Raw genomic sequence first — 144,179 nt, 5'->3', positions numbered from 1 at the left:
CAACCTTATTGCCTCAGTCTATTTACAAAAGGGGAAGGCGGACTTCCTGTTTTGAGCCTCCCCGTTACGATACCAAATTAAACGTTTAAGCATCCAATTCTCCCGCTCCAGCTCTACTCATGGGTAATTACTTTAGAGTCTAATTGTCCACAGGAAAAAGTCAGCGCTCTCCAACAACAGCTATGCGGCTTCGCTCCGTGGAAGAAGCAGACGATTCGAAGCACCGCGCCGCTCACCCAACGTCGCTCCGGATCCCCGAAACCGGGTTTCCCCGTGTGTAGGGGAGGCGCAAAAGGTGCCTGCCGAATCCCACACTCACAGGCTTCCCCCGCCTGCGATTTTTACGGGTCTCCGCCTTCGCCGTGGCGGCCAGACCCAGATTCCCACGGAGCAAATTCCTCCCGGTCAGAAGAATTCCGCCATTACCAAAGGCACCTCCCCGGAAGTCCCCTGAGTTTCCTGTCAAGCAGGATATATCACTTAGAATTGTAGCTCTGAGGGGAGCTCTCAGCACCCTCAACAAACTAAAGCTCCCAGAATTCTTTAAGGGAATGTGGCCTTAGACCTACTGAGAAATGCCTGGGATGCATGCAAAACAGATGCCCTGGCTTCATCTCTTTCCTTAGGTCTTCCTAAAGTAGGAATGAAGATTTAGAGAGGACTCACAAAAGGGAGAGGGAGAGACTCTCTGGTGCTTCAGGAGAGTGTTACAGGCATGAAGGACAGCAGCAGAAAGACAGTTTTGACCTATGAGGACCCTGTGCGTTAGGACTTTCTTTTACAAAAGCCCTGTCAAAATGAACATAAGCTGCACCAGAATAATACAATTGATTTCAGAGCTGATGAGTTCTGTGAAACCCCACTAATAATCACATATCATTTGGTACCCACACCTCACAAACTTGCAATGCCAGCTAGAATAGCTAGAATATGAGAAAATAAACTTAACAATGATGTCTTTTGTCATAATATACTTTTTGCATGTTCCGTGGCTCATGGACTGCTGCTACTACAAGATGACACTTCCATCATTACAACGCAGTCTAGAGGTGCAGCGATAGATTATTTTCTACACACCATAAAGCACGGCATTTCAATAGGCTTGGATGGTGCTACAGATTAGTTTAGAGTGTGGAAGTGGTCATCAAGAATATAATGAATTTTTTAGAGGCCATCTTCAAGCCTTGTAAATATGCCAGTCTTGTTGGTGGTGAGATGTGATAATTAGGAAAGAAAAAAGATTGGTGATTGTGTCCCCATCTATTTTAATGTGATTTGCGCAGGATAAATTTCTTTGTGGTTGCTTTTTTGTTTTGTTTTGTTTTTTTGTTTTTTTGGCAACTGCAGCTTGCAAATAGAATTCATAAGAAAAAAGTAAGATGGATTTCTCTCTCAATTTTAGAAAAAAACCTTTTCTTATATCATGAAATGGTCACCTTAGTCTTTTATCACTAAACTCACCCTTTTCCCCATTGCTAAGATAAACATTTTCTTTCATCTATGGGCTGCAAAGAAAGATGGAGACAATTAAAGTCAGCATAGGGCAAAAGAAATAAAAAGAATGCAAGTCCTTTAAATGGGCTATCCTGTATATTAAGATGCTGTACAATTGCAACACTTTGGAAGCAAAATGCAGCATGACAGAGGTGGGGAATCTCTCCCACCTTAGGCCTGCGTTGCCCTTGGGCAGGCGGTGGGCAAAGTGACCAGACTAAGGAATGTGATTCTTACCTTTGTACACCAGGTGACATTCCAGTCGAACAAAAGTAAGAGGTTTCAACACACCCAGAACCTTCATTCCTGCTAGTGAGAGGCATTACATTCTCCCTGTTCAATAACACACCCCAGCCAAGCCAAAGCACTCAAGGAGGGGAGAGAACAGGATTGAGGAGGGCTGAGCCTTGGCCAGAGGGGTTGTGGTCAAGGCAGAATCCAAGGGGGAGACAGAGAGACCTGGAACATCTTGTTCAGTACCTACTCCTGAGGTCCACTACCCTTTCGTCTATGAATTTACAGATATGTCTGTTTTAAAAGACAAGGTTGGAGACAGAAGGCAGAATCTCAATGCTGGAATATATGGTTTGAATGCAGAAAGTCCTTGGTTCAGTCTCTGGCCTCTCCTAGGGACTGACTCCCCATGGGGCTTTTATGTTCTTAAGTAAATCCTGGTGAAATATGGGAGTCATAGTTTGTTAAGGGTGCTGATAGTGGTTAGGAGGTCCCTGTTCTCCTCCCAGAGCTACAATTCCCAGAGTTCCCTATGGCTATGGATTGATTGTTAAACCACTCTGGGGATTGTAGCTTAGAATCATAGAATTGTAGAGTTGAAAGGGACCACAAGGGTAATCTAGTTCAACCCCCTGCAATGCAAGAATTTTCTGCCCAACATGGGGCTCTAACCCACAACCCTGAAATTAAGTCCCATGAGAATAGGAGCCTCCTAACAGCCCTCAGCACCCTTAACAAACTACAGCTCCCAGCATTCCTTGGGTGAAGTCAGGGCTATTTAAAGTGGTATCCTAGTGCCTTCAATGTACAGTATGGAGGTGGCCCTGGTGTCCTCAGCTCCACACTGTGGAATGCTCTTCCCACAGGGATTTAGCAGGCATCCTGGCTACTGTCGGATGTCTCATGGAAACCTTTTTATACCAACAGGTCTATTCAGTGGTTTAAACTTAGGAAGGTGAGGCAGTCAATTTTATAATAATTCTAAGTTATGTTTATAGGAGTTACACTTTTTGTAATTTTTTTGTTGTACACCAACCAACATCAGGGGTGAGGGGTGGTATTCTCTTTCTCTCTCTCTCTCTCTCTCTCCACGAACACACACACACATTTGGAATGAAAGATTGAGGTTGGCTGCATTTTGGGAATATTTCTGGTGAACTTTGATAATCAACATAATCAAAAATGGACTCTTCTGATAAAGTTTGAATGAAACTCCAAATCTTACTATCCTGAACTGCACTGTACAGTCAATCTCCTCTGTTAATAGTTCTCTGAATTCTTCAAATAACCTGAAACTGGGTACTTAAAATCAGTTGCTAGACATGAACAAGGTTGACAGCTAAGGCATTTGACCTTCAAAAGAAAAGAAAAAAACACCTTGTGGGTTACATACTGTGGCGTTCGCACAGGGCCCCCAGTCATTCCACGGACTATTTGTTGGAAAAACGCCGCCACCTTCCCAAGACACCGGGCGTCTCTCCAGTGGTCACTCTCTGGCTCTAAATCTCCCTCAGTCCAGAGAGACCAGTGATAAGTGACCCCTCCCTCCAGAGAGGAGCACGCTCGTCTTCTGGCATCTCATTGCAGAAGAAAGAGACAATCAGTAGCTATAAACTACTTTATTTCACAGTCTATATACAGAGACTCCATCAGCATATCTGCTCTCTCCCAGCAGCAGTACAGAACAACAACTCACAATCAGAAGTGAAAGTAACTTCTCACAGTACTGAGACTTCCTGTCTCATGCTCTCAGACACTCACATGATATAAACAACCATAGTGCTACTTGCTGAGCAACTGGTGAGATAAAAATCCTAACACTATTGACCCTGCACCACCACAGCTTATCTCTTCCACTGCCATCAACCAGGTTTCCCGGTAATATATTCAGACGCAGTCAGGTTGTAACGTATTAACAAAGATTCCAGTTTATTGTGAACGCAAACAAGCTTTAAATACTTTGAAACACTGTAATCCGATTCCCTCTCTCTGTCTCCCCTCTGTCTCTAACTCACTCTGACTCCTGTGCCTCCCACCTACAAGAAAACAACCCACCTAACTGCCAAAGCCCCTGTGTTGAGCCTTAAACACAGTTTGGCTCCACCCCTGGGCTTTCTTATTGGTCAGCCTATTAACCCTTTCTCTCCCTCCCCCAGTACGACATCTCCATAATGAGTGGGCAAACGCCACACATACTTCCTCAGAAATAGTTTCCAGATTATCATGAAGCCTCACAGATTCTCTGCTCAGCCTGAAAATATTTACCCCTCCCTCATAAGTGAACATTTGTAGATCTACATAGCTATGTTGGTGTGTGAGTCAAGACGCAGCAAACAGTGCTGTTGGGTGTAACCCTGATGGGGACAAAATGACTAGGTCAAAGATGGGGAACCAGTGGCCCTCCAAACGTTGCTGGACTTTCTCAGCCCCAGCCAGCACAGCCAATGTCCATGAAGGATGGCAAGGGCAGTCCTACAACATCTGGCAGGACATAGCATCCTACCTCTGAGCAAAAAACCTGAAATTTGGGGTGAGCTAGCAAACACTGCAAGCTGCAGCAGTGCAGGTAGAAAAGAAAGAGGTCCCATCGCCCAATATCAAAATTGGAAGGTAAGTTTACCTTCCAGCAGGGGAAGCTCTCAGACTCATACCACCAATGAAGAAGAGGAGTAGCCACAAGACTGAGAGAAGTTAATGGTATCAAGATGATTTCTTAGTAGCATTTTGAATTTGTAGCCCATTTTTTTACTCTGAGGAGCTCAAGACAGTGTTCATGGTTCTCCCTCTACCCATCCTCGCAACAACCCTGTGAGTTGGGTTAGGCTGAAAGGCAGCAACTGGCCCAAGGCCACCTAGTGAGCTTTGTGGCTGAGTGGGGACTAAAACCCTGGTCTCTGGGGTCTTAATTGAACACTGTAACTGCTGAGGAGTGCTGGGCTCTGGGCTAGAGGACGACTCCATCAAGACTCTTCCATCTTCAGTAAGGGTAATCCTCTGCCTTGGGAGGGGTAGCCAAGCCCAAAACAGATTTAAAAAAACTCAGTTGTTCAGTTGCTAGAGCTGTCCCAGATCCTGAAACCTGGTTTGACTATGCCATGCTCAGGTAGCCCCATCACTTGTGGTCATGGTCAGGACAAGACAGCCTTCCTTTATCCCAGCAGAGAATCATAGAAACCTGCAAGGCTCCTCTGACCTCCACCTGCACCGCCAATCCTAGAGTTGGGGTCTTGGGAAGGGCTCCTAGACAGGATCGCCCCCTCATCTCTCCATGTAACATTTTGTCATGGAAATACCTCAGTCTGATCAACCTCAAATGACACTCTCCTGGTGACAACAGAGGGGGAGGGAGGAGTCTCCTGCCCCAGGCTCTTTATTCAAGCAAAACTGAAGCAAATTCTAATTCCCTGTTTCCCTGTCTTCTTGATGTACTGGTTTTTATATTGTGTACTTCAGGAGGACCCGTGTGTGGCTGTCTGGGGACTTTGAGGGATGCTCTTTACATGTCTTCTTCGATCAAATGATTGTGGGGATGGAATCCTCCCATCATTTGTTTCGTTTAAATGGAAACACTTCTAAGGCATGCAAAGTTGAATATTGAACTTTTTTGGTCAGACTCTCATGCAGCTCTCAGGGTCACATTTGTCAAGAACAAGGTGTGAAATGCATACAGTGAATGCTAACTTTCTGACAGTAAGAGCTGTTGGACAGTGGAATTTGCTGCCAAGGAGTGTGGTGGTGTCTCCTTCTTTGGAGGTCTTTAAGCAGAGGCTTGACAACCATATGTCAGGAGTGCTCTGATGGTGTTTCCTGCTTGGCAGGGGGTTGGACTCGATGGCCCTTGTGGTCTCTTCCAACTCTATGATTCTATGATTCTATGAAATCTGCCATTTGCGAACTGTATGCTGGGATAAGATAGGAACTTTTAAAATTCCTTGTCACCCCGTTCTCGGGGTTCAATTCCTCTTTGAACCTGTTGCACAATAAACTTTGATCTACAGCTTTTTGCTCTGGTTGGTGGCTGGACTCCTTCTTTGTTCTGCAGGGACCCATGGGCTTAGCCCGATGAGCTGGGTGGCTGAGCAGCCTCGCACCCTGATTTTTTCATAACATTGGGAACATTGGTTTCTGGGCGGGAGTTGATCACAGTGTGGATTTGCCAAGCATGCCTTCCTCTTAGCGCGTTTCTCCCTTGCATCCTGAGTTCGAGTGTCTTCAAAGCCCAGGACACCTTTGGTAAAGGCTGTTCTCCAATTGGAGAACAGTTCCCAGATTTGTTCCCAGAGTTTCCTGTGAAGCAGATTTGTTTATTTATTCGGAAAATTGCTTACACAAATGCATACATTCAGAGAAATGTGCGTGAAAATGCATAAGATTTCTGTATATCTAACAAAAAAAACCAAGTTGATGCAGAAATGGGACAAACTGAAATAAAGATTGGAGAAATTTAAAACTGAGAGAAATTGAAATTTGTTTGTCCCTAAAACCTACCATCAGCTGCTGGTCTAGTGTGGAAGGCATAGCTGAAAGGGCATTTTGACATGGCAAAGGAAGTCGTAGCATTACCACGTTCCGAACCAGGCAGCTTTTTGATAAAATGAAGCCTTGTTTGCAGGATTTTATTATACCTTGAGAACTCATACATTTCCACATAATCTTAAAGTGATGTGTGGCAAGTCAAGTCCCACAGCCACAGCCGGAAACCCTACTTTATTGATTTTGTTTAGGATTTTTTCTGTCTCCAGTACTGTACTAACTAATCTATGACAGAGCGCGCTCTCTCCCCACCCCCTCCCCATCATAATCTTTCTGCCGGATAAAATATTTTCTGCTGATAGGAAACAGTTGGTTTATTAAAGGGAAGATCAATATGAATTTTCTCTAGCATGACATCCCACCATTTATGAGCCTGTGATTTGTGCATTTATTTAGTTTGCTTTATCAACTGCCAAAGATAAATCACCTATTCATCTCTTTTCTTTCTGTGTCTTTGTAATTGCATTGTAATGGGGAAGGAGAGCTGGAAATAATGCCAATATATTTCACATCTGGCAACCAATGAGTCCCTTTGGTTTCAGATAGTACATGGGGAGATGAACCTAAAAAGCCTGGGACAGAAATTTCCACAGTCCTCTGGTGGCTCATTTACCAGCAGTAATGTACTGTATTTAGCCTTAACTCTGGAAGTGTAGACTCAATTCTGACCAAACTCACCCTCCTTGTGCATATTTTGCTCTCTCCCCCCCCCTTTGAAAATGGAGAGATTTGCCTGTCTCCAGTCTGCAGGGACCTCACCTGTTCCCTAAGAATTCTCAAAGATTAGACTGAGGTTCCCAGATAACATCCCTTGGATGCAGCTCATCAGGCCCTGGTGATTTGAATTCATTTAAATTAGCTAAGTGTTCCCTTTCTACCTCTTTTCCAATCTTGGGCTGCAGCTTCTTCCTTCCATCATTTATTCTCTTATCTCCAGGGTGGGCATCACTTTCCTTTTGAGTAAAGACAGAGGCAAAGTAGGTTTTGAGCATTTCTGCCTCCCTCTGCCCCCAGTAGCATTTCTCCATCTTCTACAGGCAGCGGATCTACCACTTGCTTGTTCTTCCTCTTGCTTTGCATATAGCCAAAGAAACCTTCATTATTATTTTTTACCTCTCTTGCAAGCCGGAGCGCATTCTGAGCTTTAGCCCACCTGACATTCACCCTGCAACTGTTGGCTACTGGTTCCTATTCCTCCTATGTGATGATTATGTATTGGCTCTTTTGCATGTGATGTAAATTATTTAAAATGTGACACGTCATGCCGAAGGCAAAAGCATGACTAGGTCAATGAATTTTTTAAAAATGCCAGATGGCAGGGCACATCAAAATGTAAATTTCCTCAAAGATCCCACTCATGTGTTAACTCAAAACTGGTTACCTTGGCAAGCTCTATTAAAAAGAAGAAACCTTCACAGAATGATTAATCTCTCTTGAGAGGTAGAGAGAGGGGTCTATTGTGTATGATAAATATATATTTTCTATGAGGGTGTTGTTCATGTATTCAGGAATTTTTAGTTGATTAATCATCTAGATACACAGGTGGGTTGGGGTTGATAAGTCCATTAAGACCAGGATTTGAAACTGCCTTGCTACATCACTGCCATTAGCCCAGTATTGCCTGCTCTGACTGGTCTTTCCCATCACCTGACCCAGCTGACCATGCAGAAGATCAGACCCACCACCTTGAACGTGCAAAGGACGTGCTTTACTTCTGAGCTCCTCTCCATTCATCCCCCTCCCCACCCCACATGTTACATTCCTGCACCTGCCCTTTCCTCCTCCAAATACTTATTTTGCTTAAAAGCCCTAGAGAGGTGGCAGGTGATTCTTATACTTGCCACTTGACAATGCTCAGATGATCACTTTCTCCACAGAACTATGCACTACAGTCATTTTAAACATCCCCCAATTTCTTCTGTGGGCTTTCAAATGCATGTTGGGTTTAATCCACATTTCAGGAGGTTCATTTATTCGATAATACAGTTTGAATAGACTTTTCTTATTTCCTTTCAGAAAAGAGGAAAGATCTTTTTTCTAGGAAACATCTCTGAAAAGATTCTTTAATTATGAAGCATTAATCCATATTTGCTACCACCATCATCACCCCAGTGTCAGATTAGGAATTGTAAAAGAATTGCTAAGAAAGCACCAAGAGTAACGGCTTTACCTTCTGCCTACTTTCAAAGTGCTCCATTAGTTCATCCTGATGCTCATGCAAGTAACTTCTCTTTTTAAAGGGCATTAGTTGCCAATGAAGTCTTACGCTGGTTGGAGAGTGATTCTCCTAGGGAGATAAAGTAGCAGGATTTATGTGTGGGAAAGGGGGTCGGGGTGAATTTGTGTGAATAAGCAAATACATCTTTGCATTGCTGGGTTTTAAAATAACAATATAGCAACAAGATTTGCAGGATTCACCAGTGACATTGTCTCACTTGGTCACCAACCTGACCCACAGTAGGGGGCATACCCTCAATCTGATTTTTGCTTTGGTGTTGAGGTTAATGGTCTGGAAATAGGGAGGGTTTCGGTGACCCCATTGTCATGGACAGACCACTTCCAGTTGACGTTTGGGCTAACAGTACCAACTTTCCCCTGTGGGGACGGGAGACCTGTCAGGGTGGTCTGTCGTTGGAGACTTATGAACTCCAACGGATTCCTGAATGCTCTGGGGGATTTTCCAGCAGATACAACTAGTGATCCTGCCCAGATCCTGCCTTGCTATGGAACAGCAAGATGTGGAGGACCATAGATGTGGGAGCAACTCATAGAACGCGGTGTGGTAGCCTTTTTTGAAGTTTTTGAAGACTTTGGTGGTTTTTGAAGCTTTTCCAAAATTTCTTTTAAACTTTTAAAACTTTTTTGGGGGGGGTTGGATTTTGGGTTGGGTTGTTTGGAATTCAAGGACTTGGTGTTGGGGAGGGGTTTGCAAGAATCTGGAAGCTTGTGTGGTTTTTCCTGCATTTTTATGATTTTCTGTGACCATTGGGCCACTCTGCTGTTTTTTTAAAAAAATTCTGGATTTGAATTTCTGTGTGGTGGGTGGCTGGGGGAACAGTTGAGGAGGGGTTTGCAAGAATCTGGAAGCTTGTGTGGTTTTTTTCCTGCATTTTTATGATTTTCTGTGACCATTGGGCCACTCTGCTGTTTTTTAAAAAAAATTCTGGATTTGAATTTCTGTGTGGTGGGCGGCTGGGGGAACAGTTGGGGAGGGGGTTCTTCAGCAAGAAGCAAAGAGTGGAAGAGGAACCTTCTTTGAGTTGCCCCCCAGAGTCTTAGAAAATGTACTGTACACTTTGTTGATTTTTAAATGTTTTTCTGTCATGTTTAGAAACTTAATTTATTGTTCCTTCAATTTTTGAAATGCTCTTTACAGTATGTGTGACTTTAAAGAGCACTTAATAAACTCTTGTTGTACCAAATTTGGCTTTGTTTGGACTTTTTTTTGACCATAGGAACGCATTCATTGAATTTCAATGCATTCCTATGGGATTTCGTGCTTCGCAAGACGAAAAATTCGCTAGACGAAAAAACTCGCGGAACAAATTAATTTCGTCTTGCGAGGCACCACTGTACCGATATTACTTGGGAGGTACATCAGTGCCTGTAAAAGGAATGAAAATACTGAGTGCAGTCAGAGTCAATCCACATTCGTTACTGTGAGTTATTATAAGCATCCAGTAAGGGAAACTAATCCATTTTGAGTTTCACAGTCTGTGTGTGTTTTGTCATTCAGAGCCCTGATTATATACTTTCCTGGTTTTGACAATAAATGTTCCCTTAGTGAACAGTCAAAGAAGCCTGTGATACCATAAATAAATTCATGTCTTTGGAAGTATTTATTGTGTATGGCAAACTAAGTAGCTGATTTAAATTCACAAAACTAGCAACCTGTTTTATTATTTCTCTCTCCACCCCCCACCCCCAACTGCTCATCTCAGTGCATTGCAAAATTATTATTGCATCCTATGAAGGGAAGCCCATTTTTAAATTTCTATTATTCAAGCCTATGTAGACTCTGCTGCAGGGACAGGCAACCATTCTCAGGCACATTCACCTCCATGCAACCCCACAAGGGCAACAGGCGCGTGGTGGGCATAGTTAAACTGCAGCAGTGCAAAGTTAAAACTATGGAACTCACTGCCACAAGAGGCGGTGATGGCCACCAATTCAGATGGCTTTATAAGAGGATTGGACAAATTAATGGAGAAGAGGGATCAGTCCATGCTAGGAGGCAGCAATGCTTCTGAATGGCAGTTGCTGAAAACCACAGGAGGAGAGGGGGCTTGGCGGTTCCCTGTTGAAACATCTGGCTGGCCACTGTGAGAACAGGATGCTGGGCTAGATAGGCCATTGGCCTCATCCAGGAGGCTCTCCTTATGTTCCTGGTCCTGCAGCCAGCAGGTGGGCTTACCAAAATGGAAGGGCCCTCTAACTCAGCCGTCAGATGAAACGAGTGAATTGTAAGAGAACCCATACAAGTAACGCTGACACAACCCCCCCCCCAGTAGAATAATAGAAGCATAACCACCCAACCCCACCCCATTCACTATTCCCCCCTCTGCCCCCCTTTCTCCTTTTTCCTACTTGTTTAAATCAATTCATGAACCAAGAACTTATACATTGACCACTAATAATGAAACATAAGTTGTAGATATTTTTCCACATTTATTATGCTATTTTTGTGATATACAAACGACATGAGAAAACTTGGTATACTTATTTGTATAACATTATTCTTGTTTATAAAACCCAATTAAAAAAGAGCTCTTTTTCTCAGCAAGCTCCCAGTTCATTTCCTTCTTTGACTCTTCTCATTCTCCCTGTTCTTAGCACTTCTGCCTATCATGCCTTTCCCCGTCAGGGTGCCAAAATTCTTCATAAAATTTAATTAAGGCTTCATAATGCTCCATACAAGATAACCCAAGTTTATTTTTACAAAAACCTTTAGGATGAAAGACTCAATGTGCTGAGTCAAAGAGGAATAGCCCTTTCTCTGTGAGGAGGCCACAGATACGGAGACGCCAGGCTAAGCAACATGCCTGCAAAGCCTCAGTCAAAGCCTTGCTGGGATCCTGCCTGCCTGCCCCACATCGCTGGCTGCATATTGTCACTCCAATCTGACACTTGCAGGAGTTGGTCTCACAGTAAACCTTTGCTCATCTCCAGCCGCAGGAGAAATGTGGGTGTCTCAGCTGTGCCAAAGGGACTGGAACCTCGGGAAGATGGGAGAAGCCTTGGATTCAGCTGTGGAACACTGCGAGTGCTTGCATTCTTGTTAAATGTGCAGGGACTACCTCACCTGTTCTCCATGTGCTCACTTGTTTTTTCAAGGTACCCTCTAAAGTTACATGTATAATAACATTTTTTCAAGTTAAAATTATAACAACCATTTCACATTATTAAACATGAGTCATCATCTGTTGAATTATCTCTGACAAGACAAATAACGCCATTATCATTGATATTTTCCCTCCACAAATATGCTTTTAAAAGAACAAATAAGTTTAAATGAAATAACCTCTTTTTGACATTGATAAATAGGGAATAAACAAAGGAAAGAAAGTATTGGCTGTGTTTGCTATGTCCTTCCTTTTTTATCGTAATCTCTGCTATTATTTCCTTCTGCTGACCTGCTGTCTGAATGACCCTGAATAACATATCCCCATGGTTTTTGTGTTACACAAAAGAGTAAATCAAAACGGGTGGACCTCTGATGGACAACCCAATTTGCCTGCTGCCTGAAATCAGTTCTTCAAACACCATGAGGCTTCCTATTATGCATTGCTATCTTCCTTTCTCTCTCTCACTCTCCTTGCTTTGCTCCACTAAGATTGGTGGACAATTTTGTGGTATCTCTCCCTTTGCCCTTCTATAATGTGTTGAGTGCAGGTCATGTGAAAGGAGAGATGGGATCCTAATCCAAGTAAGTCGCACAGGGAAAATCACATTTCCCAGTGCTCCTGATGTCTGTCTTTTCACCCTGTCAAGAGGAGACAGGAGCAATGAATAAACTGCCCAAGAACAGTCCATATATTTTGGCCTCAGTTCCTGAAAAAAAAACACAGCCCACATCTTGTCCCTGTTCACATTTTTTGGGAAGACCTTGTGAAAAAGTTGTTGTCCTTCTTCAGGGTTCCACTTCCTCTGTCGGTGGGGAGTGAATGCCTTGACATTCTTCTGAATGAATATACATGCACACACTTGAATGCCCCTGCCCCATTCAGAAAGCAGACTGAGGGAGACCTGCCTTGCCCCTTCTTGAACAATTTACTGGAAGGTGGGAAAATTTGCTTTTAGAGTGGAGTGAGGAACTAGATCCAGCAGCTGGGCTGGATTCTTATCCCCCTGCCTCCATGAGCAAAGCATAGCAGGTAGGTGGAGCGATGGCATCAGGTGACCTATTGCTGTCCAGGTCGCAGGGTTGCCATATTTGGAAGAGCAAAAAAAGAGGACACATTTGGCGATCTCTATGATGACTCTCATCATGAAAAAGAGGACATATCCTGGAAAAGGAGAACATATGGCAACCCTACCAGGTAGTTTGACATCAAAGTGTCCAGGCAAAGATGCAGCACTGTGCCTGGGGCTTTGCAGATGCCACACCACTACTGATCCTCAGGGCCTGGGAAGCTCATGCAGGGCCTGCCGTGTTGAGATGCTGCCCCGCCTGAAGCCATGTATCATATAGGATAGGCGGGCATGACTTGGCCAAAATAAGCCTCTACGAATGAACAGGAAGAGGGGGAGAGCCAAGTTTGGCCTGCAGGTCAGCGGTTCTCCCTTCCCCACCCCCGCCTTCATCTTTGGTTTGTTTTCTTGATCAATTTGGAACCACTGCTACTGCTGGTGTGGAGTTATTTTGTGTGGTTTTTTGTGCTTTAATGTTTTTGCAGCTAATGTTTTAAATGGTTAAATTATAGATTGTATTTGTGGCTAGATGACTTGGGGCTTGCTCTCTCTCCCCCCCCCCCATACTTTCTCTCTCTTTCAGAAATGTAATATGTGGAACAAAGCTCATCCCCTCATCAGAATATGCCCCCCATTTATTTATTTTTTGCCCTAGCCTGCCCGTATCGCTGTACTGTACTGCATGTGTGTGGAAGGTCATGCATTTCAGCTCTGAGTAGCAAAACACAGACAAATTCACAAATTCATGTGCAGGCGTGTGTGTGTGCATGTGTGACCAGTTCCAGAAGGGACATCTGGTTAGGCTTCAATGGAGTGCAATGGATTGCTCTAAGTCATTTCAGAATGGGGGGGACTATGTCAAAATTGCCCCCCCCCATCCTGTATTTTGCCAGAGCAAAGGTGGGAACTCTACTTTCTTCTTCATGAACATCAAACTTGTTCTACTAGCAAAACCACTGTTTTTCACTTGCGTATATTATCTGCTGAAATTTGCTGTTTCTTCCCATCAGATGAAATAAAGGCAGGAGGAGGGGTGGTAGATATGGAAAATAACAGCATCTTTTCTTTTCTTTTCTTTTCTTTGAGCCAAAATTTACCAGTAAATACATTCATAAATTAATAGTCTGTGATTTTTCTCAGATTATGGTATTCTACAGGCAAAGTGGGTGGTGAAAGTAAGTGGAGCATACTATGCAGATATGTTTAGAATCATAGAATCATAGAGTTGGAATAGAACCACAAGGGCCATCGAGTCCAACCCCCTGCCAAGCAGGAAACACCATCAGAGCACTCCTGACATATGGTTGTCAAGCCTCTGCTTAAAGACCTCCAAAGAAGGAGACTCCACCACACTCCTTGGCAGCAAATTCCAGTGTCGAACAGCTCTTACTGTCAGGAAGTTCTTCCTAATGTTTAGGTGGAATCTTCTTTCTTGTAGTTTGGATCCATTGCTCCGGGTCCGCTTCTCTGGAGCAGCAGAAAACAACCTTTCTCATTACCCATTTTCTCATTTACCCATTATTTAACCTTTCTCATTTACCCATTATTTAAGTCAGACTTTTTGTTTAAGTGAGGTTAGTACTATGGGCACAATGTGGGCACACACTTTAATGGAACGTAAAACTTTCCTGTAGAAGAACCAGTTATAATATTGCATGGCTTTCAGCAATATTACCTACAGGGTGAATTTCATATTGGATGCATTACTCCCCATTAAAACTCCCTCTAAAAACTTGAGGTGGCATATTTTGCTGTTGGGTTATTACATTCAGATTCAGCTTTGATTAATTGGGTAACTTGAAGCAGAGGCCTTGGGCAACAGTAGCTAGATGGTGAAAACACAAAGATTATGAACATTGAAGACCAGAGGTCTTTCATTGAGAAATCTGTGGTAACTCAATGAAAGTTAGGTGTTGACAGACTGGGACTCTCTGTCAAGCTTCTGCAGTATACTTGAGTCTGCTCTTACATGTGAATGCTTGTATTTTTTGTACTTCTGGTTTTCCCATCACAAAAGTATGTTTGCTTAGAAGTGTTTAGGAGTTTAGGATGAGGACAACTTTACACCTCTCAGGTCTCGAGACACCCAAGATTGAACCTACCCAGGTGGCAGCTGAGGGATGGTCAGTCCTGGCGGTAGCAACACTGGCAGCTCTCACCCTGGCATGGAGAAGGATGATGTAATGGAGGCCCCCCCCAAGAGGTATCATCCTGTGGCCCTGAGAACACCAGCTCTGGGGGAAACCAGAGGACTCCTGATGCCAAGAGGAACACCTTCTCTGCCACTACAACAGCAACAGCAAGAGGAGGTCCCCCTGAGACCATTGGGCACGGCATCGACATCGAACAGGGCATTTACTGATCCTGCCCCTCCTTCCTTTGCCCATCCCCGATGTCGCCTGGTTGTTCAGGTTGGGAGATTCAGAGATCATTCAAGTAGACTTAAGCTGGCGCGTGATGCTACAAGAACTTCATCTGCTACAAGAACCGTTTTTCTTTCTCCCCCCCCTCCCCCCTTCCTTTGCCGTTTGTTTTAGTTCTTTATAGTCCATTGTTTCATGATTATATTTAAGTTTTGCTTGCTTACTGTTAGATGTTTGATTGTTGTTCTCCCGCTATTTAGGTGTTTTTTCTTCCCTGAATGTATGTTATATGGTAGTTCCATTAGCTTTGGAATGTTTTGTGGTTTATTTTTTAATTTAATTAATTGGTTTGTCTAATATTATAATATTAGGCTGACAAAGAATATAATAGTTTCATATAATCAGAGAGGTAGCTAATGTTTAGCTGGTTTGTTCTACTCGACTAATTACAGTTATTGAGTTGTTGATACTATAAGCAGAATAACTAGGCTGGGGAAGAATAACATCAATTGCCATCAATGGAGGCTAGTATGAGGCTTGGGATTGCTACCGTGGAGGGGCGAGGGAGGTGTGGTGGTGGGGGCAGATGTTATAGGCAAAGGGAATTGAGATACGGATATGCTCATACCCCTTCCAATCTGTGCCCCATCCCGAGGGACGAGGGTAGGGTGAGCAAGGATTACTCACCTCCGTCACTGGTGTTGTGCAATGCCAGGTCTATAGGCAACAAAACTGCTGCCCTGCGAGATTTCTTGACCTCGCAGGGGGTCGACCTGGCTTGTGTGATGGAGACCTGGGTGCGCGAAGGGGAAACAGTTACCTTACGAGAGATGGTCATCCACCAGTCCCGGACTGTGGGCCGGGGGGAGGGAGGGGTGGCATTATTAATCTGGGAAGATTGTTCTTTCAGGGCTCTACCATCGCCATTGATCCCCGGCATTGAATGTGTTGGCCTGGTGTGGGGTTCTGAGGAGAGCTTGGCTGTCTGGCTGGTGTATCGGCCACCTAGCGCACCAGCAGCCACCCTGTCAGGCCTATTGGAGGCGGTGGCCGGCTGGGCCTTGGAGTTCCCTAACCTATTGGTATTGGGGGACTTCAACATCCATGCTGATGCCACTCCCTCCTCACAGGCTCTGGACCTGGTGTCTTCCATGGCGACACTAGGGCTCTCCCAGCTTGTTTCGGGCCCCACACATCAAGCAGGCCACACGCTGGATTTGATCTTTGGTGTAGGTATAGATGTGATCATGTCTCCTTTGATGAAGGTGCCATGGTCTAATCACTACGCTCTGAAAGCCAGGATTGACTTTCCACCCCCACCCTGCTTAGGTGGCGAGCTGATTTGGGCTCGCCTGCAGAGGCTGATGGACCCTGACCCTGAGAAGGAGGCTAGTTCATCAACACAGGAGCCAGATATATGGAGAAACGTGACTCAAAGAAGTAGGAGGCCCAGGGTTCACTCTGATTGTTTAGAAATACACAATCGCTTTGAGGTCCTCTCCCCTAGCATGGAAGACGAAGAGCAGACTCCATTTGAGGATCTCTCCCTCATTACAGTCGATCAGGTATATGAAGATGAGCAGCAAAGTCAGTCCTCAGGGAATGTGCAGGCGACCTTGGAACGGACAGCTCACGGAAGAACCCCGACCAAACCCAAGAGGAGGCGTGTAGTGGTGATAGGGGATTCCCTACTGAGGGGAACAGAAGCAGTGATCTGTGGGCCTGACAAGATGTCTCGGGAAGTGTGCTGTCTCCCCGGGGCTAAGATCCAAGATGTAACTGAACGACTGCAAGGAATCATAAAACCCACTGACAAATACCCCTTCCTCTTGGTTCATGTGGGAACCAATGACACTGCAAGCAATAGCCTCCAGAAGATCAAAAGAGACTACGAGGCTCTCGGCAGGAAATTGAAGCAACTAAATGCACAAATTGTCATCTCGTCTGTCCTCCCAGTTGAACGACGTAGCCCAGGGAGAGAGGGGAAAATAGTGGAAGTGAACAGCTGGCTTCGCAAATGGTGTAAACAGGAACGGTTTGGATTCTTAGATCACGGACTGCAGTTTCTTGAAGATGGACTTCTGGCAAGTGATGGGCTGCACCTCACAACGGTTGGGAGGAATGTTTTTGCCAAAAATCTCAGAAACCTCATCAGGAGGGCTTTAAACTGACTAATGTGGGGGAGGGAGACAGTGCTCCTGAAGGTAGGAGTCTATCAATTAATGAAGATGATCATCCAAATGTCATAGACCAAATGGAGCAAACAGCACGCGGACCTAGTGGTGGGAGGAAAAAATCCTTAAATAAGAGACACGGGGGAATGATTAATGGACTTCAATGTCTGTACACTAATGCGCAAAGCATGGGAAATAAACAAGATGAGCTTGAGCTCTTGGTACAGCAAACTAAATATGACATAATAGGCATCACTGAAACCTGGTGGGATAAGTCCCACGATTGGAATGTAATAATGGGGGGATACAATCTATTTCAGAGAAACAGACCAGACAAGAAAGGAGGAGGAGTGGCGTTATATGTCAGGGATGTGTATACCTGTGAAGAGATCCAAGATTTAGAACCTCAAAGCCAATGTGAGAGCATTTGGGTCAAAATTAAGGGAGAGAAGAATAACAGAGACCTCATTGTGGGAGTTTACTATAGATCCCCAAGCCAAACGGAGGACATAGATGATGCCTTCCTGGAACAGATGGCCAAGCATGCAAAAGGAAGGGAGATAGTAGTAATGGGGGACTTCAATTACCCGGATATTTGTTGGACGTCAAACTCAGCCAAGAGCATAAGGTCAAACAGATTCCTCACTGGCCTTGCAGACAACTTCATTGTCCAGAAAGTGGGAGAAGCAACAAGAGGAACAGCCATTTTAGATCTGGTCCTAACCAATGTTGATGACCTGGTTAGTGGGGTAGAAGTGGAAGGATCATTAGGCGCGAGTGATCATGCTCTTCTGAAGTTTACTATACAGCGGAAAGGAGCAGCCAAGCATACTAGGACTCAATTTCTTGACTTTAAGAAAGCCGACTTCATAAAACTTAGGGAAGTGCTGGGTGAGATCCCATGGACAGCAATACTAAAAGGAAAGGGAGTTCATGATGGCTGGGAGTTTGTTAAGAGGGAGATAGTAAAAGCACAACGTCAGGCAATACCAATGAGACGGAAACATGGAAGGTGCCTAAAGAAGCCAGGGTGGCTATCTAAAGAACTTTTAACTGAATTAAGATTAAAAAAGGATGTGTACAAAAAATGGAAAAGGGGGGAAACCACCAAAGAGGAATTCAAACAAATAGCCAGAACGTGTAGACACAAAGTCAGAAAAGCTAAAGCACAGAATGAACTCAGGCTTGCTAGAGAGGTTAAAAGCAACAAAAAAGGCTTTTATGGGTATGTTCGTAGCAAAAGGAAGAACAAAGAAACAGTGGGGTCACTCAGAGGAGAAGATGGTGAAATGCAAACAGGGGACACAGAAAGGGCTGAACTCCTCAATGCCTTCTTTGCCTCAGTCTTCTCCGATAAAGAAAACAATGCCCGACCTGAAGAATTTGGAGCAAATGATTCAGCAAAGGAAACACAGCCCAGAATAACTAAGGAGACAGTACAAGAATATTTGGCTAGTTTAGATGTATTCAAGTCTCCAGGGCCAGATGAACTGCATCCAAGTGTATTAAAAGAACTGGCAGATGTGATCTCAGAACCACTGGCAGTCATCTTCGAGAAATCCTGGAGAACAGGCGAAGTCCCGGCAGACTGGAGGAGGGCAAATGTTGTCCCTATTTTCAAAAAGGGGAAAAGAGAGGACCCAAATAATTACCGCCCAGTCAGTCTGACATCAATAGCAGGGAAGATTCTGGAGCAGATCATTAAGCAAACAGTCTGTGAGCACCTAGAAAGGAATGCTGTGATCACCAATAGTCAGCATGGATTTCTGAAAAATAAGTCATGTCAGACTAACCTGATCTCATTTTTTGACAGAATTACAAGCCTGGTAGATGAAGGGAACTCAGTGGATATAGCCTATCTTGATTTCAGCAAGGCATTTGACAAGGTGCCCCATGATATTCTTGTAAAGAAGCTGGTAAAATGCGGTCTTGACTCTGCTACCACTCAGTGGATTTGTAACTGGCTGACTGACCGAACCCAAAGGGTGCTCATCAATGGTTCCTCTTCATCCTGGAGAAAAGTGACTAGTGGGGTGCCACAGGGTTCTGTCTTGGGCCCGGTCTTATTTAACATCTTTATCAACGACTTGGATGATGGACTCAAGGGCATCCTGATCAAATTTGCAGATGACACCAAACTGGGAGGGGTGGCTAACACCCCAGAGGACAGGATCACACTTCAAAACGACCTTGACAGATTAGAGAACTGGGCAAAAACAAACAAAATGAATTTTAACAGGGAGAAATGTAAAGTATTGCACTTGGGCAAAAAAAATGAGAGGCACAAATACAAGATGGGTGACACCTGGCTTGAGAGCAGTACATGTGAAAAGGATCTAGGAGTCTTGGTTGACCACAAACTTGACATGAGCCAACAGTGTGACGCGGCAGCTAAAAAAGCCAATGCAATCCTGGGCTGCATCAATAGGAGTATAGCATCTAGATCAAGGGAAGTAATAGTGCCACTGTATTCTGCTCTGGTCAGACCACACCTGGAGTACTGTGTCCAGTTCTGGGCACCACAATTCAAGAAGGACACTGACAAACTGGAACGTGTCCAGAGGAGGGCAACCAAAATGGTAAAAGGCCTGGAAACGATGCCTTATGAGGAACGGCTAAGGGAGCTGGGCATGTTTAGCCTGGAGAAGAGGAGGTTAAGGGGTGATATGATAGCCATGTTCAAATATATAAAAGGATGTCACATAGAGGAGGGAGAAAGGTTGTTTTCTGCTGCTCCAGAGAAGCGGACACGGAGCAATGGATCCAAACTACAAGAAAGAAGATTCCACCTAAACATTAGGAAGAACTTCCTGACAGTAAGAGCTGTTCGACAGTGGAATTTGCTGCCAAGGAGTGTGGTGGAGTCTCCTACTTTGGAGGTCTTTAAGCAGAGGCTTGACAACCATATGTCAGGAGTGCTCTGATGGTGTTTCCTGCTTGGCAGGGGGTTGGACTCGATGGCCCTTGTGGTCTCTTCCAACTCTATGATTCTATGATTCTATGACAGATTCCGTCAAGCCTTGCGGGACTGAGCTTGTTGAGGGCTGGAATACCCAGCTCCTGGCAGCCATTGATGAGATCACACCTAAGCGCCCTCTGCGACCCCGCAGAAACCGGGCTCCCTGGTTTACCAAGGAGCTCCGGAAAATGAAGCAGGACCTCAGACTGCTAGAGCGAGTATGGCAGGGTGCCCACGACGGAGGGGCAACTCCCATCTCTTGCAGGGGCGCAATTAGTGCCAGCACCGTCCGTTAAGAGTTTGGGTGTAATCTTCGACACCTCCCTTTTCATGGAGACACAGATTGCAGCTATAACAAAGGCGGCATTTTTCCATCTCCGCCAAGCTAAGCAGTTGGCTCCTTACCTCTCTCGCCCTGACCTAGCCACTGTGATCCACGCGGCGGTCACCTCCAGACTGGATTATTGTAACTCGCTCTACGTGGGGCTGCCCTTGAGACTGACCCAGAAACTCCAGCGGGTGCAGAATGCCGCAACGAGACTCCTTATGGGGTCTTCGCTGCAGGATCACATTCACCCGGTGCTATACCAGCTGCACTTGCTCCCGATGGAGTACAGGATCAGGTTTAAGGTCTGGTTTTAACCTTTAACGCCCTATACGGCCTAGGACCCTCGTACCTACGGGACCTCCTCTCCTGGTATGTCCCACAGAGGACCTTACGGTCTTCAAACAAAAACATATTGGGGACGGGCCACAGAGAGGATTAGGCTGGCCTCAACCAGAGCCAGGGCTTTTTCGGCCGTCGCCCCAATCTGGTGGAACGCTCTGTCACAAGAGACTAGGGCCCTGCAGGACTTGACATCTTTCTGCAGGGCCTGCAAGACAAAGCTGTTCCACCAGGCCTTTGGCCAGGGCACAGCCTGACCCCCTCCTTTGGCAATCCTCACAGAACTCTAGCCCAATGGTTGCCATTAATCTGATTTGAATTGATTTTATAATGAAATGATTTTAGAATGTTGAAGGAATGGGTTTCTGTGCTGTCAGTCTGAAATGGGACCCAAAATCCACATTTTTCCTTCTTCAAGGGAGCATTTCTAAAATGCTTTAACTTGAGCTCTTGAGCTAATGCAAAAACAGAAACCCAGCTGTATAAACAAGTGCTCAAAGCCCTCTCTTTTATCAGTCCGTGACGGCAATGGATGGCCTTGCCAGTTCCGAGTGGAGCAGGGATGGCACATCTGGGTCTTATCTTACACACTGCCGCACAGACCTTGTCAGGTCTGACAAGAGACCTGGGAATGGCGCCAGGAGTGCTCTTAGAGTTGGTGACCTTCCTGCCCCAAGATAAGAGTATAGGAACAGAAACAGGAACAACCTTTTATGGTCAAGAGTACCGGAACAGGAATATCTGTTTATGGTCATGGATGTCAACTTACGTGTATAAGCTGATGTGGTTGGATTCCTGGGGAAGGGGGGAGAGGGTGCCTGGAGGATATATATACTGCATGAAATTTCTCATTTCTTTGGACTTGCTGTGGACTGACCACGCAATTGCCTTCTGCTATCTGGAGAGCAGAATAAACTCTTTCTCTGAACCAAACCTCGGTGTCATTTGACTTCCTTCCTCCCGTCTGAGAGCAACGCTCACCCAACCAATCGGTAAAGTCCAATAAGGCTACATTTCAATGTTGTTAGCTGCTCTGAGCCCGGTTTCAGCTGGGGAGGGCGGGATATATATATAAAAAAATTATTAGTATTTATTAAGTGGGGAAATGGTTGTGAGAGCTGTCTGGTGTTGAATTCAGTCGGTTTCAAATATATAATTGAATTTGGTGCTCAACTTGTATTGGATATAGGATTTTGAAATTCTGAATCCATTGACATTGCTGGAATGAACTGTATCTGAGGCAACTATCATGCTATAAACAACCACCAACACTTCAATCCTATGTACAGTTATTAATGGGACATATTATTTCATCCCATCAGGGTTGCTTCCTGTTTGTTTCCTGCTTAATTTTCTTAATGTTCAGCTGAACTTCCTGGACTGTTCAGTTGGTTGGAGCAGGTGCTGATACATTTGATTCCCATATGGGACAGCTGCATATTCCTGTATTTAAGGGAGTTGAACTAGATGATTCTCAGGGTCCCTTCCAGTTCTACAATTCTATTATCCTAAGTGCCCTCCTTTCTTTCTAATTTGAGAACAAGTGGAAGGGTCAGTATTTTATTTTATTAAACATGGATTGATTTTTTATAATAATAAAAACACCAATGATCATAGAGCTTGGGGAAAAGAAGAACCCCCCCCCCCCAAAAAAAGCTGTCTGAGAACAAATTGGTAGACTTCTGCTGTGCATGTGTGTGTGTGCAGCTCACTAAATTTAGAAAACAATTACTTTCACCTGCTTTTGTCTCTATTCTTATTTGAGTATAACTCCCTCAGACCATGGTGGCTTATAATCCGAGGCAGCCATGGTCAAAACTGAAACAGAGCAATCTTTATTCTGGATGAGTCCTTCCAGAACCCTTTGCCTCTGGCCCCCTGCTGGCATGCAGCCCCACAACTTCCGCCTGGGGGAATGGGACCCTTAACAGCAAAAGGCTGCCCATTCTTAAGGAAGGGCTCAACGGCTGAGCGTCTGTATTGCATGCAGAAGGTCTCTGGCTGAGTCCCTGGCATCCCCAGGCAGAACTGGGAGAGAACCCTGCCTGAAACCCCAAAGAGCGGCTGCCACTCCGTGTGGAAAGTGCTGAGCTAGTTGGACCAAAGATCAGACTCACTAGAAGGCCACTTCCTACATGTTCCTATGTTATCACAGAGCAATAAACCCAATTAGTTTAATTTTTAAACTAATCAGGAGATCTATCAGAGATGCAGCCAAACTTTTACAGACATCAATTTTCACAAATGAATGAATTTTCAAATAAAGTTCTGGAAAGTTTATAAATTTTGGCTACATTGTGTTCTGACATTTTAATTTCATGAAAGTATTTCTGATACCTTTTTGTTATAATAGCTTCCCTCTAAAAAGTGTTAAAATGTCTTCTAATCCTCAAAATAGCAATCAGTGTCAAGGGTTCCAGAATTGAAATATGCCTGACTGTATTTAAGAGATGATATAATAAAGTAAAGCAGTATATTCATGGTCTGCAAGCTGGCTGAACCACAGAGACACTGATAATTCCCTAAGTTTTGGAGAAAGTTGCATTATTCATCAGGTGGCTGATAATGAGCTCACATTACTTGAAACTTTGCATCTGTTTATAAGCCACATTGCACTTTATGAGACTTATCATGATACAGAGTCAGGGCGGCTCTTCAGTACAGAGCCCTGGGCCTGACCTCTGTTTCCCTAACATACGCTACCACAACGCAAATGATGAATTCCTCACTATGGAGATAAAAGTATGGTGCAGAGTATATTTTTTCAGTTATAAAAAGTCCTTTGTTGCCAAGCTAATAAAATGTGATAGCTCCCCCACTCCCAAGATTCTCTCGGTAATTTTAAAATTTTATGAATGCTCGGATGTCTGAAAAGGAATTAAATGGAAATTGTGAAAAAGGAATTGGATGTGCTTTGTGTACCAATCAGCTGTTTTTCATAGCTGGGAGGATCTGGTTTAGGGCTCTGAATGCAGACGTGAAATGAAGATTCATCAGCTTCTGATGTTGCTATGGCCACTCAAAAGCAGCATAAGTGACTGCACCATAGAACTTGAGCTAAAGAGACTTCACCTTAGATTGGCCTCCCCTACCCAATGTCCCCCAGGTGTTGTTGAACTGCAACCCCATAATCCCACACCACTGGCTAATCTGGATGAGGCCAATGGAGCTGGCAGTCCAACAACATTTGGAGTTGGGGAAAGCTGGGTGCGATGCGATTCAAGAAAGGACTTACAAAAGTTGACAGATTTCATAGAATCATAGAATCATAGAGTTGGAAGAGACCACAAGGGCCATCGAGTCCAACCCCCTGCCAAGCAGGAAACACCATCAGAGCACTCCTGACATATGGTTGTCAAGCCTCTGCTTAAAGACCTCCAAAGTAGGAGACTCCACCACACTCCTTGGCAGCAAATTCCACTGTCAAACAGCTCTTACTGTCAGGAAGTTCTTCCTAATGTTTAGGTGGAATCTTCTTTCTTGTAGTTTGGATCCATTGCTCCATCTCCGCTTCTCTGGAGCAGCAGAAAACAACCTTTCTCCCTCCTCTATGTGACATCCTTTTCTATATTTGAACATGGCTATCATATCACCCCTTAACCTCCTCTTCTCCAGGCTAAACATGCCCAGCTCCCTTAGCCGTTCCTCATAAGGCATCGTTTCCAGGCCTTTGACCATTTTGGTTGCCCTCCTCTGGACACGTTCCAGTTTGTCAGTGTCCTTCTTGAACTGTGGTGCCCAGAACTGGACACAGTACTCCAGGTGAGGTCTGACCAGAGCAGAATACAGTGGCACTATTACTTCCCTTGATCTAGATGCTATACTCCTATTGATGCAGCCCAGAATTGCATTGGCTTTTTTAGCTGCCGCGTCACACTGTTGGCTCATGTCAAGTTTGTGGTCAACCAAGACTCCTAGATCCTTTTCACATGTACTGCTCTCAAGCCAGGTGTCACCCATCTTGTATTTGTGCCTCTCATTTTTTTTGCCCAAGTGCAATACTTTACATTTCGCCCTGTTAAAATTCATCTTGTTTGTTTTTGCCCAGTTCTCTAATCTGCCAAGGTCGTTTTGAAGTGTGATTCTGTCCTCTGGGGTGTTAGCCACCCCTCCCAGTTTGGTGTCATCTGCAAATTTGATCAGGATGCCGTTGATTCCATCATCCAAGTCGTTGATAAAGATGTTGAATAACACCGGGCCCAAAACAGAACCCTGTGGCACCCCACTAGTCACTCTTCTCCAGGATGAAGAGGAACCATTGATGAGCACCCTTTGGGTTCGGTCAGTCAGCCAGTTACAAATCCACTGAGTGGTAGCATAGTCAAGACCGCATTTTAACAGCTTCTTTACAAGAATATCATGGGGCACCTTGTCAAATGCCATGCTGAAATCAAGGTAGGCTACATCCACTGCATTCCCTTCATCTACCAGGCTTGTAATTCTGTCAAAAAATGAGATCAGGTTAGTCTGACATGACTTATTTTTCAGAAATCCATGCTGACTATTGGTGATCACAGCATTCCTTTCTAGGTGCTCACAGACTGTTTGCTTAATGATCTGCTCCAGAATCTTCCCTGGTATTGATGTCAGACTGACTGGACGGTAATTATTAGGGTCCTCTCTTTTCTCCTTTTTGAAAATAGGGGCAACATTTGCCCTCCTCCAGTCTGCCGGGACTTCGCCTGTTCTCCAGGAATTCTCAAAGATGACTGCCAGTGGTTCTGAGATCACATCTGCCAGTTCTTTTAATACTCTTGGATGCAGTTCATCTGGCCCTGGAGACTTGAATACATCTAAACTAGCCAAGTATTCTTGTACTATCTCCTTAGTTATTCTGGGCTGTGTTTCCTTTGCTGAATCATTTGCTCCAAATTCTTCAGGTCGGGCATTGTTTTCTTTATCAGAGAAGACTGAGGCAAAGAAGGCATTGAGGAGTTCAGCCCTTTTGTGTCCCCTGTTTGCATCTTCTCCTCTGAGTGACCCCACTGTTTCTTTGTTCTTCCTTTTGCTACGAACATACCCATAAAAGCCTTTTTTTTTGCGTTTAACCTCTCTGAGTTCATTCTGTACTTTAGCTTTTCTGACTTTGTGTCTACACGTGCTGGCTATTTGTTTGAATTCCTCTTTGGTGGTTACCCCCCTTTTCCATTTTTTGTACACATCCTTTTTAAATCTTAACTCAGTTAAAAGTTCTTTAGATAGCCACCCTGGCTTCTTTAGGCACCTTCCATGTTTCCGTCTCATTGGTATTGCCTGAAGTTGTGCTTTTACTATCTCCCTCTTAACAAACTCCCAGCCATCATGAACTCCCTTTCCTTTTAGTATTACTGTCCATGGGATCTCACCCAGCACTTCCCTAAGTTTTATGAAGTCGGCTTTCTTAAAGTCAAGAAATTGAGTCCTAGTATGCTTGGCTGCTCCTTTCCGCTGTATAGTAAACTTCAGAAGAGCATGATCACTCGTGCCTAATGTCAGGGAACTGCCATCAGTGTCTGAGGGAGAGAGCAAGCTCCAACGGGAACCCAGAGAGCGTTCCGGGAGTGGGAGAGGCAGCCCATCTTCTGGGGAAGGGAATCAGCATAGCTCCAGTGGAGAAGGGGGGCAGATGGGGGAATCGGCGAGGCGGTCCCATGACTCCTTGCCGGGGACCAGCGGGGAGAGGAAGAGTCCTCTGCTGCCTACGCCCTCCTTGCGCAGAAGGCTTCCGCGCAGGGAGAGTAGGAGGAGACTGGGCGTCAAAGAGCTTCTTTGCTGGAAGAAGTTTAAGAAACGCCCACTGACGGATTCTGCCAGCGATTGAGACAGCCACGGGTGAGTGGCTGTTCGGACAGGAAAGGTTCACTCAGGCAACCCAGCCAGGTGTTGGGACAAGCTTACGCATGAGCAACCCCTAGAACCATTACACCTAATGATCCTTCCACTTCTACCCCACTAACCAGGTCATCAACATTGGTTAGGACCAGATCTAAAATGGCTGTTCCTCTTGTTGCTTCTCCCACTTTCTGGACAATGAAGTTGTCTGCAAGGCCAGTGAGGAATCTGTTTGACCTTATGCTCTTGGCTGAGTTTGACATCCAACAAATATCCGGGTAACTGAAGTCCCCCATTACTACTATCTCCCTTCCTTTTGCATGCTTGGCCATCTGTTCCAGGAAGGCATCATCTATGTCCTCCGTTTGGCTTGGGGATCTATAGTAAACTCCCACAATGAGGTCACTGTTATTCTTCTCTCCCTTAATTTTGACCCAAATGCTCTCACTTTGGCTTTGAGGTTCTAAATCTTGGATCTCTTCACAGGTATACACATCCCTGACATATAACGCCACTCCTCCTCCTTTCTTGTCTGGTCTGTTTCTCTGAAATAGATTGTATCCCTCCATTATTACATTCCAACCGTGGGACTTATCCCACCAGGTTTCAGTGATGCCTATTATGTCATATTTAGTTTGCTGTACCAAGAGCTCAAGCTCATCTTGTTTATTTTCCATGCTTTGCACATTAGTGTACAGACATTGAAGTCCATTAATCATTCCCCGTGTCTCTTATTTAAGGATTTTTTCCTCCCACCACTAGGTCTGCGTGCTGTTTGCTCCATTTGGTCTATGACATTTGGATGATCATCTTCATCAATTGATAGACTCCTACCTTCAGGAGCACTGTCTCCCTCCCCCATATTAGTCAGTTTAAAGCCCTCCTGATGAGGTTTCTGAGATTTTTGGCAAAAACATTTCTCCCAACCGTTGTGAGGTGCAGCCCATCGCTTGCCAGAAGTCCATCTTCAAGAAACTGCAGTCCGTGATCTAAGAATCCAACCGTTCCTGTTTACACCATTTGCAAAGCCAGCTGTTCACTTCCACTATTTTTCCCTCTCTCCCTGGGCCACGTCGTTCAACTGGGAGGACAGATGAGATGACAATTTGTGCATTTAATTGCTTCAATTTCCTGCCCAGAGCCTCATAGTCTCTTATGATCTTCTGGAGGCTATTGCTTGCAGTGTCATTGGTTCCCAGAAGCTCTTGTGCTAGAGGCAGGTGAGCTTTAATTATATAATTGTAGAGTTGAAAGAGACCCGAGGGTCATCTAGTCCAACCCCCTGCAATGCAGGAACCCTGCCTACAGCTGTCACAGCTGTGTGGGCTTGAATCACCAACCTTCTGGTTAACAGCCAGACGACCTGGCCCATTGTGCCACAAGGCCTGTTGCACAACAGAGGAATCCAACACAGCAGTTCACCTAGTGGGAGCCAGTGTGGTGTAGTGGTTAAGAGTGGTAGACCTGTAATCTGGTGAACCGGGTTCGCGTCTCCGCTCCTCCACATGCAGCTGCTGGCTGACCTTGGGCTCATCTCACTCTTCTGAAGTCTCTCAGCCTCACTCACCTCACAGAGTGTTTGTTGTGGGGAGAAAGGGAAAGGAGATTGTTAGCCGCTTTGAGACTCCTTAACGGGAGTGAAAGGCGGGATATCAAGTCCAAACTCTTCTTCTTCTTTGTGGAATTCCACCGCCAGTTGTGTTACAAGGTTATCAGCAACTGTTCATGCATTCTCTTCCTAAACAACATTCCACTGCTGCAAACATTTCACAAGCAGAGCAAAGTATACTGCTAAGTTGCTTTAACTTAGCACTGCCTTGGATAAAACCCATGTCTAATAATAATAGTAGTAGTAGTAGTAGTAGTAGTAAAATTTATACCCCGCCCATCTGGCTGGGTCTCCCCAGCCACTCTGGGCGGCTCCCAACAGAATTTTAAAAACACAATAAAAGATCAAACGTTAAAAACTTCCCTAAACAGGGCTGCCTTCAGATGTCTTCTAAAAGTCAGATAGTTGTTTATTTGCTTGACATCTGATGGGAGGGCATTCCACAGGGCGGGTGCCACTACCAAGAAGGCCCTCTGCCTGGTTCCCTGCAACCTCACATCTTGCAGTGAGGGAACTACCAGAAGACCCTCGGAGCTGGATCTCAGTGTCCAGGCTGAATGATGGGGGTAGAGACGCTTCTTCAGGTATACTGGGCAGAGGCCATTTAGGGCTTTAAAGGTCAACACCAACATTTTGAATTGTGCTCAGAAATGTACTGGGAACCAATGTAAATCCTTTAGGACCAGTGTTATATGATTTTGGCGGCCACTTCCAGTCACCAGTCTAGCTGCCGCATTCTGGATTAGTTGTAGCTTCCAGGTCACCTTCAAAAGTAGCTCCATATAGAGCACTTTGCAGTAGTCCAAGTGGGAGATAACTAGAGCATGTACCACTCTGATGAGACAGTCCACAGACAGGTAGGGTCTCAGCCTGCGTATCAAATTGAGCTGGTAGACAGCTGCCCTGGACACAGAATTAACCCGCACCTTCATGGACACCTTTGAGTCCAAAATGACTCCCAGGCTGCACACCTGGTCCTTTAAGGGCCCAGTTACCCCATTCAGGACCAGCACTGTCCGGGCTCCATGCAATTGGAGAGGGCACTTCGGAGCCAGACAGTCAATAGCCCTGGTTAACTCCGCATTCCAGTGGGCCACCAGGGAATCAGCTGAAAGGCCATCAACATGGGATAAAGCATCCCCTACCACTCTCTGGAAACCATTTGGATCCATTAAGTGGCGGGGGTGGACCATCCGAATTGGCCCCACCTCCCTGCAGAGGGGAAGGGTCGCGGAGAAGTCCAGTTGTACCAGGAAGTGATCTGACCATGGCACTTATTTTGTTTTTCTTTTACTTAATGTCAGATCACCCACATCAATAGAGGTGAACACCAGGTCTAAGGCAACTATGAGTTGGACCAAACTCATTCAGGGACAACCCCATGGAGGCACTGCTTTGCACGAAGTCCCGAGCGGCCCCTTGTAAGGTTGTGTTGACATGGATGTTAAAATCCCCTAGGACAACCAAACTAGGTGTCTCCAGGGGAACATCCGCCACGACCTGAAGCAGCTCGGGCAGGGAATCCTTGGTGCAGCGGGGAGGTCGGTACACCAATAGGAATCCTGTACTGCCCCTATTGCCCAACTTCCAGAACATGCACTCAGAGAACTGGGTCTTTCCAATAGGACGCCTGGTGCAAACTAATGACTTCCTAAAAATCACTGCAACCCCCCCTCCCCGCCCACGTGACCTGGGTTGCTGTGCATAAGAGAAACCTGGTGGACAAGCAGCAGCAAAGACAGGCCCATCTGCTTCATCCAACCAAGTCTCTGTTACACATCAAAAGATGGGGCTGCAGAATTTCTGGTTTGAAACCCTGGAGAGTCAATAATATCAGACCTCTCAAGGATTACTCATTCTGACACATATCTGGTCCTATTACCTCACTCTCATGCTTACTGAGGCAGGTTGCCACACTTGCCACAGGCTTCTTCCTATGTTCCAACACGAAATGCCCATTATCCCTAGAAGCATCTGTCTGGCCCTTGTGAGAACGCTGAACAAAATAGATCTCTGTCCAATCTGAATAGGCAATTATTATACCTTTCATAACAAAATATCCAACTGTCTTCCATATTTTACTTGTCTACCTGACTTAATCTTGACATCCTGGATGAGCACCCAAATTTGAATATATTTATCCTATGGGTTTCATGCCAAATGCATGCACTGGAATAAGATACGTATTCAACTGTAACATGTATATGTAAATCTGGTTTTTCTTTTTGCTTTGTATGGACTTTTGTTTTTAAAAATGACAGATTAATGCAGAAGGACAAAATCAATGCAAAACTGACTGGAAATGGACCACTTGTGGGATCAACAGGGCGAGCTTGCAAATTTCTGGCTTCAGCATTTATGAACTTTGAGAGAAAGATTCTCAAGCACTCCTGAGACCTAAATGTATCGGAATTTATAGAATGAAAGTACCTGTCTCTGCACATTTTAGGCTGCCAGTATCCAACTCAGGTCACCAAGAAAAGAAAAAAAAGAAGCTTCCATTTGAGCCTCTCTATTAGAGCTGGAGATTGTTTTCATTAGGTTGCTGGATGTGTTTAGCCAGAGGGAAGTATTGCTCTCACCCATATTAAGTCTCTGCCTGAAATGATCATCAGAAAATGCTATAGTTGCTAGCCAGAAGCAAGGGCTCTCCCTTCCCTGCGTTTAGAGCTACACTAGAGATCTATTGTAGCTCAGCTGTAGGTGTGGGTGAGGATTATTCACTCACCAGAAGACAGGGTGGTAATGAACACTCCATGGCTTTTTGTGATCCGTGTCAGAGGTTCTACAACCCCTGTGGGGACCAATGAGGTGGGGCACCAATTCCTGTCACACTCCCTGATGGGCTGCAGTAAGGGACCAGTTCAGGTGCTAAAGCTCAGGAGGGCAGTGAGAAGTGACCCACAGATGGGCTGGAGGTTAGGTAACAGGTCAGGCGGGTGAGAAGCAAAGACCAGCAATAAGGACAGAGTCAGAACAGAGTATGTACACAAAGGGGCATGTTCCTTCACCTTCAGTGGGAGTGCCTGGAAATTAAGACATTCTGAGATTAAATTGGATCTGAAATACAAAAACATCATACTTGGTCATGTTGAACTTACACCACAACTCCTTTTACTACCTATCTTTGAGGGTGCTAATAAACAATGTGAAACAAAAGAGCTGTTAACTTATCTGTTAACTGCAACCTGTCTATCCATTGCTCCAAAATGGAAAGAATTCAAAAGGATTCATACAAAAACATCTGGAAATGGGCTAACACACAATCTCCATGTTGCTATAAGCACAGAGAAGCCAGACACTTTCTTTATGATTTGGTGGCCTTTTATTTCATATATTAATGACAATCATGGGACAGACAAATTATCATCCATTCAGCCACAGATATGGATATCATAGCATAAACAAATGAACATCAAATAGCATTGCTGTGACAGGCTGCTGGCCTTTCTCTTCATTTCTTTGGGAAATTGTAGTCAAACATAACTATGCATGTGCGCTATGTTAGTGCACAAAGTAGTTAAGACAATACAGCTGGATTCCTAGACTCAGCTAAGTCACACACACCCCTTCTCTGACAAGGGAGGAAGTGAAGCCTTCTTTTGCTACTCCCTCTCTCATCCATGCCATGTAACTCCCCAAGGAAGATGTGCCTAAGCAAGCTCCAAGCTTAGAGCATGAGTTTGAAACTATCTTTCTGTATTTTCTAACCAATAGTTTCTGCCTATGTTCTCCTTGCTGCTGCTTGGATAAATGCATGAATTTGACCTTCAAATCTGTAAGTAAAGCATTTTTAAAAAATATTTTTTATTAAGTTTTCAAAAGTTTAACATATATATTTCAATACATAATTTTATCTTTTTCTGAATTCCCATCCCATTTTCCATGGTGTTTCAATTTCTCCCTTCTGCTGCATAATACCTTCTAAAGCATGTTAAACTCACTTAGCATTAGAGAGTGAGTTTACCCCCCTGTGTTTTGAATCCAGGCACCCAGCTGATTCTTTTGTTATTTACTCCACACACAATGATTCATATTTTCCACCCACAATTTCCACTACGATGGCAAATGAAACTCTACCCAGACTCATTCTGATTACTTGTAGTTGCACAATGAAATGAAACCAACAAGCATTAGAATTTTTAAATGACTTGTATGTAATTGAACAGCACCACCGAGGGCTACAGAGATGAGAGAGTGGGGGGATCTGTGGTGTTTCCTTTTAATTATTATGCTTTATGTTTTCATTTTTGGCTTTTTAAACCTATAGAATCCAATCATCTTTTTAAAAAATAAAGAATAAATTGAAGGCTGCATTCTAAAAAAACAAACATAGGGTTGGAAAGGGGCAAAGACCACAGGCAGGCAGGGTGGTAGTGCTAAAGGTAAGCTGTTTGGACATAAGCTAGCTTGGCTTTAAGGCATTATGGGGCTTGGTGTGTCCCAATCAGTTTGCAAAATCAGCTGCCACTGTGCAAGCCAGGAAATCATCTGATTCTCTTCTGCGGCCCTCCATTTGCTGCTGGACCCCAACTCCCATCTTTCCTCTGCCCATTGGCCATGCTGAATGGGACTGATGGGATTTGGAGTCCCAACAGCATCTAGAAGGTCACAAATTTCTCATTCTTGCCCTACGGCCTCATCTACCTGACCTCCTGAAGAGCCAGAGTGCAGCTGCTGCATGAAGGAAGGCTCTAGAGACTGGATACTGGCTGCTCTAGTTTGAGTCCCCATATGCTTACATTGCTAGCGGCGGAGTTCAGCTGTTCAGTCATGCTCAGACGGGGGTGGGATTATGATATCATCAGCTCTGCATTGTAGTGAATGTATCATCTTCTGACTCACAGTGACAGTGGCGTAGCGTGGGTTGTCAGCACCCGGGGCAAGGGAAGTAATTTGCGCCCCCTAACCCGTGGATTTGCGCCCCCTAACCCTAACCCCCAGATGTTGCGCCTGGTGCGGCCGCCCCCCCCCCTGCACCCCCCACGCTACGCCACTGCTCAGCCTGCAGAGGCCTCTTCCCAGCCGTGCTTGAAAGGGGCAGGCAGGCACTGCCCCCCACCTCCCCCCAGACAAATAGGACGTTGATTAGTTTTTCAATGGACCTGTTTAAAAGATTTTGTAAATTGTTCTTCTTCCTGAAGGAGCATCTCCACCCCCATTGTTCTGCCTGGACACTGAGGTCCAGCTCCGAGGGCCTTCTGGCGGTCCCCTCATGAGAAGCCAAGTTACAGGGAACCAGGCAGAGGGCCTTCTCGGTGGTGGCGCCCGCCCTGTGGAACACCCTCCCACCAGATGTCAAAGAGAAGAACAACTACCAGACTTTTAGAAGACATCAGAAGGCAGCCCTGTTTAGGGAAGCTTTTAATGTTTAATAGGTTATTGTACTTTAACATTCTGTTGGAAGCCACCCAGAGTGGCTGGGTAAACCCAGCCAGATAGGCAGGGCTTAAATAAATTATTATTATTATTATTATTATTATTATTATTATTATTATTATTATTATTATTTGTTTTCATTACTTTGCTCCCCACTCTTGGGAGTGGGGAGAATTCAGCTGTAGAGAAGGCTATAGATTCTGTGAATAAGTCAATAATATTTCCCCTCTTCGGCCAGCTGCTGGTCCCTCCATGTGCACCCCTCCATTTGTCAACTCCGAGGAGCCCAGGCTCTGCCTGTCCCTAAGCAGGGGCAGAGGAAGGGGGCGGTGGGGGCGGTCCACACCAGGTGTCATCACTGAGGGGGATGACATTCGGCGCACGGTGACTCCCAGGCCTACCCCGAGCCGTCAGGGGAAGGGGTGGAGATGCGCCGCCTTGCCAGCGGCCTTCCCCACCTTCCCCCTTTGTTTTGACAGCTGGGGGAGGCTTTGGAGTTGTGGGCCGGCGTCGCGCCATTGCCCCTCGCTTCCGGGCTGCTTGGGGGGGGAGCCTCCCCATAGCTGTTAAAAGGAAGAGGGAAAGGAAGAAGGGCGCTGGCAAAGCAGCATGGCTCCCCACCCCCCAGGAAGCAGCCCAGCATGGACAGCTCGCTCCACCCCCCCATGGGCATCTCTCCCCCTGGGACACTCACCCCATGGCATGTGCGCTGGAGCAGCTAGATCTGCCTCTGTCCCTAAGGCCAGCCTCTCAGTCCCGTCCCCCCGCCAATCATAGAGTTAGAAGGGACCCTGGGGGTCATCGAGTCCAACCCCCCCTGCAATGCAGGGATAAATATGCAGCCGTCCCAAACGAGGATCAGAGACGCAACCTTGGCGTTCTCATCGCCGCGCTCCAACCAACCGAGGTATCCACACTTCTCCAAAATGCCCCCTTCCCCGAGAGCTGCCCGAGGATTTGCTGTCGATTCCCCGCGTGAAAATGCTTGCCCATTAAAAGGAAGGGAGGCTCCCTCCGCCCCTGCCACGGGGAGCTCAGCCTGCACTTGGGCAGGCCCTTTGCGTCACGTGCGCTTGGCGCGCTGCTCTTTCCAGCTTCCTCCCCTCCGGGCCAGCGGCTCCACCTCTTTTCCTTTGCCTCTTTGAGCCGCTTAATTCCCAGCAAGGAATTAGCAGGCTCGCTCCACCTCCTCCTCCTCCCGACTTTGCAAGGAAATAGCAGGCTCGCTCCACCTCCTCCTCCTCCCGACTTTGCTGCTGCTGCTGCGCGGCTTTTTTCCTCTACCGACGGCACGCTGTGCCTTGGAGAGGTTCCCACTTCCTCGAGGGGGGCCGGCCAAACGCGCCCCCAAAAATGTTGCGCCCGGTGCGGCCGGCACCCCTGGCACCCCCCACGCTACGCCACTGCACAGCGACAACCACCAGTAAGGCCATTGACTCCCTCTCCTCCAAGACACCTCACTGGCTGCCATCATTGTTTTTGCCCTCACTGCTGCTTCACAAGATCGTGACCCTCCCTGTGTGTGAGTTGACAGGTCCCCCCCCCCCCGAGATTGTAGAAACTTGGTGTGGTTCAGAGAAATGGATCTTGAATTCAGTAAGAGCCCCGTCTTTGGTCATTCATTTGTGATAGCGGTTTACTCTCACCAACATCTCATCATTTGATGCTTACCATCTAATAAGCAATGAGCATCCATGCTCATGAACTTGATTCTGAATACTCATTGAAGACATCCAAATGACTAGCATTAAAAGATTCCAAGGAGCATCTCTGTCTCTCTATCTAGCTATGAATCACAGTCTCTTTAAATTACTTCTGTCCATTTGAGATTATAATGCTAGTAAATTCCTTATCACATTCCTATAACAGCTAGCAGCTCTTTAGCACATAATAGTGATTTCTCTGTAAAATCTCCCTCTATTTTCAAGTCAGCACATGTGATTGTGTTCCATTACATTTGAGTGTAAGTTCATTGCATGGAGTATACTGTAGCTCCTTGAGGAACAGAAGAACTGGGTCTTTTAAAGGTGGGATGTAATCAACTTGTGTTCTTAAACTTTCATGTCTCTTTAGGTAGAAACACATGGCCAAATATGGTGACAGCTACTTTCCCTTCTGTTGGACTGCAATGATTTGGCTTGTTTAGTTTATAACACTTGCTTTCCCATTACCTATACTCCAGGGATGGAGAACATCTGGCTCTCCAGACGTTGTTGGACTCCAACTCCCATCAGCCCCCACCCAGCATGGCCAATGGTCAAAGATGATGGGAATTGTAGTCTGGAGGGATCATCACTTGGCTTAGAATTCCCATCATCTCTGAACTGCATATCCAGCTATTCAGTGTTGCTGATAGTGTTTAGATTTGCAAATGATATATAATAAGCACAATCAGTTTCATTCTGAGGCAGAACATTCTATTAAATGTTTTTCCCCAATTTTTTAAAAGCTATTTTTGAAGTTGTCGATACACCTCAATCACCATGAAGAAAATGAAAATGATTTGTTATTTATGGCTAAATGCTATATAATTATTTCCCACAAAGGCCATCAAAGTTCATTCCATAACTACTACTCTGCCATGAAAGATCCTCTTTTTGCTTGAAGAGCAGGAAACAGATAATTTAGGTATTAATAAGGACTGCATAATAAGTACACCAGCTCTTTGACGACAAGAAGGTTACACATCCAGATGGCTGGCTACCATTTCATGATAGCACTGAGAGGAGGGGGAGATATATTCCCCAAATGTTTATACAGACAAAATCTGAAGTGAAGGTAATGAAACATGAAGAATTGACAGGAGTAATTAAAGCCAGGGGAATATGAATGAGACTAGTGAAGGGCATGGCAGCCAATTCTTCCCCATATCATCGTCAAAATACTTACACCAAACGACAGAGAACTTGGAAGAGGGCGACTGGTTAGAGAAAAGATTTATGCTTTGCTGTACAAGTAATATAATCTACCTTCTTTAAAACTCAGTCATAAAGGTATCATAAAACCCTTTAAAGCCATCTTCAAAAATGCGTACAGAATGATCATTATGTGGCCATTGTTAATAATTTCTCTTCCACCTTCAACCCTTTCCTTGCACTTCCATGTGTCAGCAAAGGGGGAGTGATGTCTCTTGAAAAGAGGAGCATCAGCAGGTGACCATGTCAGACCACTGGGCCATCTAGGCAGGTTTTTTGTATTCTGACAGGCACCTGTTCGCCAACCCATTAGGCAAGTGGAACCCTTTGCCGCAGGTGGCAGATTGTGAGGGCCACGAGTCAGGGTCCCCTGGCTCATTCACATCTGCCACCTCCACCCACCAAGAGAACCACTCAGTGCTGCTTTGCCAGCTGGCCAATTAAGTGTTGCTGTGGTGAATGGAACTGCTGGTCAACCAGCCACTACTCCAGCCCAGATACAGCTGCCTAGGACTCTAAGAGCAGCAGCACTGAAGCAGAGTGGCTCTAGTGCTCATAAATCCCTGCCTCCCTTACCCGTGCCTCGGTCCAAGGAAGGGACCTTCTGTGGAGTGAGGTGTTTGGAGTGAGGCAACCCTGGAGAGCAGGAGGAAGGATACCATGTCTTTCAGAGCAAGACAGTACTGAGGTTGGAGGAGGAGGTGGGGGCAGGTGGTTAATGGGGGGGGCTATAGCTGTCACTGTGTATAGGGAAGCGAAGGCAGCTGGTCTGCCTCTGCTCAGGTGGCAGAATGTCTTGTGCCAGCCTTGAAGGCCTTTATAAGCATCATCCTTTTTAACTGAAGGTGCCTGGCGTTGGATTTGGGTCATTTGGCACACAAAGCATGTGCTCTGCTACTGAGCCAGGGTCAGTAGGAGTTTGAGCTGAAGCCCAGGAGTTGAGGTGCTGCTTCTTCTCATACTGCGGCTAAGCACTTAACTAAAGAGGAATGTCAACAGCTGCATCTGTGATTAAAAGAAATGTGAAAGTTGCTTTGGTGTCTCAGACCCCCTGTTCTAGCGAATGGAATCTACTGAAAATATTTTTTTCTCTCTGCTCCAACCTAACCTTGTTTTCTTGTTTAAGAAAACCAGAAACTTAAACTGTCATCAAAAACCAATATGGCAAGGCAGAATGAAACTCTAGAAAGAGAGAAAAATATTTCCTTTGGTGCATGGGGCTTAAAATAACCTATTTGCTTGTGCAATTTATTTCTCTATTTACTCTGTTTCACATGCCTCATATTGACAAACCAGAGTGAGAAATATTAAAGACCATAGTGTGTAAATCGTTTTACACTCCATCTGAAATGTAAATGTGTTTTAGAAAGATTTCCCTGTCTGACAGCAAAATATAAAGCCACTGATTGTTTCATTGCTGTGGAGAGCAGAAGGCTGCAGAATGTAAATACTTATTTACATTCATACTAATTATATGAGTCTTCAAGATATTTCTGATACAGTTGTGCTCTGTTTTCATGTGAGGGAATCAATACTGCTGTTTTTATTTTTCCTGCCTTACAGAGAATTTGGGGGGTGTCAGTAGGTCTTGGGAGAGATTGTCCCCATCTGTTGAAGCATCAGCAGAGGGTACTTGAGCACCTTCAGAGACAACCAGTTTAACTAAGGCAGGAAGGACTCATTTCATCCCCAGCCATTTGTGATCTCCCCACTACTTGTGGGACAGTCCTATACATATACTCCCCACTGAGTTCATATATGCAGCCCATGTGGTTCACAGGGGGGAGAAGAATGAATCCCACCCATCTTGTAAGTCCCCATACACACATTGAACATCTCTGCAAGAAGGAGACCTATCTCCATACAGTTCAGTCATGCCACACAAGGCAGCATTTATTTTCATGTGCAGCCAAAAACATGGAATATGGGGAGTGTGTGGTTGCAGTGAAGACTAGCTGTGCCCTGCCCTCTGTGTTTTGCTGTCTTCTTTGAATGCCCCAACGACCCTTTCTCTTATTGCTAGAGACAACACTTTCAAATCTTCCTCTATCTTCAACACCATTTCTTGCCTTTGACCACTGCCCCCGATGATGGTGGTGGTGTTATTTATACCCCGCCCATCTGGCTGAGTTGCCCAAGCCACTCTGGGCAGCCTCCAACACATATAAAAACATACTAGAACAGCAAACATAAATAACTTCCCTGAGCAGGTATGTCTTCAGATGTCTTCTAAAAGTTGTATGGTTATTTATTTGCTTGGCATCTGATGGGAGGATGTTCCACAGCCCGTCCAGTTCAGCACTCTGTCCTCACAGTGGCCCACCAGATGCCTCTGTGGGAATTCTGCAAGCAGCACCTGAGCCCATCCGCAGTCCCTTACTTGCCTGAAGTTCCCAGCAACTGGTATTAAGAGGCCTGACACCTCCAACAGGAGAAGGTTCAGGACAGGTAAAATACTTCTTCATACACCACATAGGTAAACTATGGAACTCACTCCACAGGAATGAGGGACCTGAAGAATTTGGAGCAAATGATTCAGCAAAGGAAACACAGCCCAGAATAACTAAGGAGATAGTACAAGAATACTTGGCCAGTTTAGATGTATTCAAGTCTCCAGGGCCAGATGAACTGCATCCAAGAGTATTAAAAGAACTGGCAGATGTGATCTCAGAACCACTGGCAGTCATCTTTGAGAATTCCTGGAGAACAGGCGAAGTCCCGGCAGACTGGAGGAGGGCAAATGTTGTCCCTATTTTCAAAAAGGGGAAAAGAGAGGACCCAAATAATTACCGCCCAGTCAGTCTGACATCAATACCAGGGAAGATTCTGGAGCAGATCATTAAGCAAACAGTCTGTGCGCACCTAGAAAGGAATGCTGTGATCACCAATAGTCAGCATGGATTTCTGAAAAATAAGTCATGTCAGACTAACCTGATCTCGTTTTTTGACAGAATTACAAGCCTGGTAGATGAAGGGAACGCAGTGGATGTAGCCTACCTTGATTTCAGCAAGGCATTTGACAAGGTGCCCCATGATATTCTTGTAAAGAAACTGGTAAAATGTGGTCTTGACTATGCTACCACTCAGTGGATTTGTAACTGGATGACTGACCGAACCCAAAGAGTGCTCATCAATGGTTCCTCTTCATCCTGGAGAAGAGTGACTAGTGGGGTGCCACAGGGTTCTGTCTTGGGCCCGGTCTTATTCAACATCTTTATCAACGACTTGGATGATGGACTCCAGGGCATCCTGATCAAATTTGCAGATGACACCAAATTGGGAGGGGTGGCTAACACCCCAGAGGACAGGATCACACTTCAAAACGACCTTGACAGATTAGAGAACTGGGCAAAAACAAACAAGATGAATTTTAACAGGGAGAAATGTAAAGTATTGCACTTGGGCAAAAAAAATGAGAGGCACAAATACAAGATGGGGGACACCTGGCTTGAGAGCAGTACATGTGAAAAGGATCTAGGAGTCTTGGTTGACCACAAACTTGACATGAGCCAGCAGTGTGACGCAGCAGCTAAAAAAGCCAATGCAATTCTGGGCTGCATCAATAGGAGTATAGCATCTAGATCAAGGGAAGTAATAGTGCCACTGTATTCTGCTCTGGTCAGACCTCACCTGGAGTACTGTGTCCAGTTCTGGGCACCACAGTTCAAGAAGGACACTGACAAACTGGAACGTGTCCAGAGGAGGGCAACCAAAATGGTCAAAGGCCTGGAAACGATGCCTTATGAGGAACGGCTAAGGGAGCTGGGCATGTTTAGCCTGGAGAAGAGGAGGTTAAGGGGTGATATGATAGCCATGTTCAAATATATAAAAGGATGTCACATAGAGGAGGGAGAAAGGTTGTTTTCTGCTGCTCCAGAGAAGCGGACACGGAGCAATGGATCCAAACTACAAGAAAGAAGATTCCACCTAAACATTAGGAAGAACTTCCTGACAGTAAGAGCTGTTCGACAGTGGAATTTGCTGCCAAGGAGTGTGGTGGAGTCTCCTACTTTGGAGGTCTTTAAGCAGAGGCTTGACAACCATATGTCAGGAGTGCTCTGATGGTGTTTCCTGCTTGGCAGGGGGTTGGACTCGATGGCCCTTGTGGTCTCTTCCAACTCTATGATTCTATGATTCTATGATTCTAAGTGATGACCATTAACCTGGACTGTGTTAAAGGAGGATTAGACAAACTCATGGAGGAAAGCCCCGTGAATGGTTACAAACCAGGATGGCTCTGCTCTGCCTCCACAGTCAGAAGCTGCAATGCTTCTGAATCCCAGTTGCTGGAAGCCGCAGGAAGGGACATCTGCTTTTGTGCTCAGATCCTGCTTGCAGTTTTCCCAAAGGCATCTGGCCAGCCACTTTGAGAACAGGATGCTGGACTAGATGGGCCAGTGGTCTGGGCTCCTCCCAGGTTCTTATGAGACAGTGCATGAGGTTGAGGTGCATGGACCACCCTTGTGGTCCCACCCCTCCCTGCTTGAAGACTACATCCTAAAACTTTGTCCCATCCCATGTCCGCCATCCGCATAGGAAGAGATCATGCCTCTGAGGTGGGAATGAAATTTCTCCTAATCCCATTACCATTTTAATTTTTCTGCATTTTAACTGTATTTCTGGCCCAATGAGAACTTGTCACTAGAGATTTGTTATCATTCCCCACCCCCACCCCGGCGGCCTTCATTTATTTTGCTTAAGCAGCTTGATTTTTAAGAAAGGACAATCTTCAAACCAAATCCCTTCAAATGATTCTCTACTTCTCCATGCCTTCTCTCCTACTCCCCCCTATGCCTCATTACATGAGATAAAGTTAGAAAGTCAGAAATGTCTATTTTGGCAAACACTATGAGGTAAATGATAAAAGTTCTGGAAATATTGTGACTTCAAAAAGAATAAAGTAAAGGTAAAGGAACCCCTGACCGTTAGTTTCAGTCGTGAATGACTCTGGGGTTGCGGCGCTCATCTTGCTTTACTGGCAGAGGGAACTGGCGTACCGGCGACTCATGTGGTCAGCATGACTAAGCCGCTTCTGGTGAACCAGAGCAGCTCACGGAAACGCCGTTTACCTTCCCGCCGGAGCGGTACCTATTGATCTATTTGCACTTTGACATGCTTTCGAACTGCTAGGTTGGCAGGAGCAGGGACCGAGCAACAGAAGCTCACCCCGTCGCGGGGATTCGAATCGCCGACCTTCTGATCGGCAAGTCCTAGGCTCCACCCGCCACCCGCATCCCTCAAAAAGAATAGATCTGCCTTAAAACATAAGCATAAAATTGTCATTAATGGGCTGGATTTCGGTTGTTAAGATGAATGTATTGCCAAAGATGTTATTTCTAAAGAAAGAGGGGGATTTTCCCTGCCAGATTTGAAAATCTATTTTGAAGCTGCGGCGCTTTGCTGGATTAAGAAATGGATACAACTAGAAGATACCAACGTTTTAGATTTGGAGGGATTTGACAATGTGTTTGGATGGGATACATATTTATGATATGATAAAGTAAAGGCCCATAATGCTTTTAAAAACCATGTAATTAGAAAATCTTTGTACAATGTATGGATAAAATATAAAGATCTCTTGGAAAGGAAGACACCCAGATGGCTTTCGCCAATGGAGGTGAAGGCCCAGAAAAAGTTAAATATAGACACCAAGTGGATGAGATATTCAGCTTTGCTAGTGGAGGACAAAGAAAGTTATAAATTAAAACCATTTGACCAAATTAAAGACAAGTTAAATTGGTTACATTATCACCAGATTAATAAATTGTACAAATTAGATAAGAAAAATGGTTTTGCTTCAGAAAAATCTAAGTTGGAAATGGAGTTGTTGGACTCTAAAGTTAAAAATTTGTCTAAAATGTATAATTTACTGTTGGAGTGGCATACAAAGGATGAACAAGTTAAATCAGTAATGATAGACTGGACAAGAGATGTGGGACTTAATATAATGTTTGAAGTGGGAAAGATTGTGGAAGAAAGGGGTCAGGTTCACTGCATGTACGGTGTTAAAGGAAAATATTATGAAAATGATGTATAGATGGTACTTAATCCCTGTAAAATTAGCAAAGATTTATCACAATAGTGATAATCAATGCTGGAAATGTAAAGAAAAAGAAGGTGCCTTTTTTCATATATGGCAGTGGCGTAGCGTGGGTTGTCAGCACCCGGGGCAAGGCAAGTAATTTGCACCCCCTAACCCGTGGATTTGCGCCCCCTAACCCTAACCCCCAGAGGTTGCGCCCGGTGTGGCCGGCCCCCCCTGCACCCCCCACGCTACGCCACTGATATGTGGTGGACCTGCCCCAAGGTGAAAGACTTCTGGGAGAAGAGTTATAATGAACTGGAAAAAAATGTTGAAATATACACTAACTAAGAAACCAGAGGCCTTTCTTCTTGGAATAACAGGTTTGGAATTGCCCAATAAAGATGTTAAATTATTTTTGTATGCCACATACAAGAATTTTGTTAGCGAAGAATTGGAAAACACAAGAAGTACCAACAGTTAAAGATTGGCAGATGATAGATTTTTTGGAGCTGGCCGACCTGACTGGAAGAGTCCGTGAACAGAAGGAGGAGGAGTACCAGGAAGAATGGATGAAATTTAAAGACTATTTAGCTAAATATGTTAAGATAACCTAATTGGAAAAGCTTGCAAATAATAGATAGGTTTAGGATTTAAATATGTAAGGATAGGATTTAAGATGTTTAAAGCTAAATTAGAAAGAATGAAAGATGTTAAGTGATCAAGTTAATATTATGAGAAAATCGATTTTGGAAAACTGTTAAAATAATATATAATGAAATTCAACCAAGGGGATTTGAGGATGTTTGTTTGTTTGTTTGTTTGTTTGTTTGTTTGTTTGTTTGTTTTAAATTTTTGGAAAATCAATAAAAAAATTGGGCAGGGAACCATAAGCATATGAGAGAAACAGCATGGATATTACTGTAATATGCTATTCAAAGCTGCTATCTGGGTTTTTAAAGAAAGATAACAAGTTTGAATGATATGAAATGTATTTTGTAGTGATTCTACAGTACAAGCTAGCTGGTTTAATCCTCTCCCTCCCCACCCCCTATGACCACCATCCAGGCAACATACTCTGGGCTTAAATTTTAATTTTGTTTTTCTCCTAGAAAATTGGAAACATGTATACAGTAAGGCAATCTATGTGACCTTTCCAAAGCAGCAGTTATAAATAAAAATTTTCCCATTGATTTCCTCACTGGAAATTAGTACATTATTACCAGTCCCCCCTTGTTTTCCACAAGGAAGAGCATGCATTGGCAGATCAGACATTTACGGTCTATGAAACTTTTGCATGTGATCAGTCATAAGAAGGGCTTTTTTTCAGCTGGAACTCACTGGAACTCAGTTCCGGCACCTCTCAGGTGGGCACCATTGCCATCCTAAGAGAACAAGGGAGGCGTTCAGGGTGAGTTCCGGCACCTCTTTTTCTAGAAAACCCCAAGGAAGGGGAACCTTATGCCCAGAGGTGAAATGCCACCCTCTAAGTCTAAGCCTCTTCAACTGGCTCCCAGGACTTCCCCGAGGCTATAAGTCTGCCTCAGCCCCACCCCTTACCCCCAGGCCATGCTGCTCACCAGCCCCACTTTGCAAAAGCAAAAATGCTACCTTTTAGTGTTTCTTCCTGGCTGCACACTTTCCCTGCACCTCGGAACACTTTCCCTGCACTCCGATAATGACTCTTGTTTGCCTGGATGGGCACCTCACCCGCCTGACCCTGTTCTGCTGCTCTACTCTCCTCCTTGCCAGGCCCCTCAAAGGCCATTTTAGTGGCAGGGATGTGCATTCCAAGCCACTGCATTTGGGGTAAATTAAAATGGCAGATAAGCATTGTCAATGGCAGTTGAACCGGCTGCCCATTCAAAAGTGTTGCTGGCCCCCCTGCTAAAATGCTGCCCCATGTGGAGGGCCATAAGTGATGCTGCTGCTGTGGTGAGTGAGATGGTGGGAGGGGTTGACAACACTCCCCCCTCCCAAGACATGCCAGTGTGGTGTAGTGGTTAAGAGTGGTAAACTCGTAATCTGGCGAACCAGGTTCGTGTCTCCACTTCTCCACATGCAGCTGCTGGGTGACCTTGGGCTAGTCACACTTCTTTGGAGGTGCATTACCCATACAAGATTTCTCCAAGGACATCTAAAAAGTATAGTCAGAATTGAGACTAAGGACTGCAGTTCATGAGTTTCCCTTGTGCCATAATTAGTGACCTTGTTTTATGTGTTTTTCTTACCACTGGTGGCAAAGCCATGAAATTCAGAAAAGTGTCTCCAAAATGAATAATTGGTTTATGTCAGTACGTAAGTTCTTTAACCCTTGTAGGAGTTTACTGAGCACATGTGGATTAGTTGAGCTTTAACTGTTATTTTACTAGGCTGTTTAAAATTCAGCCATTGCCCAATCTGATATACATTCTTTTTATGAATCACAGATGTTGGCTGTCCTTGTTCAAGTGATACATCATTGCTGCACACCTCACAAGAAGGCAACTAACTCATTGTTCTGAATCTCATAGCAACTTGGGTGAGAGTGCTAAGAATTACATTGGTGAGCACAAGTGCCATCTGAATGCAGTGTAGTGGTCAGTGTGCTGGATTAAGAGCAGAGAGATCTGGGCTTAAATCCAACTTGTACATGAAGCTTGCAGGAAGATCAGCTGCTACCTGTCAGTCTGACCTCTCTGGCAGGGTTGTCTTGAAAATTGCATGGAGAGAGCACCTTGTCCCTAGAGGCCCTACAAGAGCAGAACAAAGCCAAGGCCAGTCTCCCCCAGGCTGGTGTCCTCCAGATGTTCTGGACCACAACTCCCATCCTCCTTGGCCATTGCCCATGCAGGTAGAGGTTGCTGGGAATTGGAGTCCCAAGCAACTGGGCTGCACTTAAAATCATAGAATCATAGAGTTGGAATAGACCACAAGGGCCATCGAGTCCAACCCCCTGCCAAGCAGGCTGGCCTAAGACCTGAATATTTTCTGCTAGCTCTCTATTTTGTATCCATCCCCTGGAAAGAGCTCTAAAGGCATCTGGAGTTATTGGATGGACTGTGGGAGACCTTTGTCTTCTTTGATATATTTAATGTAATTCTTTGATATATTTAATGTAATTGTCCACCCTCTCTTTCCAAGCAGATTTAGTCAATGAGCTCTATAAATAATGGTTCCTGGTGACTAACTGTCATTTCCATCCTCACATATTTCCAAGCCTTTGCTAACTCAGCAAGGGCACATTCTGCACTTCGCCAGAAAATAACAGCCTGATTGCATCCCTTTTTTTACAATGTGATAACTGAAATATATTAGCACATGGTTTCCTCTGGACCACTCTTCTGATGAAAAATAGAGCTGGCATCCATGGGTTTTTTCTAAATGCAACCTTTGGACATCTGTTTCTTGTTCCAACTGTCTCAGCCATTTTATCATCCTCTGTTAAACACAGCACAAATCAGAGACATACTGAAGGATTGCAAGTGTTTAATTCTTATGGGGCTGGGAAGAAAGATCACAAGGAAGATGAAATAATGGCTTTATATGGAGGGGCTCATAGCATCAACGGCCCAGCAGAGATGGCTTCCTGCTTAGTCACCGCTTAGGAGGCAACATACAGAGCAAGCCTGCTTTCTAACCCAGCTGTCACACAACCAACCTAGCTGTTGTCCTTCTATTTGCCACCCAGGGGGGAGGGAGGAGCCCACCTATTTATCCTCCAGCACAAGGTTATACTAATGAAGGTACTTAGCTAGCAAGCTGAATTGCCTAGTTCAACCAAAGACTCTTCCATCAGATTTTAACCCTTGATGAGTACAGGACCCCAAGAATTGGGAGGGACTCAAAGCATTGTGCAGCCTGACCCCCTGAACCTACAACAATCTTTCTGTGTGTATCTCTGTTTATATTCTGCGATAGCTCAGTTCATAGAGCACGAGACTCTTAATCTCATGTTTGTGGGTTCAAGCCCCAACATTTGGCAAAAGAGTCCTGCATTGCAGGGGATATTTATTTTTTTTATAAGATATTTATTAAGATTTTCAAAAAATTACAGAATAAAAAGAAAAAAGAAAAATATAAAATAAAAATAGTTAAAAAACAGTTCAATCTTTCTATCACATATTTTTCATTTGCTTATTTCCCGGACCTCCTCACGCCTTCCTTTTCTGTATTCCAGTTCCAATTCTTAATTCAGCAAATCCCTCCCCTCTTCATTCATCTTAATCTTCAATTTTTAAATATTATAACATTAATTTGTTTACCTATTAATAACCATTTTCTCATATTCCCTTATAGCATTACAGTAAAAGACCACTTAGTTTCTATCCAACATCATTCTAACATTCATTAATTTTACAGTGTTTCTGTAAATAATCTTTGAACTTTTTCCAATCTTCTTCCACCGACTCTTTTCCCTGGTCTTGGATTCTGCCAGTCATTTCTGCCAGTTCCATATAGTCCATCACCTTCATCTGCCATTCTTCCAGGGTGGGTAGATCTTGTGTCTTCCAGTACTTTGCGATGAGTATTCTTGCTGCTGTTGTGGCATACATAAAGAAAGTTCTATCCTTCTTTGGCACCAATTGGCTGACCATGCCCAGGAGAAAGGCCTCTGGTTTCTTCAGGAAGGTATATTTAAATACCTTTTTCATTTCATTATAAATCATCTCCCAGAAAGCCTTAATCCTTGGGCACGTCCACCAAAGGTGAAAGAATGTACCTTCAGTTTCTTTACATTTCCAACATTTATTATTATCGGGCAAATGATAGATTTTTGCAAGCTTGACTGGTATCATGTACCACCTGTATATCATTTTCATAATATTCTCTCTTAGGGCATTACATGCCGTAAATTTCATACCTGTGGTCCACAACTGTTCCCAGTCAGCAAACATAATGTTATGTCCAACATCTTGTGCCCATTTAATCATAGCAGATTTCACCGTTTCATCCTGAGTATTCCATTTCAACAGCAAGTTATACATCTTTGACAAAGTCTTAGTTTTAGGTTCTAACAGTTCTGTTTCTAATTTTGATTTTTCCACCTAGAAGCCAATTTTCTTATCCAAGTTATATGCCTCCATTATCTGATAGTAGTGAAGCCAGTCTCGCACTTTATCTTTTAATTTCTCAAAACTCTGCAATTTCAATTTGTCTCCTTCTTGTTCCAAAATTTCCCAATATTTTGGCCATTTGACCTCAAGAAGGTCCCCTCTCTACCCAAGGGGTTCTTTATTCTCCAAATGTCAATCAAGTCCATATTGTCAGTCATCTCAAAAAAGGTTTTTGGTAGTCTGCCATCATTAGTAACTAGCTGTCTCTGCGACTTGTCCATATTTGTAGATACCACCATTCATATCTCCCATCGTAATAATGTTGTAATCCATATAGTCTAACAATGTCTCATGCAACTTCTTAAAAAATTCAGATTTTCCTTCATTTGGTGCATATACTCCTACTATCAAGAATTTTTCTCCTTGTGTTTGAATTTCAATTGCCACATATCTTCCTTGGTCATCTTTAAAAATAAATTTCGGTGATAGGCTTTCTTTGGCGTAAATTACTACTCCTCTCTTTTTAACCTTGTCCGAAGAAATGAATTCCTGGCCCAATCTTTTATTAATCAATACTTTCCTATGAAGCCTTATCACATGTGTTTCCTGCAAACAAATCAAGTCCAATTGTTCCTTTTTCAATAAATGAAAAACTTTTTTCCTTTTCTCCGGGGAATTAAGTCCATGAATATTCCAACTTAATAGTTGCAGAGACATGATGTATTTATTTTACTTTCCTCCAACTGCACCAAGTAGTTGTTCTTGTTCTGTCTGTGGTATCGCCTTCTCTAACTTGTCCAATCCCAAAGGTAGTGGTACTATGTCTCGTATTCCTGGTTTTAAGGCTCTTAACTCTTCTTCAACTTCTTTTTGCAGGTCTTCTCGGTGTTCTTTCAGAAATTTTTCTTTATCTTCCACTGATCTTATTTTGAACTTTTTCCCTTTAAGGGTAAAAGATAGGCCATGTGGGAATTCCCACCTGAAAATGGTTCTATTTCCTCTTAGCAGGGTGACTAGATCTCCGTAGTTAGACCTAAGATCCAAAAGATGTTTAGGGATGTCCTTGAATATCTCCACTCTTGATTGACCTATTTCCAAGGCCCTTTGGAAGTGCAGACTTAATATTCTGTCTCTCTCCTTTCTTGATCGGAGGGTGATCAAACAGTCTCTCACCCTGTTCTTTCTCCCCCCTCTTCCAAGTCTGAACGCACTTAATATCTTAAAATCCAACTTGTCTGAGTCTAAATTCCAAAAGTCTGCAAATTCTTGCGTAAGAAAGTCAATCAAACTGTCCTTCTCAAGTTCAGGTACAGCCCTAATCCTTAAATTTGTCTGTTTTTCTTTCAATTCAATCATAGACAGCAAAGACTTATGGTCCTCAACAGTGGCGTAGCGTGGGTTGTCAGCACCTGGGGCAAGGCAAGTAATTTGCGCCCCCTAACCCGTGGATATGCTCCCCCTAACCCATGGATTTGCGCCCCCTAACCCTAACCCCCAGATGTTGCGCCCGGTGCGGACGGCCCCCCCCTGCACCCCCACGCTACGCCACTGGTCCTCAAGCTGCCTGCAAATCGGTGATATTTTTTCCTCTACAGCCAATGCTTTTTCTTTAGCTTCTTCAGCTATTTTTCGGTTCGAAGTAGATTCCTGCAGCAGTTTCTCAATAGATTCTGTATTTGAGTTCACCTTCTGCCCCAAATTATTAATGCTTGTAGTGTTTTGATCAATTTTAGTTGTCGCTTCAGCCACTTGTTTGCTCAACTTTTCCAAAGATTCAAAAATTTTATCTAAGGCTGTAGCTAAGCCCCCTTCAGCTGCCATTCCTTTAGACGCCACCTGGGCTGGATCTTCCCCTGGTGGGGCAGGGAGGCCAGATGCTGACGGTCTACACTGCTGCAGACTAATTTTACCAGATCTTGTTGTTTTTTCCTGAGTCAAGGCAGCCATAACACTTTATCTAAGGATCAAGGTCAGTCCCACGATTACTTGTTTATGGTGTAAAATCCCCCTTTGGTATGGCCAGTTTAGAGTGGAAAATTCCCTGGCCAATTGTAGCTATTTCAAAGTTCCTCTAGGGGGACACAATAGCAGTTCCAGTTTGTAACAGTAAAATAACTATTCCAACTTTCGAAATTCCCCCCTTTAGTCAAAAAGAGCAACAGTTTCAGATCAAGTAAGACTTTTCAGAATCAAAGTATCCTTCTTACAGAGCTAGCTGTCAAAAAGTTACATTTTCCTTTGACAGCGCATTTCCCAATACGGCAGTATCAAAGTCCTTTGACAGTCCGTTCCCAGGCATTAAGTGGCGTTCTTAGTTCCCTTTCTCTCTTCTTTTGTGGGCAAAAGATACTTCCCCTTCTCCCTCCCCTCTCCCCGCACCACAGGGAGGGAATTCTCTTTTTATTGATGTAGGATTTGAGTCTATTTCAACGCAGTTTTCAGGCTCTTTGCTTTGACAGCCTTTGCTTTGATCTATTTACATAAAAGGAAGGCGGACTTCCTGTTTCCACCTTCCCGCTTCGGTGCCGAATTAATCCTTTTTTCCCCCTTAAGTTCCCCAATCTTCAGACTTAACCTACTCACAGGTAGTTGTTTCTTAGCCAAATTGCCACAGGAAAAAGGTCGGCGCTCTCCGGCAACAGCTGCGCGGCTTCACTCCACGGAAGAAGCAGTTAACTCTCAGCACCACGCCAGACTCCCCGCTTCACTCCGGAACCCTTTCCAGGGTTCCCTCGCTGATTGGGGGGGGCGCTAAGGGTGTCCGCCAAGTCCCACGGTCACAGGCTTCACCCGCCTGTGATTTTCAAGGGGGTCCCCACTTCGCTACTCCCTCAAGACTAGAGGGAATCCGCCATTGCCGATGGCGCCGCCTCCGGAAGTCCTGCATTGCAGGGGATTGGACTCCATGACCCTTGTGGTTCATTCCAACTCTACAACTCCTTGATTCTATGATTATATCATTCTGCCCTGTCCCAAGATAACAAAAAGCAAAGCAGCAAACAACAACCCTACAGCAAAACACAGCACAATTCAATTTAATCTGATGGCATTTCTCCTTTGTTCCTCTACTTCAGGGGTCGGCAACCTAAGGCCCGTGGCCGGAAGTGGCCCACGGAGGCCATTTAACCAGCCCACAAGCCGCCCCCGAACCAAGCCACCCACTCGGCGAGTCCCCACGTGCTGCACTAAAGCAGCCCAGCACGGTGTGAGGACTGTCTTCTGTGGCGCCAGAAATCACTTCTGCGCATGCCCAGATGCCAAAAATCGCTTCTATGCAGGTGCAATTTTTGGTATCTGGCCATGCACAGAAGCGATTTCCAGTGCCGCGGACATGCGCAGATGCACTGGCCTGGACCACAGAGGATCTCTATGGGAGTGATCCGGCCCATGCCCGGTAAGCCTTGCCGACCCCTGTTCTACTTCATCCTCATAGGTCAGACTCTGAAAAACCAGTTACTCAAATCTGGACTTTGGTGGATCTTTGGTGGGAAGAATTTCATAATTTGGGGTGGGATAGTGGAGCAGCCACTGAGAACAGCTGCTCCTCCCCCCTCCCCATAACCCTTCAGGGTCTGATTCCCTGTGTATGCAAAAGGGACCCTAAATTGTATCCTTTCTCATTATTCTTCCAATATTGTCAAGGGTGGACCACTAGAATTTTTAAAACAAGTCTCATTCCAGCCTCAAGTCAAGGCTTAAAGTTAGGTTCCTCTGCCATGGGCCTTGATCTATTGCATTCACTCATGCCGCTTGAGTTTCAGTCAGATGAATAGATTTGACATATTCCTTATTTAAGGAGAAGGGGAACATTTTCAAATGGTTTTTATGGCATGTCTAGTTTCCTCCCCTCTCCCCCCGAGGAGAATGGGAAATCAATGTTGCTACCATCTGTGGAAAGGGGCTATAGATTATTTGTGGACTTGTGACAGTTCCTGGCATACATCATTCCGCAATTCAATTATGCAGTTTGTGACGCTGCAGCAAGGGATATTGATGGCTTCTGAACTCAACTCATGGAAGGGATCCGGGCCAAAAGTTGGGTCAAAGAAGCAAAAAATATAGCAGGGGATTTTTGGGGCCTGGTGAAATCCTGAGGTCAAGAGACTGAGTTTCTCAACTACATATCTTGTTCGACATCTTTATAAATTACTTAGATGAAGGAATTGAGGGAATGCTCATCAAAATTGCAGATGACACCAAACTGGAAGGGGTAGCTAATATGGCAGAAGACAGAATCAGAATTCAAAATGATCTTAACAGATTGGAGACCTTGGGCCCAAACTAACAAAATGAATTTCAATAGGAACAAATGTAAGGTTCTGCTCTTAGGCAGGAAGAACCTGATGCACAAATATAATATGGGATACACCTGTCTTACTAGTAGCATATGTGAAAAGGATCTAGGGGTCTTGGTGGACCACAAGCTGAACATGAGTCAACAGTGTGATGCAGCTGCAAAAAAGCTAATGCTATACTGGACTGCATCAACAGAAGTCTAGTGTCCAGATCAAGTCATATTACCTCTCTATTCTGGCTTGTTTCAGTCCCCATGTGGGGACTATGTCCAGTCATGGGCACCACAGTTTAAGAAGAATGTTGCAGAGGAGGGAGATCAAAATGATAAAGTGTGGGGTAATTGAGCATTATGATGAATGGTTAGAAAAATTCAGTATGTTGAGCTTGGAGAAGAGAAGATTGAAAGATGAAAGGATCTTGTTTTCTGCTGATCCAGAAAGTAGGACCTGAACCAACAGATACAAATTACAAGAAAGGAGATTCCAACAAAATATTTGAAATAAGTTTTAGTTGGTAAAAGCTGTTTGACAGTGGAACCAGCTCTCTTGGAAAGTGGTGGACTCTCCTTCATTGGAGATTTTCAAACACAGATTGCATGGGATTCTTTAGCTCTGATTCCTGCATTCAGGGGGATGGACAAGTGACACAGGGTTCTTTCCAACTCTACAAATTCTATGATTCTATGAAATCAAGAATTCCAGGTTCAAATTGTACCTCAGCCATAGACCTACTAAGGAAACTTAAACCTGGCTGCCCTTCTGTAATATTAGGACAAACTGTAATGTTTTACGAGTTTATTGTAAAGATTAGAAATTAATATTTCAATGTTAGGTTTTTTAAAGAGGTCTTTTACACCTAGAATTTTAAATTTTTGATGGCTGTTGAAATCTTGACTTAAAAAACCCAACAACATCCAGCTTCCTGGTGAGTGACTGAGGCCGTTTAGGGCTTTAAAGGTCAGCACCAACACTTTGAACTGTGCTTGGAAACGTACTGGGAGCCAATGTAGGCCTTTTAAGACCAGTGTTATGTGGTCTCGGCGACCACTCCCAGTCACCAGTCTAGCTGCCGCGTGACCTTAGACTGCAATTTGTACTGTGATGTATGGAACATATAAAATTGTCTTATACAGAGTCAGACCATTGGTCCATCTAGTTCATGGGTAGGCAAACTAAGGCCCGGGTGCTGGATCTGGCCCAATCACCTTCTAAATCCAGCCGGCGGATGGTCCAGGAATAAGCATGTTTTTACATGAGTAGAATGTGTGCTTTTATTTAAAATGCACCTCTGGGTTATTTGAGGGACATAGGAATTCATTCGTGTGTGTTTTTCAAAATATAGTCCGTCCGCCCCCACAAGGTCTGAGGGACAGTGGACCGGCCCCTGCTGAAAAAGTTTGCTGACTCCTGGTCTAGTTCATTGCTGTCTACAATGGGGTGAGCTCCTATTGCTCTGTGCCAGCTCCTGCCAACCTAGCAGTTCAAAAGCATGTCAAAGATAAATAGGTACCACTCTGGAAGGAAGGTAAACGGCATTTCTGTGAGCTCTGGCACTTATCATGGTCCTCTGTGCACCAGAAGCGGTTTAGTCCTGCTGGCCATATGACCCGGAAAGCTGTCTGTGGACAAACGGTGGCTCCCTCGGCCTGAAGCGAGATGAGCGCCACAACCCCATAGTCACCTTTGACTGGACTTAATCGTCCAGGGGTCCTTTACCTTGTTTACCTTTACCTAGGGTGGTCTAGTTCCCACAGTTGTCAGTGGAATTTCAAATCAAACTTGGAAGCATCTCTTTGAGCAAAATCTTTAACGAATATTGAGGAAAGCAAAAAGATTATTGAGAGTAAGAATATTTTTTCAGTAAGATTTCAAATGCCACATCAGTTATTTATTCATGATGCGTTTATATCCTGACCTGCTTATAGATTAGAACTCAGGGCAATGGACATGAGGTTCCTTCCCACGTGGTTGACTTGACTTCCCAGGCATTGACTTGAAACAGACATGCTTTGCTTCAGAAAGTGTGGTTAGATATGCCTTCAGACCATAGCTATCCTTTGTCATCAATAAGATTTTTATCATGAACCAGGACAAAATTCAGGATATGAAGCCATGTACATGTGAAGTGTCAGAGGAGGAGGAAGAACCAGCTTCAGTGATGAGCCCAAGTGACGCCCCTTTGCACCAAGAGCCCATCTCTCTACCATCTCCCAGTGTGAGGAGGTTGTACTCCCATCATCCAAGTCCCAATGAAGCCACAGGGGCCACCATCCCAGTGAAGCAGGCAAAGCCCCTTTAACTAAAAGAGCTGATCATCCAGACAGGTATCACTCTGGGACTCTAGCTGAAGCAACATTTGAACCTGCTCATACAATTTTCCAACTCGGGAGCCTGCAGGGGAGCGCTCTCCAGGCCACTAGCTAGAACCTGAACTAACCTTTGCATTGCTTTGCCCTGAGCTTTGCTTTAGTTTCGTTTGCTGAGCCTTCAGTACTAGTCTGTCCCTCTTCAAATTGCTTGGTTTAAGGGACCTGTTTGCTTTTGCTGTTGAGTCTGTGTACATTTTTCCACCTGCTGTTCAAACATTGTTTTTATTTGGTTGTTTTATAGTTATTGTACTTTCCCTTTTATGTTCTCTACGCGGCTTCCAGAGGCCTTTCTGGGGTGGTTTATAAACTATAATGTCAACTATCAAATAATAAATAAATGTGATGGGTCTGACCTAATGTAGGCCCATTAGCATCTGGTTCAACATGAAGGTGTTTTGACAGAGCCAAATAGCATTATTGAGCCAAAAAGAGCTGTTAAAATGTGGTTTTTAAGAAGGCTGAACAAAAGGTTATCCACAAAAAGCTTCACACCTAAATTTGAGCACAGGAGACATGGAAAAGTGGGGCTGAATGCTACTTGGCAATTTTTCAGGGGGTAAAATTGGGGGAACCATTACTTCACATTACTATTGAGCTCCTCTCAGAGGCCCCATTGGTGACCACACTTTTCTCACCTCAAAACGCCTCTGATGTTACATTACTTGGTGATGTAGTGTCACTGTGATGGAGGCTTCTGGGGGCAAAAAGGGGTGCAGCCATTTTGTTACAAGAGTCCCCACCAGATCATTACTTTGTCATGATGTAGCATAGTTCCTGGGAGGGGGAAGGCAAAGAATATCTCAGTGCTGAACATTATTATTATTATTATTATTATTATTATTATTATTATTATTATTATTATTATTATTATTTATATCCCGCCCATCTGGCTGGGTGGCTTCCAACAAAACACTAAAATACAATAACCTATTAAACATTAAAAACTTCCCTAAACAGGGCTGCCTTCAGATGTCTTCTAAAAGTCAGATAGTTGTTTATTTCCTTGACATCCGACAGGAGGGCGTTCCACAGGGTGGGCACCACCACCAAGAAGGCCCTCTGCCTGATTCCCTGTAACTTGGCTTCTCACAGCAAGGGAGAAGGCCCTCAGCGCTGGACCTCAGTGTCCAGGCAGAATGATGGAGGTGGATACGCTCCTTCAGGTATACTAGGCCGAGGCACAGAAGAGTGACTAGTCACAGAAGAGTGACTAGTGGGGTGCCACAGGGTTCTGTCTTGGGCCCGGTCTTATTCAACATCTTTATCAACGACTTGGATGATGGACTCAAGGGCATCCTGATCAAATTTGCAGATGACACCAAACTGGGAGGGGTGGCTAACACCCCTGAGGACAGGATCACACTTCAAAACGACCTTGACAGATTAGAGCAGTGTTTCCCCACCGCAGTTGCTGGCAGCGTCCGCAGCGCAATAAGTAACAGCGCCTGGTGCTGCCAACTCTTTCTCTCTCTCTCCCGCCCCGCCCCCAAGCTCTTGCGCGCCCCGCGTCAACATCGCCGCGCGCAGCTTCCCGAGCTCGAGGCCAGCCGCTACACGCACGCGCCGGCTCGTCATCGGCTCCGGTTGTTGCCTTTCTCTGCCGAGGTCGGTGGACCCCGAGCCTAGGCTTCCTTCCCGCACCCCGCTTTCCAAAGACCGCACACCAGTTGGGCCAGTACATATTCCCCTCCCATGACTGGAGCGGAATAGCCCTTTCTCTTCTTCCCCAACCCTTGTCGTTGGAGGAGTCCCTCAGTCCCTTGCTTTGCTGCCTCCTCCCCCCCCACCCCCAAAGCTTGGTGGTTCCCCGGCAAGGGGGAGGGGAAAAAATTAAAAGTTACACTTTCGTGCGTCCCTCCCGGCGTGACGCTGCGCGCTGACGTCACGGGGCTGTAATGGTGGTGTGCCTCGAGATTTTTTTTCATCAAACAAGTGTGCCTTTGCCCAAAAAAGGTTGGGAAACACTGGATTAGAGAACTGGGCCAAAACAAACAAGATGAACTTTAACAGGGAGAAATGTAAAGTATTGCACTTGGGCAAAAAAAATGAGAGGCACAAATACAAGATGGGGGACACCTGGCTTGAGAGCAGTACATGTGAAAAGGATCTAGGAGTCTTGGTTGACCACAAACTTGACATGAGCCAACAGTGTGATGCGGCAGCTAAAAAAGCCAATGCAATTCTGGGCTGCATCAATAGGAGTATAGCATCTAGATCAAGGGAAGTAATAGTGCCACTGTATTCTGCTCTGGTCAGACTTCACCTGGAGTACTGTGTCCAGTTCTGGGCACCACAATTCAAGAAGGACACTGACAAACTGGAACGTGTCCAGAGGAGGGCAACCAAAATGGTCAAAGGCCTGGAAACGATGCCTTATGAGGAACGGCTAAGGGAGCTGGGCATGTATACCAGATGGAGCTGATAAACAGCTGTCCTGGACACAGAATTGACCTGTGCCTCCATGGACAATAGTGAGTCCAAAATGACTCCCAGGCTGTGCACCTGGTCCTTCAGGGGCACAGTTAACCCATTCAGGACCAGGGAATCCTCAAAACCTGCCCGCCTCCTGTCCCCCCAAAACAGTACTTCTGTCTTGTCAGGATTCAACCTCAATTTGTTAGCCGCCAACCATCCTCCAACCACCTTCAGACACTCACACAGGACCTTCACCGCCTTCACTGGTTTTGATTTGAAAGAGAGGTAGAGCTGGGTATCATCCGCATACTGATGAACACCCAGCCCAAACCCCCTGATGATCTCTCCCAGTGGCTGCATGTAGATGTTGAAAAGCATGGGGGAGAGGACAGAACCCTGAGGCACCCCACAGGTGAGAGCCATGGGGTCTGAACACTCATCCCCCACCACCACTTTCTGAACATGGCCTAGGAGGAAGGAGCGGAACCACGTATAACAGTGCCCCCAGCTCCCAGCCCCTCTAGATGGTCCAGAAGGATGTTATGGTCAATGGTGTCAAAAGCCGCTGAGAGATCCAGCAGAACTAGGAAACAGCTCTCACCTTCATCCCTATCCCACCGGAGATTATCGACCAGTGCGACCAAGGCAGTTTCAGTCCCATGATGAGGCCTGAATCCCGACTGGAAGGGATCCAAATGGTCCGCTTCTTCCAAGTATGCCTGGAGTTGTTCAGCAACCACTCACTCAATCACCTTGCCCAAGAATGGAAGATTTGAGACTGGGCGATAGTTGGCCAAATTGGCAGCATCTAAAGATGGTTTTTTAAGAAGCGGTTTGATAGCCGCCTCTTTCAGCGGGTGTGGGAAGGCTCCCTCACAGAGAGAAGCATTCACTACCCCACGAAGCCCATTGCCCAGCCCTTCCCGGCTAGCTATTATAAGCCAGGATGGGCAAGGATCAAGGAGACAGGTGGTTGGTTTCACTCGTCCAAGCAGCCTGTCCACATCCTCGGAGGTAACAGATTGGAATTGATCCCACACAACTTGACTAGACAGGACTCTAGCACTCTCCCGCCCCGGCCCTGCTCCCACGGTGGAGTCTACCTCTTCCCGAATCTGAGTAACTTTATCCACAAAAAACTTTGCAAAATCATTGTAGGAGATCATGTGGCCCATACGAGGCCCCAATGTAGCAGGTGGTTCCACTAAATTGCGAACCACCTGAAAGAGTCTCCTGCTGCTGTTTTCTGCAGATGGAATAGAGGCGGTGAAGAAAGTCTTCTTTGCCATCGCTACCGCCACTTGGTAGGCTTGACATTGAGCTCTAACCCGTGTCAGCTTCAGAATGAGTTATCCGCCACCGGCACTTTAGCCGTCTCATCGATTGTTTCATCGCCCTCAGATCCATGGAAAACCACGGGGCTGTCTGGGCTCCATGCAATCAGAGAGGGCGCTTCGGAGCCAGACAGTCGATAGCCCTGGTTAACTCCGCATTCCAACGGGCCACCAGGGAATCAGCTGAAAGGCCATCAACATGGGATAAAGCATCCCCTACCACTCTCTGGAAACCATTTCGATCCATTAAGTGGCGGGGGTGGACCATCCGAATTGGTCCCACCTCCCTGCAGAGGGGAAGGGTCGCGGAGAAGTCCAGTTGCACCAGGAAGTGATCTGACCATTGCACTTCTTTTGTTTCACTTTTACTTAGTGTCAGACCACCAACGTCCATAGAGGTGAACACCAGGTCTAAGGCATGTCTGCGGCTATGGGTTGGGCCAAACTTATTCAGGGACAGCCCCATGGAGTCCATGCTTTCCACAAAGTCCCAATCGGTCCCTTGTAAGGTTGTGTCGGCATGGATGTTAAAATCCCCTAGGACAACGAAACTAGGTGTCTCCAGGAGAACATCCACCATAACCTGAAGCAGCTTGGGCAGGAAATCCTTGGTGCAGCAGGGAGGTCGGTACACCAAAAAAGGAATTCTGTACTGCCCCTATTGCCCATTTTCCAGAACATGCACTTGGAAAACTGGGTGTTCCCAATAGGATGACTGGTGCAAACTAGTGACTTCCTAAAAATCACTGCAACCCCGCGCTCCCCGCCCACATAACCTGGGTTGCTGTGCGTAAGAGAAACCTGGTGGACAAGCAGCGGCAAGGACAGGCCCATCTGCTTCATCCAACCAAGTCTCTGTTACACATGACAGGTCAAGTCCTCCATCCATGATGGCAGTGGATGGCAGTGGTCTTATGAATCATTGACCTGGCATTGCACAGCAGCACCTTCAGGTCATGTGGGTATCCCTTGCTGATTCTAGTATCCGTCCGGTCAGGACCAGACCCGGAGGCAGGGATAGTCCTCAAACAACGACTAAACCTGCCAGTGTGGTGTAGTGGTTAAGAGCGGTAGACTCCTAATCTGGGGAACCGGGTTCGCGTCTCCGCTCCTCCACATGCAGCTGCTGGGTGACCTTGGGCCAGTCACACTTCCTTGAAGTCTCTCAGCCCCACTCACCTCACAGAGTGTTTGTTGTGGGGGAGGAAGGGAAAGGAGAATGTTAGCCGCTTTGAGACTCCTTAAAGGGAGTGAAAGGCGGGATATCAAATCCAAACTCTTCTCTTCTTCTTCTTCTCTGTAATGACACAGTCTTGTCTTAGCATAACTCCTCCTCCTACCCGTGATCACTGAGATCAGTTGTCCCAGTGCATCCCCCCTTGTGGAACATGCTCCAGCCATTTTGTTAGCTGGGACCCACTCCCTGGCAGCCCTGACCCCTCCCCTTAAGAACAAAATAAAACTCTTTTTTTAAAAAGCACAATAAAACAATACTAACAAAAAACTAAAAATTACAAACACATCAAAATCAAACAAATTCCCGAGCCCAACCAAACATCCATCCCACCCACCCCCAAAATAAAATTCAAAAGGGAAAAAGAAAATTTCAAAACATTTTAAAAAGAACTCTGCGCCCCTCCGAGTCCTCCAGGACAGCGGCAGCAGTAGCAGCAACCGTCCTTATGAGGCAGGCCCCGCCCTGGGCCAAGTGGTGAGTGGCAGGAGCAGGGCCCTTAGGCACTCACGCAGGAGTCCTTCCTATGCACTGGAGATTGCTGTCCATTGGGATTTGTGGGGTGGAAGGAGGAGAGGCCAACAGGATGTGGAGCCAGAGCCAATGAAAGGCAGAACCAATTAATAGCTTTGTCCCAGTCTTCCTCCCTACTGTTGAGATGTAAAAGGGGCAATACTGAGATCAAGGAGGATGGAGCTGGCAGACAAGGCAAGCCCCTTGACTACTTGTAAGTAGGAAGGAATGCAGGTGGGGCTGGCTGAGGGCAGGCTGAGGTTGGTGGGGCAGTTCCCCCTGCCCCCCAGTGGGCCAGCCTCCACTGTTCCTATCAGTAGTCATCAAGACCAAATCTGGTAACCATTTGGCAGGAACACAAATGATCAGAGTTGCCTATATTCTGTATGTACTCCAGGTATGCTAGCTTTCCATGTATGGAAATGAGGACCTGGTGCTCAATTTGCCATCCCAATGGCCTCTGGTTCTCATCTCTTTTGAAATAAAGACAGTGTCTAACATGTGGGGTGGGAAAGTGTGAAGGCATATAGGAACATAAAAATAAACAATGCAAAGAAGATGCAAATAGACTTAAATAATTTATTCTGGGCACCAGATTTGGTAAATTGGCGAGATGATGCAGTATACAGAAGGCCCCAGCAGTTGCCAAGGCTATTAACACCGATACTGTCCGTTTCTTAGACTGTACCTCCCAAAAGAAGTTTGCATCCAATCATCCTATATAAGCCAAGTGCACTGAATATGCTATTGCTACTTAACATATTTTAATAGATTGCCAACATAAAAAAAACTTTTTTTGCAAGTCCACAAGTGCAGGTCAAGCAAAATCTTTAGAAACAGCCTCTACAAAATTGGGGGCCGACATTAAGATGCCAATGGTACAAATTATTGTGAAGACCGAAAAAGCCATCAAACAGAGGCGGTCCACAACAGAAGCAGCAAACTTCCATTCATTGCAAATGGCTTCTGCCTCATCCTGGTCTCGGAACCGGTTGGCAATATATCGGACCTCCTCTAGGATCTTTGCCAGTTCTGGGTCAGTTTCAGACGGATGTCCACTGTGAAGGAGGTTGTCTTCGTCAGTCGGGGAGCAAGTCATTCTCCCACAGATCACACCGGAATCAGTGGTAGGGGTGCAATGGACACCTTCCAGGCCTCTGAAGCCTATGTAGAGCATATTCCCATTACTGGATTGCTGCCCACTCACAGTGTTTACATCTATGCTGGACATACTGCATCGACGCTGTTTATGCTGGCATGCTGGTCGCACTTTGTCCTCCCCTGGTCTTTTCATTCTCAGGAACCAGGCACACCAGTTGAGAAGGATGATTCTGGTCTGGGAAACATGTATAAAAACACACCGTAGCTATTATATCTTGGAAGATATCTGGCCCCTTGCATGTTACTTGCTTGTCTAGCAATGGTAAGGTCATTGACCAATGAGCCCTGTGCCTGCACTCCACTCTGGTTCATACATTCAGTTGGGGGCTAGCACTACAAGAGTGTGGAGGAGGAGCAGTCCTTAAAGGGGAGCCCAAAGCACAGTGGAAAAGCACATTCTTAGCATGCAGGAGGTGCCAAGTTCAATGCCTAGAATATCCAGCCGAAACAGGGATGGGCGCCTGTGGCTCTCCAGATGTTGCTAGATAACTTTAGGAAGAAAGTAAGTGCTGTTGGACTATGAAATGGACTACCATAGAAGGTGGTGGACCCTCCTTCACTGGAGGTTTTTAAATGGAGGTTGTATGGCCATCTGCCAGTGATTCTTCATTGCAGGACATTGGGCTGGATGACCCCTGGGGTCCCTACCAACTCTACAGTTCTATGATTCTTTCCATCCCTACCTGTGACCCTCCAGATGTTATTTGACTCCTGCTTCCATCAGCCAACATGGCCAATGGTAAGGGATGATGGGAGTTTTAGTTCAGCAACATCTGGAGGGCCACATGTGCTAGTTACATGACTAGCCAGTCACATGAAGGTCAGCTTACACAATTCTCCCCTCAAAAGAGTGAGGGAAAGATCATATTAATTAGGTACACACTTGGATGGCCCAGGTTGTACTGGATGCTACAAAAAGGCTCCTGTTGCTTCTCTACTTCTTCTACTGCCAAACTGTCCTAGCTGAATGTATGAGCAGGGCTGGCCCACCCATGAGGCAAGATGAGGCAACCGCCTCAGGCAGCAGGATCCACGGGGGCAGCAGATTCCAATTTAGATCTTTCTCTCCCCTCCCCGCCCCGTTCCTGATGTAGTTCTTCCCTCACCCTTTCTTCCCTAGTGAGGAGAGGGGCTCCATTTTGGGGTCCACCTCAGGGGCCAAAATGTTTTTGGCTGTCCCTGTGTATGAGCCAGGGTCTTGTGAAATCAAACCTCCCCATTGGCTTCTGAGCCACACATGTGCAAAGTGTCTTCCAGATAAACTACTTTACAAAAAACTTTTTGTTCAGATCTCTCTCTCTCTCAAGACAATAATGTCTAGGCTTTGCAATTTGCCCAGTTTCCTCCTGTTTTCATCTCAAACTCTCCAAAATCAAAATACTGTTTTCAATCAAATTTAACACACTATTTTTAATCATCTTCAGTTTTGCATTTTTTATTGACAGTTCAAACTCTCTCGGTGCAGGAATGTTTAAGAGCTATTCTTAAACCAGATGTTGGGGATATATATATATCACCTAATGCAAAAAAAAAAGATCTCACAGAAACTCATAAACCACTTTTGAATATCCTGTCTTCATCCTCTCTACTGTTTGTTTGTTAAGAAACTACCTGGTGATTAGCAAAATCAATGGTCCATCTTGCCTAGCACACTCAGCCCTGACTGGTAATAGCTCACAAAGGTCTCAAGCAGAAGTCCTGAGATCATTTTTATGGGAGGGCATCATGATGGACCTTGATGCCTTATTCCATACAGCCTAACATACTGCCTTTCATTTGACAACAGTGAAGTCTGAAGACACAAATGCATACATATGTTTGTTTGGGATGAGTAGAATCTGCTCCAATGGCTGAGATCTGACTGCAGTTTGAAGCACGTCCAGCCACTTCATAAGTAAAGATTTTTAGAAACGTTTTTTGAAGTTAGAAGGATAGGAGACCAGGGACCAGGCAGAAAAATCCAAGGTTCAGGTCCCCTGAGCCACTCACTAGCAATGCTCCTGACCTGTTGCCTCCAGAACTCCACCTCCCATCATCCTTGACTGAAGGGCCACAGGTCCCCCATCTCTGATGTATGGCTGAACTATGCTTGCAAAGACATATGTGCTATCAAACCATTTCCATTTGCTGCCTCATCCAACTAATATCTGGGGAACAAGAATGACTTGCCTGCTCCTGTAGCAGGACTGTGATCTGCAGGGTTTCAGTTATATAGAGACAGGGAGGGGAAAATATGCATCATCTGGGCTCTTACCCACTTGGGCATTTTCCCCCCATCTGGATCATGGTGGTGATACTGCAAAACGATCACGGTAACCACAACTGAAAGTCCGACAATAATCATGGTGCTTGCAAAATACTGTGCTGCAAATGGAGAGGAGAAGAAGATGAAGAGGAGGAGGAGGAGGAAATAATGACCAGGTTATGGGGAGAATTTAGGCTGCAATGCCACTTCAAATAGCTGTCATTCACCTAATAGTCTAACATTGTAGTCCAAACACTGTTGGACTACAACTCCCACCATTCCTGGCCATTGGCCATGCTAGCTGGGGACTGATGGAAGCTTGAGTCTGGAAAGCCACGGGAGAGAGGACAGTGCAGTTGGTAGAGCATGAGACTTAATCTCAGGATCAAGGGTTTGAGCCCTACATTGGGGAGATTCCTGCATGGCAGGGAGTTGAACTAGATGACCCTTGTAGTCCCTTCCGACTCCACAATTATTGGATAGCCCTACATCCTGGATCCAAAGGATGGAGTTCACAGAGCCCCATGTGGATATGGGCATTTTATTCTATCCTGCCAGAAAGTAAGCACAGGATGAGTGCAAGACAGGAAATACTTCTGCACATGTGCAGTATTTAATTCCTTTTATTTATTCATAGAATCATAGAGTTGGAAGAGACCACAAGGGCCATCGAGTCCAACCCCCTGCCATAAATTCATTGCATTTATACCTCACCTCTCCTCCAAGGAGCTTAAGGTGGTGTCTCTGGTTCTCCCCTTCTCCATTTTATCCTCACAACAAATCTGTGAGTTGGGTTAGACTGAGAGGCAGTGACCCAAGGTCACCCAATGCGGATTTGAACCCTGGTGTAACCACACTGACTCTCTTTTTATAGAATGAATGAAGAGATTAGAAGCCCCTACATGTTGGAGGCTCTGGGTCATGGCAGTAGAATTAACCACTTAATTGGCTCCCAGCACCACAGCATAAGCCTTTTACTTTTAAGCATTGTAAATTCTTTCCTCGCCAAATATTTGCCAACTGTGCAATTTCCTACCCCCAAACCATAAGCCAAGACTTCTAAACCAGTAAATCTACTGAAGACACACAATTCCTGATCTATATTATTGTGGCCTTGTTGCAAGTTTGAATATAAAATTGCTCACTGAACATTAATACTGCTGTTACTCACCTATTAATGGCACTGAATCAGATGTCGCTGGCATAATTTCGGCCACCAGGAGCATAAACACTGTGAGGGAGAGTAAAACGGTGATTCCTGAAAGGCAAAGTATTGGTATGGAATCAGGACATAAAGGCACTCTCGGGGTTGAGGAAAAGAGGAATGAAATTATTAAGAGGCTCACATACTAATGAAAATATGTATTTCTTCCCCTACAAGGAAAGGTTGCAGAGCTTGGGGCTTTTTTATTTAGAAAAAAAGGCAAGTAAGAGGTGACATGATAGAAGTTTATAAAATTATTCATGATATATAGAGAGAAGATAAAGAAAAGCCTCACCCTCTCATATAACACGTGGGTGAGATCCTGTGGTCAGAAATAGTCAAAAAGAAGGGAGTCCAAGAAGGATGGGAGTTTCTACAAGGAGAAATATTGAAGGCAGACAATTCCAAAGGCAGGCAATTCCAACAAGGATGTGTAAGAAATGGAAGAAAGGGGAAATCACAAAAGAGGAGTAGACACAACTAGCCAACAGTTGCAAGGTGAAGGTCAGGCTGGCTAAAGCTCAGAATGAGCTGGCAAGAGAGGTTTAAAATAATTTGAAAGGTTTCTGTGGCTGTGTTTGAACCAAGAGGAAGAACAAGCAAGTGGTAGGTCCTCTGTATGGAGAAGATGGAGAAACGCTATTGGGTGACAGAGAGAAAGCAGAACTGCTCAACATCTGCTTTGCCTCTGTCCTCACCCAAAAGGAAAGTGATGCCCAACCTGGTGATAAGAGAATAAACGATGTAAGGAGGGAGCTGCAGCCCAAGATAGGGAAAGAGGTGGTAAGAGAGCACTCAGCTACTTTAAATAAATTCAGATCTCCAGGACCTGATGAACTTGATCAACCTGATGAAGAAGCTTGCGGGTGTAATCTCAGAGCCTTTGTCTATGACCTTTGAGAATTCTTAGAGAACAGGTGAGGTCCCTGCAGACTGGAGGCGGACAAATGTCCCCAACTTCAAAAGGCGGGAGGCAGAAAAACCAGGTAACTACTGAACACATAATTCAACAGTCAATCTGTAAGCACTTAGAAAAGGATGCTGTGATGACTAAGACCCAGCATGGGTTTCTCAAAAACAAGTCATGTCAGATGAATCTCATTCCTTTTTTTTGATAGAGTTACAAATTGGGTGGATATGGGGAATGCTGTGGACATAGTGTATCTTAACTTCAGTAAGGCTATTGACTGAAGAGTCCCCCCTGAGGAAGCTAGTAAAATGTAGGTTGAACGAGGTAACTTTTAGGTGGATTTGTAGCTGGATGACTGACTGAACCCAAAGAGTACTCATTAATGGTTCCTCACCATCCTGGGGGAAAGTGACAAGTGGGGTGCTGCATGGTGGTGTCCTGGACACGTTGTTGTTCAATGTGTTTATTAAAAAGACTTGGACAAAGGAATTAAGGGAATGCTCATGAAATTTGCAGATGACACCAAACTGGGAGGGGTAGCTAATAATGCAGAAGACAGAATCGGGATTCAAAATGACCTTAACAGATTGGAGAACTGGGCACAAGTTAACAAAAGGAATTTCAATAGGGACAAATGTACTGTTCTGCATTTAGGCAGGAAGAACCAGATGCATAAATATAAGATGGGGGACACCTGGCTTGCCAGTGGTACATTTGAAAAGGATCTAGGGGTCTTAGTGGACCACAAGCTGAACATGAGTCAACGGTGTGATACAGCAGCAAAAAATAAAATAAAATCCAATGCTATTCTAGGCTGCATCAACAAAAGCCTAGTGTCCAGATCAAGGGAAGTAATAGTACCACTCTCTTCTAACTTGGTCAGACCACATCTGGAATACTGTGTCCAATTCTGGGCATGCACCACAATTTAAGAAGGATGTTGACAAGCTGAAATGTGTGCAGAGGAGGGCAACCAAAATGATCAAGGGTCTACAAACCAAGCCTTACGAGGAGTGCTTGAAGGAGCTGGGTATGTTTAGCCTGGAAAAGAGGAGACTGAGAGGAGATATGATATGATGATATGATATGATAGCCATCTTCCAATATCTCAAGGGCTGTCACATGGAAGAGGGAACAAGCTGTTTTCTCCTGCTCTGGAGGGCAGAGTAAGAGTTGTTCAGCAGTGGAACAGACTCCCACAAGTGGTGGTGGACTCTCCTTTCTTGGAGGTTTTTAAGCAGAGGTTGGATGATCATCTGTCATGGATGCTTTAGCTGAGATTCCTGCATTGCAGGGGTTGGATTGGATGACCCTTGAAGTTCCTTCCAACTCTACGATTTTATGATTCTATGAGTTGTTGGAGGCTGAAGGGGCAACAGGATTTGGTGAGCAAGGAGAGCCTGTGACAGAGAGCAGTTCTGACTCAGAGGCTGAAGCAGCGGTGGGGGTGGGGCAAAGGCTGCAGAAGAACACAGATTGTCCTACTGTGACAAGCTCCCCTCCCCACTTGTCTCCAAGGACACACAGAGTGATGCACAGAGTGGAACAGAGATTGGAGATGCCCCATTGCAGTTTGAGACTGCTTGGGAAACCTCTGGCAAAGTAGGAGGCTTAGAGGTGGGTGAAGGTGGGGAACCTCAGTCCTGGCAACTGCTCTACTGGGGCAAAACTTGCTGGGATGTATTGCTGAGTTGTATGCCGTTTCTTTGAATAAAGAGTTAGCTTCTCGGAGAAACTCTTGTTTCTTGCTTGCTGACCTGCATCTGACTCCAGTTCTGACAGCAGGCTTCCTTTGTTTCCTATACGAGCAGCCTTAATTGCATTATTACTACTACTACTATTACCTGGGGATTAATATGACAGCCAAAAATGGGAACTTATTTAAAGATAATTATGAAAAATGTTGGACGGAAGTGAAAAAAGATTTAGAAATTTGGTCAAATTTGAAGCTTTCACTGTTAGGCCGAATTGCTGTGATAAAAATGAATGTATTGCCGAGAATGTTGTTTCTATTTCAGACATTGTAAATTGTGGACAAGATGGATTGTTTTAAGAAGTGGCAGAGAGATATTTCTAGATTTGTCTGGCAGGGCAAGAAGCCCAGAATAAAATTTAAGATATTAACAGATACAAAGGAAAGGGGTGGATTTGCCCCGCCAGACCTTAAACTTTACTATGAATCAGCAGCCTTTTGCTGGTTGAAAGAATGGCTACTTCTTGAAAACACAGACATTTTGGATTTAGAAGGTTTTAATAATGTATTTGGATGGCATGCATATTTATGGTATGATAAGGTCAAAGCACATAAAGCATTCAAGAATCATATTGTCAGGAAAGCGTTGTTTAATGTCTGGATAAGATACAAAGACTTGTTGGAAAATAAAACCCCAAAGTGGTTGTCACCAATGGAAGCGAAAGCTTTGAAAAGGCTCAATATGGAGGCCAAATGGCCGACATACTGTGAAATTTTGGAACAAGAAGGAGACAAACTGAAATTGCAGAGTTTTGAAAAATTAAAAAACAAAGTGAGAGATTGGCTTCATTACTATCAGATAATGGAGACATATAATTTAGATAAGAAAATTGGCTTCCAGGTGGAAAAGTCAAAATTAGAAACAGAACTGTTAGAACCTAAAACTAAGAACTTGTCAAGAATGTATAACTTGCTGTTGAAATGGAATACTCAGGATGAAACGGTGAAATCTGTCATGATTAAATGGGCACAGGATGTTGGACATAATATTATGTTTGCTGACTGGGAACAGTTATGGACCACAGGTATGAAGTTTACGGCATGTAATGCCCTAAGAGAGAATATTATGAAAATAATATACAGGTGGTACATGACCCCAGTCAGCTTGCAAAAATCTATCATTTGCCTGATAATAAATGTTGGAAATGTAAAGAAATTGAAGGTACATTCTTTCACCTTTGGTGGACATGCCCAAAGATTAAGGCTTTCTGGGAAATGATATATAATGAACTGGAAAAGGTATTTAAATATACCTTCCTGAAGAAACCAGAGGCCTTTCTCCTGGGCATTGTCGGCCAATTGGTGCTAAAGAAGGACAGAACTTTTTTTATGTATGCAACAACAGCAGCAAGAATACTTATTGCAAAGTATTGGAAGACACAAGATCTACCCACTCTGGAAGAATGGCAGATGAAGGTGATGGACTATATGGAACTGGCGGAAATGACTGGCAGAATCCGAGACCAGGGAGAAGAGTCGGTGAAAGAAGACTGGAAGAAATTTAAAGACTATTTAAAGAAATATTGTAAAATTAATGAATGTTAGAAGGATGTTGGATAGAAACTAAGTGGTTTCCAGCTGTAATGCTTTAGGAGACATAAAAAAAAAGATTCACAAATGGGTAAAAGTTTAATGGTAAGGATTTGCTGAACTAACAAACTGAATTGGAATACAAGGAGGGGAGGTGTGAGGAGGCCTGAGGAAATAAGTGTACGGAAGTTATGTTATTGAAAATTAATGTGTGTTTTTAATTGTTTTTTATCTTGTATGTTTATTTTTCATTTTTTGCTATATTTTAAAAACTTTCAATAAATATCTTTTTTAAAAAAACTACTACTACTATTACTATTATCAAATTCATTATTGACTTGGAAAGAGCCCAGAATGTTTCACCTCCCTTCTGTGTATTTTTGTAGGGTTGTGAATTGTGACCTTTGGCACTTTTTTTTCATTGCTCATCACTTGCACAGGGAAAGATGCCAATGTGAGCCATCTTTTGCAGATGCGTCCTTTCCCAATAATAGCAAACAAAGCAAGAACAAAAGTTTAACCCTGAACAAATGCCCATTGTTGTGGTTGTTTAGTTGTTTAGTCGTGTCCGACTCTTCGTGACCCCATGGACCAGACCACACCAGGCACTCCTGTCTACCACCGCCTCCCGCAGTCTGGTCAAACTCATGCTAGTAGCTTCGAGAACACTGTCCAACCATCTTGTCCTCTGCCGTCCCCTTCTCCTTGTGCCCTCCATCTTTCCCAACATCAGGGTCTTTTCCAGGGAGTCTTCTCATGAGGTGGCCAAAGTATTGGAGCCTCAGCTTCAGGATCTGTCCTTCCAGTGAGCACTCAGGGCTGATTTCCTTCAGAATGGAGAGATTTGATCTTCTTGCAGTCCATGGGACTCTCAAGCACCATAACTCAAAAGCATCAATTCTTCGGCGACCAGCCTTCTTTATGGTCCAGCTCTCACTTCCATACATCACTACTGGGAAAACCATAGCTTTAACTATACAGACCTTTGCTGGCAAGGTGATGTCTCTGCTTTTTAAGATGCTGTCTTGTTTGTCATTGCTTTTCTCCCAAGAAGCAGGCGTCTTTTAATTTTGTGGCTGCTGTCACCATCCGCCGTGATCATGGAGCCCAAGAAAGTAAAATCTCTCACTGCCTCATTTTCTTCCTCTTCTATTTGCCAGGAGGTGATGGGACCTGTGGCCATGATCTTAGTTTTTTTGATGTTGAGCTTCAAACCATATTTTGCGCTCTCCTCTTTCACCCTCAATAAAAGGTTCTTTAATTCCTCCTCACTTTCTGCCATAAAGGTTGTGTCATCTGCATATCTGAGGTTGTTAATATTTCTTCCAGCAATCTTAATTCTGGTTTGGGATTCAGTACTTTTATTTTTTTACAGAATAACTGTTTCTCTGCAATATATTTTTGAAAGTTATTTGTTCACTATGGATTTGGACACTTCTTAAAAAACCAAAAGCAAATTTTACATGATTGTTTTTGAGATCAAGAAGCAGGCTTTCTTCTATGTTGGGATACGGTTGGATGCCATTTTGAACCAAGATGATGGACTGGGGCTGTGTATACACCATACATTTTAAGCACGACTCCTCCCCCCCAAAAAAAAATCCCTGGAAACTATAGTTTACCCCTCACAGAGCTTGAAATCCCAGACTACAGCTCCCAGGATTCTTTTGGGGATGTCATGTGCACACTAGGAGAGCCAGTGTGGTGTAGTGGTTAAGAGCGGTAGTCACGTAATCTGGGGAACCTGGTTCGCGTCTCCGCTCCTCCACATGCAGCTGCTGGGTGACCTTGGGCCATCACACTTCTTTGAAGTCTCTCAGCCCCACTCACCTCACAGAGTGTTTGTTGTGGGGGAGGAAGGGAAAGGAGACTGTTAGCCGCTTTGAGACTCCTTAAAGGGAGTGAAAGGCGGGATATCAAATCCAAACTACTCTTCTTCTTCTTCTTCTTCTTCTTCTTCTTCTTCTTCTTCTTCTTCTTCTTCTTCTTCTTCTTCTTTCATGGTATGTACACAGTTTGGTCCTTTCAAAACCTGCAATTTTTGAGGGGGCGGGGAGGCTGCTGTTCTTTTCCTACATCTATATTTCCTTGGGTTCATGGCTGTTGCAAGAAGTACCTGTGGGGCACTGAGAGCCTGGGATTGTTTATTTGTTTGCTTTTTTCTTAAATTCAGCCACAGTAGACTTTTAAAAAAAGAATTAAAGCTTCATTTAAGTTATAGAGAGAGAGATAATATAGATATATAGAGAGATATATAGAGAGATAGAGATAGATAGAGATAGAGATAGAGATAGAGATAGAGATAGAGATAGAGATAGATAGAGATAGAGATAGAGATAGAGATAGAGATAGAGATAGAGATAGAGATAGAGAGAGAGAGAGATAGAGATAGAGATAGAGATAGAGATAGAGATATCTTCCATTGCTCTGCTATAATGATGGTGGTGGTGATGATGATGATCGTGATAAAAAATCCACACAAAGAGCTCTTGTGAACTCCACAAGGAGAATTCTAGACAATTGAAAGGCCTATATCAGAGGCCTGTGGTCTTTGGAGGACAATTACAAGGCCTCTACAATCCATCATAGAGATGTAGAGTGGGAAGGTATCCCAAGGGTAATGCACTTCAACCCCCCTGCCATGAGGAAATAATTATAACCAAAGAACCAAATCTCTTCCCATCTGAAAGTTATTCCTATTGTTGAGCCCAAACCTCCTTTCTTGTAACCCATTGGTTCAGGTTTTGCCCTTTGAAGCAGCAAAAAAGAAGCTTGCTCCATCTTCCATATGGCAGCCCTTCAGATATTTCAAGATAGTTCACCTCTCAGTCTTCTCTTCTTCATGCTAAACATACCCCGCTCCCTTAATCATTTCTCATAAGGTTTGGTTTCCAGACCCTTGATCATCTTGGTCATGGTGCTCTGCACACCTTCCAGCTTGTCAATACCTTTTTTAAACTGTGCACGCACAGCCGCCAGGGAATTTTGAGGAGGTCCCTTCCTTGAAAAAAATTGGGGGGCCCAATGGCACACCTGCCCACACCCACACAGCCCTCTCACACCTTCCCCTAATTGAAGGCGGTTGGAGTATCTTGACTTCTCCTGTGGTGGGACTGAGTGGCTGTGCAAAGAACAAACAGCAGCACCATGTTTCTGGGTCAGAGGGGGCAGGTGGTGGAGGTACGGGGTGCTGCTATTGCCTGGGTTTAGGGTTAACGAGGCATGGAATGGGGTGCAGCCAACATCATCCTAGGAGAGGGAGGGGAGACACTTTATGTCTGTTGTCCCTACTCAGCCACACATCCCAATACATTAGCAGAAAAATAGTACAATATCCCTCATGAGGGTGGGGATACTTGAAAAATGTCTAGCCATAATTCATGCAACAAATGGATGAATTTAAAATCTGCATTAGAACTACAGACACATTTCCTTCTTTTTAAAAAATGCAAACTGGTGCAGAAATGTAGTGAACTGAACTTCAGAATGGGGGGGGGGGGTGAAAGTGAAAGAAATTGCATTTGACAGATTCATCCATCCGATTTCCAGGGTACATATACAGTCTGCACTGCAGTATCCCTCCTTCTGTGATTGTGCCATGAATAGGTTCTGTCCCCTTTTCATTCATCTTCCTTCTCTCTCTATCCCTGGGCCATGCATTCTGTGACTTCTTGAGAGTTTCCACTTGTAACTACTTTCTCCTTGCCAGAAACTGACTGTGACATTTAAGCTGAAAATGCATGCAAAATAGCTTTGCTTATAAACAAATAGAATAATATGTTTACCGAGTGAAATCTTCTCCCCAGAGTCGGCTGGAAGCAGGAAAACGAGAAGGGCAAGAGCTGAGATCAGCACACAGGGGATGAGAAGATTGAGCCCATAATACAGAGTCCTCCGTCGCATCGTCACCGTAAAGGTCACATCTGGATAAGGCTCTTTGCAACAGTCATAGAAAGATTCGGTTCTTTTCCCGGGAACACCTGTGGGGGTGGGACAAAAGGTCTCCTGTGAATTTCACCAAAGCAATTACTAAGAAAAGTCTCCCCGGGTTATTGCTGAGAGCAGATGTGGGCACCTCATGGCTCCCAGGCCATCTGTGGCCCTGGCAGAACTTCACTGAAGCCCACATGGATCCTCCAGCCGCCCCTCTGTTACCACCAACATCACTACCTGCTTCCAATGGTTGCTGCCTCCCCATTCAGGGAGCTTAGCAAAGGACAGCAACTGATACAAATAAATGATTATCTGTCATCAGAAATTATCGTTCTCCAGCCTACCAAATACTGCTTTGGTTGTGTGATACTGGCACCCTGTCTGGTAAGCCGTTGAGGCTACAAGTCAGAGTAGCAGTATGATTGTGATGGGGATGACAGTGTGTGTCAGGAGAGTCATCCCATGTGCTTCCCCCACATGTAAAACTGCTCTGCCTCCCATCACCCCACCAAGCAGAGGTTTAGCAGCTGAGGGAGCACATCTGTAAGGGGGAAGATAAGGCTAGCAGTGACTACTAGCCATGATGACTATGTTCTGCTTCCACTATTGTCGGTGGCAGGCCTCTGAACACCAGTAACTGTAAATCACAAGTAGGAAGAATGCCGTTGCCTTCATCTAGTTGGCCACTGTGAGAACAGGATGTTGGACTAGATGGGCCATTCAGCAGGGTTCTTCATATGTTCTTAGGATGATGCAGAGGTAGCAGGGCTTAACCAACACTCTCCTCCCTGCATATCTCCTTCGTGTGTGTGTGTGTGTGTGAACCCAGGTCCCACTCACTGCTGACTCCAATCATAGCACCCCTGATCACTCAGCCACTACCTAGTAGCAAAAAAATGTTACTCCTTCCTGGTCAAAATACTCTTGAGGTATCCACCTTGCTGAAGCTAAGAAAATCTAGCTCTGGTCAGTGGTTGGTGGAGGAAACTGCCTGGATTTTGTCAAGCTTTGCTGCCGCTATGTGTAGGCCATCCCTTGGTAGAAGAGGCTTCTTTGTTCTGTTTTAATTTGTTTTGCTAACACAACAGGCAGTGCTGCTGGTAATGGAACAATTCCACTTTCGCTGTCCTAACCACCATATTGTTAACCCCCCAAATGACCAAGATTTATCCTGAGACGTATTGGGGAAGGCAAACTTTTGTGGCCATCAGTGGAGGGTGATCACCCAGATGTTACTCCGATTTGTAGCCTCAATGGCTCACGAGACAGGGCATCAGTATGAACAGTGGGCTCCTCTTCCTCACCCTGGTAACTCACTCTCTTTCCTCAGAGTTAGAAACACCTGGGAGATGTACTTCTACAAGAGACTTCTCAGCACCCGCACCAGTCTACAGTTCCCAGGTTTCCTTGGGGGAAGGCGAGGTCATTCTGGGTGTGATCTGCACACAAGGTGACCAGAAGCCAAGAAAACAAGAGGGAGGTAGAATTACATCTCCTTGGCAGTACACTTCTAAGGTCTTGCAGAATAGGGATCCCCCTGTGAGATCTCATGAGGAAAGGGAAGGCTGTTTTGCCATGAGAATTACAATTTCACTGGGTCTTCTAGGCCACTGGTTGACAGGGTTAGAAAGGATTTCCCCCTCCCAATCTCAGTTGGCCTCCTGGTTGGGATGGGGGTCACCTTTCCCCAAGTGGACTTATGTTTAGCAGAAATGACATTGGGCAAGAATAGCATTGGAAAGGTGGGCCCCCATAAGGGGCCTGAGGGGAGTGCTGGCTGAGTGCTGAGGGATGCCCTAAGCTCATGCTGGGGCCTCTGCCTGACTGGAATCTCTGTCTCTGGATGCCCAGTGAGAACCTGGATGCTTGGCTTACACCTCAACAGGGTTCAATGCTGTGTGATTCCCATGGAGCGAGGCTGGCACTTCCCCAACCCAGTAAGGTGCCTTTGCAATGGCAGGGGCTGAGGGGAAGGAGGAAGTGATGCTTACCCTACTGCCATGCCAACTCTGCTTACCTTCTGTATTCAAAAAAGATCGGGCCTGATTTCACCCAACACCTGTGCCCTTTCTCAGTTATTACATCACTCTCACTGGGCTGCAGTTTGCATCTACCTGGGCAACGCAAACTCCAGATAAGTGTGTGGTGCAGAGCAGCATGTTCAAACTGTTTAGCCTGTTTTGAAGACTTGTATAATGCAAGGGGCTAAATTCATCTTCAGGCTTATGAGAATTAAACACTGATAATGCAGGCAATGTATAAGAGCATTAACTGAGATTCTGCTTATCCTTTAGGTGCTTTAGAGAAGAAAGGCCCAAATCCCTTAGCCAATTTTTGCAAGTCTTACCCCTAAGCCCTTTCATTCAAACAGAGCTGTAGCTCTGCAGTAGAGCATCTGCTTTGCACGAAGAAGGTCACAGGTTCAATTCCCAGTGGCATCTCCAGGTAGGACTGGGAAATCCCCTCACCTGAAACCCTGGAGAGCAGCTGCCAGTCAGTTTGGGAAACACTGAGATAGATGAACTAAAGGACCAACTCAGTATAAAATAGCTTACTGTGTTTTAGTTTACTTTCCTTTAAACTGTTCTGAATATTTCATTATAAATTGCTATGATACATTCTGGGAACTTATGGTGAAGGGAGAGTAATAAAACAATTAATAAAGTTTCTACTCTGCCAGACTCATGGACATGCCATGAAGCTGAATGTTGGAAGAAAAAGTACTTCTTCATCATGCAGCACTCTGAACCTTCTTCCCCCAGGCGGCAGTGATGGCCACCAACTTGGATGACTTTAAAAGAGGATTAGATCAATACACAGAAGAGAGCTATCAGCAGCTACTAGCAGGGATGGTTATGCTCTGCCTCCTGTCAAGGGCAGCAATGCTTCTGCATATCAGATGCTGGAAATCACAGGCGGAGAGAGGGCTCTTGTGGTCAAGTGCTGCTTGAGGGTTTCCGACAGACATCTAAGTAAAGAAGAGCCTGGGCAAAGAAAAACATGTTGACATGATACTGGGTGAGATGGGCCATTGACCTGATCCAGCAGGCTCTTCTAAGCTTCTTCCAGCAAAGCACTGGACCACTGAGGGCTAGCATCCTATTTTATTTTTAAATTAAACATGTAGGAGAGAGGACTGGCCCACCCTCGTATTGTTCAAGGAATATTATGATCCTTCCCTAATCCTTGGAGCACTCTCCCGCAATCTGAAAATCCAAGGAACAGAAATGTGTGTGAACATAATGACAATGATCTAACACTACTTGTGTTTCAGATGGAATTGAAGATTGACATAAAAAGGCTCAGCTAAACATTTAAACAGGACCCAAGAGAGTATCCCGATGCCACTGACAAGGTTCATTCTAAGGCACATCAGTTCCATCTCTGGAAGCGAATCTCCCTGACTGAACTGAAGGCAACTGCATTTAGGAATATCCATACAGCTTACCGACTAAATCCCACTCGCCATTTGAAATGTATCCAGATATTTCTGCTTCTTGCATTTGCAAATCCAAAGACCATCCACCGTAAGTCCAGGATCCAAACTTCAATTTACATTTCTGGACATCAAAAGGAAACCAGCGCACATCTATGGAGCAAGAACTCTTGAATATTCCTAGATGGATGTTTTGGATGAAGGGAATATATGTATATATATGAGCAGACATTTCTCAGCAATTCTCTCTCTTCCTTTTGTATAGCTGCTCGCAGGAAAATGCCCCCACCCACTGACATTTAAAACAACTGATCTGCTTGAAAGTGTTTTTCCCCAAAGCTGAATGAAAATAAGGGTATCAAGGTCAGCACCGTCGTTATCAAAACAGTGACATTCTGTACTCTCTCATTTGAGGATTGTTGTTTATTTCGCTTTTATTTCACAAAACAACATTTCCACTTACACCCAGCCAGCCACCACTGAATTATTTCATACGCACATAAATGCTCAACCTCAGGTATTTCCAAATGTGAACCTCACAGATCCATTGCAGCTGCAGGAACAAAGGCATCGCTTCACATGATTATTTGCAGTTGTGACTAATTCACACCTTCAGTGAATTCAACACACTGAAATGATCTTGTGTGAATTGAGATGCCAGAAAAATTCATATGGTTAGAAAATGAACTCTCATAAGATTTATTTATGTATGTTTATTGCCTGTCCATCACTGAATGGCTCATGGAATATCACAATTTAAAACAACATACAAACTGTTCAAACTATTTCATTGAAACTACAAAGCTTGATACCATTGCAAGGGCAGCAAAACTGGAGGGCAACCCAAGCACACCAACAGGGTAAACATCCACTCACCCAAAGCCCTGGGTAAAGAAAAACACTTTGACATGATGCCAAAAATGGTTCCATGATGGTGCACCTCAGAAGGGAGGGCGTTCCACAATCTGGGGGCCACCACCACCAAGAAAGGATTCTCACTTGTGCTGAAATCTGTCCTCCAATTTCTCAAAAATGTATTCCCCTGAGAAAGAGGCTTCCATTTTCATTATTAAAGAACATAATATTCTTTCTAGCTTCTTTTGAATACAGTATTGGGGATAATGTTGAATTCATCTGCTCATTGCAGATGAATTCTGTGACCAAGGTATTTGCATGTGTGTCTATTTCCAGGAAGCATTTCCATCACACCCATAAAGGAGACCCAAGGCACAATGACTAAAGTGGGGAAAGGTTATATCCATTTAAAACATAGCAATATAGAGGATCTGCAGGAAAAAACCATTCACCAAAATTGAACATAGTCCAAGCAGAAAAGTTCCCTAAGGAGGGAGGAATCATCTCCCTCCCAACTCCTGGGCATGTTTCCAGGTGTCTCATGTGGCCACACAGCAAGGGCTCAAGCGAATTCTTCCTCCCTGCTGCCAAGACCTTGGGTCTGTTAACCTGACAAGCGCATCATGGCTCTGCTGGCTTATCATTCATCCTGTGCACATGCAAAGCCCACAGGGCATCCCCAATAACCCGCCAAGCAAATGCTGTGCAGGGTGGCCAAATAGTGCCCTCACTGCATAAATGCCTCAGGATTTTAGCCCACTAGATCTTTAATTTCTCTTTCCTACCCAAACCAGACACCAGATGGAAAGAAATTAGATGCCATTCTGAATACATTACTCCCAACTGTATGAAGCAGGCAAAAAGAGGAATTCCAAGGCCAATGAGGAGCTATAAAAAAGAAAATCCTACTCAGTCCCTTTTACGGGTGACTAGCAAAACCCACACTGCATAGGGAGGGAGGGAGGGTGCCACAGTGAAGAAGAGGGGGAAGTTTGGGGAAGAACTGGCTTATAAATTCACCCCAGGAGTGGGAGTGGTCTTTCCCCAGCACTTTGCAGCCTCCCTGGCTGTCTAGACTTCCTGATCTGAAAAAGGAGGCACTTCATGATTTGACTGACACTTGGGCACCAGGAAGGCTGCATAGAGCTGGCGAAATGATCTGAAGAATGAAAGGAAGGACAGTCACAAACACCTCTTGGCCACCTCAAAAGAAAAAGAAAAACACGACACACACAAACAAAATATTCCACCCAACCCAATCAACTAAATTTTCTCTCTCCTTGCATAATTTTTGAATGCAATTTCACTTTTCATTAAATGATGGGGAATGGTTGGGTAGGAAAGGGGGGGGGGGTTCAGCGCAGCACTACCTTCAGTAAAAAGGCAACCTCTGATGCTTTGAGTTTTCTCTATCTTGGGTTGCATTTAATCTGAGCCAAAGAAGAATGTCTTTCTTCTTCCATCCTGACATTGCTGAGGTGGTGGCAAAAGCTGTTATGGCTGTATAAGGGACTTCTGTCTGCCTATTGTCTGACTGATTCCTGATCTCCTCTCCTCATCTATGAAAACACACCAGGTTCCCTGCAAAGCAGAATTTTCACACGGCAAAATAACATTCTTACCTGGGGGGAGATACTGGCAGTATCCTGACGAGTTCACCAAAACATTGGTATGAAATGTAGCATCAAAGCGCTCATCAGCACTAAAATGAATAATGAAGAAAAGCAAATTTAGTCCTTCAGTTTAAAAATAAAACATGGTTTACTGCAAGGTGTGAAGCCTGGGTGGTATAGCAGTTTGAGTCTCAGACTAGGAACTTGGAAACCAGGGATCAAATCCTCCCACTTGGCCAGGAAGCTCAATGCCTCTCACCTTTGGGCAGTCATAGAATCATAGGATTGTAGCGTTGGAAGGGATCTCAGGAGTCATCTAGTCCAATGCAGGCAATGGAGGAATTTCAATTAAACCATCCCTGACTTGTGGCCATCCAAGCTCTGCTTAAAAACCTCTAAGGAAGGAGAGTCCATCACATTCCAAGGGAGTCCGTTCCACTGTCAAACAGCTTACAGCCATAAAGTTTTTCCTTTTTAATTTATTTTTATTGAAACTTTTCAGCATATATTACAATAAAAAACAGACTAGTCTAAATAAAAATGAAAAAAGAAATAACAAAAAAGAAAAAAATACAAAGCCCTCTGTCAGAGGTAGATCTTAACCCTTGTCTCACACAAAGGGTGTGGCCCCTCCCACCTCTCACCTGAGAGCTTCCCTTTCTTCTCCCACCCTGGGAAATCTTCCCTTCCCTGCCTCTCACGCAGGGTCTTTCACCCAACATTCATCACCTTCCTGTGTGTACTCTCCTTAACCCAGAATAGAGGACCTCAAAAAACAAAACATAGGCAAATAGAATGCATAGGAGAAAGAAAAGGCACACGAAATAAAGAAAAGGGAATAGAGAAGGAAAGCAAGAGAGAAGGAAAATAAATAAAGAGAACTTCCGATTCACCATCTGTCAATTATGTGTGTAAGCTATTCAAAGTTTTCACTCCAGAATGGCATCCAGCTATATTCCAAGGTAATACTGTATCCAGCTGTTCCTCAATCTGCTAGACAGTATTTTCCTAATCTTCAACCCCATTCATTTTCTTTTCCACACAAAAAGTCCAAAGGGGGCTCTTCAATTGTTATTGTTGCTAAATGTTGAGAATAGTCTTTTTCCAGTCCAATATAATGGCTTTATCTTCAAGGAATTCCAACACCCATTATTAGGATAATAACCAATAGTTATTTATTTGTTGTATATTCATTCATTCATTCATGCCATATCTTCCAATCCTATTTCCTGTTGGTCATGATTTCCCATCCTCATTTAGAAAAAAGTTCCTCCCATTTCCTGTTCTTCCATTATTTTTCCAGAATAATTGCCAGAGGCTTGCCAGGTTTTTCCTCTGAAGTCACTCCAACTTGTACACAGGATCCTTTCTCTCTCGGCTCGATCTCTGCCATCTCAAGATGTTTCTTACTATCTCTGTCAATAGTTTCATCTCACTCCTCTGGCATCACAACTCTGTCATTTGTCTGTTTCACTCCTCCAGGCAGGTGGAGGTCTTCTCCATTCCATCCTCTGCTACCATTTCACTCTCCTGCCCAGGCAATCTTGATCAGTATTTTTCCCCAAAAGCCCGGTTTATTATTTGGTCTGAGCATTTTACACATCTTAGCTCTGAGCTCTTTCAGTTGCTCATCCTATAATTGTCACATGATATCAACAGTGGGATATTGGGCAATATCTTTGCCATATTGGTCTCCACCTTAACCGTCTCTGCCTTGAAAACTTGTGTCTGTCTCTTTAAGACAGAAGTGGCTTCCCATGCTCAGGAATGTAGCTTCACTTCTGTAGCCAGCATCCCAAAGAAAGGATGGTTTTCAAAGTAATATAAAATAACCATTCTTAATAAGCAGAGAAACCTTATCCATTTGTAATCTTTCTTAATCTCAAATAATTAGATACACTTTCGTATTATTTTTCAGCCTGCTGGTTAATGTTAGTTAATGTATGTTTATGCCAGCATTCAATTCGCTTTCTAGGTGAAGTTTAATTGGCAGACAGATTACCCAAATCACAGCTAGACCCAATTCCAGAAGTAGTTAAAACAGTGGAGGCTTAGCTGACCTGATGCTAACCTTCAAGACTATTGGTGTCTGGGCACAAACCTATTGTCCTCAGTTTGAAGAACAGTCTTCTTCAGAGCATGTGACCCTTTATCTCCCTATCTCCCTTTATGTCTTGGTTGTCATTAATCACCACATAATTACCGTATCTCTGCCAACAACTAGCCAGGGATCTTTTCCTCCTGGAAGTACAGTCAGAAAATTCTTCCTGGTGCCACTCATTATAACCTACCTCACAGGGTTGTTGGGGGGATTAAATGAGGATGGGGAAAGCATGTACAGTGGTACATGTGTAAGTTGAACAGAATTCATTCCGGAAGTCCGTTCGACTTCCAAAACATTCAGAAATCAAGGCACAGCTTCCAATTGGCTGCAGGAAGCTCCTACAGTCAATCAGAAGCCACAGAAGCCCTGTCGGATGTTCGGGTTCCAAAGAACGTTCGAAAACCGGAACACTCGTTTGGCGTTTGGGAGCCAAAACGGACAAGTACCAAGGCGTTTGGGATCCAAGGTATGACGGTATTGCACTTGAGCTCAGTCAGTAGAGCATGAGACTCTTACTCTCAGTGTTGTGGGAACAAACCCCATATTGCACAAAAGATTCCTGTGCTGCCATCCCATCAAGTGCCTTTATCTTCCATGAATTTGTCTAATCCCCTTTTAAAGCCAAGTTGTTGATATCCACTAGTACATACTGTGGTGGAAAATTCCATGGTCCAACTATACACTATGCAAAGAAAGTGCTTCCTTTTGTCTGTTTCATTGGATGACATCCACCCCCCTTTTGAAAGATAAAAACTTATTTCTGCCTACTTTCTCCACACCATGCATGGACACTTCTATCATGTTCCCACTTTCTTGCGTTTTTTCTAAATTAAAAAGCTCCAAATAAAAGAATTATTGTTGATGTAGTTGCTCCAGCATCCTGATAATTTCTTTTGCATTTTATGCAACTTTTCCAGCTCTCTCTCTCTCTCTCTCTCTCTCTCTCTCTCTCTCTCACACACACACACACACACACACACACACACACAAGGCTGACCAATGCACAAACCCCCTATGGTATTCCTTCAGTTTTCTTTAACTTGGAGAGAAACCAAATTTACAAGGGGCAAATGATTTCAACAAGATTAATCTAGAACAGAACACCTGCTCTGAACATCTGCTAACCCATCTCACACCTGAAAGGTTTCAGAGGACTCTGATTTCCTCTCCTCCGAAACTTATCTATGCAGAACCCAAGCCATGACCCAAATGCTTAAGCTTAAAACAGCCATTGGACTTGACAGATGGATGTGGTAGGCACAGTGAACCTTAGAGCAGGGTTCATCCCAAATCATTTAACATAAAGCACACTGCAGGGAGAGGTTCTCAGAATATATCAAAAGCAAAGTGGGTTTGTCAGCTTTGAGAAAAGGGGCATTCAGGAGGGTGACAGAAGACCCATCTTCTCCACACACAGTGAAAGCAATATTACGAGTCAACACCACCTGGAAGAGCAACATTAATCAAGTGGGTGGATGGAAGGAGGAGGCAGGTGCAGCTGTAGCTGACATATTGGCTATTCTAAGTAGATGGGAAACCCAAAGAAAGATGCTCTTTGAGATGGAGAGAAGCAATGTGGTTTCTTTGTACCCAGCAGGGACGCATTCAATCAACAGACATATGGCAAAGAGAATTGAAACCTCCACAAGGCAGCAGGGTGACCACAGAGTTGTGTTGCACCACAATGAATGAAAAACGGTGGAAGAAAAGCATACTTTTGATGTGGTGCAAAAACAGATGTCCTGATTGTTTTACCCTTTCAGTCTTGGACCTGGGACATGACAGGAGATGGGAAGATAGTGTCAGTTGCTCAGGGCCTTTGGCGTGGTTCCTCAACTGCAGTGTCCAATCAACAGTGCTTCTAGTCTTGGACACAGATCCTAGATAAGATGTGCAGCATCTGCTTCAAAGCCCTGTTGAGCCAACGCGGTGCCAATGCTAGAGGGTTGGGCTTCGATGGGAGAAGGGGATAGGTAGAAATGCCCAGTACCAATTTGAAAAGTTTTAGCAGAGGCAGGAAGGAATCCATCCTCCTCTATCTAAAACAGGGATAGCTTATGAACATCATCCCTGACCATCTGCCTTGACAATGGCCATGCTGGCTGGGAATGACAGGATGTTGGAGCATCTGGAGTGTCACTGGTTCCCCAGCCTTGGTATTAACATGGCCTGGGGAACCTGTGGCTCTCCAGATGTTGCAGGACTCAAGGTGCTATACATGGTTCTCCCAGTCCTCATTTAATCCCCACAACAACACTGTGAGGTAAGTGAGGAGGAGAGAGAGTGACCAGCTCAAGGTCCCACCTTGTTCCCAGGGCCCCCACATTCAAATTTGCACTAAGTAGCTTGTTGCCTGACTGCAGCTGAGGTTTTTTTGTGCACCCCACCAAGCTGAAAGGAACTTGTTTCTCTGTTAGAGGGCAAGGGATTGCCGTCCAATCCACTCACAGCCTAAGATGAAGGATGAATGGGAATCTTAAAGCAGCCTCACCCCCACTGGCACTTTCGCTTTCACCAAAGGTAGCAAGTAAAATCATATGAAAACTAACAGGGGCTTTTGATCTTCAGCTATTCAAAGCCAGTAATAAATTAAAAAACGGTTCAGTGCAGAACACAGACTCCAGATGAATCAAGGGCTATGCTGCTATGGAAATGTGTTGAATTGCTAAAGAGAAGCAGGGATCCCTTTGATCCTGCAAAGGCTACCCAAGAAGAACTGACATCCCCAAAAAGCTTATATTATTCTATGTTTTTACTCTAGCCAAGGCAGGACCAAAGAAAGCAAATTTTCTGTATCCTCACAAAGGCAGGCTCCAAATTATAATGCAGTTCTGGTAGTTCACCTTTAAGGATGTTAGCCAGGCAGTGTCTGCTCCAGGTTTAGGGTGGTCCTTGTCTTCAGGGACCTCCCTTCCTGAGCAGACTGTAGCTGTAGCTCAGTGGTAGAGCATTTGCTTTGCATGCAAAAAGTCCCTGGAGAGTACAAAGGAACAAAAGAGGGAAAAGCAAGAAGACAAGCGACCTGGGAATATTTAAGCACCCTGTCAAGCTTAATCCCACTCTCAGACATGCAGTCACAAGGCAGGCACTTCTCTCCAGTGCATAAATATCAGTCACTGTGCATGGATACAGTGTCCAGCTTGGCAAGATAAATGAGCATGGACAGCCATGAATGCAGAACATCATTTCCAAAGGGCAATTTGCCAGCTAAACAGCAGGAGATGAGAAGGCAGCTTTGGGGAAGCTATGGCATAAGTTTTTTAATGATGTGCCTCAGATGTTTTTATATATGTGCACACACAGAGGGAGGGAGAGAGCTTTGCCATTTCTCAGCATTCAGCAAGGAAGTTTGAAAGAGCACAGGGGTTCCATGCTGAGCACCCAACTCCTGCACCCCAATAACTGCACTTCCCATCTACCAGTATTTGCAGAAGCACAGCCTGTACACGGTGGCGGAGAGCACCTGTGGGGGCAGCCACTATGGGACCCCACCGGGATCGCGCTGCCCGGGGCAGTGTGCTCCCCCCATCCCCTCTTCCTCCACCAGTGCCTGTACATGTCACAGGAGCGATCAGTATAGATCTGCTAGGCTTAGAACTGCTGTAGCTGCCCTCCAAGCTGAAGGTTTGCTGCCTCTATCAGGGATTTCCAACTGCCAAGGGGGGGGGTCACATACATAAGCTAACATAAGTCCGCATGCAGATACTTGCAGATATATGGGTATACAGTGGTGCCTTGGGTTACATACGCTTCAGGTTACATACGCTTCAGGTTACAGACTCTGCTAACCCAGAAATAGTACCTCGGGTTAAGAACTTTGCTTCAGGATGAGAACAGAAATTGTGCTCCGAGCGTGGCAGCAGCAGCAGCGGGAGGCCCCATTAGCTAAAGTGGTGCTTCAGGTTAAGAACAGTTTCACGTTAAGAATGGACCTCCGGAACGAATTAAGTATGTAACCAGAGGTACCACTATATGTTTTTCATTTATTTTGTAGTTTTGTAGTTTGTTTTCCACATGCCGTGTGTGTATGTGCTGTAATAATAAGTTAATAAAAAGCATTTACAAAAAACCAAAAAAGCTACATGAGAATCTATGAAATTTCATGCACCTTTCTCTGAACACACACGTTTTTGTCCAACAGATGCATTTTTGCAATCCATTTCCCCCAATATTATTCATTTTTGCACACCAGTGGCACTAGTATACATTTTGTGCATTCTTTCTCCTGAACTACACATTTTTGGTTGTCGAACTGCATCAGAAAATTCAAAAAAGTAAGAATTTTGAACAGCAGTTCCAGTTTCTCTGGACAACCTGTTTATTCAGCTTTCATCCAGAACTGCTTGCATGAAGTTTGCATGGTGGGTAGGCTTTGTCTGGTTGTTCTTGAGAATTCATTGTCATTTGTTTGTAAGGAACTTATTTGCTTGCAGGTATTTATCTGGGTTCCTGATCATCATTCATTCATCCCACACTTTTCAATGCATTTACTCACCACTTTCAAAACCAAAGTGGATTTGCTGTGCTAGGTTGAAAAAGCACACTTAGGACTCTTCCAGACTTCCACACAGGTCTTGGCTTTAAAACTCCTTGTCCAAGCATTGTTGCTTTTTATCCTGGAGCTTTCCCTGGGAAAGCCCATGTTTTACCACTGAATCAGAGCAAATGGCAACCAGGTTTTCCATAGATTGCTGTTTCCACCAATTTAGTGAGAAAATGAGGGTTTTCCTAGGGAAATCACAGGGATAAAAAATTGCTTGGACATAGCGCTTCAGTCTGGCTTGGAGGTCTACAGCAGACACCCCCCCCCGTAAGCACAGCATTTTGATTATTTATTTATTTGATTTATTAGATTTCTATGCCATATTTCATTCAAGTGAATCCCTAAATGGCTTACAAAGAATAAATAATAACAACATGATATAACATAATTTTTACCCATACACTCTCTATCTGCCTTCCATGCTGCAGGTATTGGATTTCTTCACAAGCGTACACATCCCTTACATATAATGCTGCTGCTTCTCCCTTCCTGTTTGGTTGATTCCTTTTGAACAGATTATACCCCTCAATTCCTACATTTCAGTCACGAGTCTCATCCCACCAGGTTTCAGCAATGCCTCCAGGTCATATTTGCCATCCTGTAATAAGAGCGCAAATGCTTGTTTCCCATACTATGTGCATTTGTGTAGAGACAACTGAAACCATGAGTTGTTCCCTCCAGCTGCCTCCTTCTTGCAGTTTCCTCCCCTTTAGCAGGTTTCAGCAGCACCACCTCACTTTCCAGTGCATCAAAGAAGCTATTATTCCCGGTACCAGGTATTCCCCTTTTATCTGTAATACTGTCTCTATCCTCCTCAGGATTTAGTTTAACACTCTCCTGATCAGGTTCACAAGAGTCTTAGCAAACACATTCTTGCCAACCATTGTGAGATACAACCTATATCTTGCCAGAAGTTGTTCCTCATGGAATTGGGACCATGGTCCAAGAAGCCAAATCTTTTCTGACAACATCACCTGGAAGCATGGATAAAGCCAGGAGGCAGCTGCCGCCCCCCCCCCCCATCAAGTAAATAAATAAAAATACCGAACTAAGTGCTGTCCTTGCGCCTCAGCAAGGTGTCTGAGGTGAAATCAATTTTGAAACTACAGTGACATAGCATGGCTCCTGACAGTCCCACTTCTGCGTGTCACATTCTTCCAGGGATTTGTCTCCTGCATGGAGTGAACGCCCTCCTCCCTAGAGGCATCCCCCCTGCATCTCTGTCCCAAGAGAGTCCACTCTGGTATCGTGATAATTTCTTCATCTTGCCCAGTAGCTCAAAGTGTGGGTAGGCAGACCTCAGGTTGCTGTACTTTCTCTTCCAGCAAGGCAACCAGCTTGCACCTGCTGCAGGTATAGTTTTGCACTTTCGCCAGCAGAAATAGAAACATGGCACAGGTGTGGTAGGTCACTGCAACAGCTCCCTCACCATCCATGTTTCTTGGCCCTGTACACACAGTGAGGCCTCCTTCTCAAAACGCCCTTGCGAATGCCCTTCTTACAAGTCCTGTTTGTGAGCTCCCAGAAGCTGTATTCAGCTCAGTATAACATAAAGAGATGGTACTTATTACTTGATGCTGCAGATTTGTGCTTAAAGTGTCTTTGATCATGGATTTGAGACTGAATTTATTGTATATTTTTTGTACTCTGTTGCATATTCTATCAGCTATCCTGTGTTCCTATCTTGGAGTAAGGGCAGGGTATGAAAACTATGTATAACAACAACAACAACAATTCCCACCTTTTGCACCATGTAAGCCTACCTGTTATATAGAAGGATATCCGGCTTCCATATCTGGCCATCAGGAAAACGGACGTTCTTCACTCCAGGATATTCTGACATATTCCACTGTAAATAGTAGTCTGTCCAGTACTGGAAAATTAAGAATAATAAGCAAACACGCACAGGTTAATTTAATTTTCTACTAGCAGTAGCTTGTTCCTTCCAGAGTATGGCAGAGTTAGGACTCAGATGAATGTCTTGCCTGGAACTCTCAAGAAGTGGCATTTTACTTGCAAAAAAGCCCAAGATTCTACAAATTGTGCATTTAGCAACTAAGGCGGGGGTAGAAGGTTAGGAGAACAACTGAAGGCATTACAATTTCATTTTTAGGTCACCCAGTTGCACACAGCAGCCTGTAAAAGAAATGCCACTCTGCTTGTGACTTACAGTTTGTGCCATCTCAAGCGTGAAATTGGAATATATATATTAAAGGTCCCACAGAGGAAATAGGAAGCTGCCTCAGATGGTTCATCTAGCTTCTCTCCTGCAGACTTCCCCAACAAGTGTCATCCAGGTGTTGCTCAGTTACAGTTCCTATCAGCCCCGGTACGACTACCTCACCTGGAGTACTGTGTCCAGTTCTGGGCACCACAATTCAAGAAGGACACTGACAAACTGGAACGTGTCCAGAGGAGGGCAACCAAAATGGTCAAAGGCCTGGAAACGATGCCTTCCTGACAGTAAGAGCTGTTCGACAGTGGAATTTGCTGCCAAGGAGTGTGGTGGAGTCTCCGACTTTGGAGGTCTTTAAGCAGAGGCTTGACAACCATATGTCAGGAGTGCTCTGATGGTGTTTCCTGCTTGGCAGGGGGTTGGACTCGATGGCCCTTGTGGTTCTATGATTCTATGATTCTATGTGTCAGAGCTGCTTCCAGATCCTAGCTCACAGAGGATCACGCTAGCCAGCGTTCACTTTATAAAAGTCTTTATTGAGTTACAGTTTCCATTCTCAAGCTGCTGCATGCAGCTCTACGTCTTATGGGTTAGACCGGCGAAGCTCCGTCTGAGTCTCCGCCCCCTGTGCACCAGCTTACTAACCTAGTCTTACTCCACCTTTTCCGCCTGACCGTTCTTCTCTGGGTCCCTCTGCCCCCCGTGGTCTCTTCCTTCCGGGATTCTTCTGACGCGGACCCCCCGGACCCTCCTGTCTCCTTGCTCCGGGCTTTAGGACCTGGCTCCCTTTCCGGGCTGCTTACTGCGCCACCTTCCTGTGCATTTGAACTTGGCGCGCGCGCCCAACCTTCTACTTTCCTCCTGACCGTTTCTTCGCTCCCCGATGGAGGTGTGGCTACTCCTGACTCGTGCCCTCCCTCCTGTTGCGAGCTGCCAGCGCTTGATACCTGGCGCCCTTCTTCTCCTCTGCTCTCTGTTGGTGACGCTGGTCCCGATTTCCAACTGCTCCCCTCTGAGCCCCCTCTGGACCCTTCTTCCTGGGATGCCCCCCTAGGTTCCCCCCTTGTTCTGGCCACTGGTGCTCCTTTCTGTCAATCTTCTGATTCACTGGAAAGACTCGGAGATCTCGGGTCGTCGTCATCACTCATCTTTTCTTCTGCCTCCTCCCCCTCGCTCTCTGTTTCCTCCCTTGCCCTCGCCTCTGCTCCTGAACCCCTGACACTATGATTCTATGATTCTATGATTCTATGATTCTATGATTCTATGATTCTATGATGACTACTGGTAAGGGATAATGGGAACTGTAGCACGTGGGAAGTGGCTGGCACACCAGCCCCCCACTCATGATGTCAGCCTGATGGTCAGCTGTAGAGAGATGAACCAAACAAACCAGGAGAGGCTAGGCAGGTTGGCCCTGCCAGAGAAGAAGCAATGCTCAGCCAGCTGGAGGATGAAGGTGTGGTGCGTGGCACATTAATAGAAGGACTCAAGCTGAGCGGAGGAGAAAGGATGGAGGTGGAGTGGTAGAATAAGGAAAGAGGAAAGAGCTAGGCTGTTTAGCAAGCCTTGCCACAGTGACTTAGGACACAGCAGGAGAGAAAGGAAAAGCCAGCAGTTCTGGAGCTAGCCAGCCCAGTGGTGAGTCAAAGAAGAGCATAAGAAGAGCCTTCTAGATCAGACCAATGGCCCTCTAGTCCAGCATCCTGTTCTCACAGTGGCTGACCAAACGCCCCAGTGGGAAACCCACAGGCAGGATTCAAGTACAAGAGCAGTCTCCCTTCCTGTGGCTTCCAGAAGCGGCATCAAGAAGCACTGCTGCCTCCCACTGCGGAAGCAGAGCAGAGCCATCCTGGCTAGTGGCCATCGATAGCCCTCTCCTCTTTGTCTAATCCTCTTTTAAAGCCAACTAGGTTGGTGGACATCACTACTTCCTGTTTAACCATCTTTAACCATGTTAGCTGAAGAAAGCAAGTGGCTTCTTACACACTTGATAGAGGACTTAAGGGGGAAGCAAGAGTGCTTAGCTAAGCAGATCTTAGAAGGGCATCTGAGTGAAGAGCTCACGTGTTAAGTCCTGGGGCTCTGAAGACCCTTGAGATCCCTAGTGGGAGAGTGGAAGCTCTTACATAGTCTGACTTCATTCAGAGAGCATCAGGTGGAGAAGACTGGTCTACTCTCACCAGCAGTGAATCTCCAACATTTCATACAAGGGTCATTTCCCAGCCTTGTCTGGACCTTTTACACATCAGGCCCTCCCATTGTGGCATGTGATGTCACACATGTGTGAGATGTCACGTGTGTACGCTGGGCACCCACAATGATGGGTGGAACCTGGTGAGCCTAACCTGAGTTGCTGCGCTCATTAAGCCTGACACTCCTGTGCAGATCCTGTTCTGCTAATAAAGAGTTTGCTAATAAAGAGCTTGCTTGGTTATTTACTGCTGGCTCACCCTTGTCGCTATAGGAATATTAAGGATTGTAGGAAAGGATATATTGAATAAATATTATCCTTCCTTCACTCACACTAGTGAGTGATGTAGCAAAGCAAATTCCCCTTAATTTAGCTGGAAGCTAGTTTGCAGATTTGTTTGAATCTCTTAGTTAAGATTATTTCCTGGTGTCCCCTTTGATCCCTCTTAAAAGAATAAAGACACAAGAGTCTTCCTGAGTAAAATAACAAAAAGTTTACTCACATTTCGGTTCACGATTTGATCCCTGAAAGGCAGGCTTTTCTTAGCAGTTACAGAAACAAAGGCAAGCAAGAGGCCACCTTCCAGCCAGGCAAGAGCGCTTGAGCAGAGCCTGGTGTGGGGCTCATGAGGGGCAGGGCTTGGAGAGAATCCTGTGGGCAGGCCACATTCCCGCCCTAAACGTTTGCAAGGCTCCTCCTCCTTTGCATTGTGTTTGTCTTGACTGCAGCCTTGTGAGCTACCAACCTCAAACTACGGGGGACAAAGAAACATGGTGGGATGAAGATCCTGTACTGATTTGCACTACCCAGCCAGCTTCTGCACAAGGTTAAGTGGAGATCACCTGAGGCAGGTTCCTATAATTTCACACCAGTGCTCCAATCATTGGTTTTAGCTTCAGAAAGTCACACATTTCCCCCAGATGATTGTTTTGCTCCGCGCAATGCATGAAAGCCTCATTCCGGGGAAATGTGACCTCTTCTTTAGCTCCAATCTGCACTATGTGCAAGTCTCCAGGGCCAGATGAACTGCATCCAAGAGTATTAAAAGAACTGGCAGATGTGATCTCAGAACCACTGGCAGTCATCTTTGAGAATTCCTGGAGAACAGGCGAAGTCCCGGCAGACTGGAGGAGGGCAAATGTTGTCCCTATTTTCAAAAAGGGGAAAAGAGAGGACCCAAATAATTATCGCCCAGTCAGTCTGACATCAATACCAGGGAAGATTCTGGAGCAGATCATTAAGCAAATAGTCTGTGAGCACCTACAAAGGAATGCTGTGATCACCAATAGTCAGCATGGATTTCTGAAAAATAAGTCATGTCAGACTAACCTGATCTCGTTTTTTGACAGAATTACAAGCCTGGTAGATGAAGGGAATGCAGTGGATGTAGCCTACCTTGATTTCAGTAAGGCATTTGACAAGGTGCCCCATGATATTCTTGTAAAGAAGCTGGTAAAATGCGGTCTTGACTATGCTACCACTCAGTGGATTTGTAACTGGCTGACTGACCGAACCCAAAGGGTGCTGATCAATGGTTCCTCTTCATCCTGGAGAAGAGTGACTAGTGGGGTGCCACAGGGTTCTGTCTTGGGCCCGGTCTTATTTAACATCTTTATCAATGACTTGGATGATGGACTCAAGGGCATCCTGATCAAATTTGCAGATGACACCAAACTGGGAGGGGTGGCTAACACCCCAGAGGACAGGATCACACTTCAAAACGACCTTGGCAGATTAGAGAACTGGGCCAAAACAAACAAGATGAACTTTAGCAGGGAGAAATGTAAAGTATTGCACTTGGGCAAAAAAAATGAGAGGCACAAATACAAGATGGGGGACACCTGGCTTGAGAGCAGTACATGTGAAAAGGATCTAGGAGTCTTGGTTGACCACAAACTTGACATGAGCCAACAGTGTGACGCGGCAGCTAAAAAAGCCAATGCAATTCTGGGCTGCATCAATAATATAGCATCTAGATCTAGGGAAGTCATAGTGCCACTGTATTCTGCTCTGGTCAGACCTCACCTGGAGTACTGTGTCCAGTTCTGGGCACCACAGTTCAAGAAGGACACTGACAGAGGAGGGCAACCAAAATGGTCAAAGGCCTGGAAACGATGCCTTATGAGGAACGGCTAAGGGAGCTGGGCATGTTTAGCCTGGAGAAGAGGAGGTGATATGATAGCCATGTTCAAATATATAAAAGGATGTCATATAGAGGAGGGAGAAAGGTTGTTTTCTGCTGCTCCAGAGAAGCGGACACGGAGCAATGGATCCAAACTACAAGAAAGAAGATTCCACCTAAACATTAGGAAGAACTTCCTGACAGTAAGAGCTGTTTGACAGTGGAATTTGCTGCCAAGGAGTGTGGTGGAGTCTCCTTCTTTGGAGGTCTTTGAGCAGAGGCTTGACAACCATATGTCAGGAGTGCTCTGATGGTGTTTCCTGCTTGGCAGGGGGTTGGACTCGATGGCCCTTGTGGTCTCTTCCAACTCTATGATTCTATGATTCTATGTTTTTTTCTTTTGTTTGTATAGGGCAGCAACTCAGTATGCTGTTTACAACCCTGTCAAAGCAGCAAATGACCAAAGCGGTTCTCCCGTGTGTCCTCTACAGATGTCAACTGCTGGAGGTCGTCTCCAGTCAGGATGCCCAGTGATTAGCTCTTGTCTCTCCCAGTGCTTGTGACACTGATAAATCTGTCCTTGATTAAACTGCCTGGGTTCTTCTGGGACCAGTTTTTAAAGCTGATGAAAAGTTTTCTTACTTTTATAAATAACTTGTGCCTTTTCCACATCTTCTTTTAAAATGTAATGGCAGCAAAAGACAAACTTTTTTTGTCTCATCAGTATCAGTCAGCCAATATGTTTAACTATGCAACACATGGTTAAACCTTGGAACTCACTGCCGTGGGAGGCAGTAATGGCTACCGAGCTAGATGGCTTTGTAACAAAAATAAATATATGAATAAAGGACTTAACCATGTGAGGCTGACATAAAAACCCTGCAGAAGCACTATGCAACAGAACGAAAGATCATTATTCCCCCTCCTCTCACTTTCCCCCCAAATAACGTACAGTATATAACAGAGTATCATACTGAATGCAAATGAACTGTGAAAAAGACTATGAATTGAAAGTGGAAACACTATAGGTACCCCATTTTGTTTATTTGTTACAGAGGAAAATCTTTAATAAAAACTATAAAAAAGAGGATTAGAGAAATTCATGGAGGAGATGGCTGTCAAAGGCTCCTCTCCAGGATGGCTCTGCTCTGGCTCCACAGCGGAGGCAGAAATGCTTCTGAGAGCCAGTTGCTGGAAAACAAGAGGGGCAGAGAGCCCTTGTCTTCAGATCATGCTTTCCCCCTTTTCTTCCTAATGTAACACTAATGTCTCAACAAATGAAACTGATATGTAGAAAATGTAACTTGACATTGCACATACTTTTGTAAACCAAGAAATCTTTAATAAAAAAATGTTTTTTAAAAAATCCAGCTTGTATACTCATATTTCAAATAATCTAATTCAAAGTAGTGCAAAAGCCTTGTCTTCATTATTCAATAAATGCTTCCTAGTTTGTTTCAAAAATATCTTGCCACTGTCTTTTTCTGGTTTATTTTTATAAAATGTGTTCATGCTGTCATTGACACAAATTCCCAGTGTTTATCAATCCATTCTATTGATTGGTTGGTTTGTAATCTTCACTTGCTTGCATACAGTAACCTTGATGCTTTCAGCATATAAGAGACAAGTTCCTTGTGTCCATTCCTTACAATGCAGTGTTTTTTAAAATCATACATTGATAAAAGTGCTGTGAGTGCCAGCACAAAATGGCTGCCATGGGCAGCAAAAACAGTACTTGGTACTGGGGAAGACTGTAAAAAGAAAGGGGAGGAACCTTGCATATATGTAGCTGGTCTCTTATTAAACTATCAACTTTTTCCCATTTTTAAAATATACTGGTGTTTCCACCACATCTGAAAATAATTCCCATTTTTTTGGCATTTCCAGTTGAATAGTTCTTTATCTTCCGCAGTGTCCCCTGTTCTGCATCCTGTGACATTCCCCTCAAATTGTTTAAAATGGAGTTGTGTAAGTACACTTCATGTCAATTTATAGTAACACTGTTATGTCACTGTGTCCTGCTGCTCAAAGCACCATGCAACATCTGAAATACAGTCAGCTGTGAGCAAAGAGCTCTTTGATGTAACTGATGGTTGATACTGAAGGTGTTATGTACTGAGCTTGGATCCTAGAACAATAGGCAGGTAAGATCCTAGAAGGCAGCAACTTGATTGGTCTGCAGGAGCTGCCCAATCCGGGTCCAGGAGGAAGTCAATCAGCAACCTGACTGGGCTGCAGGAGCAGCCCAATCAGGCTCCAGGAGGGGAATTGAATCAGCCAATCATGCGGGACCCATTGTGAAAATAATGTATATATAGCCAGAGGTTTTGGGGGAAAACTCATTCACTCACTGATGACCATGAGCTGAAATAAAGAGCATGAAATCAACACTCAACTCCAAGTATATTTCAGAAGGAAATGAATGCAGTGAAAAAAGTGGAGGGATGGGAAAAGAGAGTAGAAATTTATGAAGTTAACTTCCAGATTCAGACGAATTCAGGAGTCCTTGTGAGCACTCCTCGCTTTTGATTAAGGGATGTTTGCTCATTTGATGTGTGTACTATCCATGTCAGTGGCAGACCTTGGGGTTTCAAATTTCAGTGGTGCTCTGTACAACACCAACATTTGGCACGCCCCGCCCCCCCGCCTCTCACCTTCCATTAGACATCGTAGTTGTGGCGCCACCAGAGGAAGGTGAAAGTCAATACTGTCCATTTGGGACAACATCTGATAGCTGGCCTACCATAGTATTTGGGATTTCACAAGAGTGGACAGCTGACTTACTGACACACTCAGCATGTCTGGCCATATTTGACAGCTGGCATGCAGTAACAGTTAATGTCTGACACTCTCTGATATATATCTTACAATGGAAAAGAATCGATATTTTATTAAATGAATTCATTCACTAAACCAATTACAAGGAGCATAAAATCATAGAATCATAGAGTTGGAAGAGACCACAAGGGCCATTGAGTCCAACCCCCTGCCAAGCAGGAAAATATTGGGCTTGTCATATTCTGTTAGCCTTTAAGGTCTTTTTGCTGTTTTTACTGTAGAACATCTGCTTTGCATGCAGAAGGTCCCAGGTTCAATCCCCAGCATCTCTATGTAGGACTGAGGAAACACTCCTGTCTGGAAAACTGGAAAGCTGCTGCAGGTCAGTGTGGATGATACTGAACTAGATGGACCATTGGTCTGGCTTGATATATAGCAGCCTTCTGGGTCTCTGCAGTTTCACTTTCCATGGTGCCCACATGTTTCTTTTAAAGGGAGGAGCTGTAGCTCCATGATAGAGCCTCTGCTTTGCATGCAGAAGGTCCCAGGTTTAATCCCCAGCATCTCTGGGAAGGATCTGGAGCTAGATCTTGGCATATGAGAACTTCCTAAGTTACTGATAAAATCACCCTCTTAAAGGAAACTTCTAAACTTTAACACTCACCATGTGTAGCCAAATGTTGGTGGTTAAAACTTGGTTCTTTTCATCCTGCCAAAGGAAAGGAACAAATCAATGTTGGTTGTTGTTCTTTTTATTTTTATTTTTAAAAAGCTGTTATGAAGAGTTATTGAAATAGCTTTCCTCTGCTATGAATCTCAAATAGCTGCCTGCTCAAAACCAAAGGATCCTGCTTGAAAGGCATCTAGTTCCTTCATAATACCTTGCATCAAGCACTTTCAGAAATAGGTCACTGACTAATGTGAATTATCATTCTAGTTGATACAGTTGATACAGGGCATCAGGCTTATTTATTGCTTATGGGTTATCCTGTGTGACAGCTCAACCAGATCCTCTAGAGCAGGGATGGGTTCAGGCTTTTCAGATCAACTCTGGGGTTTTTTAATAGATCTACTGGAGGTGCAAAAAGCACACAGCTAGAATGAATGAACTGGGTTCCTTTGCGCACATTCTGAACCTAAGTTATTGTCTGCCATGCCAGACCTTAACTGGGGCCACAGTCCTTGTGCACAGAAAGCCCATTCCTGGTTAGCATTCTTCATTTCAGCTGCTTAATTGCAGTGGCAAAAGTCATATCATTGTTAAACAATTTGGAAGTCCAGAAACACTCCTTGATCAACTTTAAAGCACCCAGAGATTCCACTCTGCCTCCTGCCCAACCCTTCTCTGGAGAAGTCATCAGGTGAACTTGGAGACCAGAAGCAGCCATCAGGGTGTGCTCCGGCTGTTACTGGAGTACAGTTCCCATCATCCTTGACTGTTAGCCATGTTGGCTGAGGCTGCTGCAAGTTGGAGTCCAAAAACATCTGGAGAGTGCCATGTTGGCTACCCCTATCCTAGGCTGAGAGTTGCTTTCAGACACTGAACAAATTAGCTCCCCGCCAGCTGAATCCACAAAGCCCAGGAGAAATTAGGGATGTTTACATGTGTTAAGTGAAGACATGAGAGGGACTGGTGGTGCTCACCCATCCTGTACTCTAATGCTGCTGTGTCTACTGGCCACACACCCTTGCCAGGTATACACTTGACATTGCTAAGAAATAAGGATCACTTCCACATGTGTCCACTTATAATTCCATTCCACTACATTTCTGTATTAATAAGATTTATAAAAAAAACAACTGCACAATTTATTTAAATAGGTAAATTTCTAAATACATTTTCTCTTAAACTGCACATTTTCTAAAAAAAATTGCAGTTTTCATTTTCTTTGCTTCCTCACTGCATCAGAAAAGCTGAATCAGTTCTACTCTAGTCCAGAAGGTGTGGAAAGAGTCCGTTCATAGCAGAATCAGAAGATCAAAATCCTCAAGAACTCTTTATAAAAAGGGGGGTGCTCTTAGATGGTGGGAGGGAGAGGCTGAAAGATATGTTGATGTATCTCATCCCATGAGATACAAAAAATGTCATAGGAGAACTTTTGGTTCAACTCCAGTCTCACCACCTGCCTCTCAGGACTAGCCCCAAACTAGAATGAGAGCAAACAGGTCATCCTCTGAGGCTTTTGCTGTCACCAGCCCTACATGTGGGGAGACCAAGTGAAGACAGAGGCCAGACAAAAAGAAGAGCTGATCTAGACCCATCATAATTAAGACGGAAAAATCTATGTTACAGAGGAGTGATGGCAACAAGTGAATACCGACTGACCCATCCACAGCTGGGTCCAGCATCTGCCCATGCCTACCTAAGTATAGCTGGATCTCACCCACCCACCCCACCCCGCTTAACAATGAATAAAAATACAGAGGTTCCATATGGGCAACAGACCAAGCAAATGAGCCTCTGGATTTGGGTTTGCAGGTCAATTTGGCGTCTGTGCCTCACAGCTCAGGTGTCCTCTTGGGTGGATATTTTGTCCACGAAGGTTAACAGGAGCTGTACCCACAGTCCATCTGTCACAAATAAGCACTGCCTTTCAGCCAAATGGTTATTTAAGAACCTTGGTGAAAATAGACTTTCTTTAACACCAGGACTCCCACTGATGCCTGAGGAAAACAATCCATCACTCTTTATCTGTGTTCTGTTTCCTTGAAGGCTTTGTTCATAATGGCTTCCTAAAGGTGTGGCTTGTTACCACAGCGATTCACAACCATACCTCATCCATGTTAATGGCAACATCATTACTTTCCATGCATACAGAAATGTGTGTAATTCATCAGACAAGCAAATGGCTATTGAAGGGAGTAAAAAAATGGAATAAATGAAAACCCTGCTTTCCAAGGGGATGAATCCATTAAGCCTTGAACACCTGCCTGGTTAATGACATCCTCAGAAAAGCTCCACGTTGGCTGCCCAGATGCTTCTGAAACCAATTCAAGGTGCCAGTGCTAACTTTAAAGGAGAATGGGAGGGGTGAGCAGCCCTCCAGGTGTTCTTGGACTCCAGTTTCCATGAACATCAGACAACCTGCCAATGGTTGGGGGGGAGGAGTTGGCTGGCATTCATCTGTCTTGGGAGACAATGGAAGAGTGTGGCTTTGGGGGTGGAGTCAAACTATTGGAGAGTTACAGAACCTGCTGGGGCTGTAGAGACTGATACGGGAGAGAGATGTTTTCTGGCAGCTGGGGCAGGTGAAGGCATCCGGTTGTGCTGATGCAGTTGTGCTGTGGCATTTCTTCTTTCTGTGCTCCTCCCACTAGTCATTCCATCTCTGGTCACTGCTGTAGATACATGACCTGACTGAGGCACTGCGTCTTCTGCAAGGCATTCCCACGTGGCAGTGTTAATGTTGCCAGCTGTCATATCTCATTTGCAGATGTTTTTTATAATGCAGAGGTGGTCTGTCAATGGGCTTGGTGCCTGAAGCCAGCTCCCCATAGAGCACGTCCTCGAGGATCCTGCCATCTTCCATTCTGTGGACATGAGCAAGCCAGCATAGATGTCACTGAGACAGGAGTGTGAATGTGCTGGGGATGTGGGCTTAGGGGAGCACATCTTGGTTTGAGACTGTGTCAAGATCAGTTGAGAAGGCCCTCCTGGTCATTTCACCATCCTCAAAAGTCTGTGGGTGGCAGTTAAGGACAGGGCATTCTCTGTGGCAGCCCCTAAGCTGTGGAATCTCCTCCTCATTAAGGTGCATCTGGCTACTTCATTGTATTGCTTTGCTCATACGTTGAAGACATACCTCTTTAACCTGGCCTTTGACACCTAGGAGAGATAGAGCAGAGCTGATGTCCTGGACTGGCTGGATGCAGAGGAGTGGGGGGAGGCACCAGAACCCCTAGGGGAAGAAGTGGTGGTGGGATGATGATAAGTGGTCAGAGGGAGAAGAAGGAGCAGACTGGGGGGAGAAGGTGTTTGAAGCAGAAGAGGTAACAGGGTTTATGGAGCAGGAAGAGGCTGTGACAGAGAGCAGTTCAGACTCCAAGGCTGGAGAGGAGAATGGCCAAGAAGCAGAGCTGAGACAGCCTGCTGAAGAATCCAGGGAGTCTCCCCTTCCTGCTACAACCAGCTCCCCTTCCCCCTGCTCTCCCAGAACAGAGATTGGTTGTGCACAGACACAGTTTGTGAATGCTTGGAAAAGACCCTGGAGAGCAGAAGCCTTAGAAAGTGGTGGGAAGGTGGGGACTTCAGTCCTCACCACTGCTTTGTTGAGGCAAGACCTACTGGGAAGAGCTGCTGGGGTCACTAGACCTGCGTTGTTTTGGTTCCTTTGAATAAAGAGCTACCTTCACATACACCATGCTTTTCATTGCTGACCTATACCTGACTCCAGCTCCTGGCAGAAGCAGAGATATAGTGATGGGCAGGGTGGGTGTATTTTTATATTGTTGTCCCCTGCCCTGGAGCCTTGTGCTTGAAGGGCTGGTAAGTAAGTGAAGTGGGACTCAAATAGCTGAAGGAGCACCTCTCACAACGCTAGCCTGCCCATGTCTTCAGATCCACCATGTGGGTTTTGCCCCGTCACTGGGTGAAGTTTGTGATGTGGCCACAAGGGAGAGAGACTTCTCATCCACTGTATAATGTTTGTGATGTTGGTGCCAGGTCAAAACTCACTTATTTGTCCAGGTTTTGTGCTTAGTCTGACCTGTCTGTCGGCTGCCTGTAGTGTTTTTATTTACAAGAATGCTGCTTTGTTTTAAAATGTGTTATATTGGATTCATTTTGTTTTTCCTTTTCCCCCACGTACTACTTGCCCTCTGGTGGAAACAGGAGAGGAGGGCAGGCAAGGAGGTGAGGACACAATCCCATACTGCCTGTGGATCAACTCAGAGCTGGCCCTCCTGCTGCTCTTTTCCTTCTCCATTCATGTTCCAAAGAATTAAAAGGTCCTCCATTTTCCCAGGAAGAAGACTTAAGACAACTTATTAGGTTGAAATATAATGAATCAGAGACTCTATCAATCAGCCAAATAACTAAGTACGGGAGGAATCAATGATGACATAAGAGGGAAGCTGGGTTTGTAAGCCAGCTGGTTATTTGCTCCTCAGCCAAGGGTGGGGAAAGTGTCTCCCTGCTGCCCAGGGTTCACCGTGATGTGCAGACCAAGTACCTGCAAGCCTCCACCTGTGGGTGATGACACAAGAGTACCCCTTACTCTCCCCATCATGTCTCAGGGGAGCTGTGAATTAAGGCTCACCTTTCCTCACCTGCTGCACTGAATGCCAAAAAAGGCAAAGAATGCCAAATCAGCACAAACTGAACAGTGTGAAACAGGCAAAAGCAGGAAGTCCCAAGTGCCAATTAGGAGCTCCCCACCCCCGTTTCTACTCAGCACCATAAAAGACGGCTAGCAAAAGTCCACACTATAAAGGGAAGGAGGGAGGGCAGTGTAGAAGAGTGGGCGCAGTAGCCTGCACACTCCCACTGGTCTCTCAGGCCCACCTGGTTTCAGGCCCTGTCCCAAAGAAAAAGACCACCTTGAGGTCTCTTTCCCCAAGTGGGGGGGGGCATGAGGCAAACCCACATGCACCACTGAAATACCCATTCAGCCATGACGCTCGTTGCGGTGAGCTTTGGCCCATCACTGCCTCTCTCAGTGTAAGCTACCTCACAGGGTTGTTGTAGGGATTAAATGAGGGAGAGAAGCATGAAAAGCTCCTTTGAGAAAAAGGTGAGAGACAAATAAAATAAATAACACAAGTGTGGAAAGCCATTAACTTTCATTTCTTTCTTCTTCTTCTTTGCCTTTTATCATTCTGTTTTTCAAAGGCTCTCGTCTCTCCCCACCCCAATGCATTTTCTTGTGGGCCCATCCCTTACATGGCTTTAATTTTTAAAATGAAAGATTTGTAGCTTAACCACTGCATTTTAAAAATGACTGTTGTACATTGCTTTGGGGGCTTTGGTCCAGTCAAATGACTGTCTGTCTGCCTAACTGAAAGAATGAAGACTCAAGTGCCTAGATTATTGTTTTTTATTCTCTCAGGGAGTTATCCTGAGTTTACATGAGCTCTTAAGAGCCCCATGACTCAAATGTCATGACAAGGCATCAAGAAAAATCGGAGTGGAGAACCATGTACCTTACTCTTGTTCCTGAATCACTAATTTGTACAGTTTGGCAGAGCTCACAACTGAGCATCAGTGACAAAGAAGCAACTCCAGGCAGTTGCTGCTCACTCTCTCCTTGGTGCGTTTCATGACTTTTAAAATTTGGGATGTGTAAGAGAGCATTCTTGGGCATAATAGCTCCCTCTCAGATTACTGCACCAAAGATTCCCTTCCCTCAAAATGAATCTTCCAGCCCCTTGTTACCCAGACGTAAAAATAGCACAGCAGGCCGAAGTGCAACCAATAATGCTGCTGCCTGCCAAACAATGAACAGGATGGGTTCTCCTTTTGCAAAAATATCAGTCTTCATATTGGCAACAAATAAGATGACTATTGAAGGGTGAATAATTCCAATGGGTTGTTGTTGTTGTTGCCAGCGGGAGGGGAGCCCACAGCTGCATACAACATCTTAATGAGCAGAAAGACCACAGTGCCTCGGTGTCAGGGAACTCCCATCAGTGCCGGAGGGAGAGAGAGAGCTCCAGAGGGATGCCAGAGAGCGTCCCGGGATTGGGAGAGGCAGCCCATCTTCTGGGGAAGGGAATCAGCTCAGCTCCAGTGGAGAAGGGGGGTAGATGGGGGAATCTGAGAGGGAGTCACAGGACTCCTTGCCTGGGACCAGCGGGGGGAGGAAGGGTCCTCCGCTGCCTACGCCCTCCTTGCGCAGAAGGCTTCCGCGCAGAGAGAGTAGGAGGAGACTGGGCGTGAAAGAACTTCTTTGCTGGAAGAAGTTTAAGAAATGTCCACTGACGGATTCTGCCAGCGATTGAGACAGCCACGGGTGAGTGGCTGTCCGGACAGAAAAGGTGCACTTAGGCAACCCAGCCAGGTGTGGGCATCGGCTTACGCACGAGCAACCCCTTGAACCATTACACTCAGGAAATCATCTTCCAAAGGCCAAACCATGTGTTATCCCTTTGCCATAGAACATCAGCAACAGTTTCAATACCAAAAGAACATGTGAACTGAAATGCAGCCATCCTTTGAAATTTGCATTTCTCTGAATTGCAATTCTCCTGCCACATAATGTGTGCAAAAAATACTTCCCTGCAAAGGTAGATAAATGCTCAGATAATCTTCTTTGGAAAGGTTCTGATGAAGAACAAGATGAGTCAATTAAAGACTTTGTGAGGAAACAGAATGTGGAGTTCAATACAAGGTGACACAGGAAAGGGAGGGATCTGCTATACAGGACTAGCTCCTCATGCTACAGATTCTACAGATACAACTTCTATAAAAAATGGCCTGTAGTGAACACATACTGCAGCACACACACACCATGCTGGTGTCAAAATGGCTGTTCTGTTGTGGTTTGGCAATCTATTGTGGATGCTTTATTCAGAATTCCCTGCAGGCACACATAGTAAACAAGGAGGTGGGTGAAGCTAAAAACGTAGGATAAATTGCTTTGTGTAAAGAAGTATTCATTCAGAATAACACAGTGAATTTATAAGCTCAAGAACAGGTCTCACTTCACGTATCACCCACCAATCTACCTGCAAGGCAGAGCTGCAAATACCCAGGTGACACCATTAGAAAAAAGTAGATGGTACAGATAGGGATGGAATGTTCTAAACATCTTGATGTGGGCTAATCTGCACATTTCATTGGAGATGTGTTAAAGCTCAGTGGTTGAACATCTGCTTGGCATGCAGAAGGTCCCAGGTTCAATCCCTGGAATCTCCAGATGGGGAAATAATCTCTGTGTGAAATTGTGGAGAGCCGCCATATAGACAATAATGGACCAAGGGGTCTAACTCAATAAAAAGCAGCCTCCAACATCAGCTGGATTCGTTTGGTTATGTTAAAATCTACATTTCTTAAAATGAACAATTACAGTTGTTGGATCACATATCAGGCACATGCAATGTATACATATAGGGCACTGTTTGTGTGTTGTGCAATATACAAATTCTGTACATAGTTCAATATATACATTACTATTTTTCTAGGGGAAAAAGAGGTGGCGGAATGCCTCCCTCATTCTCTTAGAATGGCAATGGCACCCACCTGAGAGGTGCTGGAACTGAGTTCTGGTGAGTTCCAGCTAGAAAAAAGCCCTGAATATAAACTCACTGGTTTTTGTATTCCTAACCACAATAACTTCAACTCTAACTCTCCTCCCACCCAGTCCCAGGCCACATCTACTGATCATCACCAGGCTGAGCTGACAAAGACCTCATCCTGAAACTTCAGATGATACTGGACTCCAGCTTCCATTATCCTAGACGATCAGCTATGCTGCCTGGACCTGATGGAGGTTATAGTCCAAATGCCTGAATAGCTCAGTTGGTAGAGCATAGGCCTCTTAATCTCTCAGGATCATGGGTTTGAGCTCCAGTTAGGGCAAAAGATTCCTGCATTGTAGGGATCCCTTCCAACTCTATGATTGTATGAAATTTGGAAGGCATCATGCTGCTTCCCCCTGGCCAAGAGTGGATTGAAGGACATTTTCCTCCATCCCTATCAAACAGACAGGAAGTAGCAATGAGTCTACATCATCAGTCAGAAGTCTCAAGTGCCAAATATAATTTCAGGACCACTGACTGAGGCTAACATGCAATTGAACAAAGAGCCAAGAGCAGGGGGAGCTAATGTGGTCTGTCCAGATGTTTTTGAACTACAACTCTCATAATACCTGATCATTTGCCATGCTGGTTGGGGACGATGAGAGTTCTAGTCCAGCAACATTGGGAGATGCTACATTGGCTACCCCTGGCCTAGAGAATAGCTCCAGAATTGATCAGAACCCTACTGAAAGTTTAAATAGTAATGCACAGGGCAAGGGGGTGATCTTGGCCCTGCATTTCTGGAGAAGAACCGTCATTTGAGGGGGAAACACTTGGGAACTTGTAACCCTCCAGATTTTATTAGACACCAGCTCCCATCATGCCTGGCCATTGGCTATGCTGTCTGGAGCTGATGGGAGTTGGAGCCTAAGAACATTCCTGGCTCTCAAAGCAGACAAATGTGTGCAAGATGGATTCAGTGCTCTGGTTCAGTTTGAGGAAGCTTCTTTATGACTTCTTGGCTCCCTGCTCTTATTTGTTTGTTTGCCCATAGGATGAAAACTGTCGTCTTTGGCTAATGCATGCCATAAATCAAGGAAGAAGAATTATGGATGCAAGGGAACTGCTGTGAAATTATCAGTGAACCCATTTAGCTGATGAGAGCAGCTTTTAATTTACTCTGCTTTTATTTTCTGCTTTCTTCCAGCCCTTCCAGAAGCAATGCTAACCCTTTCTCCTCCATCAGTCATTGACCAAGTAATGACCCTCCAACTTGCAGGTTAAATTGTTGCACAGTTAATTGCAGTAATAGGTTAAGACCAAATAATTAATGAAGGGATGTTCATTGTGGCCAGTCGGGCATGGGAGGCCATAATAAATTCTGTCTAACAGAGTTGAGTGCCAGCATTCTTGCATGGACAATAAAATGAACTCTGGGCAGGAAAGAGGTGTTTAAGCATTAAACAGTGTGGCCTTTTCCAGCGAAATTCTCATACATTGCTACTTCATCCTTCACTTAAATCAGAATAAAATGAACAGGGGAGGGGTTTCTATATTTCTGAGCAATAAATAGAAGCATCTTGCTAATATTTGCTTTTTGAGGGGTAATTAAATTCAAGGTTTGGAATTGAAAACAAAACTGCAAATATGGTAGTGCCATTATAAAAATAATTGGTACACATTGGTATAGCGTAGAGTTGAAAAAGTTTCAGAAGAGGGCAAGCTCAGTGATCGAGGCAATGGAGCAACTTCCCATTGAGGAAAGGCTGCAGCACTGGAAACTTTTCAGTTGAAAGAGAAGCAAGTGAGAGCTGACATAAGAGAAGTTATAAAATTATTAATTGCATGGAGAAGGTGGATGGAGAAAAGTTTTTCTCCGTCGTTCAGAACACTAGAACACACGGCCATCCAATGAAGCTAAATGCTGGAAGAATCGGAACAGATAAAAGAAACATAGCACATAGATAAACTATGGAACTCACACCTACAGGAGGCACTGATGGCCAACAACTTGAGAGGCTTTGAAAGAGGACTGGGCAAATTCATAGAGGATAAGGCTGTCTATAGCTAGGAGTCACGATGGCTCAGCCTCAATGGTCAGAAGCTCTAATGCGTCTGAATGTCTGGAATCCATGGAGGGGAAAGTGCTCTTGTGGTCAAGTCCTGCTTGCATCTGGTTGGCCATTGTGAGAACAGGGTGCTGGTCCAGATAGGTCATTGGCCTGATCCTGCAGATTCTTATGTTCTTAAGTCTCACTGATTTCAATGGTGGGGAGAGAGAGAAGCTGTGCATTTGTTTAAGGCTGCAGTTCTATGCACTCTTACCCAGGAGCAAGTCCTATTGAGCGCAGTAGACCTATGTAGTATTGCATTTTGACTCTCTCCCTCCAGAATCAGGTGTCCCAATCTGGTCAGATTATATATATATATTGCTTTTTTAAAAAAAAATTAAAAAGCACATTAAGGTGATCTGATAATGAATGGCCAAAATGAGGCTGAAGTCACACCCAAAATGCTACAAGCAGAAGATAAAATGATTAAGGCAACAGCACCACTTAAAAGGATCAGTGGAATTAAATTGATCAAAAGCAGATTATTAGATTCATAGAATCACAGTATCATACAATTGTATATTTGGAAGGGGTCCCTAAGGATCATCTAGTCCAACCTGTGTAGTGCAGGAATCTCAACTAGATTATACATGACAGATGCCACCCAACCTCCACTTACCGTATCTCCTCACAGTCTCCTCTTTTCTAGGCTAAACACACCCAGCTCCTTCAACTGTTCTTCATAAGGCTTGGTTTCCAGACCCTTAATCAACTTGGTGGTCTTGCTCTGGGCACATTCCAGCTTCTCAATATCCTTCTTAAATACTGGACACAGTATTCCAGGTGATCCAACAAGCAACACACGCCCTTAGGAAATAGCACAACTTCCATGTGGCAAGTGTGGCTGTTCTCTAAAATGGGTAAGCAAACAGGAGCTGCTTCTGGAAGGCTGGGCGCGAGGTCTCTCTTTATGCCTGCGCTGGTGTCCCTGTGTTTCAGGCTTTACTTTTGGACAGAGTTTTTCTTCCCCCAAAACCTATATCATATCACCTTCCATTTGTTTAGCACATTTAAAGAAAGCTTCCCTTCTCTATTTCATTTTCTAAAATATGTTTTTATTGATTTTCCAATATTGTTCCAATATCAGCCTCATTATAACAGTACCAATTTTATCCAATTGATGCAATTATTAATGCCAATTAGTCCAATATAAAATTATATAATTTAATCAAACTGGCCTCCCTGCGTGTTAGATTTGTTTAGAGTGGTACTTCAGGTTAAGTACGTAATTCGTTCCGGAGGTCCGTTCTTAACCTGAAACTGTTCTTAACCTGAAGCACCACTTTAGCTAATGGGGCCTCCTGCTGTTGTCGCGCTGCCGGAGCACAATTTCTGTTCTCATCCTGAAGCAAAGTTCTTAACCTGAAGCACTATTTCTGGATTAGCGGAGTCTGTAACCTGAAGCGTATGTAACCTGAAGCGTATGTAACCTGAGGTACCACTGTACTTATTATGCATTTTTGTGGGGTTCCAAAATCTTCCAAAATCTTAATAATTTTCATTCCATTCCATTCAGATATAATAATCATAGAATCATAGAATCATAGAATCATAGAATCATAGAGTTGGAAGAGACCACAAGGGCCATTGAGTCCAACCCCCTGCCAAGCAGGAAACACCATCAGAGCACTCCTGACATATGGTTGTCAAGCCTCTGCTTAAAGACCTCCAAAGAAGGAGACTCCACCACACTCCTTGGCAGCAAATTCCACTGTCAAACAGCTCTTACTGTCAGGAAGTTCTTCCTAATGTTTAGGTGGAATCTTCTTTCTTGTAGTTTGGATCCATTGCTCCATCTCCGCTTCTCTGGAGCAGCAGAAAACAACCTTTCTCCCTCCTCTATGTGACATCCTTTTATATATTTGAACATGGCTATCATATCACCCCTTAACCTCCTCTTCTCCAGGCTAAACATGCCCAGCTCCCTTAACCGTTCCTCATAAGGCATCGTTTCCAGGCCTTTGACCATTTTGGTTGCCCTCTTCTGGACACGTTCCAGTTTGTCAGTGTCCTTCTTGAATTGTGGTGCCCAGAACTGGACACAGTACTCCAGGTGAGGTCTGACCAGAGCAGAATACAGTGGCACTATTACTTCCCTTGATCTAGATGCTATACTCCTATTGATGAGGCCCAGAATTGCATTGGCTTTTTTAGCTGCCGCGTCACACTGTTGGCTCATGTCAAGTTTGTGGTCAACCAAGACTCCTAGATCCTTTTCACATGTACTGCTCTCAAGCCAGGTGTCACCCATCTTGTATTTGTGCCTCTCATTTTTTTTGCCCAAGTGCAATACTTTACATTTCTCCCTGTTAAAATTCATCTTGTTTGTTTTGGCCCAGTTTTCTAATCTGTCAAGGTCGTTTTGAAGTGTGTTCCTGTCCTCTGGGGTGTTAGCCACCCCTCCCAGTTTAGTGTCATCTGCAAATTTGATCAGGATGCCCTTGAGTCCATCATCCAAGTCGTTGATAAAGATGTTGAATAAGACCGGGCCCAAAACAGAACCCTGTGGCACCCCACTAGTCACTCTTCTCCAGGATGAAGAGGAACCATTGATGAGCACCCTTTGGGTTCGGTCAGTCAGCCAGTTACAAATCCACTGAGTGGTAGCATAGTCAAGACCGCATTTTACCAGCTTCTTTACAAGAATATCATGGGGCACCTTGTCAAATGCCTTACTGAAATCAAGGTAGGCTATATCCACTGAGTTCCCTTCATCTACCAGGCTTGTAATTCTGTCAAAAAACGAGATCAGGTTAGTCTGACATGACTTATTTTTCAGAAATCCATGCTGACTATTGGTGATCACAGCATTCCTTTCTAGGTGCTCACAGACTGTTTGCTTAATGATCTGCTCCAGAATCTTCCCTGGTATTGATGTCAGACTGACTGGACGGTAATTATTAGGGTCCTCTCTTTTCTCCTTTTTGAAAATAGGGGCAACATTTGCCCTCCTCCAGTCTGCCGGGACTTCGCCTGTTCTCCAGGAATTCTCAAAGATGACTGCCAGTGGTTCTGAGATCACATCTGCCAGTTCTTTTAATACTCTTGGATGCAGTTCATCTGGCCCTGGAGACTTGAATACATCTAAACTAGCCAAGTATTCTTGTACTATCTCCTTAGTTATTCTGGGCTGTGTTTCCTTTGCTGAATCATTTGCTCCAAATTCTTCAGGTCGGGCATTGTTTTCTTTATCGGAGAAGACTGAGGCAAAGAAGGCATTGAGGAGTTCAGCCCTTTCTGTGTCCCCTGTTTGCATTTCACCATCTTCTCCTCTGAGTGACCCCACTGTTTCTTTGTTCTTCCTTTTGCTACGAACATACCCATAAAAGCCTTTTTTGTTGCTTTTAACCTCTCTAGCAAGCCTGAGTTCATTCTGTGCTTTAGCTTTTCTGACTTTGTGTCTACACGTGCTGGCTATTTGTTTGAATTCCTCTTTGGTGGTTTCCCCCCTTTTCCATTTTTTGTACACATCCTTTTTTAATCTTAACTCAGTTAAAAGTTCTTTAGATAGCCACCCTGGCTTCTTTAGGCACCTTCCATGTTTCCGTCTCAATAGTATTGCCTGACGTTGTGCTTTTACTATCTCCCTCTTAACAAACTCCCAGCCATCATGAACTCCCTTTCCTTTTAGTATTACTGTCCATGGGATCTCACCCAGCACTTCCCTAAGTTTTATGAAGTCGGCTTTCTTAAAATCAAGAAATTGAGTCCTAGTATGCTTGGCTGCTCCTTTCCGCTGTATAGTAAACTTCAGAAGAGCATGATCACTCGCGCCTAATGATCCTTCCACTTCTACCCCACTAACCAGGTCATCAACATTGGTTAGGACCAGATCTAAAATGGCTGTTCCTCTTGTTGCTTCTCCCACTTTCTGGACAATGAAGTTGTCTGCAAGGCCAGTGAGGAATCTGTTTGACCTTATGCTCTTGGCTGAGTTTGACATCCAACAAATATCTGGGTAATTGAAGTCCCCCATTACTACTATCTCCCTTCCTTTTGCATGCTTGGCCATCTGTTCCAGGAAGGCGTCATCTATGTCCTCCATTTGGCTTGGGGATCTATAGTAAACTCCCACAATGAGGTCTCTGTTATTCTTCTCTTCCTTAATTTTGACCCAAATGCTCTCAATTTGGCTTTGAGCTTCTAAATCTTGGATCTCTTCACAGGTATACACATCTCTGACATATAACGCCACTCCTCCTCCTTTCTTGTCTGGTCTGTTTCTCCGAAATAGATTGTATCCCTCCATTATTACATTCCAACCGTGGGACTTATCCCACCAGGTTTCAGTGATGCCTATTATGTCATATTTAGTTTGCTTTACCAAGAGCTCAAGCTCATCTTGTTTATTTCCCATGCTTTGCGCATTAGTGTACAGACATTGAAGTCCATTAATCATTCCCCCATGTCTCTTATTTAAGGATTTTTTCCTCCCACCACTAGGTCTGCGTGCTGTTTGCTCCATTTGGTCTATGACATTTGGATGATCATCTTCATCAATTGATAGACTCCTACCTTCAGGAGCACTGTCTCCCTCCCCCACATTAGTCAGTTTAAAGCCCTCCTGATAAGGTTTCTGAGATTTTTGGCAAAAACATTTCTCCCAACCGTTGTGAGGTGCAGCCCATCACTTGCCAGAAGTCCATCTTCAAGAAACTGCAGTCCGTGATCTAAGAATCCAAACCGTTCCTGTTTACACCATTTGCGAAGCCAGCTGTTCACTTCCACTATTTTTCCCTCTCTCCCTGGGCCACGTCGTTCAACTGGGAGGACAGATGAGATGACAATTTGTGCATTTAATTGCTTCAATTTCCTGCCCAGAGCCTCGTAGTCTCTTTTGATCTTCTGGAGGCTATTGCTTGCAGTGTCATTGGTTCCCACATGAACCAAGAGGAAGGGGTATTTCATAGAATCATAGAATCATAGAATCATAGAATCATAGAGTTGGAAGAGACCACAAGGGCCATCGAGTCCAACCCCCTGCCAAGCAGGAAACACCATCAGAGCACTCCTGACATATGGTTGTCAAGCCTCTGCTTAAAGACCTCCAAAGTAGGAGACTCCACCACACTCCTTGGCAGCAAATTCCACTGTCGAACAGCTCTTACTGTCAGGAAGTTCTTCCTAATGTTTAGGTGGAATCTTCTTTCTTGTAGTTTGGATCCATTGCTCCGTGTCCGCTTCTCTGGAGCAGCAGAAAACAACCTTTCTCCCTCCTCTATGTGACATCCTTTTATATATTTGAACATGGCTATCATATCACCCCTTAACCTCCTCTTCTCCAGGCTAAACATGCCCAGCTCCCTTAGCCGTTCCTCATAAGGCATCGTTTCCAGGCCTTTGACCATTTTGGTTGCCCTCCTCTGGACACGTTCCAGTTTGTCAGTGTCCTTCTTGAATTGTGGTGCCCAGAACTGGACACAGTACTCCAGGTGTGGTCTGACCAGAGCAGAATACAGTGGCACTATTACTTCCCTTGATCTAGATGCTATACTCCGATTGATGCAGCCCAGAATTGCATTGGCTTTTTTAGCTGCCGCGTCACACTGTTGGCTCATGTCAAGTTTGTGGTCAACCAAGACCCCTAGATCCTTTTCACATGTACTGCTCTCAAGCCAGGTGTCACCCATCTTGTATTTGTGCCTCTCATTTTTTTTGCCCAAGTGCAATACTTTACATTTCTCCCTGTTAAAATTCATTTTGTTTGTTTTTGCCCAGTTCTCTAATCTGTCAAGGTCGTTTTGAAGTGTGATCCTGTCCTCTGGGGTGTTAGCCACCCCTCCCAGTTTGGTGTCATCTGCAAATTTGATCAGGATGCCCTTGAGTCCATCATCCAAGTCGTTGATAAAGATGTTAAATAAGACCGGGCCCAAGACAGAACCCTGTGGCACCCCACTAGTCACTCTTCTCCAGGATGAAGAGGAACCATTGATGAGCACCCTTTGGGTTCGGTCAGTCAGCCAGTTACAAATCCACTGAGTGGTAGCAGAGTCAAGACCGCATTTTACCAGCTTCTTTACAAGAATATCATGGGGCACCTTGTCAAATGCCTTACTGAAATCAAGGTAGGCTATATCCACTGAGTTCCCTTCATCTACCAGGCTTGTAATTCTGTCAAAAAATGAGATCAGGTTAGTCTGACATGACTTATTTTTCAGAAATCCATGCTGACTATTGGTGATCACAGCATTCCTTTCTAGGTGCTCACAGACTGTTTGCTTAATGATCTGCTCCAGAATCTTCCCTGCTATTGATGTCAGACTGACTGGGCGGTAATTATTTGGGTCCTCTCTTTTCCCCTTTTTGAAAATAGGGACAACATTTGCCCTCCTCCAGTCTGCCGGGACTTCGCCTGTTCTCCAGGATTTCTCGAAGATGACTGCCAGTGGTTCTGAGATCACATCTGCCAGTTCTTTTAATACTCTTGGATGCAGTTCATCTGGCCCTGGAGACTTGAATACATCTAAACTAGCCAAATATTCTTGTACTGTCTCCTTAGTTATTCTGGGCTGTGTTTCCTTTGCTGAATCATTTGCTCCAAATTCTTCAGGTCGGGCATTGTTTTCTTTATCGGAGAAGACTGAGGCAAAGAAGGCATTGAGGAGTTCAGCCCTTTCTGTGTCCCCTGTTTGCATTTCACCATCTTCTCCTCTGAGTGACCCCACTGTTTCTTTGTTCTTCCTTTTGCTACGAACATACCCATAAAAGCCTTTTTTGTTGCTTTTAACCTCTCTAGCGAGCCTGAGTTCATTCTGTGCTTTAGCTTTTCTGACTTTGTGTCTACACGTGCTGGCTATTTGTTTGAATTCCTCTTTGGTGGTTTCCCCCCTTTTCCATTTTTTGTACACATCCTTTTTTAATCTTAATTCAGTTAAAAGTTCTTTAGATAGCCACCCTGGCTTCTTTAGGCACCTTCCATGTTTCCGTCTCATTGGTATTGCCTGACGTTGTGCTTTTACTATCTCCCTCTTAACAAACTCCCAGCCATCATGAACTCCCTTTCCTTTTAGTATTACTGTCCATGGGATCTCACCCAGCACTTCCCTAAGTTTTATGAAGTCGGCTTTCTTAAAGTCAAGAAATTGAGTCCTAGTATGCTTGGCTGCTCCTTTCCGCTGTATAGTAAACTTCAGAAGAGCATGATCACTCGCGCCTAATGATCCTTCCACTTCTACCCCACTAACCAGGTCATCAACATTGGTTAGGACCAGATCTAAAATGGCTGTTCCTCTTGTTGCTTCTCCCACTTTCTGGACAATGAAGTTGTCTGCAAGGCCAGTGAGGAATCTGTTTGACCTTATGCTCTTGGCTGAGTTTGACATCCAACAAATATCCGGGTAATTGAAGTCCCCCATTACTACTATCTCCCTTCCTTTTGCATGCTTGGCCATCTGTTCCAGGAAGGCATCATCTATGTCCTCCGTTTGGCTTGGGGATCTATAGTAAACTCCCACAATGAGGTCTCTGTTATTCTTCTCTCCCTTAATTTTGACCCAAATGCTCTCACATTTGCTTTGAGGTTCTAAATCTTGGATCTCTTCACAGGTATACACATCCCTGACATATAACGCCACTCCTCCTCCTTTCTTGTCTGTTCTGTTTCTCTGAAATAGATTGTATCCCCCCATTATTACATTCCAATCGTGGGACTTATCCCACCAGGTTTCAGTGATGCCTATTATGTCATATTTAGTTTGCTGTACCAAGAGCTCAAGTTCATCTTTTTTATTTCCCATGCTTTGCGCATTAGTGTACAGACATTGAAGTCCATTAATCATTCCCCCGTGACTCTTATTTAAGGATTTTTTCCTCCCACCACTAGGTCCGCGTGCTGTTTGCTCCATTTGGTCTATGACATTTGGATGATCATCTTCATTAATTGATAGACTCCTACCTTCAGGAGCACTGTCTCCCTCCCCCACATTAGTCAGTTTAAAGCCCTCCTGATGAGGTTTCTGAGATTTTTGGCAAAAACATTCCTCCCAACCGTTGTGAGGTGCAGCCCATCACTTGCCAGAAGTCCATCTTCAAGAAACTGCAGTCCGTGATCTAAGAATCCAAACCGTTCCTGTTTACACCATTTGCGAAGCCAGCTGTTCACTTCCACTATTTTCCCCTCTCTCCCTGGGCCACGTCGTTCAACTGGGAGGACAGACGAGATGACAATTTGTGCATTTAGTTGCTTCAATTTCCTGCCGAGAGCCTCGTAGTCTCTTTTGATCTTCTGGAGGCTATTGCTTGCAGTGTCATTGGTTCCCACATGAACCAAGAGGAAGGGGTATTTGTCAGTGGGTTTTATGATTCCTTGCAGTCGTTCAGTTACATCTTGGATCTTAGCCCCGGGGAGACAGCACACTTCCCGAGACATCTTGTCAGGCCCACAGATCAGCTCCATCTGGTACGTAGGCTGAGACCCTATCTGCCTGCGGACTGTCTCGCCAGAGTGGTGCATGCTCTGGTTATCTCCCGCTTGGACTACTGCAATGCGCTCTACGTGGGGCTACCTTTGAAGGTGACGCGGAAACTACAACTAATCCAGAATGCGGCAGCTAGACTGGTGACTGGGAGCGGCCGCCGAGACCATATAACACCGGTCTTGAAAGACCTGCATTGGCTCCCAGTACGTTTCCGAGCACAATTCAAAGTGTTGGTGCTGACCTTTAAAGCCCTAAACGGCCTCGGTCCAGTATACCTGAAGGAGCGTCTCCACCCCCATCAGTCTGCCCGGACGCTGAGGTCCAGCGCCGAGGGCCTTCTGGCGGTTCCCTCACTGCGAGAAGCAAAGCTACAGGGAACCAGGCAGAGGGCCTTCTCGGTAGTGGCGCCCGCCCTGTGGAACGCCCTTCCAGCAGATGTCAAAGCGATAAACAACTATCTGACATTCAGGAGACATCTTAAGGCAGCCCTGTTCAGGGAAGTTTTTAACGTGTGACATTTTACTGTATTTTTGGTTTTTATGGAAGCCGCCCAGAGTGGCTGGGGAGGCCCAGCCAGATGGGCGGGGTATAAATAATAAATTATTATTATTATTATTATTATTATTATTATTATTATTATTATTATTATTATCACTGCTTCTGTTCCCCTCAGTAGGGAATCCCCTATCACCACTACACGCCTCCTCTTGGGTTTGGTCGGGGTTCTTCCATGAGCTGTCCGTTCCAAGGTCGCCTGCACATTCCCTGAGGACTGACTTTGCTGCTCGTCTTCATATACCTGATCGACTGTAATAAGGGAGAGATCCTCAAATGGAGTCTGCTCTTCGTCTTCCATGCTAGGGGAGAGGACCTCAAAGCGATTGTGTATTTCTAAACAATCAGAGTGAACCCTGGGCCTCCTACTTCTTTGAGTCACATTTCTCCATATATCTGGCTCCTGTGTTGATGAACTAGCCTCCTTCTCAGGGGAGTCCCCTGTCTCCTCCTTGGTGGGGACGGTGTGCTCTGTTGCTTCCAAGAAGAGCTCCAGCTCTCTAATTCTTTGGAGCGTAGCTACACGTTCCTCCAGTTGCTGGACTTTGTCTTTTAAAAGGGCAATCCACATGCAATTGCTGCAGGTGAAGCTGCCTGCAACCTTTGGCAAGATGGCAAACATTGCGCAGGAATCGCAGGCGACTGCAGCTGTTCCCTCCCCTTCCATCTTGAGATCGTGTTGTTGGGGGTGGCTACAGAGGTCCTCCATCATAAAAAGCTTGAAGACAGGACAAATAACTTTGCCCACAAAAAAAAAAAACCTAGGTCTCCCCCAACAAACGTTTGAGACTAGCTCCCCTAAATCTAAAAGATGGATATAACTGCGCGCGCCGCTAGGCGCGCGGCGCTGCCCTACAAACTCTGATTTGTCAGTGGGTTTTATGATTCCTTGCAGTCGTTCAGTTACATCTTGGATCTTAGCCCCGGGGAGACAGCACACTTCCCGAGACATCTTGTCAGGCCCACAGATCACTGCTTCTGTTCCCCTCAGTAGGGAATCCCCTATCACCACTACACGCCTCCTCTTAGGTTTGGTCGGGGTTCTTCCATGAGCTGTCCGTTCCAAGGTCGCCTGCACATTCCCTGAGGACTGACTTTGCTGCTCGTCTTCATATACCTGATCGACTGAAATGAGGGAGAGATCCTCAAATGGAGTCTGCTCTTCATCTTCCATGCTAGGGGAGAGGACCTCAAAGCGATTGTGTATTTCTAAACAATCAGAGTGAACCCTGGGCCTCCTACTTCTTTGAGTCACATTTCTCCATATATCTGGCTCCTGTGTTGATGAACTAGCCTCCTTCTCAGGGGAGTCCCCTGTCTCCTCCTTGGTGGAGACGGTGTGCTCTGTTGCTTCCAAGAAGAGCTCCAGCTCTCTAATTCTTTGGAGCGTAGCTACACGTTCCTCCAGTTGCTGGACTTTGTCTTTTAAGAGGGCAATCAACATGCAATTGCTGCAGGTAAAGCTGCCTGCAACCTTTGGCAAGATGGCAAACATTGCGCAGGAACCGCAGGCGACTGCAGCTGTTCCCTCCCCCTCCATATTGAGAACGTCGTTGGGGTGGCTACAGCGGTCCTCCATCATAAAAAGTGTGAAGACAGGACAAATAACTCCCCCCACAAAAAACCTAGGTTTCCCCCAACAAACGTTTGAGACTAGCACCCCAAATCTAAAAGATGGATTAAACTGTGCGCGCCGCTGCCCTGCTACCTCTGATAAGCTCCTCCCACAGCTCATTCCGAATCTGACCGGACACAGGTTAGAGCTCAACGTCAAGCCTACCAAGTGGCGATAGCGACGGCGAAGAAGAATTTCTTCACCGCCTCTATTGCATCTGCAGCAAACAGCAGCAGGAGACTTTTTCAGGTGGTTCACAATTTAGCGGAACCACCTGCAACATCGGGGCCCAGTACGGGCCACATGTTCTCCTGCAATGATTTTGCAAAGTTTTTTTGCAGATAAAATCGCCCAGATTCGGGAAGAAGTAGACTCCACCGTGGGAGCAGGGCCGGGGCGGGAGAGTTCTGTCTAGTCAAGTTGAGTGGGATCAATTTCAATCTGTTACCTCCGAGGATGTGGACAGGCTGCTTGGACGAGTGAAACCAACCACCTGTCTCCTGGATCCGTGCCCATCCTGGCTTATAAAAGCTAGCCGGGAAGGACTGGGCGATGGGCTTCGTGGGGTGGTGAATGCTTCCCTCCGTGAGGGAGCCTTCCCAGACCCGCTGAAAGAGGCGGTTATTAAACCGCTTCTTAAAAAACCATCTTTAGATGCGGCCATGATGGCCAACTATCGCCCAGTCTCAAATCTTCCATTCCTGGGCAAGGTGATTGAGCGAGTGGTTGCTGAACAACTCCAGGCACGCCTGGAAGAAGCGGACCATTTGGATCCCTTCCAGTCGGGATTCAGGCCTCATCATGGGACTGAAACTGCCTTGGTCGCACTGGTTGATGATCTCCGGCGGGCTAGGGACAAAGGTGAGAGCTGTTTCCTAGTTCTGCTGGATCTCTCAGCGGCGTTTGATACCATCGACCATAGCATCCTTCTGGACCGTCTTGAGGGGCTGGGAGCTGGGGGCACTGTTATACAGTGGTTCCGCTCCTTCCTCCTGGGCCGTGTTCAGAAAGTGGTGGTGGGGGATGAGTGTTCAGACCCTTGGGCCCTCACTTGTGGGGTGCCTCAGGGTTCTGTCCTCTCCCCCATGCTTTTTAACATCTATATGAAGCCGCTGGGAGAGATCATCAGGAGGTTTGGGCTGGGTGTTCATCAGTATGCGGATGACACCCAGCTCTACCTCTCTTTTAAATCAGAACCAGTGAAGGCGGTGAAGGTCCTGTGTGAGTGCCTGGAGGCGGTTGGAGGATGGATGGCGGCTAACAGATTGAGGTTGAATCCTGACAAGACAGAAGTACTGTTTTTGGGGGACAGGAGGCGGGCAGGTGTGGAGGATTCCCTGGTCCTGAATGGGGTAACTGTGCCCCTGAAGGACCAGGTGCGCAGCCTGGGAGTCATTTTGGACTCACAGCTGTCCATGGAGGCACAGGTCAAATCTGTGTCCAGGGCAGCTGTTTACCAGCTCCATCTGGTACGTAGGCTGAGACCCTATCTGCCTGCGGACTGTCTCGCCAGAGTGGTGCATGCTCTGGTTATCTCCCGCTTGGACTACTGCAATGCGCTCTACGTGGGGCTACCTTTGAAGGTGACGCGGAAACTACAACTAATCCAGAATGCGGCAGCTAGACTGGTGACTGGGAGCGGCCGCCGAGACCATATAACACCGGTCTTGAAAGACCTGCATTGGCTCCCAGTACGTTTCCGAGCACAATTCAAAGTGTTGGTGCTGACCTTTAAAGCCCTAAACGGCCTCGGTCCAGTATACCTGAAGGAGCGTCTCCACCCCCATCAGTCTGCCCGGACGCTGAGGTCCAGCGCCGAGGGCCTTCTGGCGGTTCCCTCACTGCGAGAAGCAAAGCTACAGGGAACCAGGCAGAGGGCCTTCTCGGTAGTGGCGCCCGCCCTGTGGAACGCCCTTCCAGCAGATGTCAAAGCGATAAACAACTATCTGACATTCAGGAGACATCTTAAGGCAGCCCTGTTCAGGGAAGTTTTTAACGTGTGACATTTTACTGTATTTTTGGTTTTTATGGAAGCCGCCCAGAGTGGCTGGGGAGGCCCAGCCAGATGGGCGGGGTATAAATAATAAATTATTATTATTATTATTATTATTATTATTATTATTATTATTATTATTATTATCACCTTCCTCAACAGAAACCCTGCCCCCTCTGACCTTTGCACAGGGAGAACAGCTAATCAGCCACAAAGAAACACACACACACAAGAAAACCCTTTTTGCTCCTTCTTCAACTGCTGCCCTGCTACCTCTGATAAGCTCCTCCTACAGCTAATCACCTTCCTCAACAGAAACCCTGCCCCCTCTGACCTTTGCACAGGGAGAACAGCTAATCAGCCACAAAGAAACACACACACACAAGAAAACCCTTTTTGCTCCTTCTTCAACTGCTTTCCTGCTACCTCTGATAAGCTCCTCCCACAGCTAATCACCTTCCTCAACAGAAACCCTGCCCCCTCTGACCTTTGCACAGGGAGAACAGCTAATCAGCCACAAAGAAACACACACACACAAGAAAACCCTTTTTGCTCCTTCTTCAACTGCTGCCCTTTCTATAACAGCTGCAATCTTGTGATTTCATTCATGTTGGTATAATAGGTAATTTATAAAGTTTCAGGTGAGGAACTCTAAATGTAATCCTTATTCTTTTCTGTGTGTGACAGTTCCCCCCCCCCCTTGATGTTTTCCCGTCCATTGTGTTATATTCTTCATTCCTACAACTGTTGATGGTTCCCGTCATGCCTCGGGAAAAGCAGTTATCTCGCAGTTTCCAAAAGTCACTGCATCACTTCGTCCCATGATTTGGCTTCTAATAAACAAGCCATCTTCGCCATATTTCCAGCATAGGAAGAATGGTCTGAATTCAGATTGCAAATAGTTAATCCAAAAGCTTCTATTCCTGCAGCTGATAGACACATTTCTTGCTTACTGCTGATTTATGGCCAATTGTCCTTATCTCAAACACATTCCTTTGTGGATAATGGAGGTTAGGGAGGACCTTGCTCCATATTTTCAAAGTGTAGTGTCCCCCCCTCTTCCCTCTCAGTTCCTTTCTCTCTCACACATAGTTCCAGTTTTGTTAAATTCCATATTATATTCCAATTTCTTCCTTCCTCACTTGTACAGATATTTTTTAAAAGAACTTGTATTCCAGGGAGAGTTGCTGTATCATAAATGTAGAGAAAATCTTTGATATAAGCAAACTGTAGGCTCCCCTCCTCCCATTGTTTCGTTCACTGAATGAAAACCCCTCTCAATCCAAACTTTTTTAATCCTTGTGGCTTGGTTCATTTTTGCAGTTTATTATCTCACTGTCTCTAGCACATACCTGTAAAGGTAAAGGTAAAGGGACCCCTGACTGTTAAGTCCAGTCGCAGACGACTTTGGGGTTGCGGCGCTCATCTTGCTTTATTGGCCAAGGGAGCCGGCGTACAGCTTACGGGTCATGTGGCCAGCATGACTAAGCCGCTTCTGGCGAACCAGACCAGCACACGGAAATGCCATTTACCTTCCCGCCAGAATGGTACCTATTTATCAACCTGCACTTTGACGTGTTTTCAAACTGCTAGGTTGGCAGGAGCAGGGACCGAATAATGGGAGCTCACCCCGTTGCGGGGATTTGAACTGCCAGCCTTCTGATCGGCAAGCCCTAGGCTCTGTGGTTTAGACCACAGTGCCCAATTTAAAAAACCCAATTATCAGAATAACCTGTGCTTCCAAGAACGGGATCGAGGGGTCACGGCAGCCAGAGTGCTCCATGCACTCAGTGCCTTTGCCTGCCCTCACATTCCATAGGGGAGCAAGCGAGTGCCAGACCACCAGGCAAACTACAGGTGAGAACCAGGTTCCTCTTCCAACCAAAGAGGAATTCAGAAAATGCTATTCCCCCATCATTTTCTGATTCTCTCCATCTGTCTCTCTCCACAATGTTGGAAGAGGCACCCATCCCCTGGTGCACAGGAAATAGGAAGCCTTCCCTTCTCTATTTTGTAACACTTGGAAAAGTGCTCTGACAAGAATGGATGTTGGCTTTAAGACTGACATAATGGCTACCCAATCAGTGTTATGCATAGCCCTGCTCTGAGAAGGAGAGGTAGCTTCACAGTTGATACAAGGACCAGCCAGATAGCACTGTGAACAGCCCACATAATAATTGACACAAGGACTAGCCAATTAGCACTGAGCAGAGTCCAACTCTGAGAATGAGGCAAGGTAGCTTCATGATTGACACAAGGGGCCAACCAATCAGCACTGTACCAATTTAGCTTCCACTGACTGGAAAGTCAGGTCCTTCCTCAGCTTGTTTGTGTGCTCTTTGAGTCCTAGTGGAGGGTGGGGGACAAGGCAAGCCGCTCAGGTTCCTATTTTGATTCAGTATAACAAGAATGGAGAACCTGTAGCCCTGCAGTGCCCACCCAGTATGACCAATGGTCAACGTAATGGCAATTGTAGTCCAACACTATCTGGAGAGCCAAAGGTTCCCCATCTCACTACCTTCACTACCACACTGACTTGGTTAATGTCCATCTTTAGCCACCCTATATCATATAAACCTGCTTCCTGGATGGGTGTAATGAAAATAAAATGCCACTCTGAGCTCAGTAGGGTTAGATGTAAATGCACCAATAAATAACCATATGCAGGCTTCTTGGAGGGAGCCTTCTAGCCTCCAAAACAACATCCCATAATGAGAGCAGTGTGAGATGTTTCATTTGAGTATTAAGAGAATGGCAGGCTGCCAATGGTACAGTGGCTCTGTCTCACCTCATATAGAGAGCTACTGTTACTTACTTGAATGTTATCGTGCTTAAAACCAGGAGGTTAATCAGTTCATTATCTCTTATCTGCTTTTTCTGTGTACTTTCAGTTTAATTATTCTCAGCATCTTTAGATATAAAATGTTCATTTATTGGTTCCTGGTGGAGGTTCCTCTGGCTCATGAGTAGGCAAACTAAGGCCCAGGGGCTGGATCTGGCCCAATCGCCTTCTAAATCCAGCCCACGGGTGGTCTGGGAATCAGCATGTTTTTGTTAGGGGACATTCGGCACAGAAACATGTGTGTATACCTTTAAGAAGTTTCTAGGATTAATTGGCTGCAGCTGGCCATTGCTATAAAAGAAAAAAGCTGAGTTTTGTAGCCTGCCTGCAGGAATAACACCCACCAGAGTTTGTGTTTATTGTTTTGTAATAAAGTCTTTGCTTTAGTTTGGGTTTTTACACCTATGTCTCCTGGAGTCACTCTGTCCTCTGCCACCGGCTGGAACTCCCCCTCCAATAGTTTTTCCATGAGTAGAATGTGTGCTTTTATTTAAAATGCATCTCTGGGTTATTTGTGGGGCATAGGAATTCGTTCATTTTTCCCCCAAAATATAGTCTGACCCCTCCCCCACACACAAGGTCTGAGGGACAGTGGACTGGCCCCCTGCTGAAAAAGTTTGCTGATCCTGTTCTGGCTTGTACCTGAGGTGACTGATGTTTACTCAGCTACTGAATACCCTTAAGGAATGCATTCTGTATCCATTTTTCTTCAAGGTATTCCTCTGCTTTGAGGTTGCTTCTGTGCATTACAATGGATTTTGGGATATCCTCCAGAGTAAAGGTAGCCAACATGATGCTTTTGAGTTGGAGTCCAACTCCCATCAGCCCTGGCAAGCAGAGCCAATGGTCAGAAATTATTTGAGCTGGAGTCCAACAACATCTGGCAGATGTTGGAAGATTCAGGACAGACGCATTAAAGTGTTACTTCATGCAACCAATTCTAGTAGGAATCTGCTCCCACATGAGGCAGTGATGGCCACCAATTTGGATGAATTTAAAATAGGATTAGCCATGATACCACCACTGTATGCCTCTGAATACCAATGGCTGGGGAACTGTAAGTGAGGAGTGCAATATCGTACTCAAGTTCTAGGCATCTGATTGGTCGATGTGAGAGCAGAATGATGGACAAGATTTCTCTTTGGTCTGACGCAGAAGGCTCTTCTTATAATCAGTGTTATTTTTCTAGAAAAAGAGGTGCTGGAACTCACCATGAATACCACCCCTTTTCTCTTATAATGGCAATGGCACCCACCCAAGAGGTGAAGAAAGCTATATGGGATTTATCACAATGGCAGTCCTGTTCTAGAGTGTGGGATCAGTTCAGTGGATCCCAGCCACATTTGTTGGGAAATGTGCTGAAAATTGTGTGTGCCCTAGAATGTACCCTCTATTTAGAAGCTACTGCTATTCAAAGGGGAGATAGTGAACAACCTTTATTTGCTAACTATTATTTGTCTTCTTATCAATGATCCCCTGATAAGTTTTTAAAAAGCCACAGGAGTCCACTGAAAAGTATTGACTAGGGCAGATCTAGGAAACTCACAGATGTTGCTGATCTGCAACTCCCATCAGCCTCAATAAGCATGCCCAGTAGCCAAGGATGATGGGAGTTGTAGTTCCGCATAGGTTCTCCACACATGAGGTAGGGTATGACTGAGGTGGGGGAAGATATTTGTTCCCTGCTTTAATTTGCACCCAAGCTAATTTGCACTTCTTGAACTGCAGTTCTATTTCATTGCATTTTTCTGACATTTGCAGTGCTGTTCCCCCTTTTTTTAAAAAAAAAATGTGCATATTAGCAGAAATGCACCCAAAAATATGTATGTTTGTTGTTGTTTTGACATCCATCTGCCTTCAGAGACAATAGAGTATGCCTCAGGGAGATGAAGTCAAATTGCTGTGTTAGCAGCACCAAAGTGACTTCCTCAGGATGCAAGTCTGGACAGTGTGTCTGGAGGTCCTTGGTTGCCCAGACAATAAGACCACCCTCTTGGCCTTGCTGATGTGGTCTAAAGGAAAGCAGAGCAGTATGTTTGGCACCAGCTTGGCTGCAAGAGTTGCCAGAAGGATGTATACAAGGAGCTATCCAAACCTCTTAGGGACTCCACTCCAGATTTGTGTAGGGTTTACTCCTTAGCCTTTTCTTTTCCCAAAGATATCTTGCAGGCAGTGGAGGTTTAGGATCAGAATTTTCCTTCTCCTAGATGAGGTACCTTTCCAGGTTGACAAGCCCCATCTGCCCATGTCCCTCTGTAGCACCTGCAGAAACTGTCTTCTTGACCCACTCTTGGTCTCATCCACTCCATCCACTGGAGCCTGTCTTCACATGCTGGGGTAGTCCCTAACTCACCGAGGGTTTGAGACCCATTGGCTACCTTCACCAGGTTTAGCCAGCCAGTCAAAGCCATTCCGAGGTGTGGCTGCTGTCACACGCTGGCAGCTTCCAGGAGCCACAGGTGAGAGATGAGTGCAGGGTGCCAACCAAAGGTGGGCAAACTATCCCAGAAGGTGCACAATGTGTCCCCCACCAGAGGTGCTACCCCTCCCCTAGCACCCAATACACCCCATGATTTTTGATACACACCTAAAACCCCAAAGCTCTGACCAATGTGGAAATGGGGTAAACTGAACTCATGACTGGAAAAAATAGGAACTTAAAACTGACATATCTGTCTACCCCCCCCCCCCGTACGTATAGCTATTAAGATGGCAGCCAAATAGAACCTCTTCTCTTTTCAGAGTCAAGCCTGTGATTCTGCAGGGGGAAATGACACCATCCAAGGAAGAGAAGTGGGACTGCATGGAGACTTGTGGCAAAACCTTGAAACCCCTCCCTTCCTCACAACCAGAAACAAACAGGAACATTTCCATCTACATGTTTGCAAGAATGCCTTAGCTAAGCTTTGAAGCAGCTTCCTTGCCTTAAAAAAATGACAGGTTTTGCTCCTTCTAGGTCAGACTTTCATTCCAGAGTGGAGACATCTGGAAGGTGTCAGGCTGTGTGAGACATATGCAAATAAGGCTCTTCTACTAGTCAGGAGTGGGAGGCAGCAGGCAGAAACCCTTGTTACAAGTTCTGCAAGGAAACTCGAATGACTTTCCTTGACTTGGAAGGGTTTTGCAAAATGAACTGAATTTTAAAAGCTGCTAAAGACACAACAGCTTTTGCACAATAAACAAAAGTTTTCAATAGCCATCTCTAAAATATTGTTTTAAAAAATCATATGAAAGCAGGTCAACAATGGCTCCTAGACATATTTGCATATTTCATGTCTGCATTTGAATATGAAAATCTGTGCCAATGTTGTTGTCTCACAAAGCAGAGCAACATTGTCATGGCTGATCCCCCCTTCCCCCCCACCGCACTGCATGCACTGCCAAGCACTGCTCAGAAGATTTTAAGGATGTTCAGATCGTCAACGTCTACAGATCTCCAGTGTTTGAAAATTTCCCACATTCTCTCGAAGACCATAGTTTATACATTTTAAACAAATAATAAAGGTTTGATCTGCTACATACTAATGTATCTTTTTTACTGCTGCAAGGCAAATTATCTTGCTTATTAGGTAAAAAAAAATAGTAAGGCAGTATCTGTGGAAACTGTATTTGCACTTCCACACATAAATTGAAAGTTACTATTGAAAGCTAAACTCATATTTTCATTTTGAAGTCAGAAAGTTTCAAATAACTATAAGTGTATGGGTATTAATAACATTTTTTAGAAGTTGCAAAGAATGTTTTGCAAAGCAGATGTGCATGTATAATACTATATAAAGCAGCCCTTCACAGCCTTGTTCCTTCCAGATGCTGCTAACTACAACTCCCATCAGCTGCACTCATCATGGTCAATGGTCAGGCATGGTGGAAGTTGCAGTCTACAACATCTTGAGGTTACCAAGTTGAGAAGACTCCTGTAAAGAGCATGGTGTGCTTCATACATAAGTCTTGCTCTTGCAGATGTGTAGATGGATGGTGTACATGACATATATCTGTGTGTTTGTGTGCATCCAGAGTGAGCACGGAGCATATCAAAGCATGATTTGTTTCCTGTTCTGTGATGTGGAAATGCAAGGCAAGGTCCAACAGGGGTGTAATGAAAGATGTGGTTTCGGTGGGGTTCAGACAGCACTCCAGGAACACAGAGCTCCAAAGTTGTTCCAGCGAGCAGCTAGCTGAAATGGAGTCCTTATATACACCTGCAAGCTGCTGATTGACCTCAAGGAACTCAGTGTCCTCCTGCAATCTCCTGCTACTATGGAGCAGGATGGGCAACATATTTACAATGGCTGTAATGTCAGCTTTGGGGGCAAAGACCTGATTGAAAAGATTTTCACCAGTGAAATGTCAGCTGATGGTCAGGGCTTGCATAGCACTGTGCTCAGAAACGCTAATGATCCACTGATTGTTTTTTGCTTTCAAACCCCACTTTTGGCTCAGTTGTGTCTTTACCTGCTCCACACCTAACATAAAATGTGACATCAGCAGTGATGTCAGGTTTACAGCAGGTGGGTGTGGCTTAACCATAGACCTGGCAGGAGGCTTGGTGGGCTGAATTAGGTCTGTGGGTTGGAGGTTCCCCACTGCTGATATATGGTAGGTCTTAACTAGTACTTTTAATGATGCTTAGAAACATACTGGTAAGTTTTAAAATGGGAGCCATCCATTGCTGGCATTTGTCTGCCTCAAGAGACAATGGAGTGAACCTTGGGGGGGGGGGTGAAGTCAAACTGCTGCATTAGCAGCAGCAAAGTGACCTCCCGAAGGCACAAGCCTGGGCAGTGTGTCTGGAGGTCCTGGGCTGGACAAGACCCCCCTCTCATGTGTAACTAAGAGTCCTCTGCTAAGTTTGCTCTTTTTTCTTTTCTCTTCACATCCCTTTTTCCTTCTGTGTCATATTTTATTAGACTGCAAACCTCCAGACTCTCTTTATAATTCCTGTACAGTGCTTACAAAATTGTATAGACTTTTAACATGTTTTATAACACTAATTGAGGGTGGCAGGTGGTGCTGTGGTCTAAACCACTTGGGCTTGCCAATCAGATGCTCAGCAGTTTGAATCCCCACGACGGGGTGAGCTCCCATTGCTCTGCCCCAGCTTCTGCCAACCTAGCAGTTCAAAAGCACACCAGTGCAAGTAGATAAATAGGTGCTGCTGTGGCTGGAAGATAAATGCCATTTCTGTGCACTCTGGTTTCCGTCACAGTGTCCTGTTGCATCAGAAGCAGTTCAGTCACGCTGACCACATGACCCGGAAGGCTGTCTGTGGACAAACGCCGGCTTCCTTGGCCAGAAAGTGGAGATGAGCAACATACCCCATAGTCAAATCTGACTGGACTTAACCAAAAGGTAAACCATCCTTTACCTTTTACCTTTTTACTTTTAATAGCAATTATAATACACACAGCTCTGTCGACAGTTTTAGCTTTCAGAGTGGTAAGACATTTCTAGGCACACAACCCAAGGGGACTCTGCTCCAAAACCTTTGTATTGGGTCCCAGATCTCCTGCCTCTCCCCCATTTTCTTTCTTTCCTTTTTAAACCTAACTATTTTATTATTATTTAGGTATTTATTTAATTTTCTTACAGGGCAGCTGGGTGACCTGCAAAATACAGTGCCAGTGAGATCCCACCCACCTGACAACTTAAACTGCCCAGAGGCTAATTAACCCCTGAGAGTTTGGCTTCTCCCCCTCTGAAAGTCAGCCTAAATTGGCATGTATATCTCATGCAAATTTGTATCATGGATCTGTGACCTCAGATCTTTTAAGTACCTGGACAAGAGCCATCAAATCTTGCACAGCTAACCAAAGGTGGCTGCATTCCCAGAAAAGCAAATCCAGGAGGTAGCATCCCTGTTCTGTCAGTCAGTGATTGTTTGCCTGCCCTCCATTCATCATCCTTCCATTACCTGCTTGGGCTACATTTAACTGGTGCCTTTTAGCAGCGCAATTATCTCATCAATCTGAACAAGGATTTTGTTCTCAGACAGCATGATGGAAGATTCCCTGGGAACCTTCCTGAGGCTTCAGAGCTAAGTAACACTAGAAAACAGTTCTACGCAAAGAACAAACCTATAAAAAGATTGTTAAGCTGCTCTGGAGATAAACATGTCCTGCAGTGCATTTGCCCAGAGTGTTAAGGAAGCTGATCAATCACTTTGTCAGAAGGAACATCCACTCAAAATGCAGTAAGAAAAGAAGAACCGAGAGCCATTTTCACAGAGGAAACTCCTCCATACATGCCTGCCTCGAAAAATATTACCACCCTCCTGTTGTTGTTGTTGTTGTTGTTGTTGTTGTTTTAAAAAACCCACTTTAGGTTAGATCTTTTCTTGTTTAGTGTCAAAGCCCACAGAAGAAAAACTTCCCAGCAGCAAAGACAGAACTTTAGAAATTGTCCAGACTCCTGTTTCATGATAGGAATGCAGAGCTCAACCTACCCCATTTTCTGCAGTTTTTTTAGAAAAACATTGTACTTTCACATTTAAATTGTTGATCTTTCCTTTAAAAGGTCACATTTTTGTATGAATTTTTCTGAATAGACACATTTCACATGTCATTTCCATCTACAATATGTATTGTGCATGTTTCTCTATGCAGTCTCCTAAAATACATTTACACTGTAGAATATATACATATATGCATTTTAGAAACTTGAAAACAAACCTGAAACAACACTGCAAATTATATTATATGAGTATTATATGAGTAATCTGATCAATATAGTGTTCTGATTTGCAAATAGGATTGGAAATTGCAAATTAGCTTAGTTCATTTTAAATGTGGGTTGAATGAAATTCTCCTCCATCCCTATAAAACAGTCAGGAACTAGCAGTGAGTCTACAGCATCAGTCAGAACTTTCAAGTGGCGCAGGTAACTTCAGGACTCTGGACAGAGGCTGGCATGCAAGAGAACAGAGTGTCCAGAGCAGGGGGAGCTAAGCATTGAGCAGAACCGTACCAAAAGTTCAAACAGTTAAAATTACAATTGTAATGCTAACAGTATTCCTTCAGTAGTGTCCCCATTTATGGGAGAAACACTTTGGTTGTGGAAATAGATCTGACATATCTGGAAATGTCATGGTGGTGTAACTGGGGATGAGGGGGATTATGTAGGCAGGAAGTCATTTAGGAGGCAGAAGCTAGAGGAAGCACAGTAATACTAAATGTGGGGGTTGTCTCCCTTGTCGTTGATGCAAAAGGCTCCCCAGTGGCTGCATCCTAAGGTGGGGGGAATGCATGTATGTCTATGTCTTAGGGTCCACAGATCCCTCTTAATCCAATGCTAAGATTTGTGAGTCTGGACACTGGACCCTTTTGTTTTAGATTTCTGTTCCACTTATTTTCTAGTGGGACACAAAGGCTCCAACTCTGCCCACTGTTGCTTCCCAAAAATGAGCATTCAATGACACACTGCATCTGAACATGGAAACTCAGGCTGCCGCCAAAAGACTTCTCCTCCATGAAGTTGTCCAAGTCCCTTTTAAATCCATCTAAGCCAGTGGCCATCATTGCTACATCTTGTGGAAACAAGCTCCACAAGTTAATGGCACGTTGTGCAAAGGAGTCCTTTTTTTTCTCTGTACTGAATCTAGGGAGGACCAATTTCATCTGGTGACCTTGAGTTCTCATGAGCTGAGAGAGAGAACAAAACTTATCCCCACTCACGTCCACCACATGTGCCATTTTAGAAGATTCTGTCTATAGCCCCCTGTCTTTTTCCTAAATTAAAACAGCCATAAATGGGGGGGTTTCTACCCAGTTTGCAAGGGGACAGCTCTCCTCCTCCTCTGCCTTGTTTGCCACAATTACTATTTCCCAGCATTAGTTGAAGGTCACTGGGAAAGGTCTTACTCCCCAGCAATGTCCAGATTGCAACTCAGTAATGGAAATAATGTGTAAATGTTGCATGCTAATTAGCAGCTGCCCTCCACTTAGTTTCTGATGTGGTAGCCCACTCTGCTATTCCTTTGCAATTGGATATATTTAATCCCCCCAAAAAACTTATATAAAACGGAACTGACATGTGCAAGGGACACTTGAACCATGCATGCCCGAGGCATAAAAATTACACACAGAGCAGTAATTCTGTTAAGCATTAGCTGCTTAATGGTGACCATAACTATTCCTTGGCATGTGGATTTGCTGATTCTGTTGTTTTAGTAAGAGTTCTAGTGTTAAATGGGGAAGTTTTATGATCTGGCCCCAGTAGTCTATGGCAATCAGTCATGTACAATCTGTACAATGTGCCTCTGTACCTGCTTAGGAAATGTACAACTAGAGAACTTTGTAGCCTGATCATTTGCAGATTTGCTGCAGATCATACCTTTACCATTAAGGATTATTAGCAACAGAAATAATTATTTGGAAATTGTGAAAATAGCCCCTTTGCTAACAAAGTCAGCTTTATCCCATTAAAAAAACAATCAAAGTAATTGATTCACAATGTCCACCTAATTTTTTACATTTTGAATAGCTCTGATGAGCTACTGGAGGGAATTGTGTCCTCAGTTACACTGACCACATTTAAGATCCTCCTGCCAGAGTGATCCAGTTTCTGTTGGCTTCATTTGCAGTACAGGCAGGATTTCCCGAAGTGGTCGTCATTAACCCTGCTGGGGTTGATGGGACCGCACAGGGCGGGAATAAAATCCTAGGTGTCAAAAGGAGGTGAGAAAGGAGTTTACTAGGTATAATGTAAAAAAAAAAAAACAACAACTATGAGCCTCAGAAATGAAAGACATTTACAGGGTACATCAGCCTTGTCAGTGATGTGTCTATGTTTAACAAGTTGATTCCACAATACAACAAAATCCCTGTTTGTTGGTTGGTTGGTTGGTTGGTTGGTTGGTTGGTTGGTTGGTTGGCTGGTTTTACATTTTATGATTTGTCATAATGCTAATTGACTATTAATAAATGTTTATTATATATTTATATTTCTTGACTTTTTTCTTTTGCATTTCTAGGTTTTTGTGTAATGGTCACTGACAATTTTATAAGGGGTCAATGAAACCCAGGTCTAAGTACAAAGAAAGAAGTGGGCCTTTTCAAGGGCACAGGAAGTTGCTTGCAGGATAAAACTGAAGAGTCACTTGTTCCAACATCCTACTTGCTACATTGACCAGCCAGATGTTTCTCAAAATTCTTGAGTGGGGTGTGAAAGCACTTGCCCAACCTTTCTTTTTCATATGTACTGGACCCTGAGATCATCCTCGGAGGCCCTTCTTCATGTGTCTCCTCCACAAGAGGTCCACAGGGTGGCAACATGAGAACAGGCCTTTTCTTCAGGGGCTCCTCATTTGTGGAATGCTCTCTCCAGGGAGATTCACCTGGCACCTTCATTATATATTTTAGGGTATCAGGAAAAACACCTCTGCAACCAGGCCTTTGGCTGATTTGAAAATATGTTGGGGCGGGGGCAGGTTATTGGATTGTTTGTTTTTTTATTATGTATATTCTGTTTTTATATTGTGCATGTTGTAACCGCCCTGAGACCTGCAGGTATGGGGCAGCATACAAATTTAATAAATAATAATAATTTGTTTTTACCCCTGGAATCTGGTGTTTGCACCTACACTCTTAATAAAGAGGTGAGACACTTGCTATAAGACAAACTAGGAACACAATTATATTTACAAAGCATGGAGATATGCAATGATTTGGAAAAGGCAATCAGTCAGTGGCAGAGCACCTGGTTTGCATTAAAAAGCTCCTGGGTTCAGTCTCTGGCATTTCCAGGTAGGTTCTGATGTGTCTGCAGTCTCAAACTCTGGATATCTGCTGCCACTCAGCACTGACAATACTGAGTTAGATAGGCCGTGAATCTGACTTGGTCTAAGGCATCTTTCTATGCTCCTCTACTCCTATTCAAACATTGTGTGGGAACCTACCCAAAAGAGGAGTCACCGCTGCAAGTCTGATGCCATTCTGAGCTGAAAGCAATAAACTAACTGCTTCTGTCCCATCTGGCTCCCCTTCTTCTGGCTGGGTTGAAGGATGCCTCACAGAGCTCAAACACACTAGCCCCAAAACTCTGGCTGTGGGTCCCTTTCCCTGCCTCCAATGCTCTAACCCTAGATAAGAGACTTGGAGACTCCCTGCTCACCATCCTGGTGCTTTTGAGTGTTCATCAGTGACTTAACTGCAACCTAGTTCCTCACAATCTATTCTTTTATTGACTTACTTACTTAAAGTTAAGGGGACCCCTGACCGTTAGATCCAGTCGTGGCCGACTCTGGGGTTGCGGCGCTCATCTCGCTTTACAGGCCTCTTGGTCAAGCCCTTCAGACTTCCTGAGCTAAGCTCCCTCCCAAGCCCCACGACTCCCCAGCCCTGCCTTGCACAGCAGATGAGAGTTTTTAATAGGCTGGAATGCATCCTTATTGTTTTATTTTATTATTTGAAATAATAAAATAATCCATGAGGCTCCAGAGCAAGTGACAACCATTTAAACTCCATTCAAACAGAGTCCTCGGATGCTGGCAAGCATAGAGAGGTGTGCAAGCACATGCAGTAAGAGGCCTGTGGGCAGAGGCTAAAAATGCCACTCTTGCTCTGCCTAGTTTTGCCTCTGGTGCTGCCCACCAACGGCCTGTGGCCCCCAGAAGGTTGTTCAGAAGGGAATGTGGCCCTTGGGCTGAAAAGGGTTCCCTGCCCTTGGTGTAAGGTGAGCAGCAACAAAAAAGAGCTCCATCCACCCCACCCCCAGTGGCTAATTTGGGAGACACCCAAAGCCAGCCATCCTCCTAAACATCCAACCTAAAATAATGACAACCATATTTCTCTAGGTGGCACGGAGAGAGATACCTGCAAATCTGAACACTATATGAACTAAAAATCTCCCCATACTGAATGCAATTGAACAGGATCTTCCTGTCCCTTAGAGGCCAGTAACTTATGTGTTACTTTTTTCTGCAATAAACATATTCCAGGTATTTTTATAGCATAAGGATATAGTCAAGTTTTTAAGATGGCTTACACTGCTGTGCTACAGAATTCCTGGCAGCATCCATGTCAAAAGTTCCTTTTGGCAAAATATCTTCAAAGTACACATCCACATATTTAGTAGGGAAAACTGGGAATAAATTTGAGTATGTGTTTAGTATTCTTTGATAACTCCTGATAAATTTCATTCCAGAATAAAACAACCCTGTGATCCTTCCCATGAGGGATGAGGGGGAAAGTGCCTTTATTCCAAATTGTATTGATAATGTTTTATAAAAAGGTGTGCCTGTAGAATATTTAACTGCTTGGGATGGACCATTAGTTAGAAATATGTTTGAATTTTAAAAACAACAACAAAACTGATAAATCTCAACTTGCCTCCTAAGAATGCCATTCCACCATTGGGGGGTGCAAATTTTCCGCACCCATCCTCTCCTGGAAGATGACAAGACAAGATGGAGACAGTTATTGCCTGATGGCAATTTTGCCAAATGGGGAGAGGCAGGGCAGGGGATTTAAGCCTGTTCCACCTGTACTCTATCTTCTTCTTAATTTGACACCCATTTTGCAGTGTGGACCTTAAGGCAAGTTGTCTGTTTCCAAGGGGCTGAGTAGTGGATTTAAGGGAGAGAAGATCCTGACCGGCTTTGGGTCTTCTCTTGTTTGCCTCCTCCACACTAATTAGCATGTAGACTAGGAAAGATGAATCTCCTACCTGAGGTAGTGTTGGGGTGTGGGTATCTCTTAGTTGCTGTTGCTCCCCAGGTGCTGGGGAGGGGTGCCCTCTGACCAGGCGGGGTGAATGTTGGCCAAGGGAGACATGATGTGCCTGGGGTGCACATGGGGTGAATGTTGGCCAAGGGAGACATGATGTGCCTGGTGGGCTCATATACCCCAACTATAGCTCTTAACTTGCACAGGTGATGTGGGTTGAATTACCCCCATCTATTAAAAACTACCTGCACAAATTTGATTTGGTTACATTGATTGAATTTGGCTAATCAATTTTGTTTTGCAGGTCCTCAAGTTGTTAAATTTTAATAAAATACCTACATTTCATTGTCTTGAGTCTTCATCCTGGTGTGGTGGCAAATTGAGGAGGATTGAGGTTTCACAAGGGAAAAATCTCAAAATAGAATGGTGGATAGGAACGATAGGTCCCCCCCCCCACTCCAATCTGCTTACAAAACTCAAACAATTAAAAGAACAATGTTGATTTGATGAGCTTCTCCTAAGGCTACTGTAAGTAGGAGAGGCTGCAGAGTTTTGATAAGCAGCTTATATATCTTCTGGGTTCCACTGCCAAATGTGCCTGCTACTTTAGCAATGGTTTGCTTTCCCATATTTTCTTCTCCTTTTGAAGAGGGGCATTTTCCCCACAGAAGCCATTCTCATCCATGTGAGTGCCTGGCACATCCAGCTGTGAATTAACAAGCAAGGGGATGAAGGAATGAGAAGGCCAAAGGACATTTGCTATGAGAGAACCAGATGAGCAATGGAGCAGGATCCATGTCAGAGGAGGCATGCAATACCTCAAGTCAATGATTCCTTCTAAGTATGCAAAGCAGAGAGATAAAGTAATTGGGAAGTTTATGGCTAGCAGTGGATTCTACTTTGGGGATCTTAAATGCTGAATTATTGAGGACTGCTACATTCCACTTCAATTTATTCCTAAAACTTGTCTTTAGAATCATAGAATTGAAGACTTCGAAAGGATCCTAAAGGTCGTCTAGTCCAACCCCCTGCAATGCAGGAATATCATCTGAAGCATCCCTGACAGATGGCCAGCCAACCTCTGCTTGAAAACCTCCAGGAAAAGAGAGTCCACAACCTCCCAAGGGAGAGAATTCCACTATCAAACAGCTCTTACCACCAGAAAGTTCTTCCTGATGTTTAGTCAGAATCTCCTTTCTGGTAACTTGAAGCCATTGGTTCAAGTCCCACCCACCAGAGCATTAAAAAAATATATATCTTGCTCCATCTTCTACATGACAGCCCTTGAGATATATTAAGATAGCAATCATATCTTCCAGGCTAAACATACACAGCTCCCTCGACCTTTCCTCATAAGGCTTAGTTTCCAGACAATTGATCCTCTTGATTACGTTACTCTGCACACGTTACAGCTTGTTAACATCCTTCCTAAACTGTGGTGCACAGAATTGGGCACAGCATTCCAGATGTGGTCTGACCAAGGCAGAATAGAGTGAGACTATTACTTCCCTTGATCTGATGCAGCCTAGAATAGCATTAGTGCTTGCTTGTTTGTTTGTTTTGCTGCTGCTGCTGCTTCACCACACTGTTGACTCATGTTCCAGCTTGTGGTTCACTAAGACCCCTAGATCCTTTTCACATGTACTGCTAGCAAGCCAACTGTCTCCCATCTTATATTTGTGCATCTGGTTCTTCCTGCCTAAGTGCAGAACCTTCACATTTGTCCCTATTGAAATCCATTTTGTTAGCTTGTGCCTAGTTCTCCAATCTGTTACAGTCATTTTGTATCCTTATTCTGTCTTCTGTGGCATTAGCTACCCCTTCCAGTTTGGTGTCATCTGCAAATTTGATGAGCATCCCCTCAATCCCTTCACCTAAGTTGTTTATAAAGACGTTAAACAACAACGGGCCCAATACAGAACCTTGTATCTGTTACTACCCCTATGCATAGCTGGGATGGGGAAGATGTTGAACTATTGGTCCCATCATCCCTAGTCATTGGTCATGCTTGTGGGGCTGATGGGAGTTGGAGTCTGACATCTGGAGGGCCACAGCTTCCTGCATCCCTGATGCTTCGCCACCTGCTCAATTTAGTATGCAAAAGATGCCATTGTTAATGGATTTTATGAAGTACATCATGAAACTCAGGTGCCTTTCAGGGGGTTTAAATATGATGTGAGCCAAGTTGAGCATTATTTTGACAATAGAATGGTGGTTGAATAAAAATTCTCCAGATAAATATGTGGGTGCAGAGTGTTATCCTAATCAGCTGACAACCTGCCCTTGATTTCCATCTACTGTGGCTATTGTTAAATTTTGCAATCCTATGTCTGATATACCCAGGAATAGGGAATCACCAGCTGTTGCCCTTGCCTGTTGGTCATTCACATATCAAGCAGATCAACTGCAGAATTTCTATTAGTGTCACACCGGGAGGAAAAACTTCAAGAGTGTTTTTCCCCAAAGTGTCTGAAAAAACAATTTCACAGCTTTAGACAACAAAAACAGTTACATAACTCTAATCATTTTTCTTAGATTGTTCCCCCCACCCACAAAATATTCTACTTAAAGGAGCAAAATAGCTTAATCCATCCTATAAATAACAGAAAGTTTATTGCCTTGCTATTAAAGCACAAGAGTATTTGCTATGGAATATATAGAGCAGAAGCCAGAGGACGGAAATGCAATGTTTTAGCAGTCTTCTTTAAAGTCATAAACCAGAAATGGAGGAGAGAGGAGGCCTCTAAAGTATGGTTACCAGATGTCCCTGTTTCCCGGGGACAGTCCCGGGATTTACAAATCTGTCCCCGGACAAAATCCGTCCCCAGATTTCATTTAATGTACCCGGATTTATATTTTAAGTGTTGTAGATTTATTAGTAGGGAATGAATGTTGTGATTGGTTCAACGGCACAAGACACATCATATGGAGACTTCCGGCGAGGCAAAATGGCGGGCGCCATGGCAATGAGCAGCCCCTGAAGCCAGGCAGAGCCAACTGCACTACCAGGCTGGCTCTGGGCTGCTGAGACTGCCACTACTGCCACCACTGCCGAGGGCGAACTGAGGATGCCTGGGGTGTCAACTAGGGGAACCGCTAACCCCCCCCCCCGACCCAAATCAAGCCGGGAGCGAGAGCAACCAGCCGACTGCCAAGCGGTGCTCCGGGGTCAGGAAAACCCCAGAGCTGATGCAGGGAGAAGGAGGAGGGGAGAAGGAGAAGGAAGAGAGAGAAGGAGGAAGGAGAAAAAAGAGAATCATAGAATCATAGAATCATAGAGTTGGAAGAGACCACAAGGGCCATCGAGTCCAACCCCCTGCCAAGCAGGAAACACCATCAGAGCACTCCTGACATATGGTTGTCAAGCCTCTGCTTAAAGACCTCCAAAGTAGGAGACTCCACCACACTCCTTGGCAGCAAATTCCACTGTCGAACAGCTCTTACTGTCAGGAAGTTCTTCCTAATGTTTAGGCGGAATCTTCTTTCTTGTAGTTTGGATCCATTGCTCCGTGTCCGCTTCTCTGGAGCAGCAGAAAACAACCTTTCTCCCTCCTCTATGTGACATCCTTTTATATATTTGAACATGGCTATCATATCACCCCTTAACCTCCTCTTCTCCAGGCTAAACATGCCCAGCTCCCTTAGCCGTTCCTCATAAGGCATCGTTTCCAGGCCTTTGACCATTTTGGTTGCCCTCCTCTGGACACGTTCCAGTTTGTCAGTGTCCTTCTTGAACTGTGGTGCCCAGAACTGGACACAGTACTCCAGGTGAGGTCTGACCAGAGCAGAATACAGTGGCCCTATTACTTCCCTTGATCTAGATGCTATACTCCTATTGATGCAGCCCAGAATTGCATTGGCTTTTTTAGCTGCCACGTCACACTGTTGGCTCATGTCAAGTTTGTGGTCAACCAAGACTCCTAGATCCTTTTCACATGTACTGCTCTCAAGCCAGGTGTCACCCATCTTGTATTTGTGCCTCTCATTTTTTTTGCCCAAGTGCAATACTTTACATTTCTCCCTGTTAAAATTCATCTTGTTTGTTTTTGCCCAGTTCTCTAATCTGTCAAGGTCGTTTTGAAGTGTGATCCTGTGCTCTGGGGGTGTTAGCCACCCCTCCCAGTTTGGTGTCATCTGCAAATTTCATCAGGATGCCCTTGAGTCCATCATCCAAGTCGTTGATAAAGATGTTGAATAAGACCGGGCCCGAGACAGAACCCTGTGGCACCCCACTAGTCACTCTTCTCCAGGATGAAGAGGAACCATTTATGAGCACCCTTTGGGTTTGGTCAGGAGGAGAGCCCCAACCTTGCCGCGCCACTGCCGCTGCTGAGGAGGAGAGATAGGAGAGCACCGGGAGGGCAAGGACATGTGGCTGAGCCCAAGCCTGACCCAAGCCTACTCCACGGTGGCTAGTACTCCAAGAGAGCAGGCCGGGGCCCAGAGGAAGGCCATGCGACAGAGGAGACCACATAAGAGAAGATATTACTTCTTTTTTAAAAATAAATAAATAAATAACTTTTTCTCTCTTTTTTTTTTAAAAAAAGTGTCCCCGGATTCTTTGAAAAAAATCTGGTAATCTTACTCTAAAGGTGTACAATGGACAATTTATTATGGCCCAATGCATTTCATAAGGTGGCATGGGTGTAGCCAGGGGGCGGGGGGGGCAACTAAATCAAGTAAATACATAAAATACTTAACTAACTGACCAGTTGCATTGCAGGTAATATCTCAGCCCTGCAATGAAGGGCTTCAATTTTGCCCATTGACTTTGTGTGGCCCCAGTACCACAAATGTATTATTGTGGATGCCAAAGCACCCGCGGCCCCCTGGAATTGGTTCCAGTGTTTGCCAGTGAACCTGCTACTACATAAGACCTTATCAGTCACTGAGATCTGGATTATACAAATGAAAAGACTTACCACATCCATGATTTGCCTGAGGCTGAGGCTGAAGGAGACAGTGAGCGGCTGGGAGTCATTGGCCACAGGCCTTTCCAAAGGGTTGTAATTCTTCAGGAGTTCCTTGTAGAGTTTCCTCTGGTACTCTCCCTGCAGGGACACTGGAGAAACAGAGGCAAATAAAGAGGAGTTTACAAAAATCTCACTGTCAACTCAATGTCATTGACAGGTTCAAAACTCTGCTCAAATCAGCAATGAGTAGAGCCAAACAGCTAAACTGTCATGCTACTGAAAAATCTTACTGAGATCTGGTGACAGGCAAGAGCTCAGAGTGCAACCCTTGAGCCAGAAAGGCTCCATTTAAATCTCAACTCCACAAAGCACTCTGTAGGTAATGTCAGGTGTGCTTCCACCATAGTGTTTTGAACCACAATTCCCATCAGCCCCGGTGCAGGCAAAACAAATGGAGGCTGCCAGGGTTGGCAAAGACTGCCTTAGGCAATCCACTGCTTCTCAGTCTAGCCTGGCATCTGCCTTGTGAGAGTAATAAGACACAGTGTGGTATAGTGATTAAAATGAATAGGGAGACTTGAATTCAAATCCCTGCTCAGTTCCAAAGCTCACTAGTCATCTCTGGATGCAGTGCCCCGTCTCTGTCTCTTCGCCTGATCTTGGCAGTTTTCCCAAAGTAGTAAAAAATCTGATTATTTAAAAAATGAAAGAAATATGCAACTTTGCTCAGTTTTAATCATTCATCTTGATTGCAGAATTCTTCTTTTCTTGGTGCAGAATCTGGATGTGGACTTTTAATTTTGCTTTACTTCAAAGCAGAGAGAGAGAGAGAGAGAGAGAGAGAGAGAGAGAGAGAGAGAGAGAGAGATTCGCCTAGGACCAGATCACTTCCTTGGCCCTTATAAATCAGGCATCTTTGGAAAGGCGCAAAGCTTCATTTAATTGAGAGTTGTATCAAGGATGAGGGTTGGGTGAGATGCCGTGGCTTAAAAAAGATGAAGAAGACTCCAACCATAGATGTAGACACAGACAGACAGAGAGAGAGAGAGAGAGAGAGAGAGAGAGAGAGAGAGAGAGAGAGAGAGATTTCTTATTCCTGCAGCCAAGAATATATTACAAGCTCAACTACACCACTGAGGTCCAGTGGGGATGACCAGGGAGCACAAAGTATGCCTTCAGCCAGAGATAATTTGAGAATTACCAGCAAAAAGAGCCCTAGACAAGAGTGGGAGTGGGAGGTTGGCTAGAGTCAAAATGACCTGTCAAGATCCATTTAAAAAATCATCCTGGCTTCTATAAATCCATCCAGTAGGGTCTGGACAAAGTGTACATTATTCAGGGGAAAGGAAACAGAGCCAGATCTCACAAGTGCACATGATACTAAATATTTAGGTGGTCAGTTGCTGCTGCTGTAGACCCTGCAAAGGTCACTTCTCTGGGTTGCTGCTGCAGCTGTTGTTATTAACCTGAGTTATTACCAGCCCTTCCCTATAAGCTCCCGGGGGGAATCACAATCATTACGGGAAAGGAATCCCGCAATTAAGGGCTGCAGCAGAGAATGCCCTATCTTCTGGACCACCACCAGCACTTCTGCCAAGAAGCCCCTCTGATGATCTCCGCACCCAAGAAGGCCTCTAGGGAAGGAGGCAACCTTTCAGGTATTTGGGGCCCATGTGACTTTGGGCTGTAAGCACTAGCATGAGCACCTTAAATTGGGGCTGGAAACCAACTGGCAGCCAATGCAGCAGTTTTAAAATGGGGGTTATAAGAGTTCTGAATGCAACCGCTGCCAGTAACCTGGACACTGCATTTTGGACCAAGTGAAGGTTATTAGCATGCATTGTGTCTGTACAGGATTACAGTTGTGAGAAGAAGTTTCGGTGTCCAAACAACATAGCCATCTCTTCTCAAGTGCTTTCTCCATGTACATCCTCTGAACAGTGGGAGACACTCCTCCTGATTACTTCCCTTGCAGAAGAAGTGGGGAACATCCACCCCACAGGCTAAATTGGGCCTGGTGGGGCTCCAAATTTGGCCAATAAGTCAATTTCCCCCAAAAGCACGCCTGCTTGCCCCTCACACCTGACTTCATATGTGCCATCAAGTGTGCATCAGGTGGTGATGTGGCTTCTGAGGAAGAATGTTCAGGACAAATAAAAGCAAGTACTTATTCACACAGTACATAGTTAAACTATGGAACTCTCTCCCACAGGAGGCAGTGATGGCCGCCAACTTGGATGGCTTTAGAGGAGAATTGGCTACTCACCACGATGGCCCCCCTGCTCTACCCCCACAGCTGGAGGCAGCAAGGCTTCTGTTGCTGGCAACCCCGGGAGAGGAGAGCTGCTCTTGTGGTCAGGTTCTGCTTGTGGGTTTCCCACTGGGGCATCTGGCTGGCCCCTGGGAGAAGAGGAGGCTGGACTCCATGGGACATTGGCCTGATCTAGCAGGCCCTTTCTATTTTCTTATAATGTTCCCAACTGTTCCTTGGCAAGGAATGCTTGCAGTCAGTGCCAGTCAGCTGGCTGGAGGCAACTGCAAACAGGCTGGAACTGGGAACTTCATAGCACAGCTGATGCTTGCCCAAAGCAGCCTTGCTAGAAGAGCCAAAAACTTGATCTGCTGTGCTATAGAGATCCCAATGAAAACTTTGTAGCTCAGCTAATGCTTGCCCAAAGCAGGCTTGCTGGAAGTGCCAATCAGCTGATCAACTATGATAACAAGCCCACTGGGATTGCTATTGAGTTTCTCACTGGGAACTCCACAGCATGACCAATATCTGCTCAAAGCTGATTGGTTAGAAAAAATTGCGCTTAGAGCAAGCCCACTGGGGGGATTGGCATTTATAAGAAGCCCTAAAGCACAGCTTGCTGTAAGTACTGTACAAACATTCCTTGTCATTGGTAGCTTGAATGAAGGCCAATGATGCAACGGATCTCTCTCTGCTCAGGGTTTTTGGCTACCATTGGATACTAGCCTTTTCACCAGTTTGACATTTCTCTAATTAAGAAGATAGCTTTGGCAAACTGGTGTCATTCCTCACATTGTGTTCCTGTATATGCATTGACTTATGCATTTTGTAATGTTTGTTTATTTATTTAGAGCCTTGTACTCATCTGCTGAAAAAGCTCTCAGAGCAGATTAGATATGATCAATTAAAGTACGACTGTTCTTGCCCACAAGCTTACACTCTAAGGGATGGGGAGGAAAAATATGAGGGACCACACATTTTATTTGTCCTCCCAATGCATATGTTAGAAAGTGCTGCTGCTCTTCCTTCTCTTCCCCATCCTTCCTCCTTCCCTTAATTATTGCCCTCTGCTTCTGAAATTCAGATTGTATTTGATTTTATGACTTCTACCAAATGTCATATTCATTGATGGGGCTATTATAGAAAATAACAACATCAATCCTCACGTCAACTCACCTGCACATGTCACAAATGCACACTAGCATAACCATGTACACACAAATGCATGCATTTTGATAAGGATCTGCATATGTGGAAATATCATGTCAGAATTAGACCCTCACTCAAGGGCTTGAGTCAAAATTGAAACATTTCAATGAGGAAGGTTGATTTGGTCCCAAATGGGTGTATGAATAATTTAGACAGGGGGAATGAGGATTCCCCACAACCGTCCTGCAGTTCTTTGGGGGGTTGGGTGCGCTGCTTGGTCACTGGTTATCTGACGGGAGAATCCTTTCCCAGAACACTTCATGTGCTCACCTTTTTTAAAAAATTGCACACTTAAGCAGGAGCATCAAAAGCTGCTGTGAGGATAGGAACTGAAATGAAGATTCACACAAATTTGAAAACTGGCAAACTTTTCAGCATTCTTTTTTCTTTTTAATGTCCACATTTTCAAAGTTTCCTCTTGAAGTATTGGTGTCTTTATATAGTTTCACAAAACACACACACACGCTCACACACACAACCATATAAATGAACATAGCTCAGTTGATAGAGCATGAGACTCCTAATCTCAGGGTTCTGGGTTCAAGCCCCACATTGGACAAAAAGATTCCTGCATTGCAGGGGGCTGGACTAGATGACCTCATGGTTCCTTTCAGCTCTATAATTCTATGAATCTATTATTCTAATAATACATATCTTTTATGTTAAACTTCACAGAAATGCTAAGAATGGACCAACTGTATCTTTGTGGAAATTCAACTTTTGAAGGATACTTTTAAAAAGGGGAATTAGACTTCCTAATTCATTTTCACACAGTTGCACTAACAGTGCAATCTTTTGTATGTCTACTCAGAAGTAACCCCTATCAAGTTCAATCAGGCTTCCTCTTAAGTTAGTTTTTCAGCTTCACAGCACAACTACAACCTGTGTGGAAATAACTAAGTCCCACTGAATTCAACAGAACTTTACTCTCAAGTACTGGATTTCAGGCTTTGTATCTATTTGATGAAGCCAAGATTTGTACACCTTGGGCTTGATGCAAACACAAGTACTTCAGGAGAGGTTAGTGCATCCTCAAATCTCTCCAAGGAAAATCAATGGGACTTAAAATGCTTTGCTGTAGCCCTTAATCTATTGGGGGGGGGGCTAAATCCAACAGTATCTGTCACTGAGAATGTTACAAAAAAATCATATTAGAACAACATAACTTTGAAATGCTGAAATGCTTTAGTGACTTACTTCTGTTAGTTACATGATTATCACTGCCTATACTTTTCTGCATTCAATTTCCCACTGAACTCCCTGTTTACAATCACCCACCCACCTCCAAAGCCATGTGTATGTACACTCAGTGCTTATATACAGTTAATGCCATGTGTGGTGAAGCAGTTAAAGTATTGGCCTAGGACCTGGGAGACCAGGGTTCCAACCATTCAGTCAAAAGTTCATTGAGGGGCCTTGGTCAGTCACTGCTCCTCTCAGCCTAACCTACCTTGCAGGGTTGTTGTGGGGATTCAGCAAGGAGGAGGAAGAACCATGTACACCATATTGAGCTCCTTGGAGGAAAGGCTGGGATATAAATGCTATAATTGCAATAAAGATAGCCTGACAAGGTGGACTCGTCCATGGAAGTTTATGGCATCATAAATGTGTTGTTCTTTAAAGTGCCAAAAGACTCTTGTCCTTTTAAGCTCTCATGTTCTTAAGCTCCTAACGATCTTCAAGCTGAATTAGGAGTTGATAATACAAATCTTTCACCTTACCTGCTGGTGCCCATCATCTCGAGCACCTTCCTGATACCCTGCAATTATCAGGTGAGCCAATTCCAGGCTTTATCCAGAGAGACATGCAGAGCAGGTCCAAAATCATGCATGCTGAAAGCAATCCATACTTTGTCCTTGTTTGGCTAGTATATTATTTTTGTGATTCTTTCTTTACTTACATCATTACTATGGAGGTTTTTCAGGGAGGGATGGGTTCTCCACACCAAAAACCCCATTAAAAGGCAGGCTCTAAGGGTCTTAAAATACACACCATACATAAATAACATAAATATCATCAAAGTACGCCCTCTTCTCTGGAAGCCACACAAATACCAATATGCAGGGGAAATATCAGGAGGTGGAAATGCTCCCACAAGCTCAGAGGAAACTTCCTCTCTATCCAGACTAGATCATCCAAACTAAGACAGAATGCATGTGTTTGGCGATGTGGGGGGGGGGGGCGAGCAATGCCTGTGAGACGTGTGCGGTCCAGACCAAAAGTCCTGGTCGGACACTCCTAAGCCACCCCAGCAAACTCTCCTTCAGCACCAAGGACGGCTCCTCGCTCGGAGGCAGCGGCTCACCGTGCACGAGTCCCCCGGCGAGGATCAGCACCACGGACAGCTCCCGGGTCCCCATCCCGGGATCCGGGCGGCGGCGGCGGCGGCGGCGGGTCTCTCGCAGCCCCGGCAGCCCAAGCTGGGTCTCCCGCGGTCTGGAAGCGGCGGCGCTTCCGCGCGAGGAAGGGCAGGCGGCCGGCGGGAAGCTCGGGGATGCCTGGCAGGCGGCGGGCCGTGGAGCCCCGCGCTGGCGGCGCCGGGCTAGATGGAGGCTCCTCCTCTCCGGGCTGATCTCCGCTTCTCTTCTCCGCCAGCTGCCGGCTCAGCCGCGGCGCCGGAATGCCAATCGCCTGGCGCTGCTTTCTTTCCTCCGCGACCACCCCCTCCTCTCCCCACGTGACGGGTTTCCCTCCTTGCGAGTAGATCCACCGGCGAGGACCATCCGTTGCCAGAAGGAGGCTGATCCTGCAGCACCGACAGGCAAGAATGCAGCACCCTAGCCCGGGCAGAGCCGCCTTTATAGGGGGAGCGCCCAGGCTGGCCCCCGCCTCCTCCTCTCTCGTCCCTCCCTCCTTCTCAGCCATCAACCCACCTCTGGTCCCTTCTGGCTTGGCTCCGGCTCAGTCCCTTCCCGCTCCAGAGTCTGCCTGGGGGAGTTGGCGGCGCTTCCGCAGCGGCGTTTGCCTGCCTGCCTGCCTGCCTGCCTGCCTGCCCACCTCGGTCGGTCCCAACCTAGAGCGGAGCCAGGCGCACATGGCAGGCCCACGCTTCCGGGGGGGGCTGCGGGGAGGAAGCCGTTGGATGTGTTTAAGGCTTCCTCCCGAGCCAGCGTGCAAAGGAGACTGGCAGGACTTCGGCGCATTCCTTTTCAGCCTGAGATCCGATTGCACGCCCATCTGGAGTCCTGTTAATGTGACAGCGGCTTCCGAGTAAACGTAAATGGGCATCGAGGATCCGGTTGTCAGAGCTGCGCGGAGGCAGCTTCGTAGCGATGGAGAGGAGCTTCTCACAGCCTCGGAGGCGCTCTCGGTGCGGTGTGCTGCACGATGTAAAGATCTGCTATAAAATAAATTCAAAATTAAATTGTCACTCACACGGACACTTTAAGGCTGCAATCCTGAACGTACGTATCTGGGACTCAACACCCGCTGGCTACTTCATTATAACCATGTTGACAATATAAATCTGCAACTTTTCTTTTCTTCAAAGGAAAGAGTTTATTGTGCCCTTTGGCATGCAGGCTCCACAAATAGACAGGTGAAGTTTTTCATAGAATCATAGAATCATAGAGTTGGAATAGACCACAAGGGCCATCGAGTCCAACCCCCTGCCAAGCAGGAAACACCATCAGAGCACTCCTGACATATGGTTGTCAAGCCTCTGCTTAAAGACCTCCAAAGAAGGAGACTCCACCACACTCCTTGGCAGCAAATTCCACTGTCGAACAGCTCTTACATTGTTTCCAGGCCTTTGACCATTTTGGTTGCCCTCCTCTGGACACGTTCCAGTTTATCAGTGTCCTTCTTGAACTGTGGTGCCCAGAACTGGACACAGTACTCCAGGTGAGGTCTGACCAGAGCAGAATACAGTGGCACTATTACTTCCCTTGATCTAGATGCTATACTCCTATTGATGCATCCCAGAATTGCATTGGCTTTTTTAGCTGCCGCGTCACACTGTTGGCTCATGTCAAGTTTGTGGTCAACCAAGACTCCTAGATCCTTTTCACATGTACTGCTCTCAAGCCAGGTGTCCCCCATCTTGTATTTGTGCCTCTCATTTTTTTTTTGCCCAAGTGCAATACTTTACATTTCTCCCTGTTAAAGTTCATCC

General features: G+C 45.0%; 1 protein-coding gene across 5 annotated transcripts; it reads right to left on the bottom strand.

Annotated features, from left to right (window-relative positions):
- Positions 1-60,332: 60,332 nt before the first annotated feature.
- Positions 60,333-143,577, bottom strand: LOC308573552 (neuronal acetylcholine receptor subunit alpha-7). Of its 5 annotated transcripts, none has more exons than XM_081170636.1 (10): positions 142,371-143,571; positions 136,615-136,754; positions 94,986-95,030; positions 86,818-86,927; positions 78,417-78,496; positions 75,952-76,119; positions 72,356-72,550; positions 64,345-64,431; positions 63,183-63,292; positions 60,333-61,103 (listed from the first exon to the last, which is right to left on the bottom strand). In XM_081170636.1, exons 1-10 carry the CDS (start codon positions 142,423-142,425, stop codon positions 60,585-60,587), a joined length of 1,509 nt encoding a protein of 502 aa, XP_081026762.1. In that variant the 5' UTR covers positions 142,426-143,571; the 3' UTR covers positions 60,333-60,584. The 5 variants fall into 5 exon arrangements, with proteins under 5 accessions (XP_081026762.1, XP_081026764.1, XP_081026763.1 ...); XM_081170638.1 differs by having other exon boundaries at positions 142,939-143,566; XM_081170637.1 differs by lacking the exon at positions 75,952-76,119 and having other exon boundaries at positions 142,371-143,577.
- Between the last annotated feature and the right edge of the window lie 602 nt (positions 143,578-144,179).

The sequence above is a fragment of the Podarcis bocagei genome, assembly GCF_964188305.1.
Source record: "Podarcis bocagei genome assembly, chromosome: 14".
NCBI lineage: Eukaryota > Metazoa > Chordata > Lepidosauria > Squamata > Lacertidae > Podarcis > Podarcis bocagei.
The sequence above is the reverse complement of the archived record's forward strand: the minus strand, read 5'-3'. Positions and strand labels throughout refer to the sequence as shown.

What these genes read in the sequence shown, in the direction of transcription:
- LOC308573552 (XM_081170636.1), bottom strand. Translation starts at nt 142,425, where the DNA reads ATGGGGACCCGGGAGCTGTCCGTGGTGCTGATCCTCGCCGGGGGACTC. An exon ending in CGCCGGGGGACTCGTGCACG is followed by an intron (nt 136,755 to 142,370) that starts GTGAGCCGCTGC and finishes CTGTTTCTCCAG; the next exon opens with TGTCCCTGCAGGGAGAGTAC. An exon ending in CTGCCAGTATCTCCCCCCAG is followed by an intron (nt 76,120 to 78,416) that starts GTAAGAATGTTA and finishes ACATCCATCTAG; the next exon opens with GAATATTCAAGAGTTCTTGC.